At 36.3% G+C, this 111,336-nt stretch overlaps 3 protein-coding genes across 6 annotated transcripts; 1 reads left to right on the top strand and 2 right to left on the bottom strand.

The window, feature by feature from the left end:
- Positions 1–8,025: 8,025 nt before the first annotated feature.
- LOC121378959 (mitochondrial glycine transporter-like) lies at positions 8,026–25,532 on the bottom strand. Of its 2 annotated transcripts, none has more exons than XM_041507369.1 (10): positions 25,390–25,532; positions 16,234–16,346; positions 15,399–15,480; positions 14,477–14,547; positions 13,912–14,017; positions 13,630–13,699; positions 13,097–13,195; positions 12,443–12,606; positions 11,266–11,358; positions 8,026–10,837 (listed from the first exon to the last, which is right to left on the bottom strand). In XM_041507369.1, exons 1-10 carry the CDS (start codon positions 25,411–25,413, stop codon positions 10,808–10,810), a joined length of 852 nt encoding a protein of 283 aa, XP_041363303.1. In that variant the 5' UTR covers positions 25,414–25,532; the 3' UTR covers positions 8,026–10,807. The 2 variants fall into 2 exon arrangements, with proteins under 2 accessions (XP_041363303.1, XP_041363304.1); XM_041507370.1 differs by lacking the exon at positions 25,390–25,532 and adding an exon at positions 24,513–25,001.
- On the top strand, positions 23,902–91,803 carry LOC121378955. 3 transcript variants are annotated; one of them, XM_041507358.1, is made up of 25 exons: positions 23,902–24,302; positions 30,113–30,432; positions 43,795–43,942; positions 48,509–48,562; positions 49,333–49,410; positions 50,023–50,535; positions 52,038–52,113; positions 58,724–58,777; positions 59,548–59,651; positions 61,565–61,670; positions 62,320–62,460; positions 63,137–63,187; positions 63,859–63,961; positions 64,620–64,727; positions 66,295–66,454; positions 67,156–67,209; positions 68,649–68,750; positions 69,595–69,670; positions 77,141–77,197; positions 77,650–77,771; positions 78,531–78,636; positions 80,875–81,048; positions 82,975–83,025; positions 87,170–87,272; positions 90,742–91,803. In XM_041507358.1, the coding sequence occupies exons 3-25, from the start codon at positions 43,804–43,806 to the stop codon at positions 91,654–91,656; spliced, it is 3,447 nt and encodes a 1,148-aa protein (XP_041363292.1). In that variant the 5' UTR covers positions 23,902–24,302; positions 30,113–30,432; positions 43,795–43,803; the 3' UTR covers positions 91,657–91,803. The 3 variants fall into 3 exon arrangements, with proteins under 3 accessions (XP_041363292.1, XP_041363293.1, XP_041363294.1); XM_041507359.1 differs by lacking the exon at positions 23,902–24,302 and adding an exon at positions 29,755–29,860; XM_041507360.1 differs by lacking the exons at positions 23,902–24,302; positions 30,113–30,432 and adding an exon at positions 39,502–39,660.
- LOC121378960 (centrosomal protein 20-like) lies at positions 33,418–39,255 on the bottom strand. Its single transcript, XM_041507371.1, has 5 exons — positions 39,207–39,255; positions 38,635–38,832; positions 36,950–37,034; positions 36,318–36,448; positions 33,418–35,045 (listed from the first exon to the last, which is right to left on the bottom strand). Exons 1-5 carry the CDS (start codon positions 39,232–39,234, stop codon positions 34,990–34,992), a joined length of 498 nt encoding a protein of 165 aa, XP_041363305.1. The 5' UTR covers positions 39,235–39,255; the 3' UTR covers positions 33,418–34,989.
- Positions 91,804–111,336: the final 19,533 nt, after the last annotated feature.

The following is a 111,336-nucleotide window of genomic DNA, read 5'->3' on the forward strand; positions in this document are numbered from 1 at the left end:
CCGTTGTCGGGTGCTTCTGTAACACAAAAACCAATCGGAATACCTCGCATATTTCCGTAAAACTGGCTTGGGCGAGATGGTCCGATTGACTCATGAGTAACGAAGTCGCCTTCAAATGTCGGATGAGATACATATTTGTAACTATTATTTATCACCGTTGAATAAACAAATAACAAACACACTGGTAGTCTGTATTTATAAATATTTATTAATTTAAAAAATCGTTCTTTATTATGCTGTTGTAGAATCTTTTGCGACGTATTGACAACGTTGAGAAAAGAATGAAAGTGCATGAAGCACAGGTGGAGGCCCTTTACCTTTTATTGTTGCAATCACTACATTACATTGATCTCTCCTGTATTTCAAGTTAAAAACAAAATATGCCGACGCTGATGCGTAGAGTAGCGATTAAAATGATTAAAGTAAACCGGCGAGGCCGAACTAGGCTCACCAATTGATTGGTGTTTCATGCAAGGTTCATTCAGCTCACGATTATCGTAGTACTATTATCTGTACTAGAAAGATAATTACCGATAGGTGCTAAATAAACAACATGAGAAGCCGGCATATGATCTAGGATTAATTCGTTCCACTTCCGAATTTATATTAACTTACTTTGTGACTGACGTGAAAGGGTCAATGAAAAATTCGTAAATAAATATAATTTTTTTTTTTTATTTCTTCGGATAGACTTAGTCGTTCAAGCTATATATGTTTAATTTTACAGTTCGGACTAATAAACTGGTTCGAGAGAAAGCTTCTGTTCGACCCTAGGGGTATTCGACCAATCAGCACCAAAATAAAAGGGTTTAATAGAGAAACAAATCGGGACATTGTTCTTGGTTCGAGAATACCGGTAGGTTCGACCGTTGGGCGTTCGAGCCAATGAGATTCTACTGTATATAGCCTTTGATACATCAGTAATGGGATGGGATGGTAAAAACAAACATTACTACAACCTATTGCAAGTTTGTTCAATATTTTCATTTTAACTTACTTTCATGCTTATATACAATTAATGCTCAAGCATGCTGTCCTGAGCACATCACAGTTATCATCGATGTCTGTCCATATACCATTCATGGTGTACTGGCTGGAATAAGAAATAGCCCAGTGGGCCCACCGATGAGAATCGGCCGTGCATCAAGCGAGCTCTTTACCACTGGGCTATGTCCCGCCCCCAGAACAGTGGTTAAATAGAGAAGTCTGTGTATTGGGATTAAAACATGCTCTGGGTGGCAGATGGTTGGAGAAGTCTGTGTATTGGGATTAAAACTCGCTCTGGGTGGCAGATGGTTGGAGAAGTCGGTGTATTGGGATTAAAACTCGCTCTGGGTGGCAGATGGTTGGAGAAGTAGGTGTATTGGGATTAAAACTCGCTCTGGGTGGCAGATGGTTGGAGAAGTCTGTGTATTGGGATTAAAACTCGCTCTGGGTGGCAGATGGTTGGAGAATTCTGTGTATTGGGATTAAAACTCGCTCTGGGTGGCAGATGGTTGGAGAAGTCTGTGTATTGGGATTAAAACTCGCTCTGGGTGGCAGATGGTTGGAGAAGTCGGTGTATTGGGATTAAAACTCGCTCTGGGTGGCAGATGGTTGGAGAAGTCGGTGTATTGGGATTAAAACTCGCTCTGGGTGGCAGATGGATAGAGAAGTCTGTGTATAGGGATTAAAACTCGCTCTGGGTGGCAGATGGTTAGAGAAGTCGGTGTATTGGGATTAAAACTCGCTCTGGGTGGCAGATGGTTAGAGAAGTCGGTGTATTGGGATTAAAACTTGCTCTGGGTGGCAGATGGTTAGAGAAGTCTGTGTATTGGGATTAAACTCGCTCTGGGTGGCAGATGGTTAGAGAAGTCGGTGTATTGGGATTAAAATTCGCTCTGGGTGGCAGATGGTTAGAGAAGTTGGTCTATTGGGATTAAAACTCGCTCTGGGTGGCAGATTGTTAGAGAAGTCTGTGTATTGGGATTAAAACTCACTCTGGGTGGCAGATGGTTGGAGAAGTCTGTGTATTGGGATTAAAACTCGCTCTGGGTGGCAGATGGTTGGAGAAGTCGGTGTATTGGGATTAAAACTCGCTCTGGGTGGCAGATGGTTGGAGAAGTCGGTGTATTGGGATTAAAACTCGCTCTGGGTGGCAGATGGATAGAGAAGTCTGTGTATAGGGATTAAAACTCGCTCTGGGTGGCAGATGGTTAGAGAAGTCGGTGTATTGGGATTAAAACTCGCTCTGGGTGGCAGATGGTTAGAGAAGTCGGTGTATTGGGATTAAAACTTGCTCTGGGTGGCAGATGGTTAGAGAAGTCTGTGTATTGGGATTAAACTCGCTCTGGGTGGCAGATGGTTAGAGAAGTCGGTGTATTGGGATTAAAATTCGCTCTGGGTGGCAGATGGTTAGAGAAGTTGGTCTATTGGGATTAAAACTCGCTCTGGGTGGCAGATTGTTAGAGAAGTCTGTGTATTGGGATTAAAACTCACTCTGGGTGGCAGATGGATAGAGAAGTCAGTGTATTTGGATTAAAACACGCTCTGAGTGGCAGATGGTTAGAGAAGTTGGTGTGATGGGATTTAAACTCGCTTTGGGTGGCAGATTTGATGTGAACGCACCACCAAAGCAAGTGTGAATGCACAAGCTATGCTGTATGGGTTTATTGGTTTTCTGTTGGTTATGATGGCAGTTTACATAGATAAATTCAAAGAAGAGAGCATCATGCTAGACCTGTTGTTAATGTTCTGTTGATCACAGCACATTAAAAAGATCAATTTGGAGATGAGAGCATCATGCTCAACAGTTTTTGCTGATTCTCTGTTGATCACAGCAGTTTAAAAAGATGAGTTTGGAGAAGAGAATTTGTTAACCATTGTAGGTGGGACTGGAATAGCTTGATCAATCATTGGCAAGCTTGTAGGAGGCAAATAATTTGCTTAGTTTAAAGTATGTTTTGTTTAACGACACAACTAGAGCACATTGATTTATTCAGCATCAGCTGTTGGATGTCAAACATTTGGTAATTCTGACATATGTTGGTTGTTGGTGGATTTTAAAAACTAACTTAACTCCTAAAGTATTGAAAGGCACATCTTCAAACTTTCCAGGATTATTGGGGTCACATGATTTGAACAATGTCAGGTCAAAGGTCAAATTAAAAAAAAAAAAAAAAAAAAAAATCTCATTTGTTGGGATGTTTTTAAAGTAACACCAAACTCACATTTCTGTCAGTTGGAAGAGGAATTATAATGTCAGAAAGATCATTTGGTGGTCAAGGTCAGGTCAGACTTTAATAATCTATATCTTTATAGTAACATTGTGTCATAAACAACAGCAAGGTTTATGAAATTGCATCCAGTTTTCAACTGATATAAAATTGAATGCCCCAGACATAATCCTGCTAGCATGTTCACCACATACATATGCAGGGACAGGTCATAACCCTGTGGTAAATCGCTCACTTAATGTGCAGCAAGTCTAGAATCGATCCCCTCATTGAGTTCATTGGGCTATTTCTTGTTCCAGCCAGTGCTCCTCAACTGGTGAAACAAAGGCTGTGGTATGTACTATCCTGTCTGTGGGATGCTTCATATAAAAGATCCCTTGTTAATCAGTAAGAGTAGTCCATTGTGTAGTGGCAGCAGGTTTCTTCTCTCGCTCTCTCATTATCTGTGTGGTCCTTAACCATAAGTCAGATGCCATATATCCAGACTTAAAATGTGTGTGCTTAAATAAAACATTCCTTCCATATACATATTCATTCAAAAGCCTTTGAATCATCTGCAATGGCAAATCTGTTTGTGAAAATGGAACACCATGTCAGTATGACTTGTATGCAAAATTATAGCATTGGTCAGTATGACTTGTATTCAAAATTATAGCATTGGTCAGTATGACCTGTATTCAAAATTATAGCATTGGTCAGTATGACCTGTATTCAAAATTATAGCATTGGTCAGTATGACCTGTATTCAAAATTATAGCATTGGTCAGTATGACCTGTATTCAAAATTATAGCACACACTTTTATAAGGTGGGAGCGGGACGTAGCCCAGTGGTACAGCGCTCGCTCGATGTGTGGTCAGTCTGAGATCGATCCCCGTCGGTGGGCCCATTGGACTATTTCTTATTCCAGCCAGTGCACCACAACTGGTATAACAAAGGCTGTGGTATGTACTACCCTGTCTGTGGGATGGTGCATATAAAAGATCTCTTGCTGCTAATTGAAAAGAGTAGCCCATGAAGTGGCAACAGTGGGTTTCCTCTCTCAATATCTGTGTGGTCCTTAACCATATGTCTGACGCCATATATCCGTAAACGAAATGTGTTGAGTGCGTCGTTAAATAAACCATTTCCTTCCTTCCTTTTATAATTGTGTTGGTGATTTTTTTTATATCAATGGGCTTTTTTATGCGGGTTTTGTTTTGTTGGTTTTGTTTTGGATATTACCGGGACAACCTACTGTTTGTTTATGTGAAAAATGTTTGTGGTCTGTAACGGTGACAAATTCTAAGTGGAGTGTTTATATGTAATCAATATGCTGGAACAAATGCAGCTATAGCAGTATGCACATTTATCTGTGATAAGTGGTGGGGCGTAGCCAGTGGTAAAGCGTCTGCTTGATGCATGGTCAGTTTAAGATCGATCCCCGGCGATGGACCCATTGGACTATTTCTCATTTCAGTCAGTGCACCACAACTGGTATATCACAGGCCATGGTATGTGCTATCCTGTCTATGAGATGATGCATATAAAAGATCCCTTGCTACTAATGAAAAAATGTAGAGGGTTTCCTCTCTAATGACTATATGTCAAAATTACCAAATGTTTGACATCTAATAGCCGAAGATGAATAAATCAGTCAGCTCTAGTGGTGTCATTAAACAAAACAAACTTTTATCTGTGGTAAACAGAGATCTTAGAAAACAAACATGGCGGCTCAATGATGAAACAAATAAAAATAATATACATGTAAGTGTATATATCAGGTGGCCACCAAAACACTATAACCCTATTGCCTTTGATATACCAGTTGTGATGCACTGATGGGCGGAACATAGCCTAGTGGTAAAGTGCTTACATGATGCACGGTTGGGGCCCATTCGGACATTTCTTGTTCTAGCCAGTGTTAAAATAGCAACAGATTCAAAATTCAGTGTGATGCTCATTTTCACTTATTGCCCTCCTGTCTGGTATCACATTTTCACTTATTGCCCTCCTGTCTGGTATCACATTTTCACTTACTGCACTCCTGTCTGGCATCACATTTTCACTTATTGCCCTCTTGTCTGGTATCACATTTTCACGTATTGCCCTCCTGTCTGGTATCACATTTTTACTTATTGCCCTCCTGTCTAGTATAACATTTTCACTTACTGCCCTCCTGTCTAGCATCACATTTTCACTTACTGCCCTCCTGTCTAGCATCACATTTTCACTTACTGTCCTGTCTGGCATCACATTTTTACATATTGCCCTCCTGTCTGGCAACACTAAATTAAAATTTATAATTTTTATATTTTTAAATTTGTTCAGTGAATAAAACAACATTTAGACCTGCAATCTTGAGTTATTAAAACATTATTTAAACTTTTAAGATTTTTTTCTCTCCTTGTGAAAACATATAGTTTGTTTTGTTTAATGGCACCAGTAGAACACAATGATTTATTAATTATCGGCCATTGGATATCAAACAATTGATAATTGTGACATAGTTTTAGAGGAAAGCCACTACATTTTTTCATTAGTAGCAAGGCCTTTTATCTGCACCATCCCACAGACAGGATAGCACATACCAGCCTTTGATATACCTCACCTGATGCATGGTTGGTCTGGGATCGATCCCAGTTGGTGGGCCTATTGGGACATTTCTTGTTCTAGCCAGTGCACAACTGGTATATCAAAGGCCATGGTATGTGTTATCCTGTCTGTGGGATAGTGCATATGAAAGACCCTTTGCTACTAATGGATTAATGTAGTGGGTTTCCTCTCTAAGACTATATAACCAAATATGTGATATCCAACAGCAGATGAATAATAAATCAATGTGCTCTAGTGGTGTTGTTAAACAAAACAAACTTTATTTGTTTTGTCAGTAGAACATTCATTGAAACCCCTGGGTGGATCTATTTTCAGACCACCCTCCCCTCCCCTCCCCCCTCATCTCATCCAGTGCTCCACAACTGTTATATCAGACCATGGTATGTGTTGTGCTGTTTATGGAAAAATTCAAATAAACAAATCCCTTGCTGCTAAAGGGAAAACTGTAATGAATTTCCTCTAAGACTGCATGTGTATGTCCGACTTAACAAATGTTTGACATCCAATAACCAATCTCCTTAACCATATGTCCGACGCCACATAACCGTAAATAAAATGTGTCAAGTGCATCAATTAAATAAAACATTTCCTTCCTTCCTTTCAATAACCAATGATTAATAAATGATAAGTGTGGTGTCATAAAACAACGATTGATGGCTGTTTGATTTTGCAATATAAACACAATGCTACAAGATGGGGAAGTGAGACTAGCTTTAAAACTTACCAGCTTATAATAGTACATATACAGGTATAATAAACAATTCAGTGACACTTCAGGATTTGCTATTTTCAATTTAGGTCATACACAATGCCATGTTTGCTATATCAAAGTGGTCTTACTGGTTTAATTGTAAATTTTCTTACATACCCACCAGAATTCACCCATTATAGATCATTGTTGTCATTCAAGATCACTTTTTGTGACAGGCGATTGGTTGCAACATGTGAAATAACCATGACTGAAATTGATGGTTACAGGTGAAATAACCATGACTGAAACAGACTGCTACAGGTGAAATAACTATGACTGAAATTGATTGCTACAGGTGAAATAACCAAGACTGAAATTGATTGTTACAGGTGAAATAACCATGACTGAAATTGACTGCTACAGGTGAAATAACTATGACTGAAATTGACTGCTACAGGTGAAATGACCATGACTGAAATTGGTTGCTACAGGTGAAATAACCAAGACTGAAATTGGTTGCTACAGGTGAAATAACCAAGACTGAAATTGACGGCTTTGTAATGTTCCAATTAATCTAAAATAAACTGCTGCGAGGCACAAGTTAACTGTAAACACCATAAATAACTTTCAGTTGAAAAAGACATTTAAATTTAGTTTAAACCTGGTTTTCGAGGATATGTATAAAATAAAATACCATATTTGAGCATGTTTAAAAATGCATCCATCCACTTTCTTTCATCTAGTACATTTTGAAACAATTCCTTGCATGATTTATGGTATCCAATGGCTGTAAATATCAACTCTTGGAACTGAAAATGGTGGTAAAAGAAATACACCGTATGAAGGCAAGGATAGGATTTACTATCCAATAGTTAAACAGGTTTATTAAAAATAATTGCATGCAAGTCTTGCACCTCAGTGGCAGTGCTTACCAGAGAAGTAATCAATCATAGGTGTTTTTGGTATACTAGAATTGACAAGGAAAAGATTTGGTCTTGGACAAGAAAGGTTAACACATGTATGTATGGATGGACAGATGTCGCCATACGACAACACAACCAGTCAAGGAAGGAAATGTTTTGATTTAACGACTCTCAAAACATTATTTACTGTTATATGGCATTGGACATATGGTTAAGGACCACACAGATATTGACAGGAAACCCTGTCACCACTTCACGAGCTACTCTTTTCGATTAGCAGCAAGGGATCTTTTATATGCACCATCCAACAGACAGGATAGTACATACCACAGCCTTTGTTACACCAGTTGTGGAGCACTGGCTGGAACGAGAAATAGGCCAATGGGCCCACTGATGGGGATTAATCATAGATCGATCGCGCATCAGACGAGCATTGTACTAATCTCTGTCCCGCCCCCTACAACCAGCCAAAAACGAGTATATAAACAATTTAAAAAGGGATATACCTCAATACGACTTTTTATGTGGTACCTTGGATGTCCAGTTTAGAGGCCCCAGGGGTTTGACTGAAGTTATAATTTTAACAAACAACACAAGGTAGGTAAAACAAAATATATTTATTAACATGGTCAACAGGCAATAACATCTGTTGGCCTGAAATAGAGAAAACATTTAGACAACTTATTTACAAAACATGCTGAATTTGTCATCAGCTTTAGACGAAAGATCCAGGGTTAAATTAAAAAAATTCCTCATAAATAACATTATTTACAAATGCATATGAACTTTAATGTCACATTGACTCGCCAGAACAGTATTCTAATTTACTTACAAATGAGATTTTGGGATAGATATATATATATATATATGTATATAAAACAAAGGAAATACACTCCATGGTTTTGTAAACATCGACACCAAGAGGAATGGTATAAAATGAAGATCAACATGAACCCTGGATCTTGAATCATTAGTGTTGCATAATGTACAGTGCAGCTGTCATCAATGCACATGAACTAAGATAATTTAGTTACAAATCCAGCTACACGATTCAACCATAACCAACAGAACTACAATAGTTGTGCGTCTTGACCAACCACTATGGCAATCCTTAAAACAAACTAAAGAAAACTCTTTTCTGGTTTACTTTAACCTGACCTCTAACCAATGTGCATTCACCCATCCCAAGTTCTATGGACTGGTCCGGATATTTTAACAGCCAATCAAATGGCTATAATTTTTCATTATGGAATCCCAAGTGGACAGTCTGCAGAAGTCGGGCTAAGGTATGAAAAGAAATGTTCATTTGCTGTAACCCGACCTTGTGTCTGAAAATTAAAATCAGTTTGTAAGATTAGGCGACAGCAAATAATTCTTTTTTTTGTCCGTCTTACTTGAGATTGGACCAACATAAAAGATGTGTTCTTCACAGCATTTAATCAATATGAAAAGGGCACACCTATTTAAAACATTGTTCCCTTCATTTCTTATATAAAAAATAAAAGTTAATCTGTAAAGCCTGTTGTTTCAAATAATGCTTACAACCATTAATTGTATGAATTCCATTTAGAAAAAATAAAAGTAATAATAAATCTGTGAAGTAACATATTTTTCTTAAATTCAAAACAAATTATGTCATAATTATTATTAGTGGAGATGAGATTTTTTAAAACAAAAATAAAGGACTGAACAATAACAAAGAGAAAAAGTTAAATACACGAGAAGAACAAATTGGGTTCTAATATACACAACAAAATTAATTAAGGGTCTGTATATTTGTTCTTTCATTATGAAACAAAATACCTTTGTTTTGGTTTGACCAAGTTCATCATTATTGGTCCAAATTTACTCGAATATCAAAAAAATGATCTGTGATCAAAACTTGTCAACGTATAATACTTGAAGAAACTGACAAAAAGGTCTACTAGTTATCAATTAAATTTGTCAGGTATATTTTAAAACATTACAAACAAAAACATTGGAGTTTCTTTTACACATTTTTAATGTTATTTCTAAATCCTTAGCAGTCTGAACTGGTTTCAACAAACCACCTTTCCAAACACCACTCCCACCAAATGTTTTTAAAGTGGCTAAATGCCTTATAATAGAAGCCATTTAAACATTTTATGTACATACAGTGAGAAAACAAAAACTTTGGTACCTGAAAAAATATTTACGAATAAAGCGAGTTGGTGCTTTTGCGATAACACAATACCACTGTAAACCCATTAAAACAAACTCATTTTTGCTCTGAGAAGGAGCATGCCATTAATAGAGTATGAATCATACAAGAATCTTTCTGAACGATTCATTAACCAACACCAATGTCTAATATAGTAACTGACATAAATGTATGCCATTTGTTTCAACTTTTAATAAAAACAAATATCTGCATATGTAACAAATGGTCAATACAAAGAGAATGTTTCAACACTACAGATAGCATTTCCCATACCACTAACCATATTCAACACAATCTGTACAAAAAAACAATTACACCGAGTTACGAACAGATGTCCAGTCACATGATGTCATCTACACATCTGCTCATGATGTCCTGAACATAATGTTAACAGTCTCCGAACATTGTGCACCTAGCCTGCAACTCCACCGTGTACTTACACTAGGTTACTGTGCGTATGTACACCGATATTGAGGTCTCCATAGTGCAGTTTCCAAACTGTATGTGCACCAATATTACATTCTGAACACTACACTACTCACTGCAGGCTCTCAACACTGTACACATATATGTGGGCTTCAGTGTGTTCTGAATTAATTCTTAACACCTCCATTACACAATAAAGTTTGAAGCAAATAGAATTTTTCAATTAATTTCTTACGATTGTTGCCAGTTTTTAGCAGTTTCTTCTACTAGCTTCGCGTAAACACATTTGCTCCATCATTTTCTCAGTAATGTTTTCTCCATGCACATCACACTTTGAAATGGATGAAGCTGAGGTAAGGCAGGTCCACAGATGCGCGTGATCACAGTCAAGTCGCACTATTCAAGTGTTCAATTCCTGCCTCGTCAATATATAAATATATATATATATATATATATATATATCTGTCTTGGTAAATAAGACAATGTTTGCTGCATCATCAATATGAACAACAGTAAATGAACAAAAGCATGTCAAATGTACCAATACAAAATTTGCAGAATTTTTCTTTAATAAGACAGAACAAAATTTAATTCCGAAATCATCAAAATGAAAAAGAATCCTTTACAAGATATACTGCATAGTTACTTAAGAATAAAGTTTAATATCAAATGGAAATAAAATATCCACAAAATCAGATTGAGGATTTGCAGTCAACACAGAAATATAGAAAACAGCATCTCAACAAGATGACCCAAGTATACTGCAAGACATTAGGTTAGGTCTTCAGTCCACACTGACGCATCACCTGAAATGGAAAAAAAAGGTTTTAAAACAATGAAAGGAATTTTAAATTTAAAACCACATTCAATATTTTTTATTTACAGAGATATTTAGTTTTTACAAATCTTGTTTTTAATTTAAAAAACCCAAACATTCATAAAAAACTCATATTCTTTACTTTATTAATCAAATTTAATTTCCTCTCTCGGCACCCTAACCTACCACCCACCCCCCAAAAATCTTATTTTAGTTTGCTTCTGATGTATTAAATTCTGCCATAATGTGTCAGTTTCCTTGTGGATAATCCAGAATTTCAAGTGACATTCTATGGCTTCCTTTTGTTATTCTGACCCAGTGTTTGGAGTATTGTCATTGAATATGCACTGTTTAACATACTGTATTGCCAGACCCCAGAGTTGTAAGCACAGAATACAATGGTAATTTTGTTATTACCTCTTCATATAAAGTCCATGCTGTAGCTGTCATCAAAGTGCGACGCAGCATGCGTGGGACCATCCCACGCCAGAATCCCACAAAACCATCACTCTGAACAAAAAAACAGACCATTTACAGGGGACAATATTTCAAAATTTTAGGTAACCAGAAGTCGGTTCACGTGAGTTTTATTTAGGTAACCGATAGTTCGGTTACATGAATACAGTTCTCATAACTGACGAGTCAGGCTTACCTAATCAGGGCTAGCTCTGCCAATCGCCAATTGCAAATTTTGATAGGAACTGGCAAATTTTATTTTAATTTGGAAAAAAAAAATTGGTGTTGTAATTTATATTTTGTTTTGCATTTTTTAGATTAGATAATCACCCAGAGCTAGCCCTGCTAATCGTAAAACACTTGAACTACGGTTCTGTGCTACATTGGTGGTTCAAATGTATTTAAAAACAAACTGATTTTCTCTTTCATTACTGATATATGGTACTTTTAATTCTAGAATGTAATTGTTCATCAAGTAACAGCAGTTCTCGTGATTTTAAAGTTGCGTAACTGACATGCAAACTGAACAACGGTTCTCGTGAAATATTGTGTCCCGATTTAGTAAATTAGCAAATAAAACACCAATAACAGGAAAAGTGTACATAAAATATTAAAATTAAATTAAACTCTACCAATATGTTTTAGCTAACACATTAAGGAATAAACTGACTGCCAGCAACAGTCATATAATCTTGTCTGATTAAAAAATGCGTAACATCTTGCTCAGAAATTTTTAGACTAACAAGTGGGAGTGAATTTGAACAGAAAATATTTTGAAGTTAATAAGTAAAAGCGATGACTGTAATATTGTAGGAAAAAGTCTTTATATAATATTTAAAAACACCAAGTGTCAAGTAGCAGGTTTCAAACCTACTGCATGAATTTGAATGGGATTCGACAGTCTAGCTTATTATCCACTCGACCACGACAGTCTAGCTTATTATCCACTCGACCACGACAGTCTAGCTTATTGTCCACTCGACCACGACAATTTAGCTTATTGTCCACTCGACCACGACAGTCTAGCTTATTATCCACTCGACCAAAAGCTCAACAGCTGTTGACCAATTCCATCTGTTGACATGAAACTCCCCCCCAAAAAAACAATTTTTTAGACAGACTAGCACTGAGTTAATACCTGATATACGTGAATGGCTGCAATATGCATCTTTCCGTATTTTTCGGGGTGAAGCTGTGAATGTGTCTTGACGACATCTGCCGGCTGTGTGATGAGAGAAGTCAGAATGCCAGCAATGAGGCCACATGCCAAGTGTTGCAGCGGTGCTGGATTCTGCTTAGCATCTGGAACACAACACATCACCTTCATCAATAATGATGACACCTGGTGTACACAACACAAACTGCTGAAACATATTTTATTGTTACTATACCTTGTACTTGACATAAGTACAGTGTATTATATACACTGTATATGAATTGAAGTATGGACAGTAGTGGGAACATTGAGGAATACAAATGTTTTGATTTGATCACTGATCCACCGACAGCAGACATAAGAATAACCTGATACCAAAAAATGGGAGAACTTTACAGGGCCTGGAAACCTAGGGCTTATTGTCGGCAAGGACAAAGTCAGAAACAGTTTGGTGAAATAAATTGACACGTAACAGGTTTAAATGGAAAATTCCGACAGTCAAAATGTTTAATTTAAGTTGTATCTAGTCCCAACTAGTGCCATTTAAACTGCACTAGTCCCTGGTGAATTGTACTCACCTGGAACTAGTGCTTGTTTTGATCCCTTGATATTATTCTAGAAATGTAATATACTCACAGTCGGGTACAGACTTCTTCAGCTGGGTATAAAACATAAGGTAGAGGGCTGAGAATGGGACATCTCTCATCAGGGTAGGTGCTAAACCACTATAGAGCCCTGGAAAAATAACAAACATCCTTAAACAAAATGACACAATTTGAGAAGACACAATGGTATTAATACTACATCGCGGAGAGAATAATTCCTACGAGCTATAGCCGATACAATCTTGCAAAGGATATCAGTTAAAAGTTACAAACTTCCGAATCATCAGATATTTATTCACTATGCAAAAATATATTTTGCGTAACCAACTGATCACATTGGTAAAAATCATGCGAACCACATTCCGGATAACTAAAAACTTCAAATACGGTCCAGTTTATCATTTAGCAACAATGCAGCCTTTGTATGTATTCTCCTTAGTCAAACAACATATAATATGATTGAATGAGAAAAACGTTAAAAAGGTCTCTGACATTAAAAAATAAGAAAGGAATGAAGTGTTCGTTAAAATACAGTGTTAAAATAAAGTGTAAAGACGACGATACCTTTAACACCTTCCTGTTGAAAGATCACCACCAGAGCTCGTGACATGCTCTTGTACGCAAACTCACTACTCTGAAACAAATGGGACAAACGTATATAAACTCATTAAAAATTACATTCACCAGACAGAAGTTTATTTAGACGTTTAAGCAAAAACAAGTTTTTTTGACTTAACAAATGGATGAAAATAACCTTGGAACAAAACCAACATCTGGATTCATACAGTTCAGTCAACTAGTAAAAACATAACAGGTTAGAATAACACCAAAACAGACATTACTTACTTCATATCTGATTTTGATCACTGTGAACGGCAGAAGTAAAACACTTGCAAAAGCTCTTGAAATACCTCCCATCTGAATCGACTCTATGGGACGGGGATCAACACTCCTGTAACAAAACAAAAAAGAGGAATGGAATGTTTAGTGAGACCCCAACACATATAATCAAATATTTATTAACATATACGGTCATGAAAAATACATCAGCTATTGGGTGTCAAAATAAGGTAAATGCAAAAAAGAAATAATTTGTTGTTTGGAGAGTCTTACTTTTAACTATGAAATGTGTGTGTGGTGCATTAACCTAATTTTTATCTTCTCAACAAAGAGCAAACTTGCATGTGTATATAATTAACGAAATGAAATACACAAATGAAACTGATAAAACGCTAAGGAACTTTGAACAGGACAACCCTTTTGGATAGTCAGACACAAGTAATAAGACATTTTCTGCCAAACATTCAAAATATCAGATCAGTTTTTCCACATCAAAAAAAAAAAAAAAAAAAAAAAAAAAAAAAAAAAAGTATTTATATATGATGAATGAACACACAATAAACCTGCTTACCCAAAATTTGATCTGAGGAAGTGTAGTGTTGAAAAGTATATTCCAACACCTGGTACGCATCTTAGTATGGACTGAAAATAAACAACAAAAGAACCGTAAAACTTAAGGCCCAGTTGAATTTAATAAAAGCTACATATCGTTTCCGTTGATAACACATAACCCAAGGAGATAAACCTACATAATATTAATAGCTTAAGACGTCACTTTACATTAATTGATAAATAGTACATTAATTGATAAATAGTAGATCATTTATTTTTTAAAGTTATTGTTATGAATGCAGCCCTCTATATTGCGACCGATTATTTCGCATATGTGACCATTTTTTTCATTGCGACTAAAACATTTCATACTATATAAAAATACAAGTAACAAGTAGGCGCCATCTGGCTCCTAGATGGAAAAGTTAACGTACAGGCCTGGAATGTAACCTATACTTTATAACTACAATTACTACTTTATATTTATTATGTCATCATTTTATTAGTGGTGTGATTAAACAAAACTTTAAACTTTCTTTCTGTTTGTGGTTTGAATGAAAATATTAGACACATGTTATTGAACAAGACTGAGCAATGTTTTCCACATCAAAGTGCTTACGTACAAGTCAGGACCCACTACACTACATGCCTCTGGGGAAACCCCTGAACCTATAGTCCGTCCCACAGGGAACATCTTTTTTCATGCTATGGAATTTACTACAAGTTATTATTTCTGCGCCGACTGGTTTGTAAACTGCACACAAAAATAGTTGGGTTTTTTTTATTTCCAAAACACTTTTACTTTTCTTCTTACGTCCAACCAAAATGACATTATTTATAAAAAACATTTTTATAGAATGATGGGATGGACTAGAGTTTAAAAAAACATTATAAAGTATGAAGTGTAGAAATGGTCGACACTCGACTATGCCATTACTTACTGGTACGAGTCCCCTCCAGAGTCCCAGAACATGGTCTCTCTTCACAACACTGGTAGCAACAGCAAGCATACCTAGACGAGGCCTGCAATATAATAATGAACAGTCTTTTCTTTTCTTTCTCAAATACCTTTGATGCAATTAAAGTAATCGCCTATCAAATTTCTGAGGTCAATATGACCAATAGCAAAATCAGTGTTGTGGGACTAGCTCAGGAATTTTATATTTAAAAAATAATAATAATAAACTTTATAAAAAAAAATCCTAAAAAAAAAAATCACTTGTGCATAAATGAGAACCAGTACCATAATCTTTTCGATTCCTCAAAATATGGCCTGATGTTATTTTTGTTAAAAGATAGCTGGTCAAGAGAGAGAGAGATGCCTTGCTAAGAAAGAAATATTGGCTTATTGAAAAAAGATAGCACAGGGTGAGGGGACGGTTTGGTACTGTGTGTAAAAAACGAAGATCTCCAAGATGGATTTGAGAACATTACTGAATTAAAATATAACAGAAATACAAGCTAAATAGTAGATGAGATCATCATATAAACAATGACCTGCGATTTTTGGGTGGTTTTACCTGGGCCTCGTTCCACAAAGCGATCTTAGCCCTAAGATCACCTTAAGTGCATAGCCACTGTAGAACGGGGCCCAGGTGAATTTCTATTTTGCCAACTGCATCTAAAAACTGGACTGCTTTTTACAGGCCATTATTGTGAGCCATGAGGAAGACAGTGCACGTTATATTATAACAAATCTTAAGTTCTAAAAATTGCACTACATTTTAAGAGAAAAATAATGCAAAAATCAAGGTATTGTTAGAATAGTCAACTGACCCCAAAATTACTGAATTCTGCACTCGTGTCTTGATGAGATCTAGGGGCTGGAACAACAACGTAGAACATGTTCCGCTTACTGAACCCGCAATAAAAGACTTGACAAGTGGAGACTGAAAATAAAACAAGTCATTTATATATATATATATATATATATATATATATATATATATATATATACTCTTCAAAAAAAGAAACGCAAAAGGGTACAAATGGGTTATAACTCCGATTTTATGTTTCCTACCGGTTCATGCTTTGTGAATATAAGGTCATTGCATGTCCCAAACACATTCCCACGGTTACATTCGATAAAACGCAGCTACTGTACAATAAAGTTCCAAAATGTGAATATTCGCAAAAACGCAGCCACGTGCAAACCATGTCACCACTGCACGTGCGTGCAACATGAACACCGACAGTATAAAAGTGCAGGGTGTTCGCTTGCCTGGCCTCTGTATCTGGCCGACAGTTGACAATCCAGGACATATCTAGAGAGGAAACCTGCTGTCGCCACTTCATGGGCTACTCTTTTCGATTAGCAGCAAGGGATCTTTTATATGCACCATTCCAGACAAGATAGTACATACCATGGCCTTTGTTACACCAGTTGTGGAGCACTGGCTGGAACGAAAAATAGCCCAATGGGTCCACCAACGGGGATCGATCCTAGGCCGACCACTCATCAAGCGAATGCTTTACCACTGGGCTACATCCCGCCCCAATTATGAAAAAGAAATATATGCTAATATACATATTAATCTAAACTAATACTGTACCAATTCTTGTCATACAAGTTTGCCAAGATTTTGCATTGAATATCTTTACATTAAACAAAATAAATTGTTAAAAGCATATCTAGGTAAAATTAGGGGCGGGATTTAGCTTAGTCGGTTGAGCACTCGCAGGATCAAACCATCTTGGTGGATCCATTCAATTAATTGTGTTTTTTTTGGCATTTGGCAAAATAGTGCCTCGTCTATAGGACAGCCACTCTCGAGGAAATCCTTTACTGGAGATTTCAACGCTCTTGCATTGCCACAAAGTGGACTGCCACTCCCAGACTAGTTTAATAAAGTACGCAGTGTTCTACATTTAGTCTCTTTGTACTACATTATATTTTACTTCATAGTAGCATACCTTGGCTGTTTTAGCATTTGTCCTCACCCCTACATTAAAAATGAAATTTAATATGTATAATTTATTGGTATTTTGTAAAGAAAGATTTTTGTTAAATTTCTGGATTTCTTTTTTAAAAATGTTATTTGTGTTGGTATGGGTTTAAAACTTAATATGCTTTTATAATATGAATTTTAACATTATTCATTATTGTTACATACCAATATATCGTTTTCCCGTTGAAGCAAACAAACTATATACCATCATGAGCACATTGTTATCATACAACAAAGAACAATTTAGTTTTTATTTTGGCTGTGCAGTGAAAGTTCAATGTGATAATAGGGCTAGTTGAATTTGAGAAAGGCCAGTAAGATTTTTCATCAACTAGCCCTGCTGGCGACCATGGTTTTCATGTTAATTTTCAACGTGATTATGGTCTCCTAGATATTGTATTAATGTACAGTCCATATACATCAGTGGTAGAAATTAAGAAATATGTTCATTGGCCTGGGTGACTAGTAGCCGAGGAACGTTACTAGTCCCCAGGAAAAATTACTAGCCCCCCTCCCCCACTTCATTATTGAAGCAATTTGAGAAGATCAAATCTATATGGGAACTATACACGGCAACTAAAATAAGTGTAACGTACAAAAGCGAACAGTGTTTTCACAAGTAGAGTTCATGTATAACACGCTACACCAACTTGAGAGAGAAAGAGAGAGAAACACACACGCACAAAGAAAACACAATTTTCCTTCCGAACGTGCCTCATCTATAATTGGAATATTACGGCAATTTTTGGAATTCGGAAACAAAAACAGGAAAGTTCTGATTTTGTTTGCAGTAAATATCCGGATCAAGACCAAACGAAACTGCGATACTTTTGACTTTGTTAATCTGTCATGGCAATTTACTTTAATGAAATACATCTACAGTTTGTATGTTTAACAGGTTTCATTGGCAAAATAGTTTGACTGTCCGCATCATGAATCTGGGTCACAAATGCCTAGTATTACTCGCCCGGGGACTAGCATCACTTAAATTGTACTCGCCCCCATGGATTTCTAATCCCTGTACATGCACCATTGCATCATATAATTTAGCCTGAAATTAAAACTCGGGACATCCCAGGATTAAACAGATAGGCCGTCAGTGAACAATCCCGGATACAATGAACAATTGACTGACATCTGCAAAAGCAGTGCACCAGATGTCCATGGTTTGAATCACTACATGTACATACAATTACATGGTAGCTGAAATGACATATTATAATTATGCTTCAGTAATCACCATGTACACACTTGCATCTGAATCAACAATCGACAAAACATACATCCACAGCATAATCTGGGACTATTTTCTTCAGCATGGTGTTGTGATTTGCTATGCAAATATCACGGATTACTACACAATTCTAAAATGTTAAAAGAGAACAATACACGAGTGGCCGTTAGATACCATTTATCTTGCAACAAGTTGTTTTAAAATGTATTTAAGGAACAAAAGCGAATTTGATGTGTTTTTAAATGAGTTGTAAGATAAATGGTATGTAACCGACACAAATGTATTATTCTATTTCTTACATAACCTCAAAAACCAGGTTTTAAGCAAATTTTAACATCTTTTTGGACTAAAAGTTATTTACAGCCTTTTCACTTGTAGCTAACTTACTAGTCACAGACAAATGTTAACTATAGGTCACAGTGTAATCAATTTTGATCGTGCTATTTTTTTCATTGGATGTATGGCATTGGTGACCTAGTCATCACCTTGTAATTATATTTTTATTTCATTTCTATTACTTAATTAATAAATGTTATTTTATTTCATTTTATTTTCTTTATTTTATTTCATTTTATTAACTTCAATTTATTTTTACTTTTAAGTTATTTCATTAATTTTAATTAATTTTTAGTTTTGTTTTTTGTTGTATTTATTATGGAACGAGAAATGACTTCACCGATCCTTTTTCACATACAAGATTGTTCAGTTTCATTTTCCTCCTGGTGAGCTCGTGAGGGGTTCGCCCCCTCTAGCACCGGAAAATTTTGTAAATCTTAAGTCTGGCATTTAATAGTTTGATTTAAATAAAGTTAACAATAATCTATCTCATGATCTGCCGCACCGGCACCGGTCACGCTGAAGTAGTAGGGCCTAGATGATCATAGGCCTAAATGTGTGCAGCCAGTGGGCTAATCTCACCCGGAAAATTTTGAAAATAAAAGCTCATATAGATGCGATTTCCTGGCATCTGGGGATAGTATTTTGCCGTCTTTAATTGCATAAAATATTATTCTCGATTTATAGTTTTCAACATGTCAACAGCCAGCAATAGACAATTCCCCTGCATAAAATTTGCCCGGACTTTTGTCAATTACTCGCAAGGACTAAGATTTACTAAAAATCATAATAAGCAATGGAAGGATAACGAATTTCCCGGACATATGTGATTCGAACAGTTAATAATTGAACAATGGTCGTGGCCTCCCATTGCTTTTGCCCCCCAATTTGCAGATAGGTCTATTTTGGCGAGATCTCACGGTTTGCGTCCTCGAGTAACTCCGCAACGGGCACATGCGCAGTGGAATGAGAAAGAAGTCTATTGCCAATGATGAAGTGACGGGCGGCTGTCTGTCAAAAATTACCGCTTGCTGATTGGATTAGAGTAGCCAAGCTGTTGAGAGCAATCTATGTTGCACTGCTGAGATTGTGCCGCTTGTATCACTGCTGGATATTGGGGAGGCCCGGTTTTAATTTTGTTCGACACGTGGACATTTTGCGACCGGTATATCGGTGATTTTACCACCTGAAATATTTTAGCAGGGATCCAATCAGATTCGTTCTTACAAATGTGTTGAATTAGAATATTATTATTATATACTCCAAGTCCAAGTACAGGCTAAATATAGCGATAGGTGAATAGAACTGACGTAAGTTTTTTTCGTCATAGTGGACCTGGCGGCATTTTTTTATCAGCTTGGCGGACCCGTCTGCGAAAATCTTCAGCTTGGCGGCGCAAATTCTCAGCTTGGCGGGTGTACAAGCCGCTTACTGGGGTTGGAGAACACTGGGCATTATCCCGTGTCATACCGATATCAAAAGAATATAACGGCGACATCTAATCTGTTGTTAATTAATGAACAAAAATGGTATTATCTTGTATCGACAGCTGTGACGTATTATCCAAACCGCTACACGTAATAGGCCAAGCCGAGTCATTGCATATGCGGTTACCATTAAAGTAAATTGTTTTCCTGATTGCCGATAACCACATGTCAGCGAAGTGTTAAATTAGAAAACAACATAAATAAAACAGACACTGAAATTCAAAGCATGGCTGGGGTTTACTTGATAGAGATTAACCTGTCATTGCGATTTGTGATTTCCCAGTTCTTAGCCTAAAACATATGTGCGAGATTAACTACCACGTGACGTGTCCAACCAATCAAAACACGCATGTCATTAGACTTATTTCCTGTGCCAGAAACTTGAAAGGGAAAAGTAAACAATGCACGCTTAACTGATGATGTAGAGATAGCATGTTACTGCAGTTTGCAGACCTAGCTCAAGTGGATTATTATTATATACTGATTGCATTGTTGATATTATTCAATGACAAATGTCACAATTAAATTTATTAAACGAAATTTCAGTCGAGAGAAAAAGAAAAGAAAAACCCCACGATCGAGCGATAACGAGAGGAGGGGGGGGGGGGGGAACCAGTAGCCTGCAGGGCTAGTGGTTTTGCATTTCTCACTAGACCGAACTTAAAAACCACTGGCCACGGGTGTCAGGCTAGCAGATTTGTTGAACTCTGCCATAAGGCACTGCGAGTTTTGAACAAAATCCATACAGACTTTTTCCTTTAATTCAAAGTGAAGATCCTTTGAAAGTAAGTATTTCTCAATCTCCATATGCTCGAAATAGACCACAATACAAAATAAGGGTGGAAAAACGTGATGGTTGAACTATTTTGATCTCAATTTCATTCTGAACAAAATTGCTCGGAACTGCCATATGACTGCTAATGGCGGAATGTGTTGGCCAGATTAACGTTGACTTGTGCTTGCAGTCAACATTAATCTTGATGAACTACATCATATTGGCATCCTACTAGAGACTGCACCGGAAGACTGGTAGCGCCACTCACATCTGTTACACCATTGCCGAATGCAAGGTTTGAAAAGCACATGTTAGTTAACGTCTATAAAACATTTATTGTTTAATATTGGAAGAATACCAGTACTTGTAACAGGTATAAAATACATTGATAAAACTTTATAACAAATATAGAACTCGTGTTACTTGCCACTTTACGTTTTATTCAGTGGGAAAGTGAAAAAGTAGCGATATCGCATTTAATTATTGAAAAATAGTGTTGTCGTCGTTATTGCAAGTATTTATTTTTGTGAGGTAATTATATTTAATTTATTACTCTTGCAGTACATTACAAAATTTAGATGTTTTGATTTATTGTATAACTGTGATTGCCCGTTAACAACATCTTCCTGTTTGTCTGTTTACTACAATCCAAGATGGCGGATATTTGTTTACATTTTCAATATGACTTTTCATTTCACCAATTAAACCACTGTTTGCACACCTTTGACAGCACTAAATCTGTATATAATTGTATCAATAACACAGCATGGGTGATGTAATTTTGTTTGTTAATGCCACTAACTTATTTTTTAGAAATCAAAAGACAGGCTGGCTAATAAGCCATACAAACAACAATGAAGAATTCTCTAATTATTCCAAATTTTGTAATTATGAAGAAACTCAATTTCCCAAAACCTAACATACATCTGTTATCTCTCTTGCTCTGTCTTTCTTTTCCTCTCTCCCTCCTCTCTCACTGTCTCTCTCTCTATCTCTCATATATAACACACACACACACGTTGATATTTTGACAGAGATAAAACATTAATGGTACACATGTCCTCTTACATATTGACCACTGACCTGTATATTACTTTTTCCATGGCCGACTGATGCTCTTTACTCTGTACAATTGAATGCTGTGATAATGCGGGCAACGAATGAGGAGTTACATATAGCACATGACGATGATGGTAATATTCATTTGTAATGTACAAATGAGTTTTATTACATTCCACATGTTGTATGTCATGATATATGCTTATGCAACAAAAATGGCCGTTTTCTTATGTTGAACCCTTTTTGGGGGTGGATGGGTATTATAATGACGAATTAGTCGATTATACTGATTATATTAATGGTACTGAAGATATTTTATTTGAAAATAATGAATACATTCCTACAATTTTGAGTATGCCAAACTTTTTGGGTTTTTATTTTATTTTGCAAAACGGAGTTACCTACACTGATTTTGGGGGTCAGGGCTAATTGATTTTTTAAAATTCTTTTAAAGGTATTTCTTCAGTATAGCAATCAATAAATATCATTCTTGTCATATTTAAAAAGTGTCCGCGGTCCCTAATCCTACATTATATATTTTAGGTTACTATAATGACATTATGTCACCTTCCATTCACTTTTAGTCAATGAAAGAAAGAAAGAAAGAAGTGTTTTATTTAACGACGCACTCAACACATTTTATTTACGGTTATATGGCGTCAGACATATGGTTAAGGACCACACAGATTTTGAGAGGAAACCCGCTGTCGCCACTACATGGGCTACTCTTCCGATTGGCAGCAAGGGATCTTTTATTTGCGCTTCCCACAGGCAGGATAGCACAAACCATGGCCTTTGTTGAACCAGTTATGGATCACTGGTCGGTGCAAGTGGTTTACACCTACCCATTGAGCCTTGCGGAGCACTCACTCAGGGTTTGGAGTCGGTATCTGGATTAAAAATCCCATGCCTCGACTGGGATCCGAACCCAGTACCTACCAGCCTGTAGACCGATGGCCTGCCACGACGCCACCGAGGCCGGTCTTTAGTCAATGAAGAAATACAAAAAATATTTTTAAAAACCAGTACAACCGTGTCCGGTGTATCAGCGCACTTGGTATTTTGCTTAAGTACGCTTAGGAAGTTGTCATGTTCTGTGTTTTTTAACGAATTAAAGTTCAATTCCTTTTTTCAATGGTTAATCAAGTCTCAATATATTTGTTACGGGTGCAATTAAAAAAAATATTAGAATTATCAATAATTACATCATAATTTCAAAATAAATTGTTTTCGTGTATATAAACACGAAGTAGGTCAGCCTTATTGATATTAAGAACGTTAAAATCAGTCTAAAACACCTTTCCCGCATTTTAAAAATTATAGTAAACAATATAAATGTAATTATTTTTGTTCGGTTATTTTTATTTAAACTGAAAAGAAAAACACAGACAAATGCAAACAAAATGAAAGTTTTACACCTTAATCGACAGTCATTTCAGTTCACAATTGTCACAAAAAATAAAAGCGAAATAAGAACCACGTGTGTGCACAATCTACCCGAGATAAATAAAATCCATGTAGGTATCTTAGCCATACATGATAATGAACATGTATGCATCTGCAGTATTGTGCCACTCAAGAAAACGATTCAGAAACTGATCATGAGATGGGTCATGTGTGATGGTTCATTTTCATAGTAATATTTTTAATAAGACAAAACAAAAAAGTACTAAAATAATTCTGGGACAATAGTGTAGCGTTTAGGACTAAAAGTGAGGTCATGGGCGGTCTAAAAATAGCGGGGTCAACAATTCACATCTAATGCGCCGAATCACCGGACATGCAAATCGTTTCGGATACAAGGGGGTGCCTATATTTACGCACCATTTTAAAATGTTTATTTACTACAGACATAAACCAATTTGTAGTGTATTTCAGATTATGCACTGCTTCACTGGTGAGACACACAGTGTTCACATAGAAAATGGTCCTTGAATGCTTAGGTGCGCTGATACACCGGACAGTACTGTATTTGACAGAGTGGCATACTAATCATACTATAAAAGGTAAGTAAATGTATTAAAATATACATAATATGTCAATTTAAAACCTTTAGACAGTGGTTTGAACTGTTTTGCATGTGTTTCCGTATGGCGATACGCTGATAGCCCAAAGTGGCCTGTTTAATCATATGATCATCATCATGCATTCATGGAATGTAGGCCTATTATTATTTTTTAATATATATTTATAAGTAAGCTACAAAATATACAAACCGCTAGTGTCGATTCCATCTTGTCTTTCACCGAAACGACATACAAATGCCCTGCCGTGGTGCTGCTGTAGTTGACGTCACGTTACAACTGCCGCGTTCCTTTCCCTCAGCTCTGTTTGTGTGGCAGCGTGGCGCTGGCCCACACCTCAGCCCTCTACCCCCATTGAGCTCCGCTTAACTAAACCCCTCCCCGTTTTCTTTCTTCACCAGATGACGATAATGGTGGATAGTGGAAATGAGAACCCAAGCAGGGCTAACGCTTGTTTTAATGCGCAAATATCACTTAGTACAAATACTGCCTATCGCTCGGAAGTTGCTGAATGATTCTGACCTTGAGAGATTGATTCGAGAGGTAACAGAGTTCTGACAAAACTACTTGTTAGTGAACTAACCGTAGTTGTTACAAATCGTCTTTGTATGTTTAGTCAATTCCATAGCATGAAAAAACTTTAAAAGGCGTTTCCTGTGGGACAGGCGTACGGGCTCCAATTTTGTAGTGGTGGGTAGGTGGCAGACTGGTGTTTGCCCACCCCTGTCTCGTACGCTTATGATCGACGGCCAAATATTTTCTTCTTTTTCCCCCAAATTATCCAATAATTTTTTTTTTTTTAGCGTCAGCAGGAATTTTAGCATGGAGCGAAAATAAGAAAGTGTATTGGAGGGGGGGTACCCGCTGCACGCGCGCCTTGTAATTACGACCTGCAAGCAGGCCTAAATGAAAGAAAAGGTAAAATACACAGTATATATAACTGTCCCATATATATTTATGTACTGTCACACAGACAAGACAGGCAATAATACTATACAGTCGTTTTATCCCACTTGTTCGTGTGGTGCAAAATGCTTTAATAATGCACATAATTATTCAGTACACTTACCAGCTGTTGTTGGTCCTTCTCCATAGAAAGTCGTCTGTTCAGGTACCTGGTGGTTCCAGCAATTTGTCATTCATCGCTTATAATTTCGTTTAAAAAAATCGTTAAATTAACGCACCCGGTAGGCCTATTCAGAATATACGCGACGCGCCACAGCCTAATATATATATATATATATATATATATATATATATATATATATATATATATATATATATATATATATATATATATATATACTCTTTAAAAGAAGAAACGCAAAACCACATTATCGTAACATTTGGAGAATTGATTTAATTATTGAATGGTGAGTCCGATAATTACCAAATGTTGCAGGATTGTTCACAATTCACTCTAGTCCATTGTGAGTAAGTGATAGGACACACCACCAAGGTCAAGGTCATCTTGGAGTCAATACCGGGTGTGGCCTCCGCGTGTGTTGACAACTGCCTGGCACCGCCTGCCCATTGAAGCAACCAGAGTACGGATGACGTCCCGGGGGATGGTGGCCCACTCGGCCTGCAAGGCTGCTGCCAGCTCGGGCAGGGTCTGGGGCTGTGGTTGTCGCTGTCGGAGGCGTCGGTCCAACTCGTCCCATAGATGCTCAATTGGGTTCAAATCCGGTGATATCGATGGCCAAGGAAGGACATTAATGTTGTTGTTCTGTAGGAAAGCCGTTGTGAGACGTGCTGTGTGAGGCCTGGCGTTGTCATGTTGGAACACTGCGTTGGCGTTGGCCATAACTGGAACGATGTGTGGCCGGAGGATCTGGTCAGTGTAGCCCTGTGCATTCAGGTTGCCCTGCACGTGGACCAGGTCAGTTCTGCCAGTGTGTGAGATGGCTGCCCACACCATGACACTACCCCCGCCGAATCTGTCCACTTCCTGCACGCAGTTTGCCGCATAACGTTCACCACGACGCCTATACACGCGACATCTTCCATCATGACGTCGGAGCAGAAATCGGGACTCGTCACTGAACCACACCTGTCTCCATCGCAGTTGAGGCCATTGTCGATGAATCTGGCACCACTGCAGTCGGAGTCGACGGTGTTGTGGTGTTAAGATGACACCTCGAACTGGACGTCTGGCACGAATTCCTACCTCACGTAGGCGGTTCCGTACGGTCTGGTCGGATATCCTGCGCAAACCTGGTATTGCTGCGGCTGTGGAGGTGGCAGTAGTCAATCGTTCCCGAAGGTGGGGTACCCGGATGTAGCGGTCCTGCCCGGGGGTAGTGACCCGTGGTCGACCGGATCTAGGGAGGTCACGTGTTGATCCATGTTGCTGGTAATGGTCCCACAGTCTGGAGATGGTGCTTGGGGACACATGGAATGCCCTGGCAACGGCCGTTCTGGATTCGCCTGCGTCTAGTCGGCCTATGGCATTGTTTCTCTGCGGTTCACTGAGACGTGGCATGTCCTGGATTGTCAACTGTCGGCCAGATACAGAGGCCAGGCAAGCGAACACCCTGCACTTTTATACTGTCGGTGTTCATGTTGCACGTGCAGACAACGCACGTGCAGTGGTGACATGGTTTGCACGTGGCTGCGTTTTTGCGAATATTCACATTTTGGAACTTTATTGTACAGTAGCTGCGTTTTATCGAATGTAACCGTGGGAATGTGTTTGGGACATGCAATGACCTTATATTCACAAAGCATGAACCGGTAGGAAACATAAAATCGGAGTTATAACCCATTTGTACCCTTTTGCGTTTCTTTTTTTGAAGAGTATATATATATATATATTGAGACTGGGAAAACTGGTCGAACGACGGCGAGGTTATATTTTCTGCATATGTCGGAATTGACTAAATATAGATATATGTAACATACAATAGGTAGCGTATCCAATGTAATAAAGGTATGTGATCTTTTTCAAATAACATAGGCCCACTCTCAGAATGTTATACGTTTGCGAATTAGATGTAAATTAATCAGGTCATGGCACATATATGTTTCTGTAGCGTTCATATTACGTACATAAGTCGTTAAATACTGAGACGTTTTTATATCAGTTTAGTTAGAATAGGGATAACCCTACTATGTTTTCCGATTTGCGGACGTATATCGGTGGTTTTACAGTCGCAAATTTACGTCATAGGTTAAGCAAGAAGATGGTTGTTTTGTAATGACGTCATAAAGACAATTTCTGTAGCGTTCATATTACGTACAGAAGTCGTTAAATACTGAGACTGTTTTATGTCAGTTTAATTAGAATAGGGATAACCTAACGCGTCGCCAATAAAACTAAATTTGCGACAGTAAAACCATCGATATACGTCCGCAAATCGGAAAACACAGTAGGGTTATCCCCTAAATGTAATGCACAAGTTTTATGTAAGTATATCCAAAATGACGTCATCTACGTTTGACGTCATTTCCAAAAAAAAAAAACAAAAGTCACCGCGTCATATTCATACGTCCAGCTGCCAGATCGGATAGAAATGAAATTTATTACCCATATGGGCAGAGATAAGTGGGGAAAGAAAAACACAATAGTAATAATAATAATAATAATAATAATAATAATTTTAAAATACCCCCCCCCCCCCCAAAAAAAAACCCCACAAAAAACCCCTAAAAAAACCTACAAAAAACACCCCACCGATATATGTATGAAATATGTCGTCGATGAAAGAAAATGGTGTTTTTGTCAAAAAGGAGGCCCTTTGCTAACTGGATAAATCTGAATGACAAGACCGTATTCCATAATTAAAATAGTATACGGTATGTGCACAAGGCCGAGTCGAAAAGACGTTAGGCTTTCATGATCCACTATTAGGTGCTCGTCCTTAGGAAGACCGTCACTCCTCAACGAGATCCGTAACAGGCTGTTTTATTCCTCCTACGTTGTCTTGTGTGTATCTGATTACTACCACTCCCAAGACTAGCTTAGAAAACCGAAACGTGCACAGGACAGAGTTCAGTAGAATATATACAGCGATGAGATCGGGTGTTCGCGAAATGTATAAGTGTTTCACAAGAGAGTACACGGTCAAAATAGGGTATTGCATCAGATATCATTTTAGTAAATGATACGTCATATCGTGAAATGGCTTACAAGTGAAGGTCTACTATCACTCTCCACCTGTATTTGTATATTTGTATATATACCGTGATTATATATGTATGTATTTATGCTGATAAGTTTGTTTAACTTAAGGCAAATAAAGAACTTGAACTATTAAACTTTTTGAAGGCTTCCAGAAGTCTTTGGATGTTATAAGCCTGGGGCCTTATTCACAAAGGTCTCTTAGGCTCTGTTAGACATCAAAGCATCCTCTTTGCAAGTCTTTTAGCATTGTACTGCGAGATCGCAAATTTGCGAGAATTGAGTGAATTAGGCCTCTGATCAAAAACTTCTCCACCAGAACGGTATGTCGGCATATATGAAGAGCATGCCGTAAAGTATCTCAGGAGTTGTAAAATATATCGACACCAAAAGCTGGAGCAGAACGAATATTGCTCGACATGAAGGAAAAGTAGACTATTGGAAAACTGAAGTCATTTGTTTTATGAAGGTAGGGTTTAAAAAATGTGGTGTTATGAAGATTTGCCGCACACTTTTGTCAGTGAGAAAACAACCAAAGCGTGGTACAAGTAATTATAAGCATAGTCTTATCTTCAGAGGAAGCACGCTATATTTTTAATATTGATAGCAAGTGGTCTTTTATAATGCACTTTCCCTACAGACAGGACAAAGGACAACACATACCCCGGCCTTTAATATATCAGTCGTGGGGGCACATGTTGGGACAAAAAAAACAAGGAAAGAAAGAAGAAATAATAATAATTATAATAATCCCAACTTCAATAGGTTCTCCGAAGGGGTCCGATTTAACGACCCAGGCATCCCAGGTCTAGTCCAGTGGTAAAGCCCTCGCACCCGATGTGCAGTCGGTCTAGGATCGATCCCCACGACTAGTACATATATCAAAGGTCATGGGATGGTGCATATAAAATATATTTTACTGCTACTGGAAAAGTGTAGCGGGTTTCCTCTCTAACACTACATATGTATATACATGTGTAGGGCCTATATGTATCAGAATTACCCAAAACGGTTGACATCTAATAGCCAATGCTTAATAAATCAATATACTTAATAAATCACGATTACGGTCGTTAAACCAAAGTTTAGCCATAAACATGAGTCTGATAAATACGTAAACGTGCATACAAATGAGATGGATGGCCTAGGGGAATCAGGTCTGTGGAAGATGTTAGCTGTTATCAGTATTAAGGTTTGCACAGTTCGATGCACACGCGTGCATATCGTAATAAATGACCCCACTCGGTTCAGAATAGCTCATGCAGTATTTTTTTGCGACATTCTGTTTATAAGTGAGATATCGGCTAAGAGGTGCTGAAAGTGGTAAAAACTGTAAACAAATGTTTTTAAAGTACCCACGCCGTCGGAACGGAGTTTGGGAAGGGACGAGAAGGGGCATTTATAAGGCTTATCGTCTGTTTGTCGATCCACTTTATTTATTTAAATAAATAAATAAATAAATAAATAAATAAATATAATATATATATATATATATATATATATATATATATATATATATATATATATATATATATATTATATTTTTTTAATTTTTTTTTATATTTTTTTTTAAAAGGAAGCGGTGGACAAAAATGTAAATGTTTTTGGGTCCTATACTCTATATAAATAATAATAAAATTTTGACTATAGATTGTGCATCTCATTACAGATATCGTTCGTACGGGCTGGTATTGTACGTGGATTCTCACACGACTTAGAATATGGATAGAGGACACTCTTGAAAGATAGTTTAGGGACTGTGTTACAACCTTAATTTGTTTCTTGAAGAAGGAAATGATTTCCATATATGTATTACACGGGCATTAAAAGATGCTAACAACTGGACGAACAGTTACATTAATTTGTCCTCTGTTTTTAACCGAGGGGACCCGAGTGGAAACGGGTTCATAATCTTCAGATTTGGAGGAGAACCAGTCACTTTCACTTCTCAGTGTCTTCTCCCTCTAGGCCCCTACCGACGCCTGTAAGGTAAGTCTGTAATATTATTCAACAATCATTAAAGTTACAGACCGTAGTTTTTAAATACTATTAGAGCCATTGTGGATATTTGAAATTAAACATTTATTATAGTGTTGGGAATCGGTTGAAATTTCATGATCGATCATTGGTTATAATCGACTTGCACCAACCGATCAACTTTCGATTACACGATCGGTTATAATTATATGATATTCCTTATGTTGTGTCCTGAATTACATTGTTATAGACGAGATATTACATAACTAGTTTCAGGGTAAAACATCCAGCCGCTCGTTAATTAAAACAGTGATAACCGTGTTTGTATCAGAAATTAGTTTTTATCAGTGATGCATCATTCTGTAAAATGCGTCAGTGTCAATCTATTAAAATAATTATAGGATTAAAATTTAAAATATAGAGGTAATATAAATAAATAAATAAATAAATAAATAATAGTACATGATGAAATATGATATAGATACGATTCGTATTTTAGTAAACGTGAAATATTTACAACCAAAAACCTGCGATACGCTAATGAAAATCAGTTGTTGGGTTAACAGTGATGTACTTTTTTTTAGAAGCTAGTCAAAACTGGATAGAACCAAAACAAACCCACATGTTTGGCGATGTAAATAAGACGAGTGAAAACTGGAGTGAACTGGCTTCGTTAATAAACAAATGGGTCACTTAAACTACCTATCGTTGTGTCTTTATGCTTTGTTTCGACTTACTTATTAATAAATCAAATGAAATTAGGAGATGAATTAATATTAACCATTATATAAAGCGTAGAAGCCGATATTAGATTAGCCAATAGCACGACTGTATTGGGACACACCCCCTATTTACAAGGCGCGGGAAAATATGCACTTGAATTTGTAAACAAAAATAGTTTTTGTTTAACGACACCACTAGCGCACATTAATTAATTAATCATCGGCTATTGGATGTCATACATTTGGTATTTCTGACTGTCGAAACTCAATACATTTTTCATAATGATAATGCAGCATGGGGTATGCACTTTTCCAGACAGGAAAGCACATACCACGGCCTTTGACCAGTTGTGGTGCACTGATTGAAACGAAAAAACCAACAACCCATGGGCGTACATAGGGGGGGGGAGGGTTCGATGGGTTCGACTGAACCCCTCCTGAAATCGCTTTTTTTACAATTTAATATATCTGACATTATTATATTTACTCAACATAGAAATATACGCCCAATATCTCTGCAATCTATTTTGGAACCCCCCTTTTCAAAATCCTATGTATTGGAACCCCCCTTTTCAAAATCCTATGTACGCCCATGACAACCCCAATCAGCTGAATGGATCCATCGAGGTGGTTCGATCCTGCGATGCAAGCACCTCAACCGACAGCTAAATTCCGCCCCGTTAACAACTAATACAGCTGTATGGAGTGGATGGGGTAGGGGACAGTTTGTGCAAACAAAACTCTTTACGGCTATTTTTTGTTTTTATGAGTTTTTTTAAAAAAAAGGTTAATATATTGTCAGCAATAAAATGTATAAAAAAAAATAAAGAAAAATAAATTTAAGCACTCACACACACATAGCCACTTTTTAAAATCCATCCCCCACCCCAATATTCAATGCTTGCGCTGTACTTCACTGGTATCCACCCCCACAAGAATAATGCTATGTAAACCTTCAAGCTGAGGGTGAGCACCCCCCTCCTGAAATTCAAAGTACCCTGAATAATCCAGTGTTTAGCAAATGAAAACAAAATTTCACGTTGGTTTTTTAGTGGAAAGAAAAATGTAATTGGTTATCTTCATACATATTTTTGTGGATGACTATACCCTATAGATCATATATGTTAGTGTACTTTTGAATACTAATATGGTACCCTTTTTAAATGTTGCCTCCTTTCACTGAATACCTAAATAAAATCCTACATTTGCCCCTGTAGTTAATTTAAAAAAGAATGACAACAAATTCTACAAACCACAATCCCTCCAAAAACAAAACTCCCAAACAACAACTGAACATTATTTGAATATTAATATATAATTACATCTGTTATTGGAAATAGTTTCATATAAATATCTGAAAAGTAAAAACAGTGACATCATTGCTGTTAAATTATTACTTTATTACATTTTCATACAATACACAATAATGTAAGAAATACATTTACAAAACATAGTAAATTGATCAAATAATGTTTCTCCCACACTCATTTGTAATTTGCCATATATATATATATATATATATATATATATATATATATATATATATATATATATATATATATATATATATATATATATATATATATACCATGTATCATACCACATACACTCAGAAAGACCATACATGTATACACACAGTTTCATCTGGATATAATTTATTTTATGTTTGAGGGCAATGTTACTACTTTTTTAATACACCATTTCAACTTGAATTTCATGCTAATATCCATTTAGGATTCAAGCATCAAGCCGTCTTGGGCACACAACTGAGCTAATGCACTGTCTGCACATTACAGTGAGTTTCTTTTCATTTATACTTATTTCTGTGCTTATATCCAATTAAGGTTCAAGCATACTGTTCTTGCACACACCCAAGTTATGTGGGCTGTCTGTACAGAATAGTGGGTTAGTGACTAGTGATCAGTGAGAGAGAAGAGGGTGTAGTCGTCTTACATCTACCCACCGAGTCGTTAAACTTGCTCTGGGAGCCGGTACTGGGATACAAATCCAGCCTTAAATCATGTGACTTAACCACTACACCACTGAGGCCGGTTATATATAGCGATTATACGAGCTTGTGTGTCATACTGATTTTACAAAACAAGTGTCAGGATTTTTGTACTGCCTGAGCTAGAGCGAGTTCGTAAAATCAGTACGACTCACACGCGAGTGTAATAATTTCTTTATTATTCATATTATTATTGTGGGGTTTTTTATGAGTAACAAGACCCAATTCAAAATGTTTCAGCCACAACTAGAAGACGACATCATATTTCAAATGCACAGTCCGAGTTAGGACTGGGAAAGCAATGTCATGTTATGATGTCGCTTCCCAAAATTACGTCATTACACTTGTTATTACATGTGTGCTTCATATGATTATTATTAACTTGGTTATGTTGGACCACGTGGATAATAAAGTGGGGCAACAGTTAGTGGTTAGAGAACTTGGTGTAGCAGCCTTGTGCCTTCCCATTGTGCTGTTAAAACTCACTCTAGATGAGAACCGGTTTTGGGACACGAACCGAGTACCTACCAGCTAGAAGTCAGATGAAACCACTACACCACTGAGGCTGGTCATACAGTGGGGTAACAGTTAGTGGATAGAGAAGTTGGTGTAGCAGCCTTGTACCTCCCCTTTGTGCTGTTAAAACTCACTCTAGATGAGAACCGGTTCTAGAATAAGACCCCAGTACCTATCAGCCTCAAGACTGATGACTTAACCACTACACCCCTGAGACCAATGATAGATAATCCTGTCTTTATATCCCTGCCTCTCTGTTAAAGATTATCTGTAACAAACTGAATGAGTAAATGAATGAACGAATGAATGTTTAACGACACCTCAAACACAAACAAGAGTACCAGCGAGGTACATGATAGGCCCATCAAAAGAAGGTCGATATGACCCAGTTAAGGTATGCAGCACACCACCATCCCAAATTTTTCTTGCATGTGGGGTTCGATGATCCTAAATGAATTGATACGGATTTCCTTTAATAAGCAGTAATGCATGGAAAGTAGGCCATGGTGACCTAATTATGGTATGTGACACACCCATCTTAAGGTTTGATGATCCTATATATATATTGATAAGAAAGATTTGCTCTGGAAACGAAAAAAAGTTTACAGGCGGATAAACAAAGCCATACCAGAATATGACTCTTCAAAGATGGGTGTATAAAAATTGGGAGTAAAACAAATTAATGTTCAATATCAATACAAAAATTCTTAAGTTAAATTAAAACACAGTGTAAAGAGCTTATCTGTAATAAGCCTGAAGACAGTTAAACATCAATATAATTTGATAGGTGTACCAGATGGATTATTGCAACATTTACAATTATGAGGTAAACAAAACATCAAAAAAGAGAAATTACATTTTACAATACCTGGTATGATAAACCTAAAACATGATACAATCATAACTCAATATAAGTATTCAACTCAAGGACTGATCAAGTTCACCAAGCCCTGATCACTTCAACCATAACTTTGCAGAGTTGCATTCTAAAATTATGTCCATTTTTATCTGTATTTTTCATGTTGAAACAAAATGTTTGGAAACTCCATTACCTGACAGTTTTTTGTCCAGTTTGATGTTATACTAAGGCACATTATGAATTGCGTTTCTGACAGAACCTCTTATAGATGTCTGTGATCTCTACTGATGATCAAAAGAAAGAATAACGAAACATGTTTATGTGAAATCACTTACCCCTAGTGCTGTTTGTGAAAAGGAAAATGTCTGAGATTTTATTTTAAAAAATGTTTCAAAAAAAGTTGGTAATGTGTATGAGAGATTTATCCATCACAGTTCAGCATAAAAACATGTGGGCTGTTTTGATCATCTCTTCCCGCCACGGACAACCAAGCCTTTATTTTCTATGTCTAGGACACCATCTGAAAATTAAAAATAAACATGTTATAATGTTTGAGTTACAATTATATTGTTTTAATGATTTACCGTAGATCTTCGCCTGTAAGTCGATCTTGGCTATAAGTCGAGTCCCTAATTTTAAGCCCTGAAAACTTTTTTTTTTTATTAACCCGTTTATAAGTCGACCCATGAAAAACAACTTATAAATATTGAAATATTTCTTATTTTCAGCACATGAGAACAATAATGTACAATATTTGAACAAAAGAAAATTATTTTACAAACTTCGGTTTTCACGTTTTGTACATCGTAATATAATCAGACTATTCCAATCAAACTAGCATTATTACATAGCATCAAAACGAAATATTCCCTTAGTAAGCTGTTACTGTATGGCACTGTACAGATGGTTTTGTGCACAGACAAAAACTTTATTTATAAACACTGACAACAGATCACTACGATAAAACTGAAAGTATCACGTTTTGCCACCATATTAATACATGTAAGGAGGATAACTCTGGAAAGTACACTGGTTTTTGTACCAAATGATGTGCGTCCCTATTGCTCTAGTGAACTGCAGAGATCAGTCTATTTTAAGGGAAAGCTCAGTAATATTCATGAAGTTAATCACCGACAAAACATTATTTGAACAATCATTAATTGTTGTGACCAGATTTCAAAATAAACTCAGGCAACAGGTAGTTAGTATTGTTTACATTTTTGCTATTAGTGATGACTGTTATTTTAACTAAGTGGACTGTTGTCTTGGCATGTGAGTTCCTCGGTGAGATTGCACGCCAAAATAAATAGGTTATAAAAAATAAATGTGTCAAATTAACATATTTGAGTATAAATACATGGCATACTTCAACAATAAAACTTGTTTAATAATCCCCAAAACAGTAATATTTTTTGGTGAAATTTTTTTACCCTCTTATAAGTCGACCCCCCAAGTTATAAAATAATTTTTGGGTGAAAAAAATTCGACTTATAGGCGAAGATATACGGTTCCCCAAATTATTTTCAATCCATGCACAACAATTCTTTTATAAAAATCCAGTGCTATGTTCAGTGTCTCAGGCTGAACACATCAGTAACAACGTCGAACATAAAGTTAAAGTTTGTTTTGTTTAACAAAACCAATAGAGCACATTGATGTATTAATGATTGGCTATTGGATGTCAAACATTTGGTAATTTCGAACCATATGTTCACCAACAGTCATATATTTTAAGAGCACATTTATTATAATGCTAGGAATATTTTCAGCATTAAAACCAGTGTAAACTTACTGATATCACAATTTCGCTCTTCGGGGTTATCTATAAATGCAGATCTCTGAATGCCTCTCCGAGACTGTGACTTGTGGTTTGAGGAATTATTACGACCCACGTAATGAGCTACAATACTGTACAACAGTGGCCTGAAACGCAAAAACATATTAACTTGTAAAATAAACATAAAAAAGAAAAGAAACCTGTAAATATTTCATCTAATTTTTTTGTGCAATACTTTAATCAATTTCATAAACCAGCATTATATTATGCACATTTTAGCATATCCATGATTTTCATGTGTGTATATATGGCTATTTGTAACAGCAATTTCTGTAATATTTAAGCAACTTTGTATCAAATGACAAGAGGAGCAGATGTAGCCTAATGGTAGATCACCAGCCTGAGGTGTGATAGGTTATAGGATCAATCCCTCTTTACAGCAAACTAGTCAACTATAACCAATGTATAAGATGCCTAATATTCTCCAAGTCTATCCCCAGCACAATGCTAATATAATAATTTTAAAAATATGATTTAGCAAAACAAAAATTACTAAATTTCACTGCTTGAAACAGAAGGGAGAGAACTACTGAATTTAAAAAAAAGAAAAAAAAAGAATTATGTTTCATATTGAAATACAGGCTTACACTGATCTACTGGGTCCGTCTTCAACAACATTCAACTCATTTGTCAAAAAATCTCTTTCCAAAGGCACTTTAGGCATTCCTGATTCTAGAAGTAAAAAAAAATAAAAAAAAAATGTTGCTTTTACTTAGCAAAAGCATTCCCAAAAGAAGTGCAATCATCATTTCATACAATAATATTAAAGTGATTTTATATATGTACACACACACACACACACACACACACACACACACACACACACTGTTTAAGTTCAGTGCATACCCGACACTAAAATAGATTCTGTGTATCCGACATATCTGACACTAGATTCTATGGAACTAAAAGTATTCTGTGTAAAGTCGGTACATATCTGACACTAGATTCTATGGAACTGAAAGTATTCTGTCTAAAGTCGGTACATATCTAACACTAGATTCTCTGTAACTGAAAGTATTCTGTTTAAACTCGATACATATCTGATACTAGATTCTCTGGAACTGAAAGTATTCTGTTTAAAGTCGGTACATATCTGACACTAGATTTTCTGGAACTGAAAGTATTCAGTTTAAAGTCAGTACACATCTGACACTAGATTCTATGGAACTGAAAGTATTCTGTTTAAAGTCAGTACATATCTGACACTAGATTCTATGGAACTGACCTATAAACTGCTCTTCTGGACTTATGTTGGACAGCATTTTGCTTTCAGTGTCAAACTCACAGTAATTTTGAGTAAAATTAATAAGTGATAACAAGATGTGATGAGGCAAGCAGTTTTTCGCCAATGTGAAATTCGGTTTGCAAAAGCACACCCGAGCTTGAGCACTTGCTTGCATCAAACCATATGAACTGTTAATTTGGTGCAAATCTGATTCTGTTAGTAATGAATGAATGAATAAATGAATGTTTAATGACACCCAAGCATGAAAAATACATCGGCTATTGGGTGTCAAACTATGGTATTGCAAACAAATAAAGTGATGATCAACATCAATATAAAAATTCAAGATTTAAATAAAAACAGTGTAAAGAACTGTGCAAAAATACAAATATCACATATAGATACTGACTTTTACTCAAAATTTCAATTGTGCTGTATTGGCCATTCTCAAAGAGAATGTTACACCCCTGCACCATGGTGAGGTTACAGCAAGCGCAGGGGATTCTGTTAGTGAAAACACGCTATTTACATTGATTATGTACCTGACACAAAATCAGATTCTGTGTATTCTGGTTAAACTGGAGACATTCTCTAATAAGCTTGTTAATCAGGCTTGAATTTGGCTTCCAAATCTGCTACACGCATACACCATAGATACAAGAATTATATGGAACCTTACCCGTACAATGTTAGAGTTTGTTTTGTTTAATACCACTATCTAAAGCACTTTGATTTATTCATCACAGGTTACTTGAGGTCAATCATTTGGTAATACTGCCATATAGTCTTAAAGAAAACTAAATTTTATCTCAAGCAGCAAGGATATTTTATATGCACATTCCCACACAGGACAGCACATACCATGCATTTTGATATATGTCCATTGCATATCTGACATTAGATTCTGTGTATCTGTACTGGTTAAACTGGAGATATTCTCTAATAAACTCATTAATCTGGCTAGAATACAGCTTCGATTCAGAATGGTCTTCCATTGCATATCAAACATTAGATTCTGTGTAAGTGAAAAATTCTATTTCCGTTTACCTGACACTAAAACAGATTCTGTGTATCTGTACTGGTTAAACTGGAGATATTCTCTAATAAGCTCGTTAATGAGGAGATTCTCATTGCTCAATGGCGGCTTTGATTCAGAATGGTCGTCCAGGGCATTGAACACTTCAGCTCGCACCTTGGCCTTGACCTGACCCAATACTCCACGGTTCTCTAGAGTTTCTTTCAAAACTGCAGAGTAAAAATAAAATAACAGTAATAAATATATATATAATAAAAAAATTATGATTACCAGTCATTGTGTGATACACACATTTCAAACAAATTCATTTACAATACAAGCTACAAATGCTTTATATATATATATATTAACCAGGATCATATTTAATTGTGTTTTATGATGGCAGGATGTGTTTGTACTTGTTCAGAAATACGAACCTAGCGACAACTAGTCATTTTGGACATACTCTTTAGACATTAATGATTACGCAAAGTCTTGTGCATTATTGCCGATTAATCCTTCTATAATGGCGCATGTATTTATAAAGATATTAGTATATATTTTCGTATATTTATAAATAAACAAGACAAATACAAAACAGAACCTTCTTTCAACTCTTCTAAACTAGCCATTTCGTTGTTTGGAACGCCGAAAAATACAGGGAGGTCTAATTTGCGTCCAAAAAATATTTTATTGTTTTGGTCCTAAATGCTGATACCGCAAAATATTAACTATATAAAAATAAAATTTTCTTTAAATACGGTAAACGTTAATTGTTTTATAAAATGTTTTTGGAATTAGTATATTTGTGTTACAAAATATATTAATTGCAATAATATCTCCCTCATAACATTGATCAGCGAAAGTGAAAGTGTGTTTGAGAAGGGAAGTTTTGTTTCATTCTGTGTATCTGTACATCTGTAAATTGGACATTTAATTTTGGGAAACAGGATTCAATCCACACTGAAGAGAAGAGAAAATATCTATCGAATAAGCACATCACTGATTATAGCTAACGCTGCTGATCGGTAACTGAGACTACTCAAAAGAATTTAAGGGTCAGACGATATTTTCGACATTATTTTCTGAATGTCAATTATATTAGCTAGACCATAATGTCACGCATGGTATTGTTCCATTTTGACGAAAGTGGGTCTAAGCAATCCATAAATGAATTAAAATCCACTGTCATTAACACTGTCGACTAGTTCTAATGGCGAAAACATGCTTACATTTGCACGTAAATTAGGCGAAAGCGAAAGGTCTGCTAAGTGTCCATAACTTGCTTTTTCACAAAGCGCTTCATTTTCACGCTTTGCATGTGTATTCCATGTTCCCAATGCTGAATTTCCGTATAATTGGAGCTTGCGTTCGTGTACGGTGCACACTCCAAATTCGACAATGGTACGACATCAACTGACTATCGAAGATCGAGGAAGGGCTATTGCTTGGCTTCAGGATGGCAATACGCAAAGAAATGTTGCTCTGAGACTTGATGTCAGTCAGAGTGTCGTTGGCCGACTGTGGCAACGGTACCAAGCAATGAATTCTGTTCGAAATCGTCCACGTTCGTGAAGACCACGAAGCACTACAAATAGAGAGGACCGCTACATCACCAATATGGCTCTACGTCAACGCACAACCACTGCACGCCGATTACGTGACAATCTGTGGACTGCGACTGGAACTCGAGTGTCTGATCAAACCATATGCAATCGTCTGAGAGCCAATAATCTACGCTGCCGTTGCCAGGCTGTTCGACCACCACTCCTACCACGTCACAGAACAGCCAGACGTCACTGGTGCACACTTCATCTGCGGTGGCAACGTGTTCAGTGAGGTCGAGTGATGTTCACTGATGAGTCCAGGTTTAGTCTCCAGTTCAACAACGGTCTGGTTCGTGTCTACAGACGTCCTGGGGAGCGCTTCGCTGACGTTAACGTTAGACAACGTCACCGGTTCGGTGGTGGCAGCGTCATGGTGTGGGGCGGCATCTCTATCCACCACAGGACCCCCCTCTATGTGGTGGATGGCAATCTGAATGGAATCCGCTATCTGAATGAGATTATCCGGCCGTTGGTTCTCCCAGGCCTTCAGCAGATTGGCGGCGGGGCAGTTCTGCAGGATGACAATGCCAGACCCCACCGCGCCAGGGTGGTAACGGACTTTCTCAGACAACAAGGTATCGCCAGGATGGATTGGCCAGCATATTTGCCTGACTTGGCCCCAATAGAGAACGTCTGGGACGAATTAGGCAGGAGAGTTCGGGATAACCATGCCCCTACGGCCTACCTTCATGATCTGGGTCAACTTCTTATGGCAGAGTGGCAGGCCATTCCCCAAGAGTTCTTCAGACGTCTGATCAACAGCATGAGGCAACGATGTGTCGAGTGTATTCGCGCCAGGGGTGGATTCACACACTATTAAACGAATGTTCTAATGTGTAAAATCCATGTTTGACAACCTTCAACTTTGACAGCATGTCATGTGACTTTCTTGTATACAGTGATGTTTATTTGTGGTTTTTTGTAAATATGGAACAATAAATTAAATTTTTGGTGTAGTTTACATCATCAATCTAATACACTCTGAAACTTATTTGGTTATAAATTTTTGACCCTTAAATTCTTTTGAGTAGTATATATTATCAGTATAAGTATCATATTATGTTAGTTTATTTTTAGATGTTGTGTCACGCCGTCTATATGCTACTCAGCCTACTGCCTGAAGTGGACAGAAGTTTTGCAAAATGTGTTTAAACTACGGCTATTTAGTGTCTAAATTATTATTTGACATTAGAGAGAGAGAGAGAGAGAGAGAGAGAGAGAGAGAGAGAGAGAGAGAGAGAGAGAGAGAGAGAGAGAGAGAGAGAGAGAGAGAGAGAGAGAGAGAGAGAGAGTGAGTGAGTGAGTGAGTGAGAGTGAGTGAGTCAACTCAGAAAAACTTTGTTAAGCACTTTTCCATGGCCATTGGTGTATACCCTGAAACACGAATCCACTATCACAAATGTTTACAACGTTATAAATGTAGAGGATGGAAATCTATTTATTCCAAAACCTAAAATGTCTTTATTTTAAAAATGCTTTCATTTACTCTGGACCAGTACTTTGGAATTAATTAACTAAAGGTATCCGATCATCACCAAATACTTCTGTTTTTAAATATAGACTCAAGAAATATTTGTTAAAATAATATCATTTGTACATTATGTATTTTCTATTTGTTCATTTAAGAATTGACCGCAATTATTTTTTGGTTCATGCAAGTATGAACCGAAAAAACAATGTGCACACTGTATGATCCCATGTAGAGGGTCATACAAAAGTGTGCACATAGTTTTTTTGGTTCATACTTGCATGAACTAAAAAATAATTGCGGTCAATTCTTATAATTAAATTTATATGCATACTTTAACAATACATAATTTAATTTATTTTGTTTATCTTTAAATACACCCGTAGTATTGTTTGTGTAAATGTCATTGATACTTTTGTTGCGTAAGAATGCAAACGTTCATTCACTATTATTTGAATCAGGTGATTTTTGTAAATGACGTCATTTCAAATGATGTCATTTTGATATGCGACGCCATTTCCTCCAGCTGCTGTGCAGTTTTACGGATCATTTAGTAATTGTCCTATTCGTGTTTAGTTTATATTTTGTGAAAGTGAATGAAGGTAACGTGTCTAACATTTATGCTGTCGGTGGAACCGTTTAATTTTCGCCATCAGCCGTAGAACATCGCTTACAAGTAAGGTACAGGCGTGAAGTTTCCTACATGATTTCTTTGGCCACCAACAGTCTCATGTCATGATTAGTGAAGAGGTTGTTTTATTATTATTATTTAAATCATGCGTACATGTCTACTCTGCTGTAGCATTTTCCATTAATTTATCGTATATATATATATTTGTTATTGCTTTTGTAGCTTTCACGTGTGTTTTCTTCAAAATATCTAAATATGGTTGCCTGAATAATCCAGCTTGTTGCACAAAAGTAGTGCGAGTCAGGTCAGGGGGGGAGGGGGTAGTAGGCGTGGCTTAAACTTTTTCGGTTCATCGAGATATGAACCAAAAAAAATAAATATCTCTGGACCAATCAGATTGCCGTAAAGTGTATAGATGCAAAGAAAATTTAATTATAAATGTATGTATTGTAATTCTGTATTGTTTGTACCTGAGGGCCTCAGGGAAGATTAGTTTTTGCTAACTGTGTTTCCCATCACTAAATAAAGAATTTATTATAATTATTATTATTATATTATTATTATTACTGAATTTCAAGATCATTTTAATTAAATCTCTTTGGTGTTAAATATGATATTTGTGTGTACAGTAATATATTTTTATTTTTATTTTAATAGCAGACAAGATATTCGTTGTAAAAACAAAACATAAAAATAATAAAATGAATAAACAACTGCCAAAATCATTTTTTATAGCCTGACATTATATTAGGGGAGAGGTGAAATGACAAATAGTTGGAGTGAGTCTGGAAAGAAGTGTCTGATCACAGACATTGTCTAGTACAAGTTAGTCATTTGTCATATATGAGTCACAAAACTTAATATTATTTTGTCTGACACAAAATAAGTATTTCTGTGTTGAAGAAGTTCAATGCAGTACATTTTAAAATGCATATTTAAAATAGTTCTTTGACCATATCATGCAGTATGCACATGCTTATAGAACTGTTGCTAGAATGCTGTAGCATTTCCCCAGAACAAGGAGTTTCCCATATATGAATTAATAGACCCAAGTAAGCCCAAGTACTGAAAGCGAGAACGAGGGGTATAAAACAATTTCCAAACAAGTTTCATAAATTTTTTATGGCATTCTCACGAATGGTATAATTTATTTATTAACCACAAACAGTATTTATAACAAACATTAAATATAATTATAATCGCTTCACTATTGATGCAAATAACATTCACTGATGTCAATTACAGTGACGCTTAATGATGTCAGTATCATAGCCACAACTGTCGCAAGCTTGCAGCTGCTATAGCAACTACAGTGATGTCAAAAATGTGCTATAACAGTTTTCAATGTATTATCAGGACCATGCCATAAAGATAATGTGTGAAAATACTATATTTATGTAACCATTTATTGTAGACCATATGGGTAATAAATATTACATGTAATATCGTGGATGTCTTTAAACAAACATTCCTTTCCTTTTTAAAGCACATTTCAATGGCAAGTGTTCCGCTGTCAGAACGCTACAGGGCGGCTATGGTGCTCAGTGGTGTTGGTGATGCACTAGGATCCAGAAACCATTCAGGGGAGAAAATCCATGATGAAATACAAAATCTCAGTTCTCTGGATGTTTGTTGTAAGTATATATAATTTTATGAGATTTACAAACTTTATGTCACACAGTTGTTCTTTACAACACTGAGAATTTGACTTTAACGTCTGTCCCCCTAAAAAACCCCAAATAACAACAAACAAAGAACGAAAATAAGAATGATTTCTTCTGGTTTTTAAATCACTGAAAACATTTATATGCTGATCATTTGATATGAATTTGGGCCGTGTAAAAAGGCATGAAATTTAACTTTTAAAACAATTTTTAAAATATATGTAATAATCAACCTCCACTGAGGGGATTTGAACCACAGACTCTCAGTATGATAGTCCAGCGCTCTGTCAACTGAGTTAATAGGGAAGCTACGTCCTGGAGTTGAACTGTTACAGGTCCCGACTGGATTATAATTGTATTCTTGTGTTAAGAACACACCCAGTCCCCATGTCGGCTCAAAATGTAACAGAAAAATCAACCTCCACTGAGGGGATTTGTACAGAACAGAACTTTATTACACCCAGGCCGTTAGGCAACAGCATATGGGGAAACATGAATAATTACATAATATAATATGTGACAAGACATGACAGGGTTTACAGGAGAACATTAAATAGTAAATAATATAGTATATGAATAGTTAAATTATATAAATACATTAATACTGAAATACAATGAGTGGATATAACAAAAATACATACATGCAATAAGCCAATAATATTATTCGGCATAGTAGAGTAATTGAAGTTCATTATATAATTTGTTATACAATGTTATGTACTAGTATATTTCGATTTATTAAAATAGGGATATCTGTGATATAATAGTAAAGCATATTTAACTCGAGTGATGTGGTATATGTTGATACAAATAGCTATGGTCTTTTAAATTTATCATTAATTTCTTTAATTAATTTGCTGACTTTTCTTAGGACACCTATTTTATTACTAGTCATTAACTCTTTAAATTTTAGGGTACTGGGATTCACACAATAATATTGCTTTAGGAGTGTTTTTCGAGACTTAGTAAAGAAGGCACAAGTGAATAGATAATGATATTCATCACCAATATCGTTAGAATCACAAAGTGTGCATAACCTATTTTCTACTGGTGTATTATTCCACCGTCCTATTTCAATCGGGAGGTAATGATTTGATGTTCTGAATTTAAGAATAATGATCCATAGTTTTTCAGACATTATGGTGAGGTATTTTTCAAAAATTAGCTGATTATTAAAAATTGTATAATATTTTCCTCTAGACAATGATGCAATGTTATTGTTCCACGTTTGAAGGTACTGGTCATGCTGCCTCAATTTGATATATTCAAGAAGTAGTTTTTTTGTTGAAAATCTTCGAGACAACCATATATCCGTCATACATAACATAAATGCATGCAATAGAAAGGATAGTTTTGTTTGTTTTCCTGATACAATTGTGGCCCAGAAATTTATCATTCTTTGTTGAATAATTCGTTTAATCAGTCTACATCCTAGTTCTCCGTATAACATAAATATCGGTGTACCTTTTTTAACCGGGAGCAGGCGTCTCATGAAATTTATGTGTATGTTTTCAATGATGTCAGTGTTTTCATAACCCCATAATTTACATTCATACAGAAGAATAGGTAGTACCATTGTGTCAAACAATTTTATTTTACATTCTATTGATAGATTGTTATCTTTAGATTTAGATAAAACGAAATACATTGCTTTTGTAGCTTGTTGGGATAAACATATTTTTGTAGTGTTGAACTTGTTTTGCTTATTAAAAGTTAAACTTTAGGTATCTCACCACTATTGATTATACATTGGTGACAGTACAAATATAAAGCCAAGCACTGACTAAATTATTAACAGTAGGTGCTATATACTACCTGACATGAAGAGAACAGCCTCTGTGACAGGATTTAAGTAAATAAAATTGATACTTCGCCACCTGCAATTTTAATTATCCACTCTCCTAAGCACATGGGCTAATGGAGGGGAGGCTACTCTCGTTAAATATATGTACCACAGGCATAGCAAACAATGGTCTTGCTTGTAGCTAAGCAGATATGCATCTGTCAGTTTGATATGCCAAAATCAAGAGGCAATGTTACCCTTCCAATATTCCATAATCATACTGTCAAGTCTGTTCAGACACCAACATAATAAAATAAAGAAAAGAGGTACTCTTTTTCATGGAACTAAATTCGTCGCCTACACGTCGCTCATTGGCTGAAATAGCGGTGTGATCCCTTAAGTATTTATATTCTTTAACATTTTCGAGAATCGTATTTCCAATGGTAAATGTTTTCTTGTAATCATTGGTTGTGCCATTGAAAATTAATATTTTTGTCTTGTTGATATTGATTTTAAGCTTCCATTTATTACAATAATTGTAGAACATGTTAAGGGTATGTTGTAAATCACGTGGGTTCGTTGCTAGGAGGGCTGTGTCGTCCGCATATAGCAGGGAAGAAAGCAAATACCAGCTTCAAGAAATATGTCGAGATCATCCATAACAAGAGAGACTCCAATGCAGTTTTGGCTAAGAAAATACGTTTCCAGGTCATTTAAATATAAAGAAAATAGGACAGGTGACAAATTTTCACCTTGACGCACGCCGATTTTACATGCGAATAGTTCCGAATATATGTTGTTAGTGCAGATGCAAGATTTAATACCTTGATACATTTGGTGGATAATTTTCAAAAAATTTCCATTTATATTATTGTCTAATAATTTTTGCCACAAGCAGGTTCTGGGGATCATATCAAAGGCCTTTTGAAAATCGATAAAAGCACAGTATAGTTTCTTTTTCCTATTTTTCAAAATGTCTATTAAAGAGTGAATACTAAATAGATGGTCGGTAGTAGAATAGCCTTTTCGGAATGCTGTTTGGGATTCGCTCAATATCATATGCTATGTTTGTCAATAAATGAATTTAGTCTTATGTTTAAAATTGTGGTAAATAATTTAGAAGAGCAGCATAACAACGTTATTGGTCTATAGTTTTCAGGCATAAGTCGGGTTCCTTTATTTTTAAAAATCGGTTTAATAATTCCTATTAACCATTCATTAGGAAAAATACTATGGTCTAGCATAAGGTTAAATAGTTTAATGTAGATCGGGATCATCAGATCGATAGAAGATTTTATATACTCGTTTACAATGTTATCTATTCCAGTTGCTTTGCCATTTTTCAGTTGTTTAGTTGCATTTCTTATTTCGCCTTCTTCAATTTTTCTGTTTAAGATATTATCGTTATTTATATCGATCTCGTCAAGATTTAATTTGTTCTCGTGATCAGATTCAGGCGGCTCTCCTTCATTGAGGTTTTTATCAAAATTTTAAAAATCTTCTATGGGCGGTAGGTTTTTCTCATGTTTCTCAGGTTTAAGGATTTTATAAAAAGCTTTGGGTTCGTTTACTCTCAGATTTCTCATTTGCTTTTCAATTTTAAATTTCTGAGTGGACTGTTCATTTTTTAAGCATTTTTTATATGATAAGTTTATTTTCTAAAGTTCTATTTTTTGTATATTTGCCTGATGGTATTTACAATGGAGAAGTCGGCACCTGTGGGATTTTACAAATAGTAATCGATTACGTTTAGTGTACGAAGGCTGGTTTGTGTGCCGTGCACAGGTTTTCCCAAAAGTAGATGCGGCCGCATCTAAAAATAGGTTTTTCATCGTATCTACGGTCTGGTTCACACGTACTTTGATATCGATAGATTGGTCATCGAGGATTTCTGAAATGTTTACAAGTGAGTCCCGGTCAATTTTGTTAATGAATTCGGTACATTGCTCGGGCGCCCATTTACGTAACCTTTCGTTAATTAATGATAATCTATTTTCCGAGCTACATGTATTATTGTCATTTGCATGTTCCGATACACGAATACATAGTTGTATGGGAGAATGTACGTCTGACAAAAGTGGGTCAAATTCGCATACTTGGAAATATTTAGTGATAGGAAATATATGATGCGTGCCCATGACATAGTCAATCACACTACTATCTTTACATGTTACCTTACCTACATGCTTATCTCTGCCTACTCTGCCATTTAGTATATAGAGATTGTGTGCTTTACATATGTTTAATAATTTAACACCATGCCCATTGACTTTTCCAGTATCTTGACTTGATCTATCAGTTTGCACACCATATGACTCTAGTTTGTAAATTTCATTTAAAAAGTTTATCATATCAGTATCCATGTTATTTAACTGTTCTGAATCCATATCAATTACAGTGTAGTCAGGCAAACATTTTGTTCTTGCATTAAAATCTCCAAAAAGTAAAATTGGTCTAGCGTTATACCAACTGAACTAATAGGAAAATTCCCTCTAGCTACTGCCAATAGGAGCACTTTATCTAAACACTACTACATATGTGTAAGTATCTGGCAATATGTAATAAATATCTGTTTATATTTCTGTAATATGTAATAAATATCTGTGTTTATATTTCTGTAATATGTAATAAATATCTGTGTTAAGATTCGTCTATTATCCTCACTCTCATTAAAAAATCCTGACGCTCATTTCATAAAATCAGTACGACACACAAGCTCATATAATAATGTCTATGTGTTTGTATTTCTGTAGTGCCTGACTGGAGGGTCAGTGATGACACAGTGATGCATCTTGCTACAGCAGAAGGTAATTAGGTTTCCTACCAGTGCAGAATTGTAGTAACTAATGAACATTTCACAGTTAGCTCTGTTGATAGAGCACTAGTCCTGTCCCTAGTCAGACCACCGATCCTATCGGAGGCCGGACTCGGATAGACGTGTTCGAAACCCTAATGGTATATGGACACATTAAACCAGTTACTAAGTTAAACTGAGATAGAACATTAGTCCTGTCCCTAGTCAGACGACCGATAGGAGGCCGGACTCTGATAGGCATGTTCGAAACCCTAATGGTATATGGGCACGTTAAACCAGTTACTAAGTTAAACTAAGATAAAACACTGCAGGGCTGTGTAGTAACTAATGAACATTTCACAGTTAGCTCTGTTGATAGAACACTATTCCTGTCCCTAGTCAGACCACCAATCCTATCGGAGGCCGGACTCGGATAGACGTGTTCAAAACCCTAATGGTATATGGACACGTTAAACCAGTTACTAAGTTAAACTAAGATAAAACACTGCAGGGCTGTGTAGTAACTAATGAACATTTCACAGTTAGCTCTGTTGATAGAACACTATTCCTGTCCCTAGTCAGACCACCTATCGGAGGCCGGACTCGGATAGGCGTGTTCGAAACCCTAATTGTATATGGACACGTTAAACCAGTTACTAAGTTAAAGTAAGATAGAACACTAGTTAAATGTGATGGTAGGAGGTTTCTTCTTTCATTCACGAAGTTAAATGATGCACTTTACTGGGATGTTATTAAGCATTTGTTTCTTTTCATTTTCAATAGTTTTGGTTGATGCTAGTAGTGAAGACATGAAGAAGCTGTTTGAAACATTATCCCAAAGATACAAGGAACGAGCGACAGGTAAGCAAACACAGGGACTTTGAATTATCCAATGATTCTTTAATGTGTTATTTTAATGACTTAAGATTGTCTAACTTATCTTGAGAGTGACAGTCCTTTAAAACATATAAGCCATGCATGTGTGCAGGGGAGGTCAAAACATTAATATATTTTCTAGGGGAGCATGGCTCAGCCTCCTATAAACTTCGGTTGCCACAGTCTAAACACCCCTGTTAAAATTCAACCATACGTGTCTGGTAAGAATGAATCAAATAGTTGATTGGCTGTTTGGTTGGTAGGATGACTGACTGATATAATACGATGTGATTGACTGGTTGACTTTATGAATTTAAAGTCCTAAAGAACTTTGTAGATTGTATTTCAGTGGTTGAAAATCTGTAACAGTCTGCTGTATTTTTTAATTTGTTTAATACCAAATAAGATAGCTATTGGTGACACAGAGATGGACAGTGATGACACAAAGATGGAGGTCTCTACAGGAGAAGATAAAAATGGCATTCAGATTCCCTATCAGTATACTAGTAGTAGCCTATTAGCTGGGTTAAAGCACTTTGTAGATTGTATTTCAGTGTTTGAAAATGTGTAACAATCCACTGTTTTATATTTGTCTAGTACCAGATAAGATGGGCAGTGGTGACACAAAGATGGTCATTGGTGACATAAAGAATGTCAGTGGTGACACAAAGATGGGCAGTGGTGACACAGAGATGGGCAGTGGTGACACAAAGGTCAGTGATGACACAAAGATGGGCAGTGGTCACACAGAGATGGGCAGTGGTGACTCAGAGATTGGCAGTGGTGACACAAAGAAGGGCAGTGGTGACACAAAGATCGGCAGTGGTCACACAGAGATGGGCAGTGGTCACACAGAGATGGGCAGTGGTGACTCAGAGATTGGCAGTGGTGACACAGAGATGGGCAGTGGTGACACAGAGATTGGCAGTGGTGACACAGAGATTGGCAGTGGTGACACAGAGATGGGCAGTGGTGACACAGAGATGGGCAGTGGTGACACAGAGATTGGCAGTGGTGACACAGAGATGGGCAGTGGTGACACAGAGATGGGCAGTGTTCACACAGAGATGGGCAGTGATGACACAAACATGGAGATCTCGACAGAAAAAGGTAAGAAAGTCCGTTAAATTCCCTGTCAGTATAGCATATTGGCTAACAATAATTATTGTAGAATACTTTATTTTCGCGGGATAAAATTTTCGCGAGATAATGAAAATGGGTCAATTCGCGAACATTTATTTTCGTGAATCCCCCAACCCCCATCAATAAAAAAATGAAGTACAGATGTCAATAATTTTGTTTTAAAAACGGAACTTAGTTTTGCCAGTTGTTACGCTAATCTGTAGAACTAATCCTACATGTACACACGAGTGCTATACACAGTAGAGATCTGCTGTAATTAAACTGTGAAACCATAAAACAGTAGTTTTCCAGATTTAAGCAATCAAGACTTTATTGTTTACAAGTTAATAAGCTTACAGAAGGTGCTTAACGCGTGCAGTTTTTCTTAATCCTTATAATTGTTATAAAAACAAAAACCGAAAACAAACGAAACGAAATTTGAAGGCACAAGCTACTAATACTCAGTAACTTAAGTTTGATTGAAACAATATTTAAAGTTTTAACAGATTTAATACGAACAGGTTTCAGACTTGTAGGCCTTTGCGAAAAATACTACTAGCATCGTACATCGGAAACTAATGTGGTATAGATGAACGAGACTACATATTTTTTTCTTTTTTGTCGGCCTTTATTTTCGCGTGGAATATATTTTCACGAATTTCATTCACACGCGAAAAACGCGAAAATAAATTCCACGTGAAAATAAAGTATTCTACAGTAACACTTTGTGGGAATTTTTGCACATATTTAAATATCAAGGTCATACATATTTTCCTTTAAAATTGCTCAGGACTTTTGAATGATTATCTGCAGTTCTTTTTTAAATAAAACGATAATACTTGAGGGTTCAAAATCTATACATACTCAGAAATCTATGTCAAATGCATGGTACAATTTGTACATAGTCAATAATAGCATAGTTGTACCTGTTGGATTTTTTTTCAATATTTGTTGTATGAAAATAATTTTGCAATATAAGTATGTTATTATTTATCCATAACTGATAGATCATAGTGTGTGGTATGTGCTGCTCTGAAAGTGGAGGGAAACACAAAACCCTAATTAGGTAAAACCCCAATGGAGGAAAACTCACTCACAAATTTAAAAAAAAAAAAGTAAGATCACATACAGTGGACTGTCTAAACTGAATTCACTAGGGAATTCTGTCCTGAGATACAAACCCAGAATCTGTTAATGTTACATCTGACTCTTGCTCCACCAACTCTTGTTTGAAGTACAACATAGTATTTTTTGATACAGCTGATCTTTAATAAACTCATTGAGTTTTGTTCCATAGCTCTCATTTCAAAATGTTTTTTTAAATCAAGTTTGCCAAATGCTGAATGATTCTTTATTGCTCTCTCTGTGTCTCTCTGTCTCTCTCTCTGTCTCTCTCTCTCTGTTTCTGTACTTAAATAAATATTCCTTTAATTCATTTGTTTATTTCTCTATCTGTATAACTATGTGCTTATTTGTTCATAATCTTACAGGTCCATCATCTACATCCTGTACTTCTGAACTTGAATCAACTATGCACAAAGATGATCAGACCTCTTGTAACAAAAGGTATAACATTAAATAATAGTTGATTTAAAATGGACTCCATCATATGCGGTGTACTGTTTCTATCCCATGGTGGAATATTTTTCTCTTATCCATTCGATAAATAAACCATTATTTTACACAAACAAACAAAAAATTGCTGAAAAAGTAATATCTTTATTTGACCATTTTATCATAAATAAACTACACCATCATATTTTACTACATCTGTTTCATGTGTTAAGACATGAATAAATATAATTTAACAGTACAAATTAACCTTTAGACTACAGGATTAATTTTCGACAAAAACCACGTTGAGTAGGTACAAGTTTATAATTTTTACTCCACCAACACATTCTGACACTTTAACACATAATTTTAGAGTTAATAAAAAAAACCATGATTATTCCTGCTAACTGGGGGTAGCCATTTTGTGTCGTCTGGTACTATAGCTTGAGGTGAAGTGATGTCAGCTCTGTCCGTATTCACAGTGTAAACAAACACTCTAATTTACGACAAGGTGCTTCGCCTTCATTAACTTGACTTGTAAAACAACATAAATGGCTTGATAGTATAATAAAGTATTTAACTAAATATACTTCAATTTGCATCAATAGAATGAAATGGGGTTATAGTATTTTTCTCTCTTAAAAAAAAAAGAAAAAAAAAAGAAGCATATTATTAGGCTTATTGGTAGGGTGCATTGGAGCAAAAATGACCACTCATAATTTTATTTTATTTGGGACTGCGTAATTGGTCAGTTTTGTAATTTTTAATGGGAAAGTCTATTGAATCAAGGGTTTTACGGAATTATTTTTACAGTAATAAAGCAGGATAGCTGATAATGTCCATTAAAATTGTAGTTGCGACAGGATCCCACAATACCCTGTGATCTTAAGAAACTGGCAAGTATTTTTGTACGTGTGTCTAGAAAGTGGTAATCACTTACCTGGACGATACCCTGCAATATACACCTGCCAATCAGGAATCACATGTGCAAGCCACAGAAAGAAAGGACCAATTAACTAAAACAACACTCCGATTCTCCAGTCAGTCCGTGGGTTAATGTATGGACGAAACATAATACAGTTATTTCGACAATGACAGTAGTGGTTTATTTTGTACTGAACAATAATATATGCTTATGGGGATGATTATTCATACAGAACATTGCAAGGCACCAGCAAAAATTCAGGTACGTTTTGTTTCTTCAGTCTGTTCCTGACGTGACGCGTTAAGTATTACGTAACCACTGGCTCGCCAGAGGGTGTATTCACTGGGATGGTACAAAATGGCTGTGCCCATTATATATAATACTAAATAGCCGTCACATTTAACCGTTTTATTAATTAACTATATGATTATACTTGTTGATATTAAACAATAATGTGTATTATATATCGTTGAATATGCATACCAGTCCAAATGCCTTAATTGCCACCTCCTTTAAATAATTATTTAAATACATAAAATAAAGTTCATATTATTTTTGTGGGTTTTTATAATTTGTATATTTTTGATCAGTTAATGTTGACTAAAATTAAGCAGGAAATCGAAAAAGTCACGTTTAGTTACTGGCATTTGTGGCCAGCTGTCCAGTATTTATGTCTATAATTCCCGATAACAGTAGTTTTCTGACCCGAATTGTTTTTTAAAAAACGAACTATTCCAATATTTGGTGATTTTCGTTCAAATTTATTACCAAATTAACTGCCACAATCAGCTATCGATCCCTGAAAATTACCGCGACGTGCCGCCATTATTGTCAAGCGAAAATACTAGCCAAAAACCACTTTTTCAACTCAAACATACAAGCTATTGGTAAAAGAAAAAGAAAAATCTAAAGATACAGGAAGCTCATTTGTCTTCTGTTTCATGTTATACCAGTCTTTCCGGTGAGTGTTGTGTGCAAAACTGTGGGAAATATGAATTGGGGAATGCACTTTATACAGTGTACAGTATGTGAATTGGCATGACATTGGACTAGATATCTTACCTGCAGTAGTCAGAAGGTTCACAAAATGAAGGTTTTAATAACAAAATATCAATCTAAAACTCATTAACTTGCATTAATATGACTTCATATAATTCCAACGACATCATACTCCCCATGTTAAGCTGGACACAATGACGTCATAGCCTATACAAGACAAATGTATTCTGTATAGGCTGATGTCATGGAATGGGTCTTGCATAGTGTAAGGTTCCAATTATACCAGTCACCTGGAAAGCTGGAAAGCGAAAATACAACTGAAATTCGGAGTGACTTTTACTTGAAAAGCATGGCATCTGACCACTTTTCATCATGTCAAGTTATGTTACATGAATATGCACAAGGCACTACAACATCAACATTAATGACTTCAACACTAATATTTACTAAGCTTGGTTAACGGATCTAACCTGTATTCTTATTATAGTACACTCGCACTTGGATGACTAACCAATCAATTTGTACAAAAGGACTCGATACATTATCATGACCATAAACCACAGTCATTCTGTCAACAATATCAATCTTCACTTTAGCCTATATGGGGTTAACTCTTAATTAACAAAATCATGACATTAAACTACATATTCAATCTCCACTTTAACCCATATGGGGTTAACTCTTAATCAATTAACTCTAGCTTACCTAATTGATCAATTAATTCAAATAACTAAATATTGAAACCACACAACTTCAGTTTCTATTCAGAACCATTAAAATGTAAACAGTGGAGTTACTTGCCTTAGTAACGCTAGACTGAAATTTATATTTCTCTTCTGAACATTAAAATTACTTCCCTTGATAATGCTAGACTGTAATTCTTGACCAGTCATATAGACCGATCGACCTACATAATACGCTATCAGTCAAGGCAATTACATGTATTCATCAAGTTATTTTCCCTTGTTTTAAATCGAGTACAAACATAATATTTACTATCCAACAATTAGACTGTATCATATTAATAAAGTATTTTGGAGCAACAATTCATTTTCCGTAAACCATAAACTTAGATTTACTAATATAATCCTACATAACTTACCAACTCTCAAGGTCATGCGACTCATCGTTCGCGATAACCATTTATTAACAAAACATCAAATTAACTGGACATGTCAATTTGTTATACATATATTTACATAAACTGTGTTTTTGCCAAGGTGTGGGACGTGCAGGTCTTCTGTACATTGTCTTTTACTAACCTGGAAAGCGAAAATACAACAACTGAAATTCGGAGTGACTTTTACTTCAAAAGCATGGCATCTGACAACTTTGTAATAGCCAATCAGACTTCACCATGCACTATAGCTCCGTATTTTATCCGCTATTTTCCGTAAATACAGCGGACAGCCAAATATTTCAGTTTCCGATTTTATCGTTTTGTTACACTAGCTAGGGATGGGAGAAAATAAAATTGTGTGGGTGATACCATATTGAATTAAATTGTATAGACTACAAGATTGAATTTTCTCTGTGTGTGTGACTCATAATCATGTATTGAAAGAGTTTGTTTAGACTATCCATGCATTTGCAATCAAAAAGGAGTGTTATTATGTAGACTTAAAGGTAGGGTCAACTCAGACAAGAGCCTTATGTGCTGGAAAGATGCATACCCAGACCACCAACACATACTGACACTTTAACAAATGAAAAACGCTTAATTTTAGAGTTAATAAAAAACCCATGATTATTCCTGCTAACTGGGGTCAGCCATTTTGTTTCGTTTTTGAGACATCCGGTGGTATAGCTTGAGGCGAAGTGACGTCAGCTCCTGACCATCTCCTGTATATACAGTGTAAACAAAAGCAGTAATTTTTGACACGGCGCTTCTCTTTGATCAATCTGACTTGTAAAACAGCTTAAATAGAGGATAACAAACGAGTTACCAGTTATGATCAAATTTATGTTCCGAGTGAAATAATTTTCAATTGTCACAAGCTTTAGCGAGTGACAAATTAAAATTATTTCATGAGGGACATAAATTTAATAATAACTGGTACCGATTTTGTTATTCTATTTATTACCTCAGCAATTTTTTTCTCTAAAAGCCTTTATTTTCGACACGCACATGCACATAATAACCCTATATCACCTGCTCATTGTCAAAAACATTTAGGACTCTGTGTTAATCAAAATCTTAGTTGGAACACACAAGTTGATCACATTTGTTCACAAGTTTCATCTAAACTGGCTCTTTTGCGATGAATTAGCAAATTTCTCACCCCAGAATCAAAATCTCTATTCTATAATGCATATATTCTTCCCATATTTGATTATGGGTCAGTAACATGGGGTCGTTGCAATAAAACATACGTTGACAGATTAATAAAGCTACCAAAAAGAGCGGCTTGGCTAATCCTTGATAAACCACTGCTAACTCCTTCAGCAGATCTCTTTAAGGGATTACAGTGGTTGCCTTTTGATTATAGGTGCACATACCATACAGGTACATTAGTATATAAGGCGTTGAACAATCTGACACCTGCATATATAAGTGATTATTTCATACCATCATCAGGCTCAAATAAATATAACCTGAGATCAGCAACACATAATAATCTTGTATTGCCAAGACCCAACACTGAATTGTATAAACACTCCATCAGATATTCCGGTGTTGAAACATGGAATACAATCCCAGATTCTATTAAAAAAAGTGTATCCCTACTTTCATTTAAAAGACAATTTAAAAAAATCATAACACTGGCTCTTGGTAATGTTCAGTAAAATCTTTACTCAGGAGTCTGTACGTTTATATTATATTTGTTTATGATTATATCAAGTTGTGATAACATTTGTTTGTATATGTAAACAAAATTGTATTAATTATGTATGCATCATGTGTATTTACCTTATAGTTTCGATGCATTTAATGAAGAATAATTATGTTGTGTTTTGTTATTACATTCTTTATTTCATTATATGTTGAGTAATAATGTTTAATGCTTAATAGACAGGCCACAAGGGAGATTAGTGTACTACTATTTGTGTAACCTTCTTTAAATAAAGATTACTATTATTATTATTATTATTATTATTAAGGCCAATCTGTATAGAAACGATGTAAACCACTTTACTCAGTGTTCTGAGAATTGCTATAACTTTGTAATTTAATCACGTTCATAGATAATTTTCAAAAACAAAAGTTTTCTTTATTCTGCTACAAAATCCATAAGGAATTGCATTAAAATGACATTTTGTTATAAATTTAACACCAAAAACAGAGAGACGTAAACGCAAACTCTTTAAAGTACATGACGTCATTTTGTGTGTTTGCCAAATCGTGATGATGTCATATTTAGTACCGACAAGGTCATTGGTTTGTAAGCATCAAATTGTCCAGTAGTATTGTTCGTTAGACCAATGCAGAATATTTCTCACTGAGAAAATATGGAAAATATTTTCCCTGTTATGAGTGACCGCTGGGGTAATAAATGACGTAATAATATAATAAACTATTTAACTAAATATATTTCAAGTTGCATTAACGGAACAAAATGGAGTTATAATATTTTTTCTCTGTTAAATAATCCAAAGGAAAAATGTACACTATTAGGCCTATTCAAGGCTATTGGTATGCTACGTTGGAGCAAAAACGACAACGACAGGTAATATTCCACAATACCGATATGTATTTTTATGTCTAGACAGCGTCAATTAATTGGCTCGTCTGTTACCAATCAAATACACACCTGCCAATCAGGAATCACAGGTAGAAGCAACTAACAGCATAGACCAATTAACTAAGAAAACACTCCTTGTATCATTTCAGTACGTAGGTTAATGCATGGACAAAACATTGTTAATTATTTTGACTTGTTGTGTAGCCACTTTGACAATGGTATTTTATTTTGTATTGAAAAATAATGTATATATAGTGTTGGATATACTTATTGCTGGCTTACTGGGATGTGTATTATTACAGAACATTGCAATGTATGACTATTTATCATCCCGCAAAAACCAGGTAGATTGTGTTTCTCTAGTTCTAAGGCTCATTCCTGACGTTACACGTTAAGTATTACGTAACCACCAGCTTGCCAGAGGGCGTACTCACTGAGATGGTACAAAATGGCTGCGCCCGTTATATATAATAGCCGTCACATTTAACCATTTTATTAATTAACTATACGATTATACTTGTTGATATTAAGCAATAATGTGCATTATATATCGTTGAATATGCATACCAGGCCAAATGCCTTAATTGTCCCTTCCTTTAACAAATCGGCAGGACAACCAGCCTTCAGCCATTTGCTAAACAAAAAATATTTGATCCTATCATATTTAAATTTACTTTTGTTGAAACAAATTAAATATTGATTTGTAACTTTTATTTGGTTTAAATCAAACCTCAGGTCAGGTCAGGTCATAGGTTTTAACATGCACATTCAGAACAAGCTGTTGTAGCACACACCTGTCTGGGGCACTGCATTGGCTCCTACGTCCAGGTCAGGGAAAGGTTTGGGTTGGTTTTGGTGCTATAGGATTAAAGCCAAATAGAAAATGTTACATAATTTCTTGAAGGTAATTTTGAAGCTTAATTTAGAATGGTTTATCAATATTGAAAATGGAGCTAATTGCTTGACTTAACTTAGTTGGTCGAAAAGTAGCTCAGAATGTTTTCTTTTCTTATAGCAGAAGTTGTTATGCTTCCATGACATCGATGTGTATTGGACAGCGATATCCAAGGTTAGTGCATGGGTGTGCTAATACTTTATATGTACAAGCGGTGTATCGACAGTTTGTAATTATATTGCTTAGACAATCAAAATAATTATTTTTAGAAAATCTTCTCAATATACCATAATGCTTTTGATAATGGTAAGTTTTTTCCTCTTTCTGGACTAATTGTCCACTGAAGACTTTTCTCACTTACGGTATTTCATTCTCATGCATCTATTCCTGTAATCCTGGCAGTACCCGAACAACATTTCTAATACACAATTTAGAAAATTGATTTACATGGGATAATATTTTATGACTTTTTAAACATTATAGATGGCAGGAAGTAGCCCAGTGGTAAAGTGCTAACTTGATGCATGGTCGGTTTAGGAGTGATTCCTGTCTATTATGGGCTATTTCTCGTTATAGCCAGTGCACCGTAACTGGTATATCAAAGGCTGTGATATATGATATCCTATCTGGGATGGTGCATATAAAAGAGCTCTTGCTACTAATGGAAAAATGTTGCTGGTTTCCTCTCTAAGACTATATGTCCAAATTACCAAATGTTTAACATCCAATAGCCGATAATTAATAAATCAATGTACTCTAGTGGTGTCGTTAAAAAACAACAACTTTAAATGATATAAAAATTTCAAACAGATGTTAAATACATGTCTAAAAGCCCTACACTTGAAACAAAAATAAAATGAAATCTATGGTAACCATCTGGAGACGAGTTCATACTATGATTCTCCTGACTAAGATGACTCTATGATCTTTGTGTTAACTTCCAGGCCTGAAGACGTGGATGATTTAATTGCTGTGTCTGTTCACCATCACCCAACAGGATACCTGGGATCTCTGGCGTCTGCTCTCTTCACAGCATACGCCATACAAGGCAAGTCTGATAATGATGGTGATGATGATGATGATGGGATGATGATGGTGGTGTTGATGTCATGATAATTTGGGTGATGATGATGATGATGGTGGTGGTGGTGGTGGTGGTGGTGGTGGTGATGATATAATTTATTTTTATGTTATTATTCAATGAATGTCCAAGCATGCTGTCCTGGACACACAACTTGGCTTTGGATTCACAGAGGAAAGGAAACACACTGCAGCCACATAACAAACCAGGAGTTTTAATTTTATGGGAATTGTTTTCTTTCGGTTGTGTGCCCTGTGATCATCAGAACCCATCAGAATTTGTTTTCTTTTGGTTGTGTGCCCTGTGATTATCAGAACCCATCAGAATTTGTTTTCTTTTGGTTGTGTGCCCTGTGATTATCAGAACCCATCAGAAATTGTTTTCTTTTGGTTGTGTGCCCTGTGATTATCAGAACCCATCAGAATTGTTTTCTTTTGGTTGTGTGCCCTGTGATTATCAGAACCCATCAGAATTGTTTTCTTTTGGTTGTGTGCCCTGTGATTATCAGAACCCATCAGAATTGTTTTTCAATGATCATGTAATGTTAGATGAGGCCTTGGCCCAATTTCACAAAACATCGTAAGCCTAATCTACGACTAAAACACAATTCTTATTACTACCATAGTACAGAAAATATAGTTTTAAGTATACATGTTTCATTTTTTTAGGTCATTAAAATGGTCCATCTTCTGTAATGAGGTAATTTTCCGTGTGAAATAGGTTGACCTCTCTTAACCAAAAACCTCTCTAATCTAACCCCAGATAAATAATACAGTCCTGGGTCCAATTTCACAACACATCGTAAGCCTAGTTTTGCATGTAAATGTAAATCTATGAATAAACAACAATTCTTATTACTATTATAATTAAACAAATATAGTTAGAAGAACACATATTTCATTTACTTTTGTCTTTAAAATACTCCAGCTTCCGTAATGATGAAATTTTATGTGTGAAATAGATGCCAAACATATGTAAACGTATGTCTGGTATAACTGCTTGTCGCAGACGTAAACTTACGATGTTTAGTGAAATTGGCCCCAGCACAATGGCTGGGTTTTTTTTATGCCTGTTTTTTACAATTTAGCAGCAAGAGTTCTTTTGTGTGCAAGATAGCACATACAATAGCAATTGATATACATGTACTAGTGCTCACTGGTTGGACAGGATGTGGGTCAGTAGTAGAGCACTCGGCTCAGTGTGTAGGATCGATCTCTCCTAGAAGATCCATCAGAGATTTTCCATTCTAACCAGACCATTGACTGGTATATCAAAGACAGAATTATATACTTTACTGTAAATGAAACTTTATGGTTGTCACAAATGAAAACTGTTATAAAATATGGGCATGGTTTTATTTTTATAAAATTTGGGCATGTTTTTACCTTCTTTTTTTGTACATAAAACAGATGTTTTATAAACTGCTACTGCCATTTTCAGTTATATGTATAAAATAAACTCTGTCAAACTGGCATCTGTGTAATGTGAATTTCTCTATAAACTCATAATTACAATGGCTTGGGTGACACCTGTCTTATCCAGCACTTTGTATAAACCAGCACATTTGATCAGTGCCACTTGAATGCGGTTTTAACAGTCCACCATACATGTATAGAATCTACCAGGAGCCTTTATTCACTTAACCAGTATGTTTTACAAGCAGTAAATAGGAAAAGGTTCTGTGCTTTTGGAAAAGTATACTTACTATACTATGCATGCAAGCGAGTCTAATGATGATGATGATATAATTTATATTCATATTCAGGTCACCAGTATATTCTACATACAGAAAATATAAGTGTTCAGTGTTTTGAAACAGTATTTAGTTAATCACAATATGCAGTTGCTTAGAGGTGAGCTTTTGTTATTGTATATTTTAGGAAAGGCACCCAGAGAGTGGGGAAGTGGTTTGATTTCCATATTACCCAAAGTGTTGAAATATGTGAAGGATGCTGGTTGTTTTACGAAGGAAAATGAAGATGATTGGTTAGTTTATCTACATTTTATATGAAGAAGTAAAAACAAATTGCAAGTTTGTAATTCTAGCTATGCATAATTCTCTAATTCTACAAATGAATAATGGAATTAAATGTCATAACTCAGTCTAATAAAAGTAACCTGGTTATTATTATTTTTTTGCTGTCAATGTATTATTTGTTTACAGGCCAACAAGGTCTGTATACCTGAGCATAATGTTTTTATTTAATTAAAGTGCATGACATCAAACTACATTTGTGATAATCATGATGTCATATTACCGACTTTATAACTGTGATACACTAAATTAAATGTTATTTTACAAGTGTTATGGGATAAATCAAATTCATTACTTGTTTTGTTTTAATTCATATGTAAAATATAAATAAATAAATAATCGGTGCAGAGCCTCGACATGCACAGATTAACATAAACTTGGTTGATATTTCCATTTAAAAAAACTCTCAGAACGAATCTTCTATATATATACGGTAATACTGAAAAAAAAGGAATGGAATTATTTTAAAAAAAAAAAAAAAATTAAAAAAAGATTGATTTGTTAAGTTACTGAAAACAGTATTTGTAAAGGTCGTTATGAATGGGAGGATGTTGTATGTAGGTTATGTCTGATACTGTAATATTTTACTTTTACAAACAGCTTTCATTTCAAAGCACAATTGTTGAAGTATCTGGATGATCATCATATTACATGTACATCACGTGACACAGATCCAAAATTATCCGAGAATTATAAGATCAGTGGGTGTAACCAGTTCCACAATGATGCACCATTGATAGCGTAAGTTTTTCTTTTATAATACTAATACTGTGAAAATCAAATCCACAAGTCTATGGATCTTTTTAAAAATACTGATCATGTAAAAATAAAACCCACACGACAGTTTTATCAAAGTCCAACCATAAACAAGTTGATGTATATACTGGACTCCATTACCCCCCCCCCCCCCCCCCCCCCCATTTTCAATTGTTTTTGCACAATAACACTAACCTTTGTATACACTTTTGGGGTTGTTTATTGCCTACCAGAACACACCCAGTTATACAAGATCAGTTGAATGTACTGTTATTTCTTCTTGGATCATTTTTACCACTACAAATCTGAGTTGTTCATTTTCATTGGAGTTCAGTATGTTTTTTGTTAGTCAGAAATATATATTGGGGATAGTAATGTAACTCAATGGCACAGAACTCATGAGATACGATATGTGCTAACCTGGCTGGAAGTAAAATACATATAAAAGAATCCTTGCTGCTTTATGTGACAGTAGTGAGTTTCTTCTTTCAAACCCAAGGCTAACTGTCTTTTTACTATCTCAATTTCTGTCCCAGTAAACATTTATGTCTGTTATTTGTTGTTTTTATGAATGTATTCAGATGATTAATAAATCAGTGTCCTCTAGGGGACATGTTAAACAAATGAAAAATAATTCAGACTCGTGTTGTTTTTTCTTTAGGTATGACGCCATCTTGTCAGCTGGAAAGGAATGGGATGAGTTGTGTAGAAGGTATCGTTTCTGTATCCTCCATTTTTATTTATATACCTACATTTAAAAAAATAAATATTGTATGAATAAATAAATGCTTGCAAAGTCCCAGGTCTCATTATAAACATCAGTTATTCCTTTTGTCCATCAATTTTGATATAATGACTGGCACCTTCATTTGTTAACATTGTTTGGTGGTGGATCTAAGGGGGCTCCCAGTTTCCTCAGCTCCCCAAAATTTTGTGGCATTTATATTTGTATTTAATTTTTTTAATTTTTTACATTGGAGAATCCGACAAATCTCTTCAGGAATATTTGTGACCTTTGGCCACATGTTTTTGGGGCCTCACCTTGAATGGATTTTCTGGATGCACCACTGTTGCTCGAGTACAGTCACACAAGTTTAAAAATGATTGATACATACCAAAGACTGATATGTACAGTACTGTCTGGGGAAAAACACCTGTTAAAGATTCTTATTTCAGGTTAAGTCTGATGTTTGAGTCACTGTATCACGAGTCAGTTTTACCTGTATTTCTTTACAAGTTGATTTATATTTAAGCTTTTGATGGTGTCTGATTTTAGCAGGTTTTCCTGTACGGTACTTTGCTGTAGTAGTGTGATGAGATTTATTTACTCAGCTTGTTTTGTATATGTTTGTTATGTACATCATAGTAAATAATGTTTTCCAGGACCATGATTGATTGTGGAGACAGTGACAGTACTGGTGTGATAGCAGCCTGTTGGTATGGAGCTATGTATGGTTTCAATGGCGTCCATGAATGCAATTATGAGGTCTGTACAAAACATAACTGTTCCAATAGTTTAAACAAAAATACTACTGAAATGTCTTTATTTTGATTTAAAACAAACTTGTTATATGTTCTTGAATACTGTAAATCTAAGGAATGTCAGCGAGCGGAATTTTAGTGAATTTAGTGAGGCCTTACAAAATACTAATATTTCATGACGCTAAGTTTAAACACACATACAAGTTTATAGCTATAATATACTTAAAAATTATTTGAACAAACTTAATTAATTTCTTTATTCAGAATGTAGGGTGTAGAGTTCGTCTGATGCGCAGTCTGTCTCGGATCGATCCTCATTGGTGGACCCATATCTTGTTCCAGCCAGTGTACCATGACTGGTATATCAAAGGCCATGGTATGTGCTATCCTGTCTTGTAGGATGGTGCATATTACAGACCCTTTGCTTTTTAATGAAAAAATGTAGCGGGTTTCTTCTTTAAGACTATATGTCAAAATTATCAAATGTTTGACATCCAGTAGCCGATGATTAATAAACCAATGTGCTGTAGTTGTGTCGTTAAACAAAGCAAACTTTAACGTTTATTCATAATGTGGAATATGACAAAACACTGAAGTATGTTGCTGTCTAAAAACAAATTAATTAAAATGATTTTAACAGACTTGTTATTTTCTTTATTTAGAAGGTGCAATACCAAGAGCAACTTCAGTGTGCTGCTGATAAACTTCTAGACCTGGCCTATCCAGATGAGAGGACGAAGAAAGAAATTTCACAAGAACCAAATTGTGATGTAAGTATCAGAAATTGTTTAACAAATAAACTAAACCAGCTAACAGGGTGTTCATTATATTTGAAAGTAAGATATGTATATATATATATATATATATATATATGTATGTATATGTGAAAGAGTGAGATTGAGATTGAGAGAGAGAGAGAGAGCGAGAACAATATATATATATAGAGGTTATTACCAGAGTGTTTTTCGGTATCGTCAATATCATATTGTGCTATCTTGTCTTGTAGGATGGTGCATATTACAGACCCTTTGCTTTTTAATGAAAAAATGTAGCGGGTTTCCTCTTTAAGACTATATGTCAGAGGCTCGCATAATACAATTTTTATTCCTAATATATGATATTGACAATACCGAAATATACGAGGGTAATAATCTCTTTATCATATAATCTCAAGCTTAATGCAACATGTTTTTGTAAACTGTACACGCAACTTTAATTCCAGTCCGCCATTACTAGATATTCAAATGACGTAAGAATATGTGGCGCGGTGTATTTTTGAATGGAAATGATGTCAAACTCGAATGACGTCATTTTGGATGTCCTTACATCAAAATAAAGTTATGCCTGACGTTTTTTGTTTTCTGAACGCTGGACAGCTTTCAGTGTCAAATTGCCATTGAAATGTTTTTATTTGATGACTATGAATGCATACGTCAATCATGGAGTGTCACCCAAGTACGTTTGCTTAAATTTAAAAAAACCTAGTGCTGAGACCTCGACTAATTTACATCTAATTTGCAAAGTTATCAAATTCTTAAAGTATGTGATCTGAAAAATATTGCATACTTTGATTGCACTGAAAGTGTAAGATATTATATGATAAATATATATAGATACATACATACATACATACATACTCACTCTCAATCTCAATCTCACTCTTTCACATTCATATAGTTAAAATAACTATTATTTTGTTAGACCCATATAGCATTATACCTTTCTTCTCCTGGACAGATGAAAACTGGTGTTTGTGGTCAAGATAATGTACAATATAACTGTCATCATTGACTTCATTATATAATGGTGACTGGTTGTAGTCTTCTTCTTCTTTTGCATTCAAATACTGTTGGTTATGGCTCTTAATTTAGATCAGGATTTGTATGTTCCTAATGAACTGTGTGGTGTTGATAGTTCACATTTGGTTCCCCATAGCTTGTCTCTAAAGTGTATTGGCCAAGAGCGTGTTCTCTCGGTGGTGTATGTAGGACACTCTTGTAGTATGAGGTGGTAATAATCTAGCTCGGTTGGTATAGCACTTTTTTGTGGTGCTGGGGTCATATAATCAAACATCCTCAGTGGTAAATCAAAGTCTGTGGTATGTGGTGTTCTGTGTTGGAAAATGCACACAAAATCTCCCTTACTGCTAATGGAAACATTTAACAGGTTTCCTTCTAAGGCTAATTGTCAAAATAACCAAATGTTTGACATCAATAGCCAATGATTAATAAATTGGTATTCTCTAGTGGTGTCATGGAACAAAACAAACTTTAACTATTCATTGTTTGATATACTGGAATGTCTTTAAACAAAGATTACAAGTTTTTCTTTTTGAAGCCGATTCCCATGTCAGAACGCTACGTGGCTGCTATGGTGCTCAGTGGTGTTGGAGATGCATTAGGATACAAGAACGGTTCATGGGAATTTTGTGGTTCAGGAAAAATAATCCATCACGAATTAAGAGAGCTTGGTGGCCTCAGAAAGCTGAAGGTTTGTTGTAAGTATCCATTTTGAAGTTAGGTTCTACGGTTTATGGTAAACTCAATCAATGTCAAAATCAGGAGGTCTTTACCAAGTTGTTTGTGTGAAAATTTGACTTTACAAACACTTTGTAGAATAAGTTTTAGTGTCTGAGAATGTCCAATAAATATCTGTGTTCATACATGTATTTCTATAATATAATGAATATCTGTGTTGATATTTCTATAATGTCCAATAAATATCTGTGTTGATATTTCTATAATGTCCAATAAATATCTGTGTTGATATTTCTATAATGTAATAAATATCTGTGTTGATATTTCTATAACGTCTAATAAATATCTTGTGTTGATATTTCTATAATGTAATAAATATCTCTGTTCATATTTTTATAATGTCCAATAAATATTTGTGTTGATATTTCACAAGTGTCTGTATTGGTTTTTGTATATTTCTCTAATGTGTAATAAATGTCTGTGTTTGTATTTCCCTAGTGTGTAATAAATGTCTGTGTGTGTATTTTTGTAGTGTGTAATAAATGTCTATGTATGTATTTTTCTACTGTAATAAATGTGTGTGTTTTTATTTCTGTAGTGTGTAATAAATATCTGTGTGTGTATTTCTGTAGTGTGTAATAAATGTCTGTGTTTGTATTTTGTTTCATAAAATCAGTATGACACACTGTATAATAATCTCAATGTGTGTGTATTTCTGCAGTGCCAGACTGGAGGATCAGTGATGATACAGTGATGCATCTCGCTACAGGAGAAGGTAAAACATTCAGTCAGGTTTCCTTTCAGTATAGTTGAACCAAGAACCCATGGCCTCCTGTTGGCAGTGCCTAGCTTGTGGGAATTCCCACATTAATTAGCAATCCCACACAGAGGATTGTGGGTTCCTGGCTCGTGTGTCATCAGTGGAAGTTCATTCTCGCTACACGTAGATATTTGAAAGAATTTAAAAATTAAAAGTTGGACAGTTATTGTACATGTTTAGGAAATAATTTTGTGTGGACTGTAAATCATTTAGACAGTAATAGCTAGCATGTGCATGTCTTTTTTCTCCCATCCCTAGCTATGCAAAACAGACTGATGCATGACGTCAGCCCATACAAAATAAATCTATCTTGCATAGGCTATGACATTGTTGCATTTAACATGGGGAGTATTACGTCATTGTTAGTATATGTGTTGGTGATCTGAGGTAATCGAGCAACAGTTTCAGATCATATTTTGTTAATAAAACCTTCATTATAAAAGCTATCTTGTTAATTTGTTCTGTTAAATCATATTTAACACATGAAACAAACGTGGCAAATATGATTGTGTAGTTTATTTATGACAAAATGGTCAAATGAAGATGTTAGTTAGCCATATTTACCTGTTCATCTAAAATAATAGTTTATTGAATGAATGAGAAAACAAGACTCCATCATATATGCGGTCATGTGGGATAGAAAAAGTACACCCTCGGCAACCTTCGTCCGGGGTTGGGGGCGGGACGTAGCCCAGTAGCTTGATGCGTGGTCGATCTAGGATCGATCCCCGTTGGTGGTCCCATTGGGCTATTTCTCGTTCCAGCCAGTGCTCCAAAACTGGTGTAACAAAGGCCATGGGTTGTGTTATCCTGTCTTTGGGATGGTGCATATAAAAGATCCCTTGCTGCTAATCAGAAAGAGTAGCCCATGAAGTGGTGAGAGCCGGTTTCCACTCTCAATATTTGTGTGGTCCTTAAACATGTCTGAACTTAAAAAAAATGTGTTGAGAACGTCGTTAAATAAAACATTTCTTTTCTTTTTTATTCGTCCCGAGTCGAAATGTCTAACACTTCAGGTGTACTTTTACTATCCCACATCTGATGGAGTCTTATAATCTGATATAGGCTATCATAAATACCAATTAAAACAGGTAGTATTTTGCTGTTTGGTCTATATCATGTCTCTGTTTTGTTTTGGGGGCGGAATTTAGCTGCTCAGTCGGTTGAGTGCTCACTTGAGGTGCTTGCGTCGCAGGATTGAACCACCACAATGGATCCATTCAACTGATTGGGTTTTTAAAAGGCCCCTTGTTGCATTAAGAAAAATGTAGCGAGTCAGAATTACCAAATGTTTGACATCCAATAGCCGATGATTAATTAATCAATGTGCTCAAGTGGTGTCGTTAAACAAAATAAACTTGTATTTTGTTTTGTTTACACTCTTTGCATTACAGCCTTGGTTATATCTAGTGGTGAAGAAAACATGGCGACGCTATTTGCTGCTATTGCCCAAAGCTATATAGATTGCATGAACGATATGGGTGGACGAGCACCAGGTGAGTCAAGATAATTACTCAAAATTCATGTGATGATGCTTGAAAGAGAAGCATAACCGACTTATAGTCCGTCCCTTCCTCGTACAAAAAAGGTTTTGGTAAATAATTTCAGTTTGGTTTGATGTAAAAAGAAAAGTAAACATGTTTTGAAAATAATAATTTTTTTTTACTAATTTTGTGTCCAATTTTGAAAACAATCGGCTCAGAAATAAATAATTTGTAGAAAATTCCAATGTATGAAAAAAGGCTTTCCTTGTGGGACGGACTATACCTGTAGTTGTTTAATAATGACTAATGGCCATATCGTTCATAAAGTAGGTTTAGCGATTCTGAGTTTCAAACTTGCATGAAAATTATCAAATTCAGTTTTTTAAATGACAGTAGCTATTGAAATAGTGTTTGCTGAAACGTTTTGTATAAAGGGCTCCCACTAACAGTTTGGGGAAAATTAGTAAGGAAGCAGCTTGAATCCACATTCAGTTGCTGCAGAACGAGAACTGAGCTTTGTGAACTGGCAATTAGTCATGATCTATCTGCAACTTACCAGATCATTTACTTATATCATGACGCAACTGTTTCAACTTTACTGCACAGTAATGTGGTGCCGTTATTAACATTTCTCCTGAATCACAGAAAATTTAAGCCCTGAAGTTTTCCCCACAAGATTTCTTTGGAAGGCATCATTTAAATCTATGTGATAATCCGTAGTTTTTATTTTGCATAATGATTACAAGTTCTTTGTTATGTGCACACCAACCTGCATTGTGTGAGGTGTAGACTTGTCCCTCATATAGACATATCAAGTTCTTTGTTATGTGCACACCATCATTGCTTTTCTTTGTAGGTGCTACATGTATGTCTGGCACTCGAAGTCTTCATCCATTAGCAGAGAAAGGTTATCAGATCCCTTATAATAAAAGGTACACGATTAAAATTTCTTTTTTATTATTGATTCTAGAATTCCTTATAGGAGGTGCCAGTTAAGGCATTTGGACTGGTATGCATATTCAACGATATATATAATACACATTATTGCTTAATATCAACAAGTATAATCATATAGTTAATTAATAAAATGGTTAAATGTGACGGCTGTTATATATAATGGGTGCATCCAATTTGTACCATCCCAGTGAATACGCCCTCTGGCGAGCCGGTGGTTACGTAATACGTAACGCGTCACATCAGGAATTATTCTTCGAACTGAAGAAACAAAACGTACCTGATTTTTTGCGGGTGCCTCGCAATGTTCTGTATTAATATCCATCCTCATAAGCAAGTAATAAGCATGTATTATTGTTCAATACAAAATAAACCACTACTGTCAGTGTCGAAATAATAGTATCATGTTTCGTCCATACATTAACCCATGGACTGACTTGAGTGTTGTTTTAGTTAATTGGTCCTTTCTTTCCGTGGCCTGCACATGTGATTCCTGATTGGCAGGTGTATATTGCAGGGTATCGTCCAGGTAAGTGATTACCACTGTCTAGACACACGTACAAAAATACTTGCCAGTTTTTTAAGATCACAGGGTATTGTGGGATAACCTGTCCAAGGCTGTCGCGACTACAATGTTAATGGACATTATCAGCCACCCTGCTTCATTACTGTAAATAATTCTGTAAAACCCTTGATTAAGTAGACTTTCCCATTAAAAATTACAAAACTGACCAATTACATAGTCGCAAAGAAAAGAAAATGATCACTTGGGTATCGTGAGTGGTCGTTTTTGCTTCAACGCACCCTACCAATAGGCCTAATAATATGCATTTTTTCTTTGGATTTTTTTAAGAGAGAAAAATACTATAACCCCATTTCATTCTATTGATGCAAATTGAAATATATTTAGTTAAATATATCGAGTCATTTATTGTTGTTTTACAAATCAGGTTAATGAAAGCGAAGCTTGTCGTAAATTCTAGTGTTTGTTTACACTGTGCATACGGACGGAGCTGACATCACTTCACCCCAAGCTATAGTACCAGACGACACAAAAACGAAACAAAATGGCTGCCCCCAGTTAGCAGGAATAATCATGTTTTTTTATTAACTAAAATTACGCATTTTTCACTTGTTAAAGTGTCAGAATGTGTTGGTGGTCCGGGTATGCATCTTTCCAACACTTAAGGCTCTTGTTTCAGTTGACCCTACCTTTACTCATTTTTGGCTTAAGGATATGACGAATACTCGTTGATATAAATATTGATTTTTATTAAAACAAAAAATGTACAAAAAGCAATCACATTATCTGTATGGTTCATATAACTGAACTTTAGGGTTTTTTCTTAAGGAGGGACTTTCTTCTGAGAGACTTAATAAATGTATCCGTTCAACTGATTGGGTTTTTTTCCGTTCCAATCAGTGCACCACAACTGGTCAAAGGCTGTGGTATGTGCTTTCCTGTCTGTGGGTAAGTGCATATAAAAGATCCCTTGCTGCATTAAAAAAATGTCGCGGGTTTCCTCTGTTGACTACGAGTCAGAATTACCAAATGATTGACATCCAATAGCCGATGATTAATAATCAATGTGCTCTAGAGGTGTCGTTAAACAAAACAAACTTTGATAAATGTATTTACTAGTATATTGTGGTTCTGGGTTTTTTTAAAAAGAAGTTCCCAAACTATAAATGTTTTGTTTTTAATCAGTTGTTAAAAATATGTTTATATTACCCAGTACCCACTGGTTGTTTTAATCATTAGTTTATTTACTCGTTTGTGTATGTTTTATCTTTGTCTTACAGACGTGGTGGATGTGGTGCTTCCATTAACTGTTTGCTTGTTTATTCATCTTTTTACAGAGGTGGTGGATGTGGTGCTGTCATTAACTGTTTGTGTGTTTATTCATCTTTTTACAGAGGTGGTGGATGTGGTGCTTCCATTAACTGTTTGTGTGTTTATTCATCTTTTTACAGAGGTGGTGGATGTGGTGTTCTCATTAACTGTTTGTGTGTTTATTCCATCTTCTTACAGAGGTGGTGGATGTGGTGCTGCCATTAACTGTTTGTGTGTGTATTCATCTTTTTACAGAGGTGGTGGATGTGGTGCTGCCATTAACTGTTTGTGTGTTTATTCATCATCTTTCTTAGAGACATGGTGGATGTGGTGCTGCCATTAACTGTTTGTGTGTTTATTCATCTTCTTTCTTACAGATGTGGTGGATGTGGTGCTGCCATTAACTGTTTGCTTGTTTATTCATCTTTTTACAGAGGTGGTAGATGTGGTGCTGTCATTAACTGTTTGTGTGTTTATTGATCTTCTTTCTTACAGAGGTGGTGGATGTGGTGCTGCCATTAACTGTTTGCTTGTTTATTCATCTTTTTACAGAGGTGGTAGATGTGGTGCTGTCATTAACTGTTTGTGTGTTTATTGATCTTCTTTCTTACAGAGGTGGTGGATGTGGTACTGCCATTAACTGTTTGCTTGTTTATTCATCTTTTTACAGAGGTGGTGGATGTGATGCTGTCATTAACTGTTTGTGTGTTTATTCATCTTCTTTCTTACAGATGTGGTGGATGTGGTGCTGTCATTAACTGTTTGCTTGTTTATTCATCTTTCTTACAGAGGTGGTGGATGTGGTGCTGTCATTAACTGTTTGTGTGTTTATTCATCTTCTTACAGAGGTGGTGGATGTGGTGCTGTCATTAACTGTTTGTGTGTTTATTCATCTGTTTACAGAGGTGGTGGATGTGGTGCTGCCATTAACTGTTTGCTTGTTTATTCATCTTTCTTACAGAGGTGGTGGATGTGGTGCTGCCATTAACTGTTTGTGTGTGTATTCATCTTTTTACAGAGGTGGTGGATGTGGTGCTGCCATTAACTGTTTGTGTGTTTATTCATCATCTTTCTTACAGACATGGTGGATGTGGTGCTGCCATTAACGGTTTGTGTGTTTATTCATCTTCTTTCTTACAGATGTGGTGGATGTGGTACTGCCATTAACTGTTTGCTTGTTTATTCATCTTTTTACAGAGGTGGTAGATGTGGTGCTGTCATTAACTGTTTGTGTGTTTATTGATCTTCTTTCTTACAGAGGTGGTGGATGTGGTACTGCCATTAACTGTTTGCTTGTTTATTCATCTTTTTACAGAGGTGGTGGATGTGATGCTGTCATTAACTGTTTGTGTGTTTATTCATCTTCTTTCTTACAGAGGTGGTGGATGTGGTGCTGTCATTAACTGTTTGTGTGTTTATTCATCTTCTTTCTTACAGAGGTGGTGGATGTGATGCTGTCATTAACTGTTTGTGTGTTTATTCAACTTCTTTCTTACAGATGTGGCTGATGTGGTGCTGTCATTAACTGTTTGTGTGTTTATTCATCTTCTTTCTTACAGAGGTGGTGGATGTGGTGCTGCCATTAACTGTTTGTGTGTGTATTCATCTTTTTACAGAGGTGGTGGATGTGGTGCTGCCATTAACTGTTTGTGTGTTTATTCATCATCTTTCTTACAGACATGGTGGATGTGGTGCTGCCATTAACTGTTTGTGTGTTTATTCATCTTCTTTCTTACAGATGTGGTGGATGTGGTGTTAACTGTTTGCTTGTTTATTCATCTTTTTACAGAGGTGGTGGATGTGATGCTGTCATTAACTGTTTGTGTGTTTATTCATCTTCTTTCTTACAGAGGTGGTGGATGTGGTGCTGTCATTAACTGTTTGTGTGTTTATTCATCTTCTTTCTTACAGAGGTGGTGGATGTGGTGCTGCCATTAACTGTTTGTGTGTTTATTCATCTTTCTTACAGAGGTGGTGGATGTGGTGCTGCCATTAACTGTTTGTGTGTTTATTCATCTTCTTACAGAGGTGGTGGATGTGGTGCTGCCATTAACTGTTTGTGTGTTTATTCATCTTTTTACAGAGGTGGTGGATGTGGTGCTGCCATTAACTGTTTGTGTGTTTATTCATCTTTCTTACAGAGGTGGTGGATGTGGTGCTGTCATTAACTGTTTGTGTGTTTATTCATCTTCTTACAGAGGTGGTGGATGTGGTGCTGTCATTAACTGTTTGTGTGTTTATTCATCTTTCTTTACAGAGGTGGTGGATGTGGTGCTGCCATTAACTGTTTGTGTGTTTATTCATCTTTCTTACAGAGGTGGTGGATGTGGTGCTGCCATTAACTGTTTGTGTGTGTTTGTTTATTCATCTTTCTTACAGAGGTGGTGGATGTGGTGCTGCCATTAACTGTTTGTGTGTTTATTCATCATCTTTCTTACAGACATGGTGGATGTGGTGCTGCCATTAACTGTTTGTGTGTTTATTCATCTTCTTTCTTACAGATGTGGTGGATGTGGTACTGCCATTAACTGTTTGCTTGTTTATTCATCTTTTTTACAGAGGTGGTGGATGTGGTGCTGTCATTAACTGTTTGTGTGTTTATTGATCTTCTTTCTTACAGAGGTGGTGGATGTGGTACTGCCATTAACTGTTTGCTTGTTTATTCATCTTTTTACAGAGGTGGTGGATGTGATGCTGTCATTAACTGTTTGTGTGTTTATTCATCTTCTTTCTTACAGATGTGGTGGATGTGGTGCTGTCATTAACTGTTTGTGTGTTTATTCATCTTCTTTCTTACAGAGGTGGTGGATGTGATGCTGTCATTAACTGTTTGTGTGTTTATTCAACTTCTTTCTTACAGATGTGGCTGATGTGGTGCTGTCATTAACTGTTTGTGTGTTTATTCATCTTCTTTCTTACAGAGGTGGTGGATGTGGTGCTGCCATTAACTGTTTGTGTGTGTATTCATCTTTTTACAGAGGTGGTGGATGTGATGCTGCCATTAACTGTTTGTGTGTTTATTCATCATCTTTCTTACAGACATGGTGGATGTGGTGCTGCCATTAACTGTTTGTGTGTTTATTCATCTTCTTTCTTACAGATGTGGTGGATGTGGTACTGCCATTAACTGTTTGCTTGTTTATTCATCTTTTTACAGAGGTGGTGGATGTGATGCTGTCATTAACTGTTTGTGTGTTTATTCATCTTCTTTCTTACAGATGTGGTGGATGTGGTGCTGTCATTAACTGTTTGTGTGTTTATTCATCTTCTTTCTTACAGAGGTGGTGGATGTGATGCTGCCATTAACTGCTTGTGTGTTTATTCATCTTTCTTACAGAAGTGGTGGATGTGGTACTGCCATTAACTGTTTGTGTGTTTATTCATCTTCTTTCAGAGGTGGTGGATGTGGTGCTGCCATTAACTGTTTGTGTGTTTATTCATCTGTTTACAGAGGTGGTGGATGTGGTGCTGCCATTAACTGTTTGCTTGTTTATTCATCTTTCTTACAGAGGTGGTGGATGTGGTGCTGTCATTAACTGTTTGTGTGTTTATTCATCTTCTTACAGAGGTGGTGGATGTGGTGCTGTCATTAACTGTTTGTGTGTTTATTCATCTGTTTACAGAGGTGGTGGATGTGGTGCTGCCATTAACTGTTTGCTTGTTTATTCATCTTTCTTACAGAGGTGGTGGATGTGGTGCTGCCATTAACTGTTTGTGTGTTTATTCATCTTTTTACAGAGGTGGTGGATGTGGTGCTGCCATTAACTGTTTGTGTGTTTATTCATCATCTTTCTTACAGACATGGTGGATGTGGTGCTGCCATTAACTGTTTGTGTGTTTATTCATCTTCTTTCTTACAGATGTGGTGGATGTGGTACTGCCATTAACTGTTTGCTTGTTTATTCATCTTTTTACAGAGGTGGTAGATGTGGTGCTGTCATTAACTGTTTGTGTGTTTATTGATCTTCTTTCTTACAGAGGTGGTGGGTGTGGTACTGCCATTAACTGTTTGCTTGTTTATTCATCTTTCTTACAGAGGTGGTGGATGTGGTGCTGTCATTAACTGTTTGTGTGTTTATTCATCTTCTTTCTTACAGAGGTGGTGGATGTGGTGCTGTCATTAACTGTTTGTGTGTTTATTCATCTTCTTTCTTACAGAGGTGGTGGATGTGGTGCTGCCATTAACTGTTTGTGTGTTTATTCATATTTCTTACAGAGGTGGTGGATGTGGTGCTGTCATTAACTGTTTGTGTGTTTATTCATCTTCTTACAGAGGTGGTGGATGTGGTGCTGCCATTAACTGTTTGTGTGTTTATTCATCTGTTTACAGAGGTGGTGGATGTGGTGCTGCCATTAACTGTTTGCTTGTTTATTCATCTTTCTTACAGAGGTGGTGGATGTGGTGCTGCCATTAACTGTTTGTGTGTGTATTCATCTTTTTACAGAGGTGGTGGATGTGGTGCTGCCATTAACTGTTTGTGTGTTTATTCATCATCTTTCTTACAGACATGGTGGATGTGGTGCTGCCATTAACTGTTTGTGTGTTTATTCATCTTCTTTCTTACAGATGTGGTGGATGTGGTACTGCCATTAACTGTTTGCTTGTTTATTCATCTTTTTACAGAGGTGGTAGATGTGGTGCTGTCATTAACTGTTTGTGTGTTTATTGATCTTCTTTCTTACAGAGGTGGTGGGTGTGGTACTGCCATTAACTGTTTGCTTGTTTATTCATCTTTTTACAGAGGTGGTGGATGTGATGCTGTCATTAACTGTTTGTGTGTTTATTCATCTTCTTTCTTACAGATGTAGTGGATGTGGTGCTGTCATTAACTGTTTGTGTGTTTATTCATCTTCTTTCTTACAGAGGTGGTGGATGTGGTGCTGCCATTAACTGTGTGTGTGTTTATTCATATTTCTTACAGAGGTGGTGGATGTGGTGCTGTCATTAACTGTTTGTGTGTTTATTCATCTTCTTTCAGAGGTGGTGGATGTGGTGCTGCCATTAACTGTTTGTGTGTTTATTCATCTGTTTACAGAGGTGGTGGATGTGGTGCTGCCATTAACTGTTTGCTTGTTTATTCATCTTTCTTACAGAGGGGGTGGATGTGGTGCTGTCATTAACTGTTTGTGTGTTTATTCATCTTCTTACAGAGGTGGTGGATGTGGTGCTGTCATTAACTGTTTGTGTGTTTATTCATCTGTTTACAGAGGTGGTGGATGTGGTGCTGCCATTAACTGTTTGCTTGTTTATTCATCTTTCTTACAGAGGTGGTGGATGTGGTGCTGCCATTAACTGTTTGTGTGTTTATTCATCTTCTTTCAGAGGTGGTGGATGTGGTGCTGCCATTAACTGTTTGTGTGTTTATTCATCTGTTTACAGAGGTGGTGGATGTGGTGCTGCCATTAACTGTTTTCTTGTTTATTCATCTTTCTTACAGAGGTGGTGGATGTGGTGCTGCCATTAACTGTTTGTGTGTTTATTCATCTTCTTTCTTACAGAGGTGGTGGATGTGGTGCTGCCATTAACTGTTTTTGTGTTTATTCATCTTCTTACAGACGTGGTGGATGTGGTGCTGCCATTAACTGTTTTTGTGTTTATTCATATTTCTTACAGAGGTGGTGGATGTGGTGCTGCCATGAGGTCCATGTGTATTGGTCTGCGCTATCCAAGGTCAGTGTCACATTGTATTGAAAATATTTGTGTTCTGATCACAAATAAAATTGCTGATATTATTCATTGATAATAAATAACCTATTTCAAGCATCTATTTTTTACTCCATGATATCATTTGAACATTCATGTTTCTGGTAGATTTTTATTTATTACTAAATAGTTTTTGTTTGCCAGTCGATATTATTATATATGATACCTTCACAGGTTACTAAACAAGCTTATATTCCTTTATACGGCATGCACTTTAGGAAGCAACTAATGCAACCTATATAAACAGAATATATTCACTACCATTACTTATTAGGGTCATATGAAATGGTAGTGAATATATATTCTCTTTATTACTCAAAAATGAGCAAATTCACTGATGTTACATGTTACATTCCAGTGAGACATATCACTGATAAAAACAATATTTTAAATCATATGTGACCTTTATTAACTTTCAGACCTGAAGACGTGAACGATTTGATTGCTGTGTCTGTGGAGAGTGGACGGATGACTCACCATCACCCAACAGGTTACCTGGGATCTCTGGCGTCTGCTCTCTTCACAGCGTACGCCATACAAGGTAAGTCTGGACTTCACTTCTCCTTTGTATATATACACACAAACAAGAAACTGTATTCACCTGTCATATGAGTGACTGTGTGTTCAGCTGCAGTTAGGCACCTCCCTACAAGTAGTTTGGTCCAGCTCAACCGTCTTTGGCAGTGATCCATAGTCTAGCCTCTACACTTTGAGAATCCAGCTTGGATGACCCACAGTGATCCATATTAGTCTAGCCTCTACCCTTTGATAATCCACTCTTGGGTGACCCACAGTGATCCATATTAGTCTAGCCTCTACCCTTTGATAATCCAGCTTGGGTGACCCACAGTGATCCATATTAGTATAGCCTCTAACCTTTGACAATCCAGCATGGATGACCTGGAGTGATCCATATTAGTCTAGTCTCTAACCTTTGCCCAATCCAGCACAAGTCTATTTGTTGACAGTATTATTGAAATCAATACAATGTACAACTAGACAAAAGCGGACTTTGGCTTATACACGAGGCCGATGATTTTGTACTTGATATTTAGGGTCAAACTAAGAGGTCGGCTTATTCAAGGAGTCTGCTAATACACAACAATATATGGTATGTACACAAAATCTGCCGAGTCTTCATTTAACAAATATATTTTTTTCCTGCAATACATGTGGAAAGGGTTCTTTAGTTTGAAAGTATACCAATGTGCAGTTAGCCAAAATCTGCAGTTAACCAAAATCTGCAATTAACCAATATATGCAATTAAATTGGAACCCTGTGGTTGTTGTTTGTTTTCAGGAAAGCCACCCAGAGAGTGGGGGTGTGGTTTGATGTCCACATTACCCAAAGCACTGGAGTATGTGAAAAGTACTGGTCACTGCGTCAGGGAAAATGAACATGACTGGTTAGTTTGTCTACATTATATGAAGTACATGTACATAGCATGTCACAGGAGTAGTAAAGTTGCTCGGGATATTATTACTGGTTTATTACCCCAGCAGGCACTCATAACGGGGAAAATAAAAATCATAATTTCTCATGCATTGATATAACGTACACTACTATTGGATGATTTGATGCCAACAAACCAATCGCCTTGTCTGTACTAAATATGACGTCATCGCGATTTGGGGAAAGCGCACACAATGACGTCACGAAGTTCAACGCATTTGCGTCTTTCTAGTTCCATTGTTAAATTTGGTAATAAAATGGTAGTTTATAATTCATTGTAGATTTTGTTTTACAGAATATATAAAACTTTGGGTTTTGAAACTTATTTGTGAACTGTGAATAAAATACAAAGTCAAAGCAATAGCCAGAACAGTAAAGTAGTTTACGTCATTTCTATATAGATGGACGTGCAGCCAATGTAGGCTATATCGAAAATAAAGGCTTTTAAATCCCCCAAATAGCTGGGGTAATATAATAACAAACTCGGTACTGGTTATTATCAAATTTATGTCCCTCGTGAAATAATTTTCACTTGTCACTCGCTAAATAGTGTAGGCCCTTGTGTAATGTCGTGCATATTTTTTGTTAAAAGCAAATTTTCACTTGATTTTGCATCTTTGGGTTGTAAAGGCTTAAAAAAAAAATAGGGTGGAATTTTTTCCAAGCATGATAAGGTTACCAAATTCAAGATGGCCACCAACATTAAACATGTACACTCGTAATGATGTATTTAGCATTAAACACTATGTTATACTTGCTGTTGTGAATTTAAAAAGTTTGTATAAGCCATATTTATAAGTTAAAGTTTGTTCCTTTTGTTTAACGACACTACTAGAGGACATTGATATACTAATCATTCGCTATTGGGTGTCAAACATTTGGTTATTTTGACATATAGTCTGAGAGAGGAAACCCACTACAATTTTCCATTAGTAGCAAGGGATCTTAATATGCACCATCTCACAGACAGAATAGTACATACCATGGCCTTTGATATACCAGTCGTGGTGCACTGGCTGGAACTTGAAATAGCCCAATGGGCCCACCAACAGAAATCAATCCTAGACCACTTTACCGCAGGGCTACGTCCCGCCTCCCTCCCCAAAATGTAACATTATGCATATATATTTTTTTGACATAACAGGTACCTATATTTATCATGTTGGCCATATCGATATCCAAAATGGTTGTCACACATGCAATGCTATTTATATATGTGTGTGTCATTATAAATATGGGGAGGGAGGCTGGACGTAGCCCTGTGGTAAAGCTTAATGCATGGTCGGTCTAGGATCGATTTCCGTTGATGGGCCCATTGGGCTATTTCAAGTTCCAGCCAGTGCACCACGACTGGTATATCAAAGGCCATGGTATGTACTATCCTGTCTGTGAGCTGGTGCATATTAAGATCCCTTGCTACTAATGGAAAATTGTAGTGGGTTTCCTGTCTCAGACTATATGTCAAAATTAACAAATGTTTGACACCCAACAGCCAATGATTAGTATATCAATGTGCTCTAGTAGTGTCGTTAAAGAAAAGGAACAAATTTTCACTTTTAAATATGGCTTATACAAACTTTTTGAATTCACATCAGCAAGTATAACATGGTGTTTAATGCTAAATACGTTATTACGAGTGTTCATGTTTAATGTTTGTGGCCATCTTGGACTTGGTAACCGTGAACAATTTTTAGACCTCAATACTATCTAAATACAGAATAAAGTGATAATTTGCTTTTAACAAACATCTGACATGAAAGTTATTTTTATGACATAGGAGCCTAAACTAAAAGCTCGTGACAAGAGAAAATTATTTCACTCGGGACATAAATTTGATAATAACTGGTAACTCGTTTATTATCCTCTATATAACACACCTGTAGGATCTTGAGGATAAAAATGTATGGTTGTTTGTCGTCTATATAAATTAAAGATTAAAATCTGGCTTGTCTGCCCCCCCCCCCCCCCCCACACACACACACACTAGAGATCATGCCCCCTCACTTCAAATATCATTCCTTGGGGCCTGTATAGTACTAAAAAAGGCAAAAGGGAGGGTGCACCTTTAAAAAAACAATGTTGGGATATTTTTATATTTGTAAAAAAGTATTTGTAAAGGTGGTTCTTATCAGTGACAGGAAGTTGTATGTGGATTATGTTTGACTCTGTAATCCTTTACTTTTATAAACAGGTCTTATTTCACAACACAATGGGAGAAGTACCTTGCTAAACGAGAAATAACTTCAGGTAAAACTGAACCAAAGTTTCCAAAGAATTATGATGTCGATGCTCGTGATGAGTTCTACAGATCTGTCAGTTATGCAGGATGGGGCGGTGCTAGTGGCCATGATGCACCAATGATAGCGTATGTTTATAAATTTATTAAAAAAATTGATGATAACTATTAAAAATTAATCCACAAAGGACTGAAGATAATATGTAATAGACAACATGCAGTTAGGTAATTCTTCATTCTTTAATAAATGACATATTTTGACATCTCATGGCATCAGATACATATAGGTATTTTAATTTCAAAATTTAAGTGCCTTTATTTATCACTATCAGTGCTAGAAAACAAAAATACATTTGTTTGTTTAAATGTATGTTGTCTTCAAGCTAAAATTTAATTAGCCATGATAGAAAGTGCTGAATGGACATGTCACCTGACAAAGTTACCATAGGGCGTCTAATATACCAACAAATATGTTTCCGTTTTTAGAAAAAAACCCACCCGAAAATTCACATTACTACTTTTAAAAGTCATATACGTTATCAGTATGTTTGGAAAAGAGTAGCCTATGTGTTGTTTCTTCTTTCAAACTCTAGAGCATGTATCACGGTGTTCAACATAATCATTGGTGAAACAAATTACAGTGTTGTTAAATGGGCATCACTGTATATGTTACTGTGACAATCTTTTTCTTGTATATATTAAAATTTTAAATATTATTTTCTAACTACAGTCAAACTTCGTAATCTTGACCTCTGTCTGTAAACTTGAGTACCCGACATATCTCGAGGTCCTATGCCGGGCCTGGCAATTTTCCTATGTAATGTTACGAAGTTAAACACTGTTATCTCGAGCATGCTAATCTCGAGTACAAGACTTATCTCGATCATATTTTGGTGTCCGTAGGTGCTCTTTCTCTTTTTTTCTCTAAGTATATAAAACAATTACATGTAAAACTACTCTTTTTTTTACTTTAAAGCCACAGTTGCAAAGCAATCAAAGGCCACATCGAGAAGTCATTGGTTGTATTATTGTTCGCTTGTTTGTTGGCACATTTTGGTATACTTGGTAACTATGTCAGCATGAAAGAAATGTTTTATTTAACGACGCACTCAACACATTTTACGGTTATATGGCGTCAGACATATGGTTAAGGACCACACAGATTTTGAGAGGAAACCCGCTGTCACTACTACATGGGCTACTCTTCCGATTAGCAGCAAGGGATCTTTTATTTGCGCTTCCCACAGGCAGGATAGCACAAACCATGGCCTTTGTTGAACCAGTTATGGATCACTGGTCGGTGCAAGTGGTTTACACCTACCCATTGAGCCTTGCGGAGCACTCACTCAGGGTTTGGAGTCAGTATCTGGATTAAAAACCCCATGCCTCGACTGGGATCCGAACCCAGTACCTACCAGCCTGTAGACCGATGGCCTAGCACGACGCCACCGAGGCCGGTATGTCAGCATGAAGACATTCAGACACAAAACAGGTCATTTTAAAATACAAAAAGGGCTATACTGGTTGGTTTTGTTATGTTTGCAAACATAAATTTATAGTTGAGATAATTTTCATCAGCAAACTATTATGTTTATCTCGAGCTACCGATATCTCAAGCTTGTTGATCTGGTCCCTTCAACATCGAAATAACAAAGTTTGACTGTATGTGATATTTGTCTGGTCTGGTCTGAGGGTTTAATGCGCACATTCATCGCAATCTATTGTAGTACACAGGACAGGAAAGGGTTTGGGACGGGTGGAGGGACCACCCATACTGGGAAGTGCAAAAGAGCACCAACAACACGACCAGGGTCGATAGCCGGCGGAGACACTTGTGGTGCTATTGAATTTTGAATGTCCTGTAGGATTAAGTCCAAAATATAAAAGATTGCACAGTTCTCGTGAGGTAATTTGACGCATAATTTGAAACGGTTCATCAAAAAGAAATGGAGATATTTGAGTAATGTTGACTTAGTTTGCTCAATTGTTGCTCATAGTGATATTTGTTATGTGTTTGTGAATATATCCAGACTCATGTGATGTTTTTTCCTTCAGGTATGACGCCATCTTGTCAGCTGGAGAAGATTGGGATGAGTTGTGTAGCAGGTACAATACAGACTTCATTTTATTGGTGTTTGTGACTTCTCTGGTGGCTAGTTTACAATAATACAGACTTCATTTTACTGGTGGTTGTGACCTCAGTGATAGCTAGTTTACAATAATACATGGTTATTATTCAACAAAGAAAATTATAGTTTTGATTTTTGCTGTGCAGTTAAGGGCTAGTTGAATTTGAGAAGGGCCAGTAAGATTGTTCTTCAACTGGCCCTGCTAGCAACCATGGTTTTCATGTTAATTTTCAACCCTGTGGGCATCAATGTCTTGAGGTGGCTTTTAAGGTTGCTCGACCTGAATCCCATCAAGCACATCTGGGATGTGCTGGGAAGATGCCTGCACACTCTCAGGAACCCTCCACAGACTTTGCAGGAACATGGTGACTCATTAGTGGAACGATGGCACCGTATCCCTAATGTAGTCTTTACACGTATTATGCAGTCAATGAGTTGTGGGTACACATGTAGGGCATACCTGCTACTGAACTTGTGATTTCATCAGACGATCCTGCAATTGCCGTTGGTGACATATAAACTGCTGTTGGTTGGGGGTGTCACCAATGGCACAATTGTGCCACCAGATAAAAATGACTGCCGTCGGTAAAGCTCCTCACGAACGGCAAAATGTATAAACGTGTATGAACATTATCTGCCAGTATTTAACACAGGCGTTTGGGTCCTTGGAACTATATTTAGTCATGCGTGTACCCTGTGTTGTATAATATACGTTCTCACTGCATTTTGCCTCCTCGCTTTCATGTTATGCCGCCCCTTTTCACGCCGTTGGCAGCCCCATTTGTTTTTCTGCACCCTTCTTTATTTTTTTGGCATCCTGTTATAATTTGTAGCACCCAGCTCTGCTATTTCAAAATGCACTTTGTTTTCACACTGAAAAACATCAGTCAGTCTGATTGGACATCAAAGGAAACAAGTCGTGTTGTGTACGAAAGCACAACTGAAGAAAAACTTCAGTAGCTTACGGCAGTTACTGTAAGGTATTTTAACACTATTTTTTTAACAGCCTCTGTTATGTCCCATACCAGTATTTATACACTTGATACACTTAATAACAGTTATATTTTATTTTAGCAATGGAAACATTTTATTTTTATCGTTTCCGACTGAAAAAACTATTTATACTACTCAAAAGAATTTAAGGGTCAAAAATGTATCACCAAATAAGTTTCAGAGTGTATTAGATTGATGATGTAAACTACACCAATTTTTTTATTTATTGTTCCATATTTACAAAAAAACACAAATAAACGTCACTGTATACAAGAAAGTCACATGACATGCTGTCAAAGTTGAAGGTTGTCAAACATGGATTTTACACATTAGAACATTCGTTTAATAGTGTGTGAATCCACCCCTGGCGCGAATGCACTCAACACATCGTTGCCTCATGCTGTTGATCAGACGTCTGAAGAACTCTTGGGGAATGGCCTGCCACTCTGCCATAAGAAGTTTACCCAGATTATGAAGGTTGGCCGGAGGGGCATGGTTATCCCGAACTCTCCTGCCTAATTCGTCCCAGGCGTGCTCTATTGGGGCCAAGTCAGACGAATATGCTGGTCAATCCATCCTGTTGATACCTTGTTGTCTGAGAAAGTTCGTTACCACCCTGGCGCGGTGGGGTCTGGCATTGTCATCCTGCAGAACTGCCCCGCCGCCAATCTGCTGAAGGCCTGGGAGAACCAACGGCCGGATAATCTCATTCAGATAGCGGATTCCATTCAGATTGCCATCCACCACATAGAGGGGGGTCCTGTGGTGGGTAGAGATGCCACCCCACACCATGATGCTGCCACCACCGAACCGGTGACGTTGTCTAACGTTAACGTCAGCGAAGCGCTCCCCAGGACGTCTGTAGACACGAACCCGACCGTCGTTGAACTGGAGACTAAACCTGGACTCATCAGTGAACATCACTCGACCCCACTGAACACGTTGCCACCGCAGATGAAGCGTGCACCAGTGACGTCTGGCCGTTCTGTGACGTGGTAGGAGTGGTGGTCGAACAGCCTGGCGACGGCAGCGTAGATTATTGGCTCTCAGACGATTGCGTATGGTTTGATCAGACACTCGAGTTCCAGTCGCAGTCCGCAGATTGTCACGTAATCGGCGTGCAGTGGTTGTGCGTTGACGTAGAGCCATATTGGTGATGTAGCGGTCCTCTCTATTTGTAATGCTTCGGGGTCTTCCCGAATGTGGACGATTTCGAACAGAATTCGTTGCTTGGTACCGTTGCCACAGTCGGCCAACGACACTCTGACTGACACCAAGTCTCAGAGCAACATTTCTTTGCGTATTGCCATACTGAAGCCAAGCAATAGCCCTTCCTCGATCTTCGATAGTCAGTGATTACAATAATACAGACTGAAGTCGTACCATTGTCGAATTTGGAGTGTGCACCGTACACGAACGCAAGCTCCAATTATACGGAAATTCAGCATTGGGAACATGGAATACACGTGCAAAGCGTGCAAATGAAGCGCTTTGTGAAAAAGCAAGTTATGGGCACTTAGCAGACCTTTCGCTTTCGCCCTAGTTTACGTGCAAATGTAAGCATGTTTTCGCCATTAGAACTAGTCGACAGTGTCAATGACAGTGGATTTTAATTCATTTATGTGTTGCCTAGACCCACTTTTGTCAAAATGGAACAATACCATGCGTGACATTATGGTCTAGCTAATATAATTGACATTCAGAAAATAATGTCGATATATTTGACGCCTAATTTGTCATGTGATCATTCTGTCTTTTGTGTCCACCAACATGTGTCTGATATTTTAACCTCAATTGCAGATTTAATTGGTCGTAACTGATGATTTTTACTTACTGTCATTTGTTTATTCAGCAATTCCTTATAAAATATTAGAAATGTTTAAAAAAAAATTGAGGGGGGGGATTAGTGTTCATTATTAAAATCATTTATCTTGGGTGTCAAATAATAAATACACCACATTTACAAACTACTTTTTATCAGCTGGCAATACCAATGTGATCGATTCACTTGAAGATGGAAATAAAAAGAACAGAAAAATGTTATCCCACAGTAGGGGATCGCTTAAAACAAGCAAAACGAATAGGCCTACCCGTGGATGTCAGACCGACACTGTTTTAACTGAACTACGTTTTAACTAACCTACGTTTTAACTAACAAAAAATAAGTCAGCTTGTACATTGTACCCACTTTTTACTACCAGATACGGAGGGGCAAAATAAGGGATAAGTATTTCCACAAAGTCGACCAACATACAACGATATACTGTAACCAAACGTGCCCTTTTCCTTCTTCTTTTTTTGTTGCTTTTCAGTTTTTTTTTTTTTTAAATGGTGGGGTTGGAGGACGCATGACCATCCTCCTTTAATTTTCACCCAGCGAGAATACTGTATACATTGTCATCCACAGAACAATTTTCGTGTCATATTCACTGAAAACTTGGGCAAGTTGTCTCAGAAACAGCAGGTTCCGTTAAATGTTAGCTTATGCTAGTAGTGCATGATTCCATTTATAATAAATTCCTGTTTATTGAAGTTTATTGACATAAATTGAAGAAATTTGACGACATGTACATACAGAAAAATAACCTTTTAGTCAAGTTTAATTGCTGCACACCGACGGCAATTGGGTTTTTTAATTGCCATGGGTGATCAATTCTTAAGTTCGAGCCCTGGTTTGGTCTGTGTGTCAGTCTGTCCATCTGTTTCTGGACTTTTCTCTCAATGCCTAGAGATATTGAGTTAGAATTTTATACATGTAGAGTTTTGTATCAAGTTGATATTCATGAGGTTTTGTCCATTTTAGACAGAGTTATGGGCCTTGAACTTAGGACACATACCAGGTTTGTTGGTCCTGTACAGGGGACATGTATTGCTTTAGCAGTACTCTCAGAATGCTTGTTGCTGATCAGTGCTGTGGTAACTGTGGGTTTCTTCTCTCACTCTCTGTACCAAGTACATGTTAAACACTATGTGATCAGTTGTCGTAATTTTATCCTTGGGGTTTCTGCTACTGTAGGTAGTACGTGTATTCTACAAAAGACTGTTAGTGTAACTAGCTGTTTGAGCATGTGTACCTGTATTCTGATACATGTTTTGTTTCCAATGTATTTATGTACATTATTTTCCAGGGCCATGTTTCATTGTGGAGACAGTGACAGTACTGGTGTGATAGCAGCCTGTTGTTATGGAGCTATGTATGGTTTCGATGGCGTCCATAAATGCAATTATGAGGTCTGTACAAAACATAACTGTTCTTCCTTCAGGCCTATAGGAATGATCATCTTCAGTGTAGTTGGGGAACAACCTGTAGTAGTGGGGGGGGGGGGGGGGGGGTCTATAGTGGAGGGGGCACAAGCCACATTTTTATCTTTATTTATATAGAGTAGGAAAAAACCCCACAAGTATGGGGCCTCCTTGGTCCCCTGGTTCCTTCGGGGCTGTCCAATAGTTTGATACATGTGACATGTCTTATTTTCTTTTCTTGCTGTTGATATTATTGTTCATATCTGTATAATTCATATATGGAAATAAATGATTGATTGATTAATTGACTGACACAAAATGTTAGTAAAGGTTGTACACCACTATTCACGTTTGCAAGCATTACAATCAGGGATGTGAGAGGGGCTGGAACAAAAAAAGCTTACTGTGGCTGGGGTCCAGGGGCCGGTTAAGGGACCCTGAAGGAAAATTGTTGTTTGCATCCCCTGGAACTGCCAAAAATTGCATTCAATGCTAACAAATCTAAACTGGTTATAACTTATAATATAAGGCACACATCATAAACTTGAAACCGTGAAAACATGCAAATGAACCTTGTGTGATCAACAGTATTGAACATCATGTTTTAGGGTGTGTTTTTTAAGACAAAATGGAAAAGCGCATTTACACATTTCCGCGTAGCTCTCACATCCCTGTACAATACAGTATCTGTGTATCAGAATATATTCTGTGGAATTTCGGCCAATACTGAAAGGTCTACGTGACTATTTAGAAAGTGTAATCATTTGGTAATGTCCATGTAAACAATCAATCTATGATGCCCACTAAATGTGTTGAGTTATCCAACCCAAAGGCAGAACACCGCGTCGGTTTGCTGTTAGGTAAGTGGCAGCATATCACAGACACATTTGTCAGCAATTAGTAATAAAAATAACGAGGAACTTCAAACCAGTGGGTTATGGAAGTACTACAGAGGTCAACCTACTTGTAATCAAAGAAAGATTTAGAAACACATTTCAGTATTACACAATGTGTTATTTAAATACTACAGAGGTCAACCTACATGTAATCAAAGAAAGATTTAGAAACACATTTCAGTATTACACAATGGGTTATTTAAGTACTACAGAGGTCAACCTACATGTAATCAAAGAAAGATTTAGAAACACATTTCAGTATTACACAATGTGTTATTTAAGTACTACAGAGGTCAACCTACTTGTAATCAAAGAAAGATTTAGAAACACATTTCAGTATTACACAATGTGTTATTTAAATACTACAGAGGTCAACCTACATGTAATCAAAGAAGATTTAGAAACTTTCAGTATTACACAATGTGTTATTTAAGTACTACAGAGGTCAACCTACATGTAATCAAAGAAAGATTTAGAAACACATTTCAGTATTACACAATGTGTTATTTAAGTACTACAGAGGTGATCCTACTTGTAATCAAAGAAAGATTTAGAAACACATTTCAGTATTACACAATGGGTTATTTAAGTACTACAGAGGTCAACCTACATGTAATCAAAGAAAGATTTAGAAACACATTTCAGTATTACACAATGGGTTATTTAAGTACTACAGAGGTCAACCTACATGTAATCAAAGAAAGATTTAGAAACACATTTCAGTATTACACAATGGGTTATTTAAATACTACAGAGGTCAACCTACATGTAATCAAAGAAAGATTTAGAAACACATTTCAGTATTACACAATGGGTTATTTAAGTACTACAGAGGTCATCCTACATGTAATCAAAGAAAGATTTAGAAACACATTTCAGTATTACACAATGGGTTATTTAAGTACTACAGAGGTCATCCTACAGAATCAAAGAAAGATTTAGAAACACATTTCAGTATTACACAATGGGTTATTTAAGTACTACAGAGGTCATCCTACATGTAATCAAAGAAAGATTTAGAAACACATTTCAGTATTACACAATGTGTTATTTAAGTACTACAGAGGTCAACCTACTTGTAATCAAAGAAAGATTTAGAAACACATTTCAGTATTACACAATGTGTTATTTAAGTACTACAGAGGTCAACCTACTTGTAATCAAAGAAAGATTTAGAAACACATTTCAGTATTACACAATGGGTTATTTAAGTACTACAGAGGTCAACCTACATGTAATCAAAGAAAGATTTAGAAACACATTTCAGTATTACACAATGGGTTATTTAAGTACTACAGAGGTCAACCTACATGTAATCAAAGAAAGATTTAGAAACACATTTCAGTATTACACAATGGGATATTTAAGTACTACAGAGGTCAACCTACTTGTAATCAAAGAAAGATTTAGAAACACATTTCAGTATTACACAATGTGTTATTTAAATACTACAGAGGTCAACCTACTTGTAATCAAAGAAAGATTTAGAAACACATTTCAGTATTACACAATGGGTTATTTAAGTACTACAGAGGTCAACCAACCTACTTGTAATCAAAGAAAGATTTAGAAACACATTTCAGTATTACACAATGGGTTATTTAAGTACTACAGAGGTCAACCTACATGTAATCAAAGAAAGATTTAGAAACACATTTCAGTATTACACAATGGGTTATTTAAGTACTACAGAGGTCAACCTACATGTAATCAAAGAAAGATTTAGAAACACATTTCAGTATTACACAATGGGTTATTTAAGTACTACAGAGGTCATCCCACTTGTAATCAAAGAAAAAGATTTAGAAACACATTTCAGTATTACACAATGGGTTATTTAAGTACTACAGAGGTCAACCTACATGTAATCAAAGAAAGATTTAGAAACACATTTCAGTATTACACAATGGGTTATTTAAATACTAATTTCAGTATTTTATATTATGTTTTGTAATGACGACCTATTTCCTAAACGAGACTATATGTTAACCTGCTACACAAAGTAACAACATTGGAAATGGCCGTGTATTACCTAAAGAGTCTAAATTTCATTTAAAATAAAAACATTTTTATGTTTTAAATGAAGATATGTACAAAACCTGTAAACACTGATAATTATTACCTATTGAAAATATAATATATACATTAACAATTTTCTATGAAAGAATTGAAAGTAGTAATCTTGTGTACCTAAATACAGTCCTGAAATCTAATGAAATCAAAGACTATTATGTATCTTTAAACTAAAATCTTTTTAAATTTAATAATTACAACAAAATATATTAAAATATCTTTACTTTCAATGTCTGGCACGAAAATCACGAGTCTCTGTCGGATTTTTAAGGGCTGGCCAGAGCGCACCGAACACCGCAAGAGCTGCAGGAACCCCTTTTACCTTTCTCTGGGCAAGCCGATTCCAGGGATTGGGTCCCTTACAAAGAAAAGAGAACTCTACCCGGGACCCTTGCCGACATCTCCAACTTCTGTTTTGTTACCGCATGCGACTTTTGCAATAAAGGTATTAAAACTGTTTTAATAAATTAAATGATTTCTTTATTTAGAAAGTGGAATACAGAGAAAGACTTCGGTGTGTTGCTGATGGACTTCTGGACTTGGCTGAGAGGACCAAGAAAGAAACTGCAGTTCAGCACAAAGAATCTTCAGTGGAACACAAAGAAACTGCAGCTCAACAGAAAGAAACTCCAGTTGAACACAAAGAAACTCCAGCTGAACACACAGAAACTGCAGCTCAACAGAAAGAAACTCCAGTTGAACACAAAGAAACTCTAGCTGAACACACAGAAACTGCAGCTCAACAGAAAGAAACTCCAGCTGAACACAAAGAAACTGCAGCTCAACAGAAAGAAACTCCAGTTGAACAAGAAGAAACTCCAGCTGAACACAAAGAAACTGCAGCTCAACAGAAAGAAACTCCAGTTGAACACAAAGAAACTGCAGCTGAACACAAAGAAACTCCAGCTGAACACAAAGAAGCTCCAGCTCAACAGAAAGAAACTCCAGGTGAACACAAAGAAACTCCAGATGAACACAAAGAAACTCCAGCTGAACACAAAGAAACTGCAGCTCAACAGAAAGAAACTCCAGATGAACACAAAGAAACTCCAGATGAACACAAAGAAACTCCAGCTGAACACAAAGAAACTGCAGCTCAACAGAAAGAAACTCCAGATGAACACAAAGAAACTCCAGCTGAACACAAAGAAACTGCAGCTCAACAGAAAGAAACTCCAGTTGAACACAAAGAAACTGCAGCTCAACACAAAGAAACTGCAGTTGAACACAAAGAAACTGCAGCTCAACAGAAAGAAACTCCAGTTGAACACAAAGAAACTGCAGTTGAACACAAAGAAACTCCAGATGAACACAAAAGAACTCCAGCTGAACACAAAGAAACTGCAGCTCAACAGAAAGAAACTCCAGATAAACACAAAGAAACTCCAGCTGAACACAAATAAACTGCATCTCAACAGAAAGAAACTCCAGCTGAACACAAAGAAACTGCAGCTCAACAGAAAGAAACTGCAGCACAACAGAAAGAAACTCCAGTTTAACACAAAGAAACTGCAGTTCAACAGAAAGAAACTCCAGTTGAACACAAAGAAACTGCAGCTGAACACAAAGAAACTCCAGATGAACACAAAGGAACTCCAGCTGAACACAAAGAAACTGCAGCTCAACAGAAAGAAACTCCAGTTGAACACAAAGAAACTCCAGTTTAACATAAACAGTATTCAAAATTCACTGTAAATTACTTCTTGAATGATTAATTGAAACTATTTATTCCAGGAAACAGATACATGATTATTAAATGAAATGAAAACAACAAAAAGACAACAACAAAAAAACAATATAAATATCGATCGATACAAAAAAACAAAAACAAAAATATCGGTTGATACAAAAAAACAAAAACAAAACTTAAGAACAATATAAATATCAGGTGTTGATACATAAAACAATATATTGAAAAACCAAAACATAATATAAATATCATGAACCTACAACAAGTGTTTAAATAATGCAGTGAAACTCCTCTTAAACTGGACACCCTCGGAACCAAATAAAAAGTCCAGTTTCAAGAGGTATCCAGTGTAGAAAGGTTCTCTTTTGTACAGATATTTAAAAAGCAACTATGAAAAACGTCCAGTTTTGAGGGTTTCCAGTTACAGAGGTTACTGTTGCTGGAATAATGAAATAAAAATACTACAAATACTAGTATGTCTAACATACTGACATTTATAGTGTAGTCCAATGCCAGTTGTCAATATATAATCTACCATGGAAATTTAATGAAGAAAGCAAGCAACATACACCAGTTTGAAGCTTAGGTCTTGGAGATTTAAAAAATGTTTGGTGCCATTTTTCCTGACATGTTCAAGGTCAGATGTTAAGGCCAACGGTCAAGGTTTGTTAAATTCAGCTTCAGAGGTTTGATAACGGAATCAATCCAAGAAAAACATGTACATATTGAGTGAAATTAATAATACATAATGTATTTACTTCTACCCTAACATATTTACATATATCCATTCTTTTTCCTGACAACTTCATAATCACATTTCAAGAATTGTTAAATACTGATTCAATGTACATATTGAGTGAATGTAATAATTCATAATGTATTTACTTCTATCCTATCATATTTACTGGATATAAGTGGTTTCTAGCAATTAAGTAGCAATATATATATATATATATATATATATATATATATATATATATATATATATATAATCCTTACATCAAAATAAACTAGTGTAAAACGTTTTTTGTTTTCTGAACGCTGGACAGCTTTCAGTGTAAAATTGCTATTAAAATGTTTTTATTTGATGACTATGAATGTATACGTCAATTATGGAGGTGTGTTTGCTTAAATGTTATTAAACTTAGTGTTGTGACCTTGATTAATTACATTTGCAAAGTTATCAAATTCTTAAAGTATGTGATCTGAAAAATATCACATATTTTGATTGCACTGAAAATGTAAGATATATATATATCTTACATTTTCAGTATATATATACACACACACACACACACACACACACACATACATACACATATATATCCTTGGCTGTATTATTTATATTTAAGGTGTTAATGTTGATGAAAAAGTTGAATGTTGTAGATGTTAGATTTGATTTGGTGGATTATACCCATTGTGACGGAACTTGCTCTTAATTTCTTTTCGTCTGTGGCGATATTAATTGTTTTAGAGGGCCGAGTGCAGTCCCAATATGCACTTAGACTAGGTGGGCACTTTGTTACGTAATACCTCCGCTGTTTCCAATACACACCCAGACCAGGTGCAGAGGCCATGTGGCCAGTAGTTACGTAATACCTCTGTGAGTGCGGTTTTTACGACTGTGATTTTGGCGACTAGGCGACAGTAAGTCTGGCCATCTAAGAGAAAATTGCCGTCTTGGTCGCTGTGGAAATATCACTTGTATGTATTCGGTACCACGATGTGCCCCCAGGCGATATTCGGCTTTTGTAATAAATATCTAGGATTTAGATTTGTCGGGGAGAAACAAAGGAAGGCTTCCAGGGTGAACGTTGTCCGTCCGGACTGGTAAATATTTTATTTTTGATGTGATTGATGTGACTTTAAATATTTTAATACTGTATTATACCAATATTATTTAGACGGTGTTTCCGGTAATCTGATGAAGTAAACTGTAGGCTTCACTGTTCTAATATATATAAAGCTTAACCAGTCATCCTAGAGGACCTAGGTAAACTGTAGGTTATTGTCTTTATTGTGATATGTACCAGTATTATTCTGTATTACAAGGTTACTGAATGAGTAGTTAAGGGTTAATTAAAAATTAACCAATTAGGAATAGAGTTGTAATTCCTTTATTAATTAAGTTCCCCTGGCAGCGTTTCTCAGTTATCACACGTGTGTGTGTTGTATCACGGAGAAGTGATTAGAATATTGTGTAAACTAGACACCTAGTGATTAACTAATTAAGTGATTAGTTCTGGGTTGTTATTATTATTGTTGTTGTTAATTAATTAACTGCGGCAAATATATTTGTCAGCTTAAAGTTAATACAGATTCCAAAGTGTATTGTGTTTTGTTGTGTTTTCTAGTGAACTAACGTGCTATATTATATATACTTTATATAAGATCTTATCTCTGATCATACCTAGAACCGAGCCATGCGGGTATTGGACTGCCCGTTACAGAGAGATCTAATAGATATACAGTTAGGAGAGATATTTGGATAATCGTGTTTTATTCAGTTACGGGTATTATAGGATCCCCGTGACACCCATATATATATATATATATATATATATATATATATATATACACAGTCAAACCTGCCTTCGCGGCCACCTCCATATGGCGGCCACCTGTCCGTGGCGGCCACCCTGAGGTCCCCCCAATGAATTTTTCTATATATTTTACCTCTATATGGCAACCACCTGCTCAACGCGGCCAGTGGCCACACTTTTGTCATAAAAAAAAGCGAAAATGAACCTACTATCGCGGCCACAATTGTTTTTTTAGTGCAAGTTATAAAGAAATGTCGGCAATCGTAAAAAAAAACGTAAGATGTTTTTGTTGATATAACCAACTGGCTTGATAAACAGTGGTCCTTTAAAGGTCGTCGGTCGCTTAGCTGTGTTCGTTAATTAACAAGTGTTTTTAATCTGGATTAACGGTGCGATGTACTAGTCATCGGCGGTGGTCATTAAATGCAGTTGATAAGAGGGTATCTAGCCTATAATAACTGGAGTTAAACGTGTCAACTCTAGAAGGAATTAAATACTGCTGCAGTTTATTTCTGATATTTATTTTTAAAATGCCACTTAAACCCAGTAAGCCGATCGTGTTAACGTTGGAACAGAGAGTAGAGGTCATTAAAAAATCAGAGAAAGACAAATTGAGTGCTAGAAAAATTGCTGAACATTTCGGGGCAACGGCAACGGGCAACTCTTTTTACGTGCCCCTATCCACGAAGGTTCAGGCACGCCCACCACGGATTTAGCCTCTGACTTCGCCAGTGACTAACTCCGGAGCAGGAGGGGGGAGGGGGGGGGTAAGTTTGAGGTGGGCGGAATTTGGAATAAAGCCATTTAGTAAGGTCGACGCGAGCGCGGACCAAATAGCAGACACTTCGCAAACTTGAAGTACACCGAGTGGGAGCCGTGCTCTGATTGGCTGAATTTCGATTCCTCGGTGAAGCCTGTATTTTACCTAAGTCTACAAAGAGTAACTGCATCCAAAACATGTCCGGACTCTAAAATTTAACCAAAAATAGTTAAGACTGCTCAGCCAAAAGGTTTTTAAGGTGATTTTGAGCAATTGAACGGGGTGGGTAGAACTCAGATTGATGGCATTTTAAAGAGAAAAGCGGAGGTGTTGGCAGATTATGATAACAACCAGCCCTCTGACAGAGAAAGGCAGAGAAAACTTACAGGCAATGAGGATATTAACATGTTGGTTTGGAAATGGTTCCAAGATGCCACTGCTCGTAGAATAAATGTCAGCGGTCCACTGATTAAGGAGAAGGCGTTAAAATTTGCCGAAGATTTGGGAATAGAGAGTTTCAAAGCGTCAAACGGGTGGCTGGATTCATTCAGGCATAGGCACAACATCGTCGCAGGTACACTAAGTGGGGAGCGAGGTGACGTAAGTGACACTGCAGTTGAGGACTGGAAGTCAAAGTTGCCAGTGGTGTGTGACGGGTATGCATTAGATTTTTTACGGAAGTGCACATTGTGCCATAATCAGTGACTGTAATCAAACAGTGCTATTATTCTGTAAATATGCTTACACTTACAAAAATTTCATATAGCTTACTAATTTTTGTCTATTTTTAATTACGTTTTTGCACACAAATGGCGTTCTATTGCAACATACGTGTAATTGTTTTTAAAAATTTCGGACTACTGCATGTCCTCTATGGACTTTTGTCATGTCACGAGTGGGCCATATACAGGTTTATAATAATATATATATATATATATATATATATCACATACATTAGATTTTTTGTGCATTTTGTGCCATTCAATGTAATCAAAGTATACTAAATTGCTTATTTACAAATGTGGCTTACTCAGCTATTTCAGTTCACAGCGACCTTTTGCATTCATACTTGTCCATGGATGAGCATGGGGTTTTAATAATAGTCAGTACTGGTGAACAAAGGTTTTGGCCTATATGTCATTAAATGGATATAATTAAATTTTTATTCGATCAATACCCTTTGTGGCAATCTGTTTAGTTGAAATGTGCTTACGGTTGTGTTTACATTGATGAACCAAAAACAATTATATCATGGTCCATGCCTTTCCATCCTAAGAGGAGTCATACAAACAGTAATTCTTAAATGAATATTATCATTATGCATGGCGATTGGCTTGTTATAGATAAAATATCTTAAATAATTATGATGATAAATGTGGCAACCTGGAAATTTTCATATTTACATTAATTTACATTATATTAAAATAACATATGCTCTAATTAGGTTAGCGTTTTGAATCTTTATTAACACAATTCTTTTAAGATTTAAGACTGAAAGCGTTCTAAAGTTATATAAAAACCATGATTTGTATTGTCATTTTAGGATACCACTAATAATTTGCAGAAGAAAAGAAAAAAACATTACAAAAAGTGTGACTGGGCTTTGTGTAAATCTTTCTCCTTCTGTTCTTAGTGTTTGTAACTACATGTATGAACTGTTTAAAACAGATCTGATTCAGTTGGATTTAAATGGTAGACTTCATTTCTTTGACAGAGCGTCTTTATTTTATTTTTTTGCATTAAATCCTCTGTGGTGTTTTTGTGAAAAGACAGATTAGGTTGGTGTCAATGGCTTGGTCGAATAAATAGAAAGAATTATAAAACAAATTCCAAGTCCTAAAATGTTTGCCTATATCTGAAGTGTTAATTTCAATTTCAGTCTTTCTAGCAGATACAGATTATGATGAAAACTCCCTTAACCGTAGCACAGTCCTCATACCGTAAAATGCATTAAATGCCAGCCAGTGCTCCACAATATTTCCTTTCTTATTATTTGTGTGGTCCTTTACCATATGTCTGACGCCATACAACCGTAATGTGTTTCACGGCTTGTTTGAAAATAATGTCTAATTTTTGTTCCTGACAAACTTGCATTCTGGCCCAGAAGTGCATTAATCACTTTATATTTGTTGTAATTTTGATACATTTCGACTGCATACAGTTTTGTATTACCACATACTCTTCATCCTAATAACTACATACAGTTTTGTATTACCACATACTCTTCATCCTAATAACTACATACAGCTTTGTATTACCACATACTCTTCATCCTAATAACTACATACAGCTTTGTATTACCACATACTCTTCATCCTAATAACTACATACAGCTTTGTATTACCACATACTCTTCATCCTAATAACTACATACAGCTTTGTATTACCACATACTCTTCATCCTAATAACTGCATACAGCTTTGTATTACCACATACTCTTCATCCTAATAACTGCATACAGCTTTGTATTACCACATACTCTTCATCCTAATAACTACATACAGTTTTGTATTACCACATACTCTTCATCCTAATAACTACATACAGTTTTGTATTACCACATACTCTTCATCCTAATAACTACATACAGCTTTGTATTACCACATACTCTTCATCCTAATAACTGCATACAGCTTTGTATTACCACATACTCTTCATCCTAATAACTGCATACAGCTTTGTATTACCACATACTCTTCATGTTAATAACTAGCTCTGTCTGTAATATTGGACTCGGGGGGTCAAACTCAACCCGGACCCGAGTACCCTACACTTACACTAGATGCTACTGAGACTAAAGAATAAAGTAAACTAACATTATCCGTCTTCCAGTGCTGAACATGGATGCCAAATCATGCCACTGTATAGCATTGCACACATTCCACTTGTTTTTCCTCCATATCTCATAGCCCTATAATGTAACCGGAGGCAAACATATGCCAAAATGATTTTTTTTTTTAAATAATTAAATGAGAGTGCTCTTCCTTGCACGGGTACTCGAGTCTTGTGAACGGACTCAAGTCTTGCTAGACTGCCTGTACCCCGAGTACTCGTGGAGACCCTACTATAACATAACTTTGTGGAATAAATCCTGCTGATGTTGTTCTCTGACATATTAGATATAACTGAAAAAAGACTCGAGTACTCATGGAGACCCTACAATAACATAATTTTGTGGAATAAATCCTTCTGATGTTGTTTTCGGACATTAGATATAAATGAAAAAAGATACCATTAGTATTCCATAGGACCCTCACCCCAAATTTGTATTATTACCTCCACATTCCAATATTACTTGGAATCAGGGGTAGGGGTAAGATTATCTTTGACTTCAAGAGTTTAAAACACTGAGCTGAGTGAACATAGATCCACTGTCCTTAAAGTTTCTCTCAGCTCTGTTACCTGCATTTTCATCATGGTATCTGTGGGAAAAAGTTAGTAGAGATGAGGTGGTAAAAAAGGAAAAAAGAAAGAAATGTTTTATTTAACGATGCACTCAACACATTTTATTTACGGTTATATGGCGTCAGACATGGTTAAGGACCACACAGATTTTGAGAGGAAACCCGCTGTCACCACTTCATGGGCTACTCTTTCCGATTAGCAGCAAGGGATCTTTTATTTGCGCTTCCCACAAGCAGGATAGCACAAACCATGGCCTTTGCAGAACCAGTTATGGATCACTGGTCGATGCAAGTGGTTTACACCTACCCATTGAGTCTTGCGGACCACTCACTCAGTGTTTGGAGTCGGTATCTGGATTAAAAATCCCATGCCTCGACTGGGATCTGAACCCAGTACCTACCAGCCTATAGACCGATAGCCTAACCACGACACCACCGAGGCTGGTTTGGTATCATGTTTACATGATATTTTGTTATTATCAAACAGAGAATTTTATAAATTAATACAGGTTATGTCTTCTGTCTGCTGCAAAGACAGTTATTGTGTTTAAATATTAGCTTAATTCAAATAAGTATTGTTGTGATGTGATATTCCTAAAATCAAAGTTACCCTGTTTGAATTCAGGATTCTAATCATCACAAATATAATGCTACAGGCTATTTATGTAATGAAATTACCAATATTTGGATATATTGCTCTCATGATCATTAACTATCAAACCTAGATGTGTGTATATAACTAAACATGAAAATATGGCGTATTTTAGGACACGGCTTTAACATGACCTTGAAACTGAATAAAATTAAATGTCATCTTTGTAATTTGTAATATGGTACTACAGTTAAAATCATATTATTTAAAATACAATATATACACCAGCCACAACAATTCTTCAAAATATGGTAAAACATTGTAAAACATATGAAAATATATGCAAACTGCAGCATGTTTTGTGCTATTACCTTGACCTTTAGATATGACCTTGAAAATCTTTCAGAAAAAATATGGCAGGTGCCATAGCTTTTCAGAATGCTACTGTAATGAGCTTTAAAGTGATATAATATGTTGGCAACTTTTTTCATTAAATTTCCATGAAATTACAACTGGTCCTTGACTAGTGGGATATCCATGTATTTTTATATTTGCAATTTATATTATGTTTAGGTGAATATTTATTCCGTTTTTAAATTAAATGTCAGACCTACTTACATAATTTGACAACCTTTTTTGTATAAATGGTGTTTTTTGTTATTATTATTTTTTTTATTTTTTTTACGATTCATTATTTTCATGTATTTGAAAATGTACAATTTAATGCATAATGCATAATGTATACAGTTTATTGTTATTTATTTACATTTCATAAATAAAGATCAGTAGATTCATAAACACTTTTTAAAATTGAATAGTAGAAAAAGTATACAATAATAAACATTATTTTGCACAAAACCAGTATATTGTGTTGTCTCCTTTACTTCATCAAGGGTTATATTTTCCCCCAACATTTTGAGGTTTTCGTTTTAAGTCTCCTGACTACAACCCTTTATGGGACTCTCTCTTTCCAAATTCATGGTAAAAGAACGTAATATAAAAATGTTGAAAGTATTGGGAGTGGATAACTGAAAAACCCTATGAGCTGTGGTACAATATTATAGCCAAAAGATAATACAGCAGACGTTGAGTAACTTGTAAATGGTACATGTTTTTACCCCCTCTGTACACCCATACTTTTGTATATCAAAGGTTATGGAAATTTCATGTAAAAGATCCCCTGCTGCTAATGGGGAAAAATGTAGGTGTTTTCTCCTCTGTTGTCACAATTACCAAATGTTTGATACTAGTAGATGATGATTATAAACCAATGTTCTGTAATGGTGTCATTACACAAATCAAACTTTGGAAGGGCCAATTCATAATCTTCAGATTTGAACGAAGGGAGGGTGGAGCGGTGCCAACCTACTCACTATGGGCCACCCAGATTGAGTTTTAATGGCTCACAGACTTCTTTCTCACAAACAACTAATCACTTACAGGCATAACAAAACCACTGACCTAATTATTGGCCAAACATAGTATTGCCTGAAAATATATTCATTTGATTTGTTCCTACAAGTACTTTATTCAACCAACTACATGACCACCATATCTCACATATTGATATTTGATATAAATAATTGAATTATGGCATCATCCTATAAATGTAACAATAAACAAGAGTACCAGTGAAACACATGATACTCCAGTCAAAAGTATGTTGCTGTGACCTAGTTATAGTACAGGACACACTGTCATTCCATGTTATACTTCCATCCAAGGTTTCATGATCCTTTTTGAATTGATAAGGAAGTCATTACCCAAAGATTTTCTTTAATATGCAGTAATGCATGAAAAGCAGGTCATAGTGACCTAGACACACCACCATCTCAAATTGTACTAGCATGCAAGGTTTGATGATCCTATATGAACTGATAAGGAAAATATGCTCCAGAAATGAAGTTTATGGACAGACAGCGCCATACCATAATACGACAAAATAATGGGTGATTTAGAGCACCCAAGAGTGACATATTTTAAGTCGCATGACATGAATCCCCATCTAGCCTTTCAGTGGCAGAATGGCTGACCAAGCTTCTGTATTTGAAAGTGTGGACAACCTCGGTGAATACTGTTATTAATTATAATTATATAAAACATTTGTTAAAAATGTTTTCAAATATGCACTGAATGTGAAGCGATCACCAGATTTCTCATGAAAGAGTTCCAAGATCAAAAATGAAAGTTGCTAAGAGGGTTGACACTAAATTCCTTATATCGTAGTTCTGTTAAATTTTTTAGGGTAAAGCAAGGTTTCGTATTCCAAATGAATGTAATTATAAAATTTATAATCCATATTTATAGAAATGATGTTCTGTAAATTAGTGATAAACAAGCATAAAAATCACATTGAAATAAGAAATGAGAGGAAATCCGGCATATTGCTACAACAGTTAGTTATTTGTTTTGGTTAACGAAACCACTAGAGCACATTGATTTATTAATCATCAGCTATTGGATGTCAAACAATTGGTAATTTTTACATATAGTCTTACAGAGGAAACCTGCTACATTTTTTCATTAGTAGCAAAGGATCTTTTAAATACATTATCCCACAAACAGGAAAGCATATACCACAACCTTTAATATACCAGTCATTGTGCACTGGCTAGAATGAGAAATAGCCCAATGGGCCCACCGACGGGGATCGATCCTAGACTGACCAAGGGTAAACAAGAAAACAACGTCTCGCATTTAACTTTTCTCTAATGGCAATTTGATGCAAACAAAAATCACTATTTACACATAATAAGTCATTGAATAATGATAATTTCAAAATATATAGGTATTTATAAAAATAAAAATAAAACCCCCAGGAGGAAGACAAACAATAAACCAAGCCTGGAGTTTGGGCAACAAAATCTGACAAGCGAAGACCCTTCCCCACCTCTTCTTCAAGAAGACGGAAAAAAGGTAACGGTTAAAGAAATTATATATATATATATATATTCCCTCATTTAATTTGTTCCGGACATATTTTGCTACTCTATCTATATAAAATATACTACTGGTACAATGAAAGTGGTGTGTGTGTGTGTGTGTGTGTGTGGTGTGAAAACTCTCAATGCCCATTAAGAAAAAATATATATACTTAACTCCAAAAGAAACGCGAAAATTTTAAAATATTAAAAAACCCACATTTGAATAAACTATGTACAAATCGATTAAGTTGACCAATAGCCATCTTGTCAGCGTATCCAATTTCACATAGCGCATGAAAAAAACGAGTACAGTGTGACGTCACGCACGTGCTGAAATTGACGACCAAAATCGATCTGGAATGCAAAACGGGTGGATCATGAAAGATGCGAATTGCACGTGAAACACTACCAGGCCTGGATATAAAAGAAACGCCAGACAGCAATGTTCAACTCATTTTACGAGTAGCGATACAACGATGCCACGACTTAACGCTGATTCCAGACATAGAGCTTTGGGGAATTTGGAGGCCGGAATGGATGCCAGGCAGGTTGCACGTACTTTCGGTGTCCATGTCTCGACAATCTACCGTCTCATAGACCGATTTCTACAGAACAACAACGTCGTCGACCGTCCACGTAGCGGCCGTCCCAGAGTGACGTCACAGCGCCAGGACCGTTACATCGTCCGAACTCACATGCGTGATCGGTTCGTACCAGCCACCACAACAGCCCGGCAGACAGTGGGAACCCACAACCGCCCCGTTTCCTACACCACGGTACGACGTCGTCTGATCGCCATCCATCTGAACTGTCGTCGACCGTACATTGGACAACGTCTCACACAGCGACACCGCCTTGCACGACACAACTGGGCTGTTCTGCATCGACAGTGGCGGAACCGACAGTGGCGGAACCGACAGTGGCAGAACATCGTCTTCTCCGACGAAAGCCGCTACTGCTTAGATAGGGCCGACGGTCGTATGAGGGTGTGGAGGCGTCGAGGTGAGCGATTCACAGATGCGTGTGTTATGGAGAGGGACCGTTGGGGAGGGCCTTCCGTCATGCTGTGGGGTGCCATATCCTGGGGACGTCGTGTACAACCTGTCATCTTCGACAACAACGGCCGAGGACGCGGCAGGGGCGTCACAGCACAGCGCTACATCGACGAAGTGCTCACGCCTGTGGTGGTGCCTTTTTTCGCGGGTCACCGTCAGATGGTTTACCAGCACGACAACGCCAGGCCACACACGGCACGGGCCACCCAGGCATTCCTGGCACAGCACAACAGCTTTAAGCCCGGATCTGAACCCCATCGAGCACTTGTGGGACGAGGTTCAGCGCATGATGAACCAACGCCCTGCTCCCGTGGTGACACAGCAGCAGCTCCGCCAGGCCGTCGTGGACACCTACAACAACGTGCCCAGGGCCTTCATCAGGAACCTCTTCCTCTCCATGGGTAGGAGGTGTGCGGCGGTCATGGCCAGCAATGGCGGACACACCCGCTATTAGTGGACATGTTTGAGTGGCATGTGACGCCATTGAAGAAGCGCCATGGCCTTGACATTTCAAATGACAATGCGACCTCGATTTTTAACATGTCAATAACATGAAATCTCATCTTTACGAATTGTTTAAGTTTTTCATAGAAACGATTATTTTAAGAACTTTGGGACGTATTTCAATGAGTGCACTCAAAACCTCCAATCTACGTATTCGCGTTTCTTTTGGAGTTAAGTATATATAATGGTTGTACAAAAAAAATGTATCAATACATTCCATTAGTAAATGCAAGACAATATAAATAGCAATATCAGACACAGATTCAAGCAATTCATCAGAGATGGACAAAATAAAAGTTGAAGGAACAAGATTATCACAAACATCGAATTACTTTGATTCCTTACTTCCGAAAATTACAAATCTGATCTCAAGAAATGGAATAATTATGTTAAAGTGATTAAATTTTAACTAATTTACTTGTAAATATGAGCAAAATGTTGTTTACGCGCATTTACTTTAGACTGAAAGTGGTTGCAAGCCATGATTTTTTTTAACCCAATAGGAAGACTGCTAATACTTTATCCATTGAAGATGAACGACCACTAGACTATGGTTAAGCCATCGGACTACAGGCTGGTAGGTACAGGGTTTGCAGCCCAATACCAGCTCCAACCCAGAGGGCGTTCTTAAAGGAAGGGACAATTAAGGCATTTGGCCTGGTATGCATATTTATATAATCGTATAGTTAATTAATAAAACGCTTAAATGTGACAGCTATTATATATAGCGGGCGGTGCCATTTTGTACCATCCCAGTGAATACGCCCTCTGGCGAGCTGGTGGTTACATAATACCTAACGTGTCACGTCAGGAATTAGTCTTCGAAATGAAGAAACAAAACATACCTGATTTTTGCGGATGCATCGCAATGTTCTGTAATAATATCCATCCCAGTAAGCAGGCAACAAGTACGTATATTATTTTTCAATATAAAATAAGCCACCATTGTCAAAGTGTTGAAATAACTATTATGTTTTGTACATAAATTAACCCACGTACTGAAATAATAATCGTAGTGTGTTCTTGGTTAATTGGTCTTTTCTTTCCGTGGCCTGTACCTGTGGTTCCTGATTGGCAAGTGTATATTTAGACGGTCCCCAGACACTGTGTCTAGACACACTAAAAAGACGTGCTTCTTTTATTAAGATCACAAAGTATTGTCTGTTAGCCGCGCGGACGCCCCTCAAAATCGTAATGGACATTATCACTTTAGTACTGTAAGTAATTCTGTAAAACCCTTGATTAAGTAGACTTTCCCATCTAAAATCACAAAACTGACCAATTACGTAGTCCTAAAGAAAAGAAAATTATCACTTGGGTATCGTGAGTGGTCGTTTTTGCTCGAACGTACCCTACCAATAGGCCTAATAATAAGCATTTTTTCTTTGGATTTTTTTTAAAAGAAAAATACTATAACTCCATTTCGTTCTGTTGATGCAAACTGAAATATATTTAGTTAAATAGTTTATTATACTATCAAGTCATTTATGTTCTTTTACAAGTCAGGTTGAAGATCGAAGCGCCTTGTCGTAAATTACAGCGTTTGTTTACACTGTGCTTAAGAGGAGTTTGACAGAGCTGACGTCATTTCGCCCCAAGCTATACCACCGGACGTCACAAAAACGAAACAAAATGGCTGCCCCCAGTTAGCAGGAATAATCATGTTTTTTTATCAACTCTAAAATTACGCGTTTTTCATTTGTTAAAGTTTCAGTATGTGTTGGTGGTCTGAGTATGCATCTTTCCAACACAGAAGGCTCTTATTTGAGTTTACCCTACCTTTAAGGACTCAATGGGTAGGTGTAAGGCCACTACACCCTCTTCTCACTAACCACCCTCACTAACCAACTAACAACTAACCCACTGTCCTGGGCAGACAGCCCACATAGCCGAGGTGGATATAAAATATAAGTTGAAAAAAAAAAAAAAAAATCTGATATCACATGCAGGCCTCTGAAAATTGAGAAGTTTCCTTTGCTTGCACAAATCTAGTTTTACATAATCCATTTTTTATGTTCACACATTAAATTTAGCACGACCCAGAAATGGTTTTATGTAAAAAAAAATATTCTGAGTGCCCTAACAAGTATTGATATTGGCTTTATCCTGTTAAGAAGAAAGAGTGAGCCTGAAAAATTAAAACGTGATTTAATAACTCAAGACTATAAAGCTGGAAGTCTTAAAATGATAAACTTAAACAATTTTATGACTGCCTTAAAATGCTCATGGCTACGAAGATTATTTATAAGTAATTCACAATGGGTAAACCTATTTAATTCGGTTACTGGTATAACAACAAATGAGATATTAAAATACGGAGACTATTATTTAACAAGAAAAATTAAAAATATTGCAAATAGGTTTTGGAGAGATACCCTACTTAGCTGGCTAAAAACAGAGAAAGAACATAATCCTCAAACCGTAGATGATATTTTATGTATTAATATTTGGCTGAATGATAGAATACTCATTGATCGTAAGCCATTTCTATATAAAAACTATTTTGAAAAAGGAATTGTTTTTATAAACGACCGTATTGATGAAAAAGGTGGTATTTTAAAATATGATCAGTTCATAAAAAAACAAAACCAATATATCCACCAATTTTATGAGCTATGCTTCGTTAACAAATGCAGTAAAAACGTACATATATAGTTTAGATCATTTGAAAGATAACAGATTTAAAATGGTTAATAACCTAATTCTTCCATTTAAACTTAATTTTTTATTAAAAAGACAAAGAGGATGTAAGGATATGTACAACTTATTAAACTCTAAATCCATAACTCCAAAATCGCAAGCTAAATACCCCAATCAAGGTTTTATCTTTTCATCAAGTGAATGGGCAAAATATTATTTACTTCCTTTTTAGAGCACTCGGGATTCAAAATTAATATGGTTTCAATACAGACTAGTTCACCGAATCTTAGCTATATAAAAATTGCAAATACGAAATGTTTAATAAACAATGGTCTCCATGGGCTAATTTATTTAATGATAACGATTAAATGAAATATATGATGCTAGCTTAATTTTGTTCTTGTCTATGGCTTGTTTGGAGATGGCGGAAAACAAGAAAAAGAAACATACACCTCACGTATAACCTTGTCTCGTCTTCTACCTCTTTCTCCTCTTTCTTATCTTCTCTCTTCTCTTTATAATATCCCAGATTAAACCAATTACATGTATGCATATTTACTACTCTTGTACACACTTACATAGATGCCTTTTTGCATATATGTATGTGTGAATCTATTTATGTACATATGTGTATGTATCGGAGGACATCCGGGTACGTGTGGACGTATTTGTTTGTGTATGAATATATGTGTTGTATATTTATTATATGTACAGCAGTGATTTGGGGCTCCCATCCCTGACACTGCTATGTTTGTGATCTGGGACAATAAAAAGAGAAAAAAAAGAAAGAAAAAAAGAAAAAGAAGAAAGAGTGAATGAGGAATTCCCTCCCTCCTCAACCTCTCCCTCCCTCCTCGTCGACCTCTCCCTCCCTCCATCCTCATCGACTTCTCCGTCCCTCCTCATCAACCTCTCCCTCCCCACTTTCTCATTTTATTTATGGCATAGGGAGGCAGTCCAGAAAAAAAAGAAAAAAAAAAGAGTTGCATACCCAGGATAGCGTTCTTGAACCATAATTGCATATAAACACAAAAGTAAGCTGTATCATCTGACTACAATGGGAAATATATAATGCACAAAATATGAACCATTTACAGACCTTATTAACAATAAAAAAAAAAAAAAATAGGACTGCTCTCCAAAATTTAAATCTTAATTATTTTTAATGAACATTAAGCATCTTAAAAGGTCTGTTGATAACTTTTCCCCCCAGAGAGTGACATCATACTTGAAATTGTTTTCTACTTTGTAAATATGAAATGTTAAGACATATAAAAGTTGATGTTTGGGTACTGCCATATTACATAGCTGATTCTATAGCAATGAAATTTTTTAAAAAAAGAAGAAAAAAACAAGAAGTTTTCCTTGAATAAAGAATGAATGCAAGTGACAGTAAAATAATGTCTGCTGAACCATTAAAACATTCTGTTCATTGGTCGGTTCCCTGATTTGCTTATTTCGAAATACCTGAATTGAACAAAGACTGAAATCACAACCAGAAACACGAAAGTAAGGCCAGTCAGTCGTACTTGTGGAATGTGTCATTTGGCAGATGGTGAAGACTCACATCAGAAAACGCTCGACGCCTTTACACATAAATACACCTGCTGTTTCAGGTCGGTCATCACCGCCAAACTTACAAATACAGAGTCAAACACTGACAAATTTCAACCCTTGATTCTACTCTTCAGATTACCATCATTGTAATAAAACATACAAATAGCCGTGTTTGTTTTTCAAAAGTTTGATACAATATTATAACAACTACTGCCACAATGCCCCTATAATTGATTAATCACAGTATGTCCAAAAGTAGGCCTACTGATATTTTTCTGAACAAAGTGACAGACCCTAGTTTTTAAACATAATGGCATCTTTTTTACTAGTAGAGCCGTTTTTGATAATTGAAATCAGAATTACTTAGACTGGCATTTCTGTACATCTGACCTGCTTCTGGTCATCCTAATGTTTGTAAAATGACACGAAATGCATTTTTCTTAATTTTAAAAATGCACAAACCTCTGAGAAATAAAGAGTTACGGAGAGCAGAGCCAGTCTATTTTAAAGACTATATTCCCATTTCAACCTCACAGACTCCTGTTTCTACAGTGGCTGATTTCCGCCAAACAAACTTACAATTTTTAGTACGGCGTTATAACGTCATATACATTATTATAATGCCCTATATAGCGTTGTAACGCCTTATTTTACGGCATTACAACGCTCTAATTTAGGGCTTTGTAATGCCGTAAAATAAGTCGTTATAACGCTGTATAGGGCATTATAATGCTGTATATGGCGTTATAACGCAGTACGAAAAAGTTTGCCATCTTATATTATGTTTACCCATACCTTCCTACCACAAACAAATACTTTTAGTACGGCGTTTTAATGCCGTAATAGGGCATTATAACGCACTATTACAGCGTTATAATGCCCTCTTACGGCGTTATAATGCACTATTACTGCATTATAACGCCCTATTTTACGGCATATTAACGCCATAATTTACGGCGTTAATATGCCGTAAAATAGGGCGTTAAAATGCAGTAATAGTGCGTTATAACGCCGTAAGAGGGCATTATAACGCTATAATACGGCGTTATAATGCCCTATTACTGCATTAAAACGCCATACTAAAAGTAGTGATTTATTTGTTTTGGCGGAAATCAGCCACCGTATGTTTCACTCTATTGAGATGTGTTACTGTTGGCAGGTTAATCAAACTTAGTCTCTCCTCACGGGTTCAAACTAGGGTCTGTGACTTTATCGAGATGTGTTACCATTGGGGGATTAACCAAACTTAGTGCCTCTCCTCACGGGTTCAAACTAGGGTCTGGACTTTATCGAAACCATTGGGGGAGGGTTAGTGTCTTCCTCACGGGTTCAAACTAGGGTCTGTGACTTTATCGAGATGTGTTACCATTGGGGGATTAACCAAACTTAGTGTCTCTCCTCACGGGTTCAAACTAGGGTCTGTGACTTTATCGAGATGTGTTACCATTGGGGGATTAACCAAACTTAGTGCCTCTCCTCACGGGTTCAAACTAGGGTCTGCCACTTTAAAGGATTTAACTGAATTTACACAAATAAAAAATATTTGTGACTCATAAAATTTGACTCAAATGACGCAGTACATTGTTAATAATTATAATACATCCTGATTCCAAAGGTCATACTTTGTAAAAACAAACACCCCAACGTGGCCATTTGGGTTACTGTGAAGTGCATAAGCCAGTCTAGCTGACGGTTTTCCGCTCGGTCTAGCTGAACGCAGCCCAGGTTACTTTTCACAGATTGCTTATTCGTAAACAGCGCATGGGATACTTTTGCCGATGTATTTTGCGCATTGGTTCAATGTTTGTATGGATATTACTGAAGTACATTTCTGCTACTGACAAAAAGATTTATTGATTAAAAAGAACAGGTAATTCAAGGTTAGGAACATAATATCAGCAAACTAACAGAAATGTTTCATGTATTGCTAAATTTGGCACACTACTGTCTATTGTTATTGTGTAAGAAATGAACAAACATGTTCCTTTCGGTTCTCTTCGTTGAAAATTTGGTTCATAGAAATGGACCAACCACCTCTTGGCTCCAGGCCAGACTATTCTCAATAAACCTCTATGTTTCGAGCATGCAGAGATTCGAATGTATGCTACGCTTTTGAAGCCAGTTTAAAATGAAACTTGATAACCATTTTTTTTTTTTTTTTTTAAATTCTGCAACGTTCGACTCACCGATTATTCAATTTAATAAATTTGTGGAAATATTTCACGCGAATCCAAATAGATTCGGATGTTTTATGCTTGTGTGAATCCTGACGCGAATCGAATTCGGAGATTCGACCACATTTTTAGCCCTGACCATAGATACAAGAATTATATGGAACCTTACCTGTACAATGTTAGAATTTGTTTGGTTTAATACCACTGTCTACAGCACTATGATTTATTCATCAACGGTTATTGGATGTCAATCATTTGGTAATACTGTCATATAGTCTTAGAGAAAACTAAATCTTTTCTCTAGTAGCAAGGGATCTTTTATATACATTTTCACACATGACAGCACATACCATGTATTTTGATATACGTCCATTGCATATCTGACATTAGATTCTGAGTATCTGTACTGGTTAAACTGGAGATATTCTCTAATAAGCTGATTAGTCAGGCTTCAATAAGGCTTCAATTCAGAATGGTCTTCCATTGCATATATCTGACGTTAGATTCTGTGTAAGTGAAAAATTCGATTTACGTTCATTATGTACCTGACACTAAAACAAACTGTGTATCCGTACTGGTTAAACTGGAGATATTCTCTAATAAGCGCGTTAATGAGGACATTCTCATTGCTCAATGGCGGCTTCAATTCAGAATGGTCGTCCAGGGCATTGAACACTTCAGCTCGCACCTTGGCCTTGACCTGACCCAATACTCCACGGTTCTCTAGAGTTTCTTTCAAAACTGCAGAGTAAAGATAAAATAATAGTAATAAATAACAAAACAAAAAACCCCAACAAATTATGAGTACCAGTCATTGTATGATATACACAAGTCAAACAAATTCATTCACGATACAGGCTATCGATTTAAAAAATATTAATCAGGATCACCAGAGGCGGATCTACGAGGTGCCCAGGGACCCGGGCCCCCGTAAATTTTGGGTTAGTTATAATTTTATTATATATTAATTTTCACACCCCCCCCCCCCCCTACAAACCTCCCCAAAAGTTCCCTTGGCATTCCGCCTCATGCCATTGGGACCCCCCCCCAAATGGATTTTCCAGATCCGCCCCTAATTAGCAATTTCTAAAATCGACTGAAAGTCAACGATGGCGTCCCATGAAGTCAGATATACGGGGCTTGTGTTAAAAGTAAAGGTGCGACTGCGATCCTTATTATTTTCGTTTTGTACTTTCAACAAGTACGAATTATATTTGATTTCTGGCATTCTATTATATA

Source organism: Gigantopelta aegis, chromosome 8 (assembly GCF_016097555.1).
Source record: "Gigantopelta aegis isolate Gae_Host chromosome 8, Gae_host_genome, whole genome shotgun sequence".
Classification (NCBI taxonomy): Eukaryota; Metazoa; Mollusca; class Gastropoda; order Neomphalida; family Peltospiridae; genus Gigantopelta; species Gigantopelta aegis.

Excerpts from the sequence above, each read along its gene's own strand:
- LOC121378959 (XM_041507369.1), bottom strand. The coding sequence starts at position 25,413 with ATGGAGAAGGACCAACAACAGCTG. Across the intron at positions 13,196-13,629 it reads TCAACAGGAAGGTGTTAAAG|GGCTCTATAGTGGTTTAGCA; the intron begins GTATCGTCGTCT and ends TTATTTTTCCAG. Across the intron at positions 12,607-13,096 it reads GAAGAAGTCTGTACCCGACT|ATGCTAAGCAGAATCCAGCA; the intron begins GTGAGTATATTA and ends GTTGTGTTCCAG.
- LOC121378960 (XM_041507371.1), bottom strand. The coding sequence starts at position 39,234 with ATGGCTAGTTTAGAAGAGTTGAAAGAAG. Across the intron at positions 37,035-38,634 it reads AGAATCTGTTTTAGTGTCAG|AATCAGGAATGCCTAAAGTG; the intron begins GTAAACGGAAAT and ends TTTTACTTCTAG. Across the intron at positions 36,449-36,949 it reads GACGGACCCAGTAGATCAGT|GCCACTGTTGTACAGTATTG; the intron begins GTAAGCCTGTAT and ends TTTGCGTTTCAG.
- LOC121378955 (XM_041507358.1), top strand. The coding sequence starts at position 43,804 with ATGGCAAGTGTTCCGCTGTCAGAACGCTACAGGGCGGCTATGGTGCTC. Across the intron at positions 63,188-63,858 it reads TGGGATGAGTTGTGTAGAAG|GACCATGATTGATTGTGGAG; the intron begins GTATCGTTTCTG and ends AATGTTTTCCAG. Across the intron at positions 78,637-80,874 it reads AGGGAAAATGAACATGACTG|GTCTTATTTCACAACACAAT; the intron begins GTTAGTTTGTCT and ends TTTTATAAACAG.